Genomic DNA, 144,179 nt, shown 5'->3' on the forward strand with positions numbered 1-144,179 from the left:
CTTATCGTTGTATTTTAGAAAAGTTATTTTAGAAAAGTGATTATAGATTTACACCTTCACTGAATTGTACGTTCAAATTGTTATATTTCCCTCATTATATGACACTGTTTTCTTCTGCTTCCTTATACATTGTTTCTATAATGTAGTACCTCCATTCAATATAGAATACAGCGCTACTCAAAATTCCTCATGAAAGCACCTCATAAAACTCAACAAACCGCAGGACACTCAAAACACCTCATGAAAACGCCTCAGGAAACTCAAAACAGATCATAAAAACACCTCAGGAAAACACCTCATGAAACTCAAAACACCTTATAAAAACACTGCATGAAACTCAAAGCACCTCATGAAACTCAAAACACCCTATGAAAACACCTCATGAAACTCAAAACATCCCAAAAATCACCTGATTAAACTCAAAACACCTCATGAAACTCAAAACACCGCATAAAACTCATCTCATAAGATGAAAAGCTCGCCAAGGATTTGTCCAAGTCGTCGAAAGACCGCAGGCATCGTGGGAGCTTAATAAATATCTCGGATCTTCTGGAATTCTTCATAGGCAGTTCAAAGCATTGGCTGTCTGACACGAATATCCCCTGAATAAGGGAAGCCTCGAACATGTTCTCCCGTTTGCTGTGGTCATTTTAATTTACTTGTTGTCGGTTTTTTTTTTCTCTGCTCCTATTTTGTGTCAGTGTTTTTTTTTTTTTTTACGGGGAGGGGTGGGGAACTTCCTGATTTTTCTTGGGTGTCTTGAATTTTTTCTTGATTTGTTTGTCGTTAGCGGTAATATCTGTTTTGCAGTTGTTAATACTACTATTACTTGAAAAGGCGTACAGTCTATGTATGTATGTATGTATTTATGTATGGATGTGTTTATATATATATATGTATATATATATATGTGAGTGTGTATATACACATATATTACACACACATATGTATATATATGTATGTGTATATATTAAGTATATATACATATAAATACATATATATACATAATTTTTGCTGTATCAAATATCATTTTAATTTCACTACAGCCAACACCACTGAAATAATTACTATTTGTATCATTGTTATTATTATTACCCTGAATACTATAATTTTGTCTATATTAGTATTACTCTTGTAGTAGATAGGTTGTGGTTGTGAAAATTAATTAGTATATAAAATTAACGCCAAGCCATGCCTAAACACTGATTAGTATTTTTACTGTCCAAGAGTAAATAGTCAAAACCAGCACCTTCTGTAATTACTGAATGGCGTTAAGAATTATATAGTCAGTTATATACAGACACTGATGTTATTCCCTACACAGAAGAAACTACAGTACAATACAGAGTTCAATTGTCTTCCAACAAACATCAACTTATCAATGAAAAAAAATGTACTGAAGAATGAAAATCTTAATCATAATGAAAGTGCATAATGCACTTTCATTGCAATCCATTACTGAAGCGTGTTAATTGTCTTTACCACCAGAGGAAAGCTTACTGGAAATAATCTTTTTATTTTCACTTTTTACTTTTATTTGGTTTCTTTCTCTGGAAACCATAAAAATTTGTAATTTTTCCTCATTCGTCGTTTTTCAGGTAATGCTATAACCTCAAAGCACATTCACATTGCATTAATCTTCACCTACCACACTGTTTGCAAGCAGTTGCAAGCAGTAAGCCTCAGGTAACTTAGTTGCCTCTCATGCATATTCAGATCAAGTGAAGTTATTTGGTAAAGCAAATGCAGAATAATCAACTGCAATAGGCAGCACTTAATTGTTCGGTGGATTTCTCTACTGGTGAGTTTCTGAATTAACAGCCATTATGAGTTGGAATCACTTCACTGAATATGCTGTTGAGGAAGTGTTTAATGATGAACGACACTTACATTTATACATTTTTAAGAAAATATTTAACGATGAACAAGACTTCAGCGTATGCATTGTTATGGAATTATTTATTGATGAACAAAGGTGGAAAAGAAAGGAAATATATTGCGATATTGCGAAAATAATCTGGCAAACCCTGGTTTAAATCCTGCTTCATTACAGGCAACCAAGTGGATTTCAGGGTTGAGAACACATTCAGGTATATTCAAAACAAAATGCAAGTTTGAATAAAATAGTTTTCAAGACAAAATCTGGTTATCAGCAGAGGCAGGAAACCTTAGCTTAACATCACAAAAATATAAGCATGAATTTAAAAATGCTCATAGTAGCATGAGTCTTAAAATGGAGAAACAAATGTATGTTATGTATATGTACATATACATGACTGTGGATTCGTTTCTCCAATATGGACATTTTCCAACGCAGAATGAAAATATGATCCTCAAGTGATTTTGTACTGTTTCTCTTTTAATAATGATTGTATATTTACGCTTTAATCTAGCCAACAATAATAATAGCAGATACTTTCAGAATCACGTTCCACAAAATGTTAAGTCAACGACATCTACTGGGAGAGATGCGAACGACAGAATAAAATGGAAAAACTCACGAATGATAATAAACAATCTTAGACCCACGTTCCCAAAATGTTAATTCAGCGACACCTGTCGGGAGAGACGAGAACTAAAGTATAAAACTGGAAAACTCACAAGTCTGACTTTGAAGAAATAACATGGAATGGCAGAGTTCATGCTGGAGGAAGAGAGAGGAAAAGCAGTGTAGAGGTTGTATCCCTTAGAGGAAAGGGGGAGATGCAAAGTGTTAAATGTGAAAAGGTCAAAGGTCACGGGGTGTAATGCTATCAAGAGCTTGCGAGCGAAAAATGTATTTAAACGCAGACGCTCCCTCGATGCATATACGTATGTGTATATAATTTTTCTTTATATATCAGATGGATATTCACTATAAAGCTTGACTGAATCTCTCTGTCTTAGTTTTTGTTTAAGTTACGTAAGTATATAGTCTTCTATACATCAGTAAACCCGAACTATTGAATAAAAGACGAATATTCTTCACAAAGCTTGACTGATGCTCTATATTTCACCTTTTTATTCACGTTATATAAATAAAACCTTCAGTTTCTTGTGTATTTACAGATTCACACGCATGCTCACATATATTATTTCCTTCTAGGTACAGTTGAACTCCCTTCTATCTCTGCAAGAGACAAATAAAGTTGTATACCAGCCTGCTTCTACATGGAGTATATTCAGAGGGCTTCAAGTTACCTGTGGTATTTGACTTTTATCTATTTTTCAAATTTTTTATTAATTAATCAGTTTATTTATATTTCTCTATATCTATTTCTTTCTTTCTGGTTTTATTTACTTATTTATTCATTTACTTATCTACGTCACTTTCCCTCCGCTCTGCAGATGTTTAAAATGACCTCCCTCATCGTTTTCAAGGGCAGTGACATCATGTTCCTTAAAATCTTTACAAATACATTTCGAGAACCTCGTTCTATTTCCTCAGCATAAGGGAACCCTCGTGCTGTAGGCAGACGATGAAATACAAACTGAAGTGCTCCAGCAATATTTACAAACTGAGGTCAGCAAGGAATGAATTCCTCACTTTGGCAGCACATTTTACCCTGACTTCCAATCTATACATTTTCCCTGACGATTATAACCTTACGTCTTTCAGCAGTTAAGTTTTTATATTCCTTGACGCATCTGGATAATCTTTCAATGGCCCTTTCCTCTCCATTTTTCACCTCCAAAAAGGGGGAAGGACGGAGGAATCCCAAACGCTGGCGAGGGCACCAACAAGAACATAGAGAAGAATTGGGGACTGTATCCACGCCCATCACCTCTTCCCGTTTGTATTCCCCAGGGGATATCTGAGTTGATTGTGTTAGCTCTCTACCGTTTTCCCCCCTTTCCGAGGTCCTCCCCCAGCCGTAGGTATTCGATTTGTACTGCGGATTCCTTGAAGGCCAGAAATCCTGCAAGACTAGTTCTCTGCTAAGTGGGGCTGTAACTGATGCTCATATGTCGGTACGGTGTTCTAGCATCTGGTTTAATGCTACTCAGTTTGCTGGGAGGTTCATCTAGGCCATAACTGAAATCTGAATTAGTTTGCCTGGTGCAGTTGCAGAATCCTCTGATTCCCAAATATTTTAGTGGGGAGCAAATTCGTTCCTTCTCTCTAGTGTCGTTGCCTGGATTTGGGGTGAATCGGCTTTATTTCTAATTCCCTCATATTTATTGATCACCTTTTCGTATAACTTCTCTTTCTCTCTCTCTCTCTCTCTCTCTCTCTCTCTCTCTCTCTCTCTCTCTCTCTCTCTCTCTCTCTCTCTGTGCAGGCTGATTTCCCTGTGGAGCCATCTTGGGTTTATAGTCTGTTGACTCCGTCCATAAGGGTTTTGAGAAGGAATCTGTTTAATTGCGCATGTAATTAATTTAATCAGCTATAAATCAATTCATGTCAATCCTATCATCCTTAGTTTCTCACAGGATAAATCCTAACAGAACTACATTTTGCCTCTCTTTATTCTTAAAAAACAAACTGATACTAGGAAAGTACAGAAAGTGTTTCGATAGCATTAAAAATTATAAATTTTGAAATCTGCTTACAAAAGAAATAAGTAAGTGACAATAAAAGAGCTTAATCATTAATAATATTTCTTAATCATCTGTAAATATCATGTTGGCTGGCTTGAAAACCTTCAGCCGAGGTTTACAGTTGATTTCAATACAGGAAAATCCTTGCAAAAACATAAATTCAGTGATACTAAGATGCACAAGAATACGATTGTTATTATGGTTTGTGACGCTATTTGGGCATATTTTCTATCTTATCCAATATCTATTGAAGTCAGTGGCATTGTTCGCAGATACTATCTTATCAAGACTTTGAATTAGCCTATACTTCTTTTTTTTTCTCTTCTGGCAAGCTTCTCAGGAATGAGGAAAAGTCCTCCAGGATTCTTTCCATTTACTTTCCCTTTTCTAGTCGACAGACCGTTTCCCTGCCTCTTAGTGGCGTCATCAGGACTGGACTACAAATTGACATACAGGGTTTTAATTACTGAATGCGATGTTTGAATGTCAAACATGACGTCACTGGGTGCTGAATTTCTATTGGTCGGCGGGTCTCATTCTCTCGCTGGCATTCTGGGCGGCCGCATGGGCATTCCTGGTGCTCCGTAGGACGCGTCCTATGCTGCGGCTTGCGGCCAAGGTCGTGGACAAGAGGGTGATTCCCGTCTCTGGCCAATAGTCTTGATTTGCTTCGTTGTTGGTAGTCGTGTCCAGGGGTGTTCTGTCGCCTGCATCTCCTTTGGTTTCTTACGGATGTCCTGTAGTTTCCTTGAAGAGGGGAGGATGAAGTCTTTTTTCCTCTGTATATTTAACGCAGGCCGTTGCTGATTTATACTCACAGCTTCTGCCATTTGCAATCTGTGCTTTCTAGTAATTCTTATAGTGTTGGTTTATGGTCGTGGTTGTCTACGTAGTGTTGACATATTGCCCCTTGGTTGTGGTGCGCTTGCAATCACCTGCGCAGAGCGGTAGTGGTGAGACCTATGTAGTAACTGCTGGGGGCTTGATATATCCCTTCGGTACATTTAAATTTGTCTACTACGTTGGTCGACTCCCACATTTATCTACGGGGGGCGGGGGGTTGCTATTTCGCATTACAAGGGTTCTGACTAGGTTCGGGCGGCAGAAGACAGGCACGGAAAACCTCTCGTCAGGATCCGTAGGTGTCGCACCGCTGACAATTTTTCTCTTCATGGCCTTCACCTCATCCTTGAACTGGCTGTGATGTGCGGCTTTGTAATACAATATGGTATTTCTCGGTGAGGTAGGCGTTGTCACTGGTGTGCTGGCATACACGTCCAACTGTTTTAATATGCAACCTTCTAATGGATTGCTATCGTATCCGTTATTAGTTAGGAGCTGCCTAACACGTTCGAGCTCTGCGTGAGTAACTTTCCATGAGGAACAGAGCGTAATTGCATTTAATTGCAGAGCATCCTCGGAAACTTGAAAGAAGAGAAAAAGAGGAAGTACAGACTGATTAAAAGTCTTGGTAAGAAGACAGTATCTGCGAACAATGCCATTGACTTTAATGGAAATTGCATAAGATAGAAAATATGCCCAAATAGCATAAAAATCTTAATGACAATCGTATTCTTGTACATCTTAGCGTCACTGAATTAATGATTTTTTTAGTATATATTTCCAAATCTCTTCCTTCTAAGCTCATAAAACAAAACTGGAATGTTAAGAATATTTAGACTCTCTCTCTCTCTCTCTACAAGTATATATTCATGTTTGCGAATATCTTTTTCATAAACAAATATATTACCACTGTAGAATGTTAGAAATATTGGGATTATCTCTCTCTCTCTCTCTCTCTCTCTCTCTCTCTCTCTCTCTCTCTCTCTCTCTCTCTCTCTGCTGTAATATCTTAAAATTTCACTTACACAACCCTTTCAAAAAAAAAAAAGTTTGTTCATACCTACATTCTTATATTTCTTTCAAATTTACTAAATTAAAAATAAATACTTTCCTATTACCTCCTAGTTGTCAATATATGAAACGACGATATAAATACATTAAGCCTGATGAATTTCTCTCGATTAAATAAAATCAAAACTCTATCAGATATCTGAACAATCGTGACAAAACGTTTGGTCATACGTCCATTTTAGTTTTCGATAGAAGAAAACTATTTGTCTGTCCGCCCTCAGATCTTAAAAACTGCAGAGGCTAGAAGGCTGCAAACTGGTATGTTGATCATCCATCCTCCAATCATCAAACATACCAAATTGCAGCCCTCTAGCCTCAGTAGTTTTTATTTTATTTAAGGTTAAAGTTAGCCATAATCGTTCTTCTGGCAACGATATAGGACATGCCACCACCGGACCGTGGTTAATGTTCCGTGGGCCGCGGTTCGTACAGCATTGTACCGAGACCACCGAAAGATAGATCTATCTTCGTTGGCCTTGATTATACTAAGCTGTACAGAAAACTCGATTGCGCCGAAGAAGCTTCGGCGAATTTTTTACTTCTTTATTTACGAGCACAGTAAACGTTCGAGCAAGAATACAACACGAGGTACCCCTTCGTCATATACCCTAAGAATCAGAGAGAAACTGCAGTCGAGAGAGAGAGAGAGAGAGAGAGAGAGAGAGAGAGAGAGAGAGAGAGAGAGAGAAACCCCTCTTCCCTGGCATTTATAACAAGAGCGAGAAAACAAAGGACTTCGTCTGAAACAGCCGCTGCATCTTTTCCTCGCTGTATGTCAGTGAATATGCAACAGCTGGAACTGCTGTTATCCCCAAATTGCTGCATCGGAATAACCACATCAAAAAACCGACTGCCTGGACCTTTCCAGCGAAGGGGAAGGGAAGGGAAGGGGGAAGGTATTAGGACTGAATATAGAAAGATGAGTGTTTTATAGCCTTTAAAAGATTCTGCTTTTATTAAGGGATGGACAAAGGATTGCTGGTCTTTCTTCGTTCGTTTATATTCAGTATCTGCTATTCACTTCCATGAATTAATGTTTGGTCAACAATTTATTCATAGTTCCTCGCTGGACGGTTCGATATCGTTCTCGGCTAGCACTTTGCCTGGGCCTGCGTTCGATTCTCCGGCCGGCCAGTGAAGATTTAGAGGAATTTACTTCTGGTGATAGTAATTCATTTCTCGGTATAACGTAGTTCGGATTCCACAATAAGCTGTAGGTCCCGTTGTTAGGTAACCAGTTGGTTCTTAGCCACGTAAAATAAGTCTAATCCTTCGGGCCAGCCCTAGGAGAGATTTTAATCAGCTCAGTGGTCTGGTTAAACTAAGGTATACTTAACAATTTATTCATACATTTTCAATTTGGCTTCCGAATACATTATCTTCCTCAGTAAAATCTTTTGGATAGACTCATCCACATTTCTTGCATCATCGAGCAGCACATATCTCTTATCCTGTTATCATAGGTACTTCCTTTTTTCCCTAAATCTTAAATAAATCCCCTATTCCTAATTTTTATACCACTCATATGTACGAGTAGAAAAAGTGTTTATACATACGTACCTATATTCATATATATATATATATATATATATATATATATATATATATATATATGTGTGTGTGTGTGTGTGTGTATGTATGTATAGTGTATATGTATAACTGGATCACGAAAATATGGAACGTGATGAATATATGAATATAGGAAATACCACGAAGGAAAGTGAAACAACGGAGTGGTGCTATTCCTTTCGACTCACTGTCCCCTATTGAATAAGGTGTATATATAATAGTTTCGTGAGAAGTTCGAAAATTAAGGGGGAAAACTGCATGTGGCACCACCATCAGCAGAAAAAAACCTTATGGCAAAATCAATACCTTTGTCCCCAAAGCTGTGTGTTTCAACGCGAGTACAGTGAAAATACGTGGAAAATCATGGCATGAGAAAAAGAGTTGTCAATTACCAACAGAATTACCTATACTTATCACATCAAAAGGCAGCTAAATCTGGGACAAAGGAACTAACTGTACTCTTCAGATGACATATGTAAGTCCCAGAATGAATTCTCAAGTTTTTTGTGGTCTTGCCAACTCTGTGGGGATTTTAGTTTTCTGTAAAAGAAAACTATTGAGCCGGGTTTGTCTGTCCGTCCACACTTTATTCTGTCCGCAGTTTTTCTGTCCACCCTCAGATCTTAAAAACTACTGAGGCTAGAGGGCTGCAAATTGGTATGTTGATCATCCACCCTCCAGTCATCAAACATAACCAAATTGCATCCCTCTAGCCCCAGTAGTTTTTATTTTATTTAAGGTTAAAATTAGCCATGATCGTGATTCTGGCAACTATATAAGATAGGCCACCACCAGGCCTGGTTAAAGTTTCACGGGCCGCGGCTCATACAGCATTACACCGAGACCACCGAAAGATAGATCTATTTTTGGTGGCCTTGATTATACGCTGTAGCGGCTGTACAAAAAACTCGATTGCGCCGAAGAAACTTCGGCGCATTTTTTACTTGTTTTATTGTCTTATCTCTGGCTAACTTCATAAACTTTCATCTTAGGAAACGTTTAATAAAATTTTTTCCTTCTAATAATTTCAGAACTGAACTTATTTCATTAGCCGTCTCCTAAGATGGAAGTTTGCGAGGATACCCTGGGATAGGGCAAAAAATACTTCTCACGCAGATGACAAGACTACAAAAACTTGAAGGATTCATTCAGTTAATTTCCTTGACTCGGAATTAACTGTCTTTCAGTGTCACACCTCTAAGTAATTCTGCTAGTCATTCTAACCCTGAAATATCAAGAGCTTAGTGAGTTCTAATTCCAGCATTTTCAACCATTATTACCCGGGCACAAAGCGAAATTGGCAAATAAACAGCAAGAAAATTCGCACTGGGAACACAACATGATTCACGCTAAATCTGCCCCGCTGGGAAACACTCTCCAGATTCCCAGTAACACAATCACGGCGGATTAACGGAGATTGAAGACGGATTCTGAAGGAGGCTGCCGAGGGAACGAAACGATTTGGGAACCATCGAATCGCTCTCGTCTACCAGACCAAAGCAAGAGTGGAACGTAAGAAAAAATTCTCGGTCAAAAGAAAAATGTTTTGGGGGAGAAATGTTCGTTTATGGACGGTGCGAGAACTCAGGAAAATGGAAGAAGAGGGACCATCGGTTATAATAGAGTCAGTCTGGCTGAATGAGGAATTTGTAATTAGTTCGCAAGGGGTGAAAGTGGATTCATAAGTTGAGGGTTTAATCGCAATGAAGTTTTTTTTTTTTTATCTTATTGCATTTCACTTATTTCACTAAAATGGCTCCTTTGATCGTGAAATGATGTGGATTAAAATATATTCAATGCATAGTTATATTTCTTCATAGCACATAACTAAAGATAATGAAATTATTCATTTTCAGTTTTCTGTAAAAGAAAACTATTGTGACGGCTTTGTCTGTCCGTCCGCACTTTTTCTGTCCGTCGTCAGATCTTAAAAACTACTGAGACTAGCGGGCTGCAAATTGGTATGTCGATCATCCAACCTCCAATCATCAAACATACCAAATTGCAGCCCTCTAGCCTCAGTAGTTTTTATTTTATTTAAGGTTAAGGTTAGCTATAATCATACTTCTGGCACCGCTGTAGGTACCAACAACGCATGCCACCACCGGACCATGGCTGAGTTTCATGGACCACGACTAAGAGTTTCATGGGCCATGGGTGAGGCCACCACCGGACCGTGGCTGAGTTTCATCACCGCGGTTAAGAGTTTCATGGGCCGTGGCTGAAAGTTTCATAAAGCATTATACACTGTACAGAAAACTCGATTGCGCCGAAGAAACTTCGGCGCATTTCTTACATGTTATTTTTAAAATCCACTGCAAATGATCCACTGCTTATTGCAATGTTTTCTAACTTATGTGTTACGAAAATCTTTTAAATGTTTTCCAGATGTTTATGTTAAATTTTAGAAGTAATTACTCTCGTATCATCTGGCCTGAAATAAAGTTATACATTCATACGAATCATATCACATATATGAGTAGTATGAAGGGAATATCATTTGCGAAACGTTCAACTTTATCCTAGGCCAAACAATGAGTTGATAATTAGATAATTAGATAATCAGAGATTATAATTATTATCTCATCAATCTTTTGGATTATCTCACTTAATAACTGTGGTAAATGTGAAGACTCGACACTGAAATAAAACCGTATAAACGCTTAGCCAATTACGAGAGATAAAAACAGTTTGATAATTTGCAAGAATCCTTTGATGCATTTATCAAAGAAATGCTTTCGACGTAATCACCAAAAGCACTAAAAAAACAAGTAAAAAATGCGCGGAAGTTTCTTCGGCGCAGTCGAGTTTTCTGTACAGTGTTTAATGCTGTATGAAACTCTCGACCGGCCGAGGTGGCCTGTGTTGTTGTGGTGCCAGACGCACGAGTATGGCTAACTTTAACCTTGAATAAAATAAAAACTGCTGAGGCTAGAGGGCTGCAATTTGGTAAGTTTGATGATTGGAGGGTGGATGATCAACATACCAATTTGCAGCCCTCTCGCCTTAATAGTTTTGAAGCTCTGAGGGCGGACCGAAAAAGTGCACACGGACAGACAAAACCATCTCAATAGTCTTCTTTTACAGAAAACTAATAAGTAAAAAAAAAAAAGAATTTCGGGGCATGACCTGCTCTGAATGAAACAACGCTACATATGAGAAACATTACTAATCTTCATCCTTGAAAAAAGAAATTAATACAAGAGAGTCAATCCACTTCCAATTGGCCCTTTGTAATTAGAGATCAGCCAATTGCCAAAGTCAATTAACCCTTTCCGATAACAGAAGCACGAATGACAATTTTTTTTTTCCCCCGGTGCAATTTGAAAATGAATTCAAGGAGTGAAAGAGGCTTACTCATGGTGCTTCCGACATATTACGAAGTGTCATTCATGAGAGAGGGTTATCAAATGAAGGCGGGAATTACGGCATTGTCCACTTCGTTCTAATGTATTTACACGTTGATGTATGTATATATATATATATATATATATATATATATATATATATATATATATATATATATTGTAAATATATAGAAATAATCAACACACAAACACGTGTGGAACAGAAATAAATTTCTGACTCAGATCAGGATCGAACCCAGGTCTTTCAACTGAAAGGCAAGGACGCTGCCTACTAGGCCATACAAGTCTGATGTGAGTCAGAAATTTCTGTATATATATATATATATATATGTTTGTAAAATATATGTATGTATGTATATATATATATATATATATATATATATATATATATATATATATATATTATGCATGTGTATATATATATACACTATATATATATATATATATATATATATATATATATATATATATATATATATATATATATATGTGTGTGTGTGTGTGTGTGTGTGTGTGTGTGTATGTGTGTGTGTGTGTGCTGTGTTAACTGATTATAAAGAAAGAACCACCTTGCATGAATGATGAACCTTCTGTACCAACCCTAGATTGAGTAAAAGCCGGGTAACCAAAACACCGTATTCTCGACATCACCTAAAACCTTAAGAAGATCAGAGGGAGATAAAGTTCGGTTATTATTCATGACCTGGTAGACATATTCAACTCTCCGCCCTGTACTCTGGATATTCAGCGTTCCCTAAATTTTCTTTCATTCCCTTCTGTTGGAGATATTGTCCTTTCTCGCCGGCCCCCACCCCCCCAAGGGGGGAGCATGAGGCCATGTCTGTAAATATTCTACTCTCTGTCTGTCTCCCTGCTTCTCTCTCACTTTTGTAACCTCTTGTTATCTTTATATTTAATTTATTTATATTTTGAACTATTTATTTATGAAAGTTATTAATTTATATTTTTTCTTTTTCCAATAGATGGTCTGGTCATTCTGCATGTCCTATTACCTTATGTTAATTCTTTTTAGTGCAACCCATATTCTTGGAAAGCTTGAATTTCAAGTCAATGGTCCCTGTGGGCTTGTTTTATATGGACAGTGTTCATCTTTCTAAATAATAATAATAATAATAATAATAATAATAATAATAATAATAATAATAATAATAATAATAATAATAATAATAATAATAATAATAATAACGATTTCTTTTCTATCCTTTTAAAAGTACCGTCTATTAAAAGGGAAACTGCTTCTAGAACATTTTCAAGTTGCAAGAAAAATGACAGAGTTTTTGCTTGTATTCCTGAAAGTTAATCATGGTAGCATCTCTCTCTCTCTCTCTCTCTCTCTCTCTCTCTCTCTCTCTCTCTCTCTCTCTCTCTCTCTCTCTCTTTTTTTACTTACTGCCTCCGGAGACTTCAGGTCTAGGCTCGCTTGCAGAAAGTACCTTTCATCTTTCTTCTATAATGGTACGTTTTGTTCTACTAAGGCAGATATTGGTCAAGGGTATACCTGTCTGACTCTATGGTAATATTCCGTGCCATTTCCCTTCAAGTTTTGAACTTACTACATTTTTGCTCAATGGTTATTCATTACTTAGAAAGAAATACTAAAACTTCTGTAATATATATATAAAATATATATATATATATATATATATATATATATATATATATATATATATATATATATATATATATATATATATATATATATATATATATATATATATATATATATATATATATATATATATGTGTGTGTGTGTATACATATAAAATTTATATTTATGCATATATGTATCTGTATATAGTATATACTTTATATATACAGTTTATATATATATATATATATATATATATATATATATATATATATATATATATATATGTATATAAATATATATATACATAGATATATATTTTTTCATTTACATATATACCTTCTTTACCCCTTTCCAGAAAATTTTAAACCCCAGAGATTTAACTTTCAAATCGTTTTCAAACTTCCAAGACAGTGATGTTCAGTAACTCATATTTATTCATTATACTGAATTACGAATCATACTTTTAGCCCACTTGTATAGCTCTACGATAGTTACATTAAGACTGACCAAGAAATGTTAAGAGCCTTTGAAGAAGCTTTTTCATAAGAAGGATGAAGTCAAACAACCATGCAGATAGACTCAGTGAGAGTGACACTTACAATTGCGTGATGGATTTGAAAGGTAAATGAAGAGAGACGATGATTTGCAAGTGGAAAAGTGTAAGGGTGAAATAACGATAGATGCAGAAATTTGGCAGCGAAAATGTTTCGATAAATAATAGTGTATTTTTGTGTCCGTGTGTGTGTGTGGGAGAGAGAGAGAGAGAGAGAGAGAGAGAGAGAGAGAGAGAGAGAGACAACATTCGTCAAAACAATAACGGGAAAATGAAAAGCAAAATAACTAGATAATAGAGAAACAATTCTACAACCTGAGGTTCTCAAAAATATGATGTCCATTTTTTACAGAGATGTTCATTATTAGTTTCTTGTCAAATTTCTCCACATTCTGTCTTCCCAAAAAAATTCAATTTTATCGTAGTTCCTCATATCTCCGAGAGCTGAGAACGAATATCCCAGAAGGTTTTACACAATAATAATCTTCCGTTTTCCCTCTTTTCGACTTATATTGATCGCATTTTGAGACGTCAGATCGAGTGACATTTCTCTCTCATAAAACAGTTATATTTTCTACTTAATGCCATTCGCCTTTCTTCATTATACGTTCATTCGCATTATTCATTGTAAAAAATTCGTGAAATTTTTTTCCCTCGGGCACTATCAAAGGGATGTCATTTTCTGACATAAAACTAAAGGAATATGAGATTCTGAATGTTTAAAAATCCAGTTTACTGTACAAGGCTTAACGCTATGTGCCCTTGTACACGACATAAAAATAACAGTCTTTCTATTAGAGAGTCAGACAACTCATTACAATATATGATTTATTCTGCATCACTTGAATACTTTATATATTTAATGTTATGCAGTATTTATTATAATATATATATATATATATATATATATATATATATATATATATATATATATATATATATATATATATATATATATATATATGATGGCTGGGTGGTCAAAGTCACTGATTATGAGCCAAATCTACGGCTCGAATCCTGGCCGACACCAAAACACTTTATCAATTACAATTCCCCCTGGGTGTAAGAATATTCCCTATGATGCTTGATGCTTAACGTGTGTGAAAATAAAAAAAGTTCCGAGTGCATAATATATATATATATATATATATATATATATATATACATATATATTTTTATATTATACATACACATCTATACATATAAATATATATAATTTATATTATACATACACACACGCACACACACTATATACACATGCAATTATGGAAATGTATACTACCATTTCCCTTATAAATCATGAAACCCTTGTGTAAAGGATCTCTCTCTCTCTCTCTCTCTCTCTCTCTCTCTCTCTCTCTCTCTCTCTCTCTCTCTCTCTCTCTCACTGACTGACTTAAAAATAAATAAAACACCACCAAAAGTAAAAAAAAAAAAAAAAAAACAGAATAAACCTTTTGTAGTTCCAGCTCTATTCTCACACGGAGAAACACGTGTGGACATTCCAGGGAAAATGTGATCGAAGGCTGTAGTAGTCGGAGAGATTTGAACGGAAAGGTATTACCGCTGCTCAAGTACTTGAAAAATCCTCTTTTCCCCGTCCCTGCCCTTGACAGAAGTCCCGAGACTCCAGGTTAACGCGGACAGCATCTGTTTCGATAAAAGCGTTGTTCTATATGTAAGTTTGGTCGACAGAAGACTGTTTTGCTAAGCATATGTTTGGGGGATGGTTAATCTCTTCATTCTAACCATTAAATATTTGAAGAAGCCTTTGCTCTCTTCTAAGAGTATTAAATGTTTACTTAAGATGGAAAGGTGATTCATTTTATGCACTTAAGATGAAACGGGATTCACGCTACGATCTATTTAAAACGCGAAGATAACGAGAACATTGAATTACAAGTTACTCTGCAATACTGCTTTCAATGGCATTCAGAATACGCGTTGAGTAACTCAAATTTGCTTTAAAGATACGTAAGAAACTAAAAATGGTTTATCACATGATATTTGATAATTCAGTTTCTTGCATTTAGTTTTATTTAATTGCTGAGTAATACTAAACAAAATTTCTGTTACATGTCTACGTTTTACTGGACGGAAAATTTCACCATACGGATATTTCATACAAGTTAGATCACCTAAAGAGGGCGAAACACACTCACTCACACACACACACATACAAACGGACAGATTCCACAGCCTTCTGGTGGAATAAGGAATAAATTCCTTATTAGCAAACTCCTTTTTAGCTTTCTGAAAAGAAAACTATTGTGCCGACTTTGTCTCCGTCCGCACTTTTTTCTGTCCGCACTTTTTTCTGTCCGCCCTCAGATCTTAAAAACTACCGAGGCTAGAGGGCTGCAAATTGGTATGTTGATCGTCCACCCTCCAATCATCAAACAAACCAAATTGCAGCCCTCTAGCCTCATTAGTTTTTATTTTATTTAAGGCTACATTTAGCCATAATTATGCTTCTGCCAACGATATAGGACATGCCACCACCGAGCCGTGGTTAAAGTTTCATGGGCCGCGGCTCATACAGCATTATACCGAGACCACCGAAAGGTAGATCTATTTTCGGGTACCTTGATTATACGAAGTACAGAAAATTCGATTGCGCCGAAGAAACTTCGGCGCATTTTATACTTGTTGTATATGTATAAGTCCCCAAAACTGTATTCAGCACGAAATGTTCAAACCAAAACTATAACAACATCGCAAAAATGAAATGTTTTATAACAATCATCTAGAACATCAATACTAACCTATTTCTCCCTGTTAGCGTTCATTCTTTGGTTTCCCCGGCTGTCAAAGTCGTATTCCACAATTATTATAGTCTCTCTAGAGCCCTGGATAATTGGCCAGGTATCTGGCGTAATTAACCTGATTGACTTCCATTCGGAGTCATAAATTGACCGTGAGACAGAGACTAATGATAATTGCTAGCTTGATAAATATTCTTGCGGTAGGGTAGGAAGTGTATATATTTCTAATTTGTGTTGGAGAACAGAAATAAGCTTTTATTTTATATTTCGTGAAGGGAAAATCTTTTTATTAAATGAAATTCTTGAATACTAAAAGGTCTCACTGCTCAAAGTGAATCACCGTTGCATATTAAGTGCATGAAGTGAATGACTTTTGCATTTAAGTGCATAAAGTGAATGACTTTTGCATTAAGTGCATAAAGTGAATGACTTTTGCCTCTTGAGTGCGTGAAGTGAATCACCTTTGCATCTTAAGTGCATGAAGTGAATCACCTTTGCATCATAAGTGCATAAAGTGAATACCTTTGCATCTCAAGTGCATGAAGTGAATCACCTTTGAAACTTACGTGCAAGAAGTGAATCACCTTTGCATCTTAAGAGCATAAAGTGAATCATTTTTGCATCTCAAGTGCATGAAGTGAATCTCCTTTGCATCTTAAGTGCAAGAAGTGAATCACCTTTGCATCTTAAGTGCAAGAAGTGAATCACCTTTGCATCTTAAGAGCATAAAGTGAATCATTTTTGCATCTCAGGTGCATGAAGTGAATCACCTTTCCATCTTAAGTGTGTAAAGTGAATCAATTTTGCATCCTAAGTGCATAATTCCATCTTAAGTAAATATTTTACCCTTCTAGAAGATCATTTCACCGGAGGAATTTCAGCTTTACATCAAATTTGTGGCAGGTGGCGCCCCTAGTGACTCAAGAAGGGATTTCACAGCTTGGATACACAGTTCCTGCGGGCACCAACTGACGAGGAAATGGACTTCATTTATCCAAGTCTTATGACCAGCAAAGATGCAAAAAATGGATTTCCAGCAGACCGTCAGAAAGACGACGGAGAAGTGATGTTAAAAACCACCAACGCCAGTCAGAAAATGAGGACACAACCTCCCTTAGGATATCAGAATACGCCCCTCATATCAAGTTGCACAATCTGTCAAGTTCTCACGAGCAACTGCCGTCTACAGCAGGAGAAGGCCCTTCAGGATATTACCCAGAGTTTCCCATAACAACCAAGACTTATAATATATATATATATATATATATATATATATATATATATATATATATATATATATATATATATATATATATACATATATATATATATATATATATATATATATATATATATATATATACATACATAATAACGCTAAGAAGAGTACTGCAGTTCTTCTAGTGTTACATCACTCACACTGCATAAATAAAAAATAAGCATCTAAGCACTTACTCCACCCCACAGGGAACCACTACGTCTAAAGCTTGAATAGTTAAGTGGGTGTTTGTCTTTTTCGTACACGTCTATCATTACTGCAACGTCCTTAGAGCATTAATGAATAACAAATGATCTCCTAACCGGACTGTAGAACGATATAGCGGATGGTTACGAATGCCGATTAATCGCCGGAGAGTACATGTCAACACAATTATCCAAGTAAGTGTATTGGATATTTTCATCGCAAACATACCTCGAGTACTGCCTCTAATGCGTTGATGTCTGTGAGAGATACCTCGTTAACCTCATCGCATTTAGGAGCAAATAACCTACCAAGCCTCGATGAAGAGTTTATCAGACATGGAGCACAGCGATACAAAGAATTTCACTCTCAGTTTCAGCTTTCTTCTCATACAGTTACTCGGCACCTGCCCTTTCGTTTTGGGGAAAGACGGACCGATCAGGACATTCCGATTCAGCGTTCCCCTGTTCTTGTGGTGTGTCTTCACGGTTGTCATGACAATACCTCCTTTATTCACTCTGTGCTCGAATATTATTGCTAATTTAAGGAGCGCCGACACCGTCGGGGATCTCGTTTACGGCGTAGTCAAATTCGGCGCGCAGATCTCTTATTACGTAAGCGTTGGGTCACTCCACATCAGGAGCCAGCGTCTGGCGGAGTTGAACTCCCAGCTGGAAAACTTCGAAGTTCAGCGACTGAGGAAAGCTATCTCCGGGAAATGGGCGGCGCCTGACACCCTGTCGTGTCTGTACACGGGATTTTACACAGCCCTGACACTGACGATGTTGATGTGCGAAGATTACGGCGCTCTTAACGGAATTCACTTTTGCAAAGTTTGCTTCACGGAATTGGCAACTCACCTGATATTCAGAGAAGCGCTGAAGTGCTTCGCTCATTTTGCAGACTCACTGTTTGATGTGGCAGTTGATGGTTCACATTACATCGACAGTGACACAGACAGTAATATTTCTAGCTGTGCAATGAGAAGCAACGCCGGTAGGAACACGCACATCGTGACAAAAATGAATCATTATGGGGAGTCATTAGAGGAAGTGAGTTAACTCGCTGCGGTTGGAAAATGTAGCGTTTTTCTTTAAAAGTGATGCATTGGAGAAATATACTTTAGCAATACAAGATTATATCTCTAATTATTGTATTAAGTAGGAGAGGAACCTATTGACAGGGCTATTCCACAGGCTAATCAGAAACCACATCCAATCATGTGTTTATGTTGCGTCAATCATTTTAACGCGTCTTTGAGTTATCGATCAATAGATTTCTACTGTAGATGTTTCTCGCCTTCGTTAACCTTTGAATCATGTTTTCGTTCGTATGTATATCCTCTGTAATTTATTGCTCAATCAGTTTATAATTTCAGTGCATTCACAATAGTCTTTTCAGGCGCAATTACTCTTAATTTGCTTTCATTTTAATTATAGCAGCTTCCATGCAGTTCACATTACCAGTACAATATGCAGCTGGTACTAAATATCAAGACTGTGATATTTACATGTATAAATAACTATTAAGACTATATACTGACTTCTACTATTCTTACAATAGAATCAAGCAAATAGCTAAACCCTAAAATGCCTGAAGTAATCATCATTTTCATCATATTCATTCTTGTTCAGAAGATGAATCCTATTCATATAGAACAAGCCCACCAAAGGGGCCACTGACTTGAAATTCAAGCCTCAAAAGAATATGGTGCTCATTCGGAAGAAGTAACAGAATGTAATGGAAAATACAGAAAGACGAGATCATTTTTTTAGAAAAACAGATAAACTAACAAATAAGTAAATATCTAAATAAATAAAAACGTAAGTAAATTATCAAAATACAAGGAGAATTGTTTTAGAGTAGTTCACCTCACCAACACAATATGAAGCCGTTCCTAATATAAAAGATTGTGAAAACTACATAATTTCTCAAAGGCCTATACGCAGGCTCCCTCTGCACTGACTTTAGAATTAAGCCAACACCTAAAACCTAAAATGCCTGAAACAACCTTCATTCTCTCATTTATGTTGTAGATTCTCTCAATGAAAGAGTGCCTCCTCACTTACCTCAGTGGATACCTGCTCGGTTTCTCCATCTCGGCTGCCATCTCTTACATCAGTTTGTTTTATAATTTACTCCGCATGGAAAATACCTTCTCCATCATCCTCTACCTCTCCCTTACTCTGAGTGTCCATCTATGCCTTTCGGAAACTGCGCAGAATTTTAGTGACAAGGTGAGAAGCATTATTATTATTATTATTATTATTATTATTATTATTATTATTAAAAGATACTCATAGTAGCACGAGTCTTAAAATGGAGAAGCAAATCCACAGTTATGTGTATGTACATATATTTAAAGATAAATCGGTATAGATATCTTTCGGGAACTTGAAAAGGGGAACCTAGCAAGTTCCCGAAAGCTCAGTATAGATAGCTTTCGGGAACATGAAAACGGGAACCGAACAATTCCCGAAAGCTATCGATACTGATTTATCTTTAGTGACGAGGTGAGAAGTATTATTATTATTATTATTATTATTCAGAAGATACGCCCCTATTCATATGGAACAAGCCCACAAGGGCCATTGACTTCAAAATCGAGCTTCTTTATTATTTTGTTAACTCATTTTCTTTTCTCTTCTAATGACTGATATTTTCTCTCTGTAATTCTTAATGCCTTCTGTTACTGCTTTCTAATGAACGCAATATCCTCTCTTGCCCCCTGGGGAGGATGAGGCCATGTCGGTAAATATCATACGCTCAGGCTGTTGCCTCTGTTTTCTCTCACTCTTGTGCTCCCTGTTTCTCTTTAATCTATATTTAGTGCTCCCTGTTTCTCTTTAATCTATATTTAGTGCTCCCTGTTTCTCTTTAATCTATATTTAGTGCTCCCTGTTTCTCTTTAATCTATATTTAGTGCTCCCTGTTTCTCTTTAATCTATATTTAGTGCTCCTGTTTCTCTTTAATCTATATTTAGTGCTCCCTGTTTCTCTTTAATCTATATTTAGTGCTCCCTGTTTCTCTTTAATCTATATTTAGTGCTCCCTGTTTCTCTTTAATCTATATTGAGTTTATCTATATTCTTAACTGTTTATGAAATTTATTCATTCATATTTTTATCTTTTCTAATACTTGATCTCTTCTTTCTGTATTTCTTGTTACCTTCTGTTAATTATTTCAAATGAACACTTTGGTATTCTTTGAGAGCTTGAATTTCAAGTCAGTGGACCCTGAATAAGGGTTTGCTTTTAAAGAATAATAATTAAGGGAAAATTTAAGTTTCTATAAAGGTGAAAAGAATAATCAGAAGACCTTTCATGGAAAATAAGGTTAGGTGAGAGAAAAAGGAAACACAAGAGAATTGATAAAAAACTGAATTCAAAGCAGAGAAAAAAAAACGCCATATTAGTAATGGAATTTGAAAATAAAGGAACAGTATTCCTCATCCAACGAATGATTTAAAATATTGACATTTACAGGAATTAATACTGAAAATTGATGAGGTATATAATAAAAAAATACTAAGATGGAACTATGTCTTCCGAATTGGACCTTTCTTTCAAAATTGAATTTGTTATTTTATTTATTTAACAGATTACGGCAGTAGCAAGGAAGCTGAGAAAATGCAGTTATCTTCAATCAAATCTGACATTTAAGATGCAGGTAGTGTGATATAAATAATATATATATATATATATATATATATATATATATATATATATATATATATATATATGTATATATATATATACATACACACATATATATATATATATATATATATATATATATATATATATATATATATATATATATATATATATATATATATATATATGGTCAGCTTTTACTGCCCTTAAAACAAGACAGTGTTGATTGTTTGATTACCATCGCTAATTTCTGCCCACAATCTCAAGAACATAATCCTTCCTCTAATTAGCATTCTAACCTGAACTGATATGTAAGGAAACTTTCCAGAGAGCTGTCCGACGTATGTGTATATACGTGTGTATTTTGCATATGTGTATGCATTTTTTATAATTATGTAAACGAAAGCAAGAGATAGGAAGAAGTACTTATATTTACATCTATATTTATATTTATGTTTATGTAAATTTTGATGTGTCATTTTCTGGGATCGTGAAACACTAATGCACTAGTTACTGCAGCTTCAGAATGATTCTTCAGTGCTTTATTTAGGGGGGTCTCATTTGCAGTATCTGCAAAATCAGTAGTAAGTTATGGGAAAGCTGCAGTATCGACCATTTTTTCTCAGTTTTGTATTTTTGCAGATAATGCAGTCTTCCATTTTAGGGCAGCGGAGATTATGAAGGAAAGAAAGAAACACGAAGAAGTATTTACATTTACATTTATATTTATTTTTAAATTCTCTTTCACGAACGGGAGATTATCGAATTAACATCAACTTTGGATGACTTGAAGGAATTCAGCGTAGGCGGTTGGTTCTCTCTCGGCCGAGCAAACTTAGTTTCGGTGAGTTTAAATCCCTATTTGCTATTAACTTAAGAACCAGCAAATATTCAATGTCGATGTGTGTATAGACAAATAGCACAACTTTAAATAGCCTTTTTGAATTCAACGTTTTGAATACGGAATCCTTATTGGCTATTACCTTACAAACTAGCAGCTATTATCGTCGATGTGCGTATAGAGAAATAGCACAACTTTAAACAGACTTTTTGAATTCAACCTTTGGAATATTGAGTCCTATTGGCTATTACCTCATACACTAGCAACTATTATCTTCGATGTGCATATATAAATAAATAGCAAGACTCGTAAAAATATAAAGTCTTAAAGGCTGAACAGCTGTATCTGTTAACTTTTGATGCCTACAACTTTCAGATTGTAAGCACTGTTGTGACTTATCTGGTTGTGATGCTCCAAGTTGGTTGGAACACCTTCACTCCTGGTATTCCTTCGACCAACAACTCAGCGTTCGTGTGAAAACGGGTTTAGAAGAATGCATTGTTGAAGAGAACTTCACAGGTAGTTAGTTCGTCGAATTAGATATGTTCATATTACATGTCGATGGTGTATCTCACAGAGAGAGAGAGAGAGAGAGAGAGAGAGAGAGAGAGAGAGAGAGAGAGAGAGAGAGAGAGAGAGAGCTAATAAATCAGAGCTAAACAGGTAGAGAAACATGTGAGAGAATTTCATGGGAACTTATTCTGATTCGTCAACTACACCAGAAAGTAAAATCAGCATATTTGACAGAAATCGCCTCATTGAAGGTATGTGGAAAAATTTGCTCACATTTCAGTCTATTGTGTTTTTTTTTTTTTTTAAGCTAAATATAACAGGCAGTCAAACTTAGGCCAAGACTATTTCGCATTTGCAGCATTTATAAATATGTGCATCATATTTTCACTAATAATATCTAATACATAGTTCTTCAGTCATGTGTCCGTGAATATCCTCAAAAATCATGGAAAGACAACTGACTGACAACAACTGAAAACTATTTCTTTCTCTCTCTCTCTCTCTCTCTGAATATTGGCACTATAAACACACTTTACTCCCCAGCTTTTGTCTTGGACTGCATTCATATATTGACAACGAACCGGACCTCCGTTTGCTTTTCGTTAACCTCCTATATTTTATTTCTTTCTTACAATAGCAAACACCGTAGAACTTCACTTCATGGCTCCTGGTGTCTCGTTATTAATAGATTAATCACTGAATTTTGTTGTTTCTCAGTTTGTCCAAGTGTTGCTTTGTTCTCTCACAGAAATTAGTTGATTATTGACCTCTAGGAATCCAAACCTCTTTGGTGAATGTTTAAAAATGACGTTTGTAATTACACGTCCAATGTTTACTAAATGTTTAAAAATTACGACATAATTACATATCCAATGTTTACTAAATGTTTTGTCTTTTCTAGACTTTCGCCAGGTTACCCCTCCTTTCCTTTGAGCTAGTAGTTTCTGAAAAATAATTATAGTTTCTAGAAGGTGCTGACAGGGGCGTTCCTTGACATTTTGGGGCCCGGGGGGCGCAGTCCCATTTGGGGTCCCTCTTATGGGGTGGGAAGCGAGGGAAGCGAACCAAAGCAACCGGGGGTTCGAGAGGGGGAGCTCTGTAAGCCCCGCCGGGAAAATTTTTTAGAATGTGAGCAATTGTAGGATCATTTTAAAGGCATTTGTAAATACAAATTTCAGAAATTTTTGGGGCCCGGGGTGCGATTTCAAATAGCGCGCCCTCCCCCCTCAGGGACGCCACTGGGTGCTAAGCAATGATACCTATTTGCCATAGTTTGATTTTAAAACACTTTTTCTATGATAACAGAAAATTGAAGGAAGCGATCACAAAGTACGTTCGAAATATTGGTAAGCAGCCGATTTCAGAAGCATCAGTTAAAAAGTAACAAAGTATTGAATATAGAATTTAGGCCAAAGGCCAAGCACTGGGACCTACGAGGTCATTCAGCGCTGAAACGGAAATTGGCAGTAAGAGGTCTGAAAGGTTTAACAGGAGGAAAACCTCAAAGCAGTTGCACTCTGAATCAATTGTTAGGAGAGGGTGGAAAGTAAGATGGAAAAGAGAGAATATGAAAGGAGGTACAGTAAAAGGAACGAAAGGGGTTGCAGCTAGGGGCCGAAGGCACGCTGCAAAGAACCTTAAGTAATGCTTACAGTGCACCGCATGAGGTGCACAGACGGCACTGGCCCCCTACGGGGGTAACAGTGTATTCACACCCCAACGCCAAGAAAACGTGAAAGTGTGTAAGCGTTTGGAGATTAAATTGGCTGTTTATGAAATTCTAATGCAAGTGTATGGTGGCATTTGTTTCTTCTTGATTCTTGGTATAAGTAAGCAGGTAAATAAAACAATTTCATTTAAAGAAACAATATCATCTTTTTCAGTTTCTTAACACAGAGCCACTGCACGCTAGAAAATTCCCAGAGAAAAGATTTCACCCACAGCTGACAGAAAAAAAGGGGGGTGGATGACTATAAAACATCACACAGAGGAAGTCTTTGAAAGGGGGAAGGAAGATGCCATAATTCTTTAAAATCAGAGAGAATGAACAACACTTGGACAAGTTACGATTGGCCGTAAAAAAATCAAAAGGAGAAAGATTTTCCCTCTTCCACCGAGTTTCGCGACATTACGAGATGTGCAATGGGACATTTTTTTTACCATCTCTTTCCTTAAAATCACTGGGAGGAGTTTTGCAGATTTGGTCCTGCGTTTCAAAACTTTTGAGGTAATTCTTTAAAAGTTTTCCCAATATGTTTATAACATCCACTATATTAGATTATTTTTCTTTTCCTAAATTGTTATAATCGTCACTTTTTTTCTTTAATTATTTGTCATTTTCTTTGTTCCGTAAGAATAACAGGTCATATTGACCGAAAAATAAAAATAAATACAAATAATACAATTTGTAAAACCTTAAAAAGAAACTGACGAGAAAATATGTAAAAAAAAATATACAGAAAAAATGCAAAATAATGCCAAATCATTACAAAATTATAACAGAAAATAATAGCAATGTGACAGTTAGTTTTAAAGAATGATGAATAACTCAAGACAATGACTGGATGATACAAAAGTACTATTCAGCAATTTAAATGTAAAATCTTACTGAGTATAAAAATATCTGAGAAAGATCCATGATAGTCTGCAAATTTCCATCGAATATAAAAAAATCTCTCGAGTAAATTATTTTTCCTTCGATGGAATAATATAAACATCGAAAGACTTTCGAAAATAACTTTTAACAAGATTCGAACAAACAAGAGAATAATTGCTCTATCAAACTGGGAGCATAAAATGAAAAGTTAGATAAAATTTTTGACGGAAAGTGAAGTAAAATTATTTCCACTGCATTTGTTTTTTAACAGAGGAAGCGCAAGGAACGGAACTTCAGTCTTTATTTCGTAACTTTCAGAAATACGAGACGGGGAATTTTTTAAACTCATTTCTCCATTCACTTGTTTATAGATTGCAAAGAACGAAGAATGTGAGAGCGAAAAAAACGAAATAGAAAATCATGGCGTCAAGATGAACAGGACAGCAAAATGAAAATAAAAAGTAAGAAAATGCGCCAAAGTTCTTCGGCGCAATCGAGTTTTCTGTACAGCCGCTACAGCATATAATCAAGGCCATCGAAAATAGACCTACCTTTCGGTGGTCTCGGTATAATGCTGTGCGAGCCTCGGCCCATGAAACTTTCAGCCTCGGCCCGGTGGGGGCATGTCCTATAGCGTTGCCAGACGCACGATCATGGCTAAATCTAACCTTATATAAAAATAAAAACTACTGATGTTAAAGGACTGCAATTTGGTATGTTCGATGACTGGAGGGTGGATGATCAACATACCAATTTGCAGCCCTCTAGCCTCAGTAGTTTTTAAGATCTGAGGGCGGACAGAAAAAGTGCGGACAGAGAAAAGTGCGGACAGAAAAAGGTGCGGACGGACGGACAAAGCCGTGACAACAGTTTTCTTTCACAGAAACCTAAAAACGAGTTACAGAAAGATAAGTAAATATACAAACAAACCGACATACATAACAGACAAACAGTAACTGATAAAGGCCAAAAGATTAAACGATTCCATGCAGCGTCAAAACAGCATCGCAGCCTCGCTGATGCAGCCGAACAGCGACACCAGCAGATCCGTCAGGATGACAATTCCATTGTTTGTCTGCGAAGTGAATTTGTCCTCGCGCAACAAACGAAGTGAAATTGTGGTACCTCGTGAGAACGAGGATGTTTACGCTCCGAGGACGAATGGGGACGTCCTCATTCTAAGTCCTCACACAAACAATACGAGAGTGTAAGTTGAGTTTGGTTCAAATTAAAAGTGGATAAAGTAAAACACGACATCAGCACATCCTGGTAAAGATACATAAGATACTTTTATAAATTCAAAGACATAGACCATTTTTATGTAAAACATAAAGAACCAGGAGGTTTGTTAACTTTCAAACTGGGTTAGTATATTCCAGTAATGGTTAAAAATTGCCACTGTAGAAAACTAGAGTTTCAGAGGACCTTAGTGAAGGTCGAAAGTTCGAAATCTCCTGTGTATATAATTATTCACTTAAACTTTGTTTTTCTACAGTGGCTTTGAAGAAAATTAGTTGGAAGTAGATTGTAAACATCCGAGCGTGAATGCTTTTACAGAACATGAAAAAAATATATAGAAATGAAACAGAAAAAAACACGTTTTTGGGTTAGACCCGAACTCCTGGACAGAGCAATGATCTACACTACTTGACCATAAAGAATAAAAGATAAATAAAACTTTGCGACTCTTTTCGGAAGGAAGCTTGATTACAAGTCAGGAGACAAAAGAGGCAGGAGAATATTTCATTGTCCTGAAGGAACATAGAAATATGTAAATCAAAGATCTGATATGAACTATGACAAGTTTTTTGAAATGAATACCAAAAGTTATTCACTCAAAATATCCTTGCCATTCATTAGAAATTCCGTCCCTGTTTTATTCACATCTCTTGGAAACGACGATGTCAGTCACAAATCAGGTCGTTGATGGCGCCTCATAGCAGAAAAAAGAAAGAAAAACCTCGAATTGAAAAATAAAAATTTCATGAGACAAACTTTTCGAAACGAAAGGAAAAACAAGTAAAAAATGCGCCGATGTTTCTTTGGCGTTATCGAGTTTTCTGTACAGCGTATAATGCTGTATGAAACTCTCAGCCAGGCCCATGAAGCTCTCAGCCACAGCCGGGTGGTGGCCTGTGTTGTTGGCACCTGTAGCGGTGCCAGACGCCCGATCATGGCTAAGTTTAACCTTAAATAAAATAAAAACTACTGAGGCTAGAGGATTGCAATTTGGTATGTATGATGACTGGAGGGCGGATGATCAACATAACAATTTGCAGCCCTCTAGCCTCAATAGTCTTTAAGATCTGAGGCCGGACGGAAAAAGTGCGGACGGACAGACAAATTGCCGTCTCAACAGCATTCTTTTACAAAAAACTAAAAGACACCAATAATGACCGTGACCTAACACCCGTCGAGAAATCCTACCGGACATCCTTTTTCCTCCCGGGGATGTGAAATTGTTAATATATCGTCTCCTTTTGTTCGTCGGACAAAGAAGATGTTCGGAAGAGGAAACAGATGAGCAAATAAAAGAAGAGACGGTCGAAAACACGAGACTGAAATAGAGCCATGAATTCTTGGCAAGGACAACAGGGGCGAAAGTGGATTTCTGTCGTGAAATTCCTCGTGGATGTCTGACCTTTCTTGCTGGAGATGGGTACAGGTAATAAGGCCGCAATGTTTTATATTTTCCGAGGGCTAATACCCTGGGAGAATTTCCTGCCCTTTGGGAAGCTTCAGACAACTGATATTTGTCAAAATGAAGGGAGAAGCGAGATGGACATTTCTGAAAGAAAGAAAAGCCTGTATTAAACCAATTGTCGTGTTCATTCGCTTCGAAAAGGAAGAGATAGCGCTATATCATTTACGAATAAAAATAAAAATCATTAATTTTCCAGCTAGATAAGAAAATTAATGTCGAGAAAGACTTATATAAATACGCAAAACAAACGCAGGTCATTGAAGTTGAAGAAACTTCCCAGGAAGCTGTCCCTGTCGTCCAGATTAGGTGACAGCTGACCCAAGATTAACTTTGAAGCTAAACGAAGAAAGATAATGTCACTGAAGATTTATATAAATATGTAAAACAAACGCAGGTCGATATAGTCGAAAAGTCTTTCCAAAAGGCTGTTCCTACTGTCCAGATTAGGTGACAGCTGACCCAAGATTACTTTTGAAGCTAAACGAAGAAAGATAATGTCACTGAAGATTTATATAAATATGTAAAACAAACGCAGGTCGATATAGTTGAAGAGTCTTTCCAAAAGGCTGTTCCTACTGTCCAGATTAGGTGACAGCTGACCCAAGATCATCTCTTGCAGTCATCCGCAATGCCTTTGTTGAAATGTGTTTGTGGCATCGGAATTCCAAGTCTCTTGGGAGATATTTTTGCTTGATTCATGGTTCTGTCATTTGGCTTTTTAACCGACAGCTGCTCCAAAGAGCAATGCGATAAGAAGTTTCAAATAGTTTTGTCTGAGAGACCATTACGTTATTCGGACTTTTACCCATTAACTCTAAATAAAACATTAATATTAATAATAAGAATGTTCCTTAGAGTGCATCCATACTAAAGTAAAACACGTCAGCAATATATCACACGCACACACACACAAACACACACACATCACAAGCACACACACATCACAAACAGGTTAAATACAAGTCAACGGTTAATTAATTGGTAGCCCCACACCAGTGCTTCAAACGACTATCAAGCATTTGCCAAAGATTCGTTGTCCACTTACGGTCGTTGAGTTGCTTTTACTCTGCTTGTGATATGATTTCCAAAATTCTTTAGAAGTACAGAACTGCAACAAGAACTGACCACTATGGTAAAAAAAAAATTTGACCTTAGTGTCAAAGGTCAAAATCTTGAACTTTGTGTTCTGACATGTGTTTTGCAAATTAGGAAAAATACTGTCACACTGACAACTAAGGGGTAATCTAGACATAACTAATCGAACATTCGAACCAAACCCAATCTTTACCTGCCAAGGACAATCAGACATCACTCACACGTTACCTACAGGTCGCCTTTAACAGGTAGCGACCATGATTCACGGCAAATCGCCCTCGGAGAAGCGACCTGAGTAATTGCAAATTGCTTCTACGAGGATGGTTGTGCAATGTCACAAAGCGATATGATGGCTCATCATTTTTCTCGCACCGGGTTTCTCGAATTGTGAGGCCATTCACATAAAAATAGGTTCGCCTGGAAAATGAGGGATTAGTCTCTCCTAGACATGGAAAAATAAATAGATAAAATTTGATCTTTTTATCCGCTCAAACGTCATGGTTTCCAATTCATGTCGTCAGTTAATTGATCTGCTATGAATTTTCATGATTTGGAAATATGTCATTTTAATTCCATCTTCGCCTTCCAAATTTTAGTTGTCTGTAAAAGAAAACTATTGTGAAGGTTTTGTCTGTCCGTTCGCACTTTTTTTCTGTCCGCACTTTCTCTATCCGCCCTCAGATCTTAAAAACTACTGAGGCTAGAAGGCTGCAAATTGGTATGTTGATCATCCACCCCTAATCATCAAACATACCAAATTGTAGCCCTCTAGCCTCAGCAGTTTTTATTTGATTTAAGGTGAAAGTTAGTCATAATCATGCTTCTGGCAACGATATAGGATAGGTCACCACCGGGTCGTGGTTAAAGTTTTATGGCCAAGGCTCATACAGCATTATACCGAGACCACCGAAAGATAGAACTATTTTCGGTAGTCTTGATTATACGCTGTAGCGGCTGTACAGAAAACTCGATTGCGCCGAAGAAACTTCGGCGTATTTTTCACTTGTTATCTCCGGTCCCCATGTTGAGCTTTTAGTTTGTCTGGTAAAGCTTAGTTTTCTTGAAGAACTCGTTCTTAAGCTCTCTCTCTCTCTCTCTCTCTCTCTCTCTCTCTCTCTCTCTCTCTCTCTCTTCTTTCTTTTTAATCATTGTGTTTTTACTTCTTCCTGATTTCTTTTTCCAGATTTCACTGTCGGTATCACGGTAACATTAAGTATAATCTATACGCAGTGCTCCAATACCCCTATTTCCAAAATTATTGTCATACTTGACCCCATTACTTTATATGTTTTCATTCTCCTGTATGGAGTGGAATGGAATATAGAGTTTAGGCTTTGCAAAGGCCAAGCACTGGGACCTATGAGGTCATTCATCACTGGAAAGAAAATTGAGAGCAGGTAGGTTTGAAAGGTGTAACAGGAGGAAAACCTCAAAGCAGTTGCACTATGAATCAATTGTTAGAAGAAGGTAGATAGCAAGATGGAAGAAAGATAATATGAAAGGAGGTACAGTAAAAGGAATGAAAGGGGTTGCAGCTCGGGGCCGAAGGGACGCTGCAAAGAACCTTTAGTGATGCCTACAGTGCACCCCGTGAGGTGCACCGGCGGCACTACCCCCCTACGGAGTTCTTCTGTATGTAGTTCTCAGTGCTGTGGTTCCAGAAGGCGCCACCTTTCCGGTTCTTGACATGTATTTTGGGATAGGGTTGTAGGTCCTGCTCTCTACCTTACGGATATTTGATGAGCATTACTGGTCAACATTCCAAATGCTGACCAGACCCAACTTTGCTTTACCTCGCTGATGGAACGGCTTGTTATAACCAATGAGATTGTATATGATTGTGCACCTGATTGTGTGACGCTTCCCAGCAACATAATAGGTTCTGAAAATAATCAGTGGTAATTGTGCAAACTGTAAAATACATCTTTCCCCGTAAGGGGTAGTGCCGTCAGTGCTCTTCACGTGGTGCACTGTAGGCATTACTTTAAGGCACTTTGCAGCGTCCCTTCGGCCGCTAGCTGTGTCCCGTTTTATTCAATATGCTGTACCTCCATTCATATTCTCCTGCTTCTATCTTACTTTCCACCGTCTCCTAACAATTGTTTCATTTTTTCAGAGGTGAATAACCCCATAGATCCAAGCGCTTGGCTTTTGGCAGACATTTTATATTCCAATTCCAAGATCCATCTTTTATGCAAATAAATAAATAAATAAATAAATAAATAAATAAATAAATAAATAAATAAATAAATAAATAAATAAAAAGACAAAGAGAGAATAGCAGAGAGAGCGAGGAGAGAGAGAGAGAGAGAGAGGGCAGGAGGAAGCATTCAACTATTTCGTAATGAAGTTTCTTTCAACAGTCCATAGGCTGGGGGGGAAACCCTTTCATTTTTCGATGGTTTAGCCCTCTCAGGCATAATGGGCCTAATGCGCGAATTCGCCAAAGAAATTAAGAACTCTAAAAATCCAATAATTGCTTCGCACGTGAATGGGAGTTCGGGAGAGAAGGCGACACTCGTCCAAGGGATACGAAAGAGTTTGGAGTGGTTCGATATTCACGTGAGATTGGGCCTTTTTTCAGGTTTCTGTGAAGGGAAACTATTGAGACGGCTATTTGTCTGTCCGTCCGCGCTTTTTCTGTCCGCACTTTTTCCGTCCGCTCTAAGATCTTAAAAACTACTGAGGCCAGAGGGCTGCAAATTGGTATGTTTAGTGACTAGAAGATGGCTGATCAACATACCAATTTGCAGCCCTCTAGCCTCAGTGGTTTTGAAGATCTGAGGGCGGACAGAAAAAGTACGGACAGAAAAAAGTGCGGACAGAATATGCCGACGGACAGACAAAGCCGGCACAATAGTTTTCTTTTACAGAAAACTAAAAATGTTTTTAAAGTTAGAAATATTTTCCGAGGGTCATATTCAAAGGCTTTCATATAACTAACACTGCATACTAATGAAGAGACCTTAAATGAATACACTGATGGAAATGCTAAAAAAAATCACAATATCGGGATTAAACTGTTGTAATTTAAAAGCCCACAATTATATCAATCAATTGTATTATTCGTAAAAGTTAAAAGCAAATGCCTTCGAACACCTGAATTGTTCTCCTCCCCAGTGTTTTAACGCAAACTGAGAACGAACACCGTTCAGGTGTTCGAACGCCTAAGTTTCTAACATTTACAAATAATACAATTCATTGATGTAATTGTGGATATTTTATACACAACAACAAGTTTCTTTATATATTTATCATTAAATCTGAACAAACAAGGAAGGAATCGGGCCTCCATTGCACAAATCTACTTAAGTGTCAATCATCGTAAGTTTTGCAGGAAAAGGAGTCGGTTTGCAAGCACCAAACACCCCTCCGGCATCCTAACATTTACCATTTAGGTAAGAGGATGAAGGCAGTTGTTGCATCCTAATTTCAAATGCACAGCGCGAGAGCTTTCAACAGGCAACTGGAAACGTATGCAAAACAGGACGTCCTCTGGTTTGGCCATTCTCGAAATTAGTGTCATTTAACATTCATTGAAGGGACCTGGGGAAACCTTATATCTCTTTCCGGGCGGCGTAGTCAAAAGGGATGATGGAAAACTTCGGGAAATTAGTATTCAGTAGTTGCTTTCCGCTCTTTTTTGGAGGGGATGGAATGGTACGCAGAATTTAGGCCAACGGCCAAGCGCTGGGACCTATCAGGTCATTCAGAGCTGTAAGGGAAACTGTGAATAACGAAGGTTTGAAAGGTGTTAACAGGAGGAAAACCTCGCAGTTGCACTATGAAACAGTTGTTAGGAGAGGGTGAATAGCAAGATGGAAGAAAGAGAATATGAACGGAGATACAATAAAAAGGAATGAAAGGGGTTGCAGCTAGGGGCCGAAGGGACGCTGAAGTAAAACCTTGAGAATGCCTACAGTGCACCGTGTGAGGTGCACTGACGGCACTACCCCGTTGCGAGATTCGCTCTTTGTTCGACATTATTTAAAAACACATATTACTGACTTACTTACTGGTATATCTTCATATTCGAGAGTAGAGTAACATTGTTATTATTCGTATTATTTACTTACACTTTGTTAGTTTAATTTTTCTCTAATAACTGATCTCTCTTTCTGTATTTCCAATTACCCTCTGTTACTTCTTTCTAATGAACACCATATTCTTTGGAAGCCTGAATTTCAAGTCAGTGGACAACCCTTACTCTTATCTTTATCTCGGTTCGAAACTTTGTTTGGTCGACATTTCCGAGACCTGGGTTCGAAATTCGAAACCCAAAAGGATTATGATAGGGGGCGCGAACGTTCCAGAGAGCCTTCCAATGTTTTTGATCCAGTCTGCTTCCTGCTTCAGAGTTGAATAGTTATAAAAGTACAACATAAAGTAATAAGTATAAAACAAGATACAAAAATTCATGGGTCGGTCAAATTTCAGCCACTCGCCCAAAAAATGCAAGTACGTAAACAGAAAACATTAATTCAACGAACAGAACTAAAGAAGAAGAAGCAACTCGTAATAGGTAAAGAATACTCACTCAAGGCGAGCTCTTGTCACATGCTTTTTCAAGAGGAGCCGAAACGCAAGTCCTCATCTCTACTGCACCGGGTCTTCGGAAGCCAGTCTTTGTATTAAAGTGAGATGGTACGTGGCGTCCAGTGAAAAGGGAGTAATGTTCACTGTACCGAAGTATCGTATTTCGTTGAGCCCTCAGGGAACGGAAAAATCAAACGGGAGAAATCTTAGATTCTTGTAAATCTTGCGCATAACAGTGGCAAAGAGTTCGTACGTCTAATGTGAATGAGAGCATTGAGGACATTGGAAGGAGAAATTTATTTGGGAAGGTAAGTTTTACAAACGAATGCCCCAAACTTCCTTGTGACTTTTGGACGTTTTCTTATGGATATGTCAGTGGAAGTGAAAATGTTAGTTCCACTTTTGTAAAATAGGGAATCAGACAGTTACTGGCATCTCCCAATCTGGAGGGAATTTAGGTTGGCATGGATGACAAAAATCAAAGTCTTAAGACGTATGGGAAGGCGCTCTACAAAAGAATTTATGATTCAGAAGTCATAAAGGGAAGTGGAAGGAGGAGAAGAATACAGGAAGTGGTGGATAAATGGCAAGATAGCGGTAAATGGCTCAGTGTCTGATAAGCGTGACGTGTAGGTGTTGTAAGCCACCAATTTTGTGGAATTTGTAATGAACGGAGGATTATCAACGACTCGGCAGTCGAAGCAGGAATCTGGTAGTGACAATTGCTTTCTTTTCTGAATACATACATCCTTAGGAAACATGACTGAATGATAAAACATTTACGTGATAAACTCTCCTGTTGTCATAATGGTCTTTTCAGCTAATTCCTTCTTTGCGATATTTTTATCATCAATGAGATTATCAAGAGAGCAAGGATATCTCTTAGTCTCGAGCTTCCTTGAGATATTATAGTAAGCCTATTTAATTTCTCCCTTATTATTATTATTATTATTATTATTATTATTATTATTATTATTATTATTATTATTATTTCAGTAGATGAAACCTATTCACACGGAACGAGCACACCAAAGGGGCCACTGACTTGAAATTCAAGCTTCCAAAGAATGTTGGTTTCAACCTCCCACCGCAGACCCCACACTGCAGCAGTAACTGATTATTATACAGAGCCAGCGATTTTTCATCGCCCTGGGGGTGACACGAACCCGCGACATTTGAGTGGCATGCCACGACACTAACCTTAGTCCTTATTCCTTAGCGCGTAAACTGTTATGGATGCGACAAAGAATACGTGAAAGTATGGAGAACGCAAAGATTTTCCTCACTTCAATAGTTTTAAGTCGATTGCAATAATCATTCTACAAACAGATATATTTCCACACTGCCGTTAAACATATCATAAACACACGTCGGCAACTTGTTCCATACATATCACAAACATGTTGAAAACAAGTCAAAGACCACATGTGGAAGACGAATCTTTGGCCAGTGCTGGATAATCGAATCCAGCACTTGTTAGGACTACCTGTAAGTCGTCAACTTGTATTCAGCCTGTATATGATGTGTGTAAAATAAGTTGCCGACATGTTCATGACATGTTGGTAACGTAAGAGGCCTTTTTTCTACCTGTTGTTACCTTGCAAGGTGAAGGAGTGAAGATCTCAAACCCAAACAAAACCTTTACATTGAGAACCAATATCGACAACAGCAATTTACTGTTTAATTGGAAGTCAAGATAATCTGTCAGAGTGAGGCTTTGGGATGCAGAGGCCATCCTCAAATACCAGTCTGGATCATAACCTCAAGTTATTGACAGTCGGTGATAAAAATAAAATAAGTAAAATATGCGTCGAAGTTTCTTCGGCGCAATCGCGTTTTCTTGACAGCCGCTGCAGCGTATAAAAGGCCACCGAAAATAGATCTATCTTTTGGTGGTCTCGGTATGCTGTATGAGACGCGGCCCACGAAACTTTAACCATGGCCAGGTGGTGGCCATCCTCAATCGTTGCCAGAAGCATGATTATGGCTAACTTTAATCTTAAATAAAATAAAAACTACTGGGGCTAGTGGGCTGCAACTTGGTATGTTTGATGCTTGGAAGGTGGATGATCAACATACCAATTTGCAGCCCTCTAGCCTCAGTAGTTTTAAAGATATGGGGGCGGACAGAAAAGTGCGGACAGAATAAAGTGCGGACGGGCAGACAAAGCCGGCACAATAGTTTTCTTTTACAGAAAACTAAAAAACTGACACACATCGATCACTCGGATATGAAACGTCAAGAGGAAAAAAATAATTGTATAAAATAAGAATACTCCTCTTTTATATAGATTTAAAATAGCTTTCGGTAGGATATTGAAAATTAGTGCTAAGAGCATTTACCAAAAAATCCTATATTGTCATTTTCAGAAGTTAATGTGTGTCATATAAAAAGATAATGTGATTCACGTAAATAAAAGGGATATTTTTATGCAAAAGCATTTGAAATTTAGGCAAATAGCGTTTTCCTATAATAATAATAATAATAAAATAATAATAATAATAATAATGATAATAGGAAAACACTGACATGTTGAAAACAAGTTTGCAAGGAATATGATGTTCATTAGAAAGAAATAACAGAAGGTGATGAGAAGTGAGAAATATCTGTTCATTTCACTGCAATAAACCAGTGATTAAATTGACATGAAATGTTCACTTGAAAAAGAAACGAAAGTAAAGATTAAAATTAATGAAAAAGAGATCACATTTATGCATATTGCCTTTTAAAAAACTAAGCCAATCTCCCTCATATACCAACCTTTCCTTCAATCACCAAAATGACTGAAAAGAGAAGACTTCCTTCCAAAAAGTGAATCCATCTTCAATAGCTTCTTCTAACTAGACTTTGGCGGCTTAACTTTCAAAGTAGAAGTGGAAAGAAAGCCTCATTTTGATATAGGAAAAACCATGGTAATTAATATAGAAGAGAATATTGTGGGAGAATGCGAAGCCATTTTACCCAACACTTATAAGATTACTTTCTTTAGAACGGATTTCCCGGAAGGATGAAAGACCTTTTTTTTTTTATTTTCGGATTGGTCGGGAACCTGTCTTTTAAAAGATATGGTAGATCTAACATTTTACAAGGAGCAGGCTGAATATTTTTTAGTTTCCTGTTGTTTTCTTTATTTTTTTTTTATGTCTGGGTGGAAAATAATCTTTGGGTTCTAAAGAACAAATCTCCCAAGATATGACTTCCATTTCTGATTATTGTGGCGTCAGTCTTTAAGCTTCTCTCTCTCTCTCTCTCTCAAACACACACACACACATATATACATACATATATATATATATATATATATATATATATATATATATATATATATATATATATATATATATATTATATGTGTGTGTGTTATTTTAATTTATATTTATAAACATATAAACATATATATATACACATATATATAAAAGTGTGTATATATATATTTATATATATATATATACATATATATATATATATATATATATATATATACATACATACATATATATAAATACATACATATATATATAATAAAACCTACTTTCAATATAAGTATAGAGACTATACTTTTCTGCTTTCTCACCAGAGAATTCAGCTGAAATATCACACCACCTCCCTAACACATCTGGACTTTCACGCAAGCATTATAATTACTAAACAATTCCTTCAACTACCCCAGTTCAGCAGACGTTTGTACAGAACAGATCCAAGACAACAATTTTCTTATTCCACCTCATCCCACTGGAGCAGTAAATTACCAGCTCTTTTACCCGAGGAATGAACTGAATAAACTGACAGGTAGGTAACAGGTAGGTAACTGTCAGCACCAGCTCTACTATTCTGGCCCTCGCTTAATGGGTGATAAAAAAAAACATTTTGTGACTCGTAGCCGAAATGGTTAAAACGATTGCCGTGTAGTGTTTATTTGAGCTTTTAAATGCAATTTACTTTTCTATTATTAAATGATTGAAACCTGCATTCTCGATTTTATTGGTTACTGCCGACTGAATTTATCATAATAAATTGTGGAACAAATTGCACAAAACTTTTTATTCATCAAAAATATAAATGAAAACTCTGTTCTTGTCAGTTAATAATATATTACCTTAGAGATTATTTTCATATTCCTTAGTTATACATTTATGATGTTTGTTTCTTGTATAAATGAACTGGGGTAGCAATGACCTTGTTGGCAAAAATGCGAAGACATTCGGGGTACAATGGAAGAGGGTGAACTTTGCAATGTCAGAAAACCACATAAAAAAATTCCTAATTGGACTTTTCCGTTATCCACTGTAATCATTATTAATCATTTAGTTTTTCGGTTTTATTTGGCTTACAGTTTTAATGATGTCAATGAAAAATATTCTGTTGGCTTAAAAAACCTTTCCATTATTATTCTTGGTCTACAAATCGGTACTGAAATCCAGTGTTATTTTCAAAGGAAATTGAGATTAGGTAAATTCAGAAACTGCTAAATTAAAATGCAAACGCAACAGAGGTATCAGTAGCTTTATCTGAATATAATCTAAACAAGTAAACAAGTAATGGTAAATAATTATGCAACAAGAAAATTAACAGCAGTTTTCAATAAATACTGAGAACATTTCACGAAAAATGATTCGAACTAAATAAACATGGACACATAATACGTGACCTGATTGCCTCTGGATTTGTAAAGGACGAATCAGACTTTTTTAATTTCGAATGATTTTTATTTTTCCCTCTTTAATCTCTCACGTCCTATTCGGTTTTATTATACAATCGTGAACAGAAATATTCGATCTTACAACGGAAATTGTTTTGGATTGTGTTTACATTTGAGGGATTAACAGAGTCACAATGTCCTTTTGAAATGTATTTGAAACAAGAATATTTTTTTTTCTAATTCACTGTCCTTCTAAAATTAATATTTTTGTTCACTTGATTGCGTTTGGAATAGCATTGAAACCCAAGGGCTATTATCTAAGAGTTAAAATGAAATTCAAGTGAATTATACACACAGCATTTGTGGGTGTTTTTCAGTAACACCTATTTGTGTAAAAATGTTTTGAATGTTTATTGTGAGAGGTAATATTTGATAGGTATGGTGAACTCCGATTAAATTATGCAGATGTATTCGTAATGGAAGGTTTGCATTAAAATTCATTTATATAAAACCTTCTAGATGGAATAACCAGTTCTTATATGTGTGTATATATATATATATATATATATATATATATATATATATTTTATATATTTATATATACATATACATATATATATATATATATATATAATATATATATATATATAAATATATATATATATATATATATATATATATATATATATATATATATAATATTAAAACCACATACACACTTGAGAATACCTTACACATGAAAGGAATTATGTATGACAAATGCATCTTCCACACCAAGATTTAAATCTATACCTTTTGCGTTTGGGTGACAAACTATTCCGAAGGTAGTGTACTGTATGTGTGTGTATGTGTGTGTGTGTGTTTTTGTAATGACTCTGGTTAATGGTTTTATGTATGAACACGCCCATATCCGCCCGGGGTAGTAACCTCAAAAGCCAACAAGCCTTTGGGGACAAATTATGTACTGAATCTCAGGAGTTTCTCAGAGTCTAACAGAGTTCCACGCACTTTGTCATCATACCGCCAGCCGCGCTGAGACTTTACCGAAATGAAGTCAGGCAGTCTTAATCGACACCTTAAGGCTCTTACAGCTAAGAGGATTAAATCTGTGGACTTAACAAGGACATACTCACGAGGGTTCAGAAAGGCTACGTCAATAAATGCAACACAGTAATTGTAAGTGACAAGGAATGACGTTTTGCACACCTTGTGGTTTCTGGCGTGCAAAACATTAGTGAGTGATAAGAGTACAAATTATTGTTTTGTTACTTGATACTGACATTATATTTGTTACTTGATACTGACATTTTGGAATGTAGCTTCTGCCAAAAGAGGAGAGATTATAATGAAAATGCGAAGCTTGGTCTATTCCAACTCCAGCTTAGACCTTCCTCGAATAATTTCCTTCGCTTGCCATAAAAAATTCTCGGATGTGCCACTGCTTGAGTGAAAGGTAGTTCAGTCATTCAACCTGAACCTGTTGTTTCCGGAACTTTGGCTCTGAGAGAGAGAGAGAGAGAGAGAGAGAGAGAGAGAGAGAGAGAGAGAGAGAGAGAGTGTGGAGGTACTAGGGGAGAGAGAGTGTGTGGAGGTACTAGGGGGAGAGAGAGAGAGAGTGTGTGTGTGGAGGTACTAGGGGAGGAGAGAGAGAGGAGAGAGATGATGGGGAGAAGTACAGAGAGAGAGAGAGAGAGATGTGGAGGTACTACAGAGAGAGAGAGAGAGAGAGAGAGAGAGAGAGAGAGAGAGAGAGTACAGAGGAGGTAGAGAGAGAGAGAGAGAGAGAGAGAGAGAGCGAGAGTGTGTGGAGGTACTGGGGGAGAGAGAGAGAGAGAGAGCGAGAGTATGTGTGGAGGTACTGAGAGAGAGAGAGAGAGAGAGAGAGAGAGAGAGAGTGGAGGTACTAGAGAGAGAGAGAGAGAGAGATAGAGGTAAGAACAATCCCCTTGAAGAAAGGAAGAGAAGAAGCAGAAACTACCAGCCGCCAGGAGGTTAATACAGTAGTGAGTCTCGAGGTTCAACATCCAATTAAAACTTGAGCCAACTGGGCCAATTACATTACGCTTTCTGTCAACTTCGTTTCTTGGGGCACGTGGCTGAAAATGGTGCCCTGCGGACGGTAAACAAACACGATGGAAAGTTACAATGTGTAACGTGGTGAGTTTCTTTCAGGAAAGTAAGTTACTTCCGTAATGCGTCAGTATCTGTTGTTTGAATGATTGGTTACGTCGAATCTCAAGCTTCACTGTCATTTATCAATATTATTATTATTGAAAGCGATAGTCCACAGATATATAACTGTGCAAATACATTCATTCTCAAAAAGATAATCTATACTGATAACTTTCGAGAATCTATACGATTCTCCACTTGGGTTTGAAACAGAGAATCACGCAGATTCAGAATCTGCCAGTATAAATTCACCTTAAAAGAATAACTTAATTTGTACAGTTTCTTATTTCTCCATTTAAAGACTCGCGTTACTATGAATATTTATTATTATTATTATTATTATTATTATTATTATTATTATTATTATTATTATGTTGCCATGGTGGCGCAGTGGTAAGGTTCTCGCCTACCAGTCGAGAGGATTTAATTATTATTATTATTATTATTATTATTATTATTATTATTATTATTATTATTGTTGTTGTTGTTGTTGTTGATGTTACCGTGGTAACGCAGTGGTAAGGTTCTCGCCTACCAGTAGAGAGGCCTGGGGTTCAAATCCTGCCGCTCACAGGTGGCTTGGGGATGGTGCCATTGCATAAACCCGGTGGCCCGCCAACCTAGCAGTATGAAAACTCGAGAGGGTTAGTAAGAAAATAGGTACCAGCCCTCGGGCTGGAGGATTAAACAGTGGGCCTAGCAACACACTGGCCACGTGCCCTAGGCAACGGGACTTTTCCCTCACTGGCTGTCGGCCTAAGAAACCGGAGTTCAGCGCAGGCCCTATGAGCCTTGCGAGGCCCAGGAGGTCTTTAACCTTGAATTAAGCTCTTTGCCCTTCCCTCTAAAATCGAGGGATTCAAATTATCAACCCCTTACATAAGGCCTCATACTGCAATCACCATTTCACCATCCCCTGCAGCGAGGATAGTGAGTTTCATCTTTGTTTGACAATAAAGTCAGGTACAAAATGCAGATCTCAGCTTTTTTTTTTACGAGCTACATTTTGTTGGAGATTCAAATTTTTTCCTTTTGATCTTGTGATGTTGTGCTTCCGTCAATATTTGCCCTGAATGCTGGGAGCTTTAGGGGCAAATTATATTACTTCAGGAACTGACGTCATGGCAGCCTTATTTTTTTTCCGTTCTTTTATTCTGTAACATTAATGTTCATAAATGCTGTAAAATGAATTAATTTTATGAAAAAAAAAAAAAATTGGCTCTCTGTATTAGAATAAAGCAAATTAAGTTATTTTTTCTTTACAAAGACGAGAAATAATGGAAAATTAAAGTCCTCAAACTAGAAAACTATATTATTTTACAGATTTTAATTAATACAGAAAGTATATTCAAAAGTTACTGTGATAAATTTAACGAGTTTAAGGGATTTTTAGCAAGATAAAATCACAACCTAAAACCTTTTATGAGCATGACGGAAAGTTTGTTCTTGAATTCATTAAAATTCCTGGAAAAAGTCAAGTTCCAAATAGTAAACAATGAGTAATGAAAATGTACTTTTCTATTCAATTTACCTTATAATGAAGAGTAATTTATGCATCAGAATTCCTAGCATTTGAGATTATATGATCATTATTCAATCATTTCCCATTACCTTCTGTTAGTTCTTTCTGATGAACACCATACTATCTGGAAGTTAATAGCCCCTGTGAGCTTGCTCTATATGAATAGGGTTCATTTTATGAATAATAATAATAATAATAATAATAATAATAATAATAATAATAATAATAATAATAATAATAATAATAATAATGCGTGTATTAAATTCCACAATTATATAGTAAATATATAACTATGTAATATATTTACTATATAATAGTGGATTTTTAACGCCCACATTTTAAGCAATTTTTCTGTTTTTCTTTTCAGCATAGATCTTAAAATTTCTCTCTCTCTCTCTCTCTCTCTCTCTCTCTCTCTCTCTCTCTCTCTCTCTCTCTCTCTCTCTCTCTCTCTCTCTCTCTCATATTTCGTACTACGTTAGGGAGTTGGTTCCTATTCATAATATGAAGATTTCCAACCATCCTGAAAGCCGAAGTGATCAGTAGTAACGGTTTTGGAAATTAAAGTTGTTTATCCTATTTGTTTCCATAGACGGAAATTGGAACCAGCATCAATGGAAAATCAGTTTTGTGCTTTTCAGTGAATGTGAGAAATGCAGAAAATGGGTCTAGTGGAGAGAGAGAGAGAGAGAGAGAGAGAGAGAGAGAGAGAGAGAGAGAGAGAGAGAGATATGAAATGGGGAAACATCGATGAATAATTATTTTACTGATTTTCAATGAATTACGTAAACAGGTCTAAAAGACAGAGAGAGAGAGAGAGAGAGAGAGAGAGAGAGAGAGAGAGAGAGAGAGAGAGAGAGAGAGAGAGAGAGAGAGAGAGTTCTATGCTAAGTTACAATTTCCATGATACCAAATGAAAAAAAATCATTTACCATAACAGATTATGTATGTATGTATCTATCTTCTTATATATATAAGTGAATTTTTGTATGTTTGTATGTCTGTTTGTATGGTACGTATGTTTGTATTTTGTGCGCTATGGAAATCCGAACCGCTCGACCGACCTAGACAAAATATGGCACGTGGCCATCATTTGACCCAATTTAGCTAATAGGGTAGGTTTCAAACCCGTATGCCCTTCCCCTTCCCCTTACCTGTCCCCCATCCCCCTTATCTTTGTCTCTTATGTGGTAAATAAACTCTACGGGTCTATCATACCTCATTTCATGTACTCGACCCCATAGAAATATATTACTGGAAAATTATTTTTAAATCACTACAGTAATACCTGAATAAAAGGGACAGACACCACAATAGTACCTGGTTAAAGGTGACAGACTGCACATTAATGCCTGGATAAAAGGGACAGACACCACAATAATGCCTGGATAAAGAGGACAGACAGTGCAGTAATCACTGAATAACAGAAACGTCCTGGATAATATGGATTGTCACCACGGTAATATCTGGATAAAATGGACAGTCATCATAGTAATACCTGGTTAAAGGGGACAGACAGCACAGTAGTACCTGGATGAAAGGGACAGTCACCACAGTAATTTCTGGATAAAATGAACAGTCACAACAGTAATACCTGGTTAAAGGGACAGACAGCACAGTAGTACCTGGATAAAAGGGACAGTCACCACAGTAATTTCTGGATAAAAGGGATAGAGAGCACAGTAATACCTGGGTGAAAGGGACATTCACGCAGTCATGCCTGTCAGTTCACCTACGACTATTCGATGGGTGAACGTTCACATGAAAAAAGTAGAACTGTCATTCGGACTGTCAACAGAAATCCCCTCCCCTCCCCCTCCCCTGCCCCTTTCCCTTCCCTCTTCCCTCCCCTCCCCCCCCTTCCCTCTTCCCTCCCCTCCCCCTTCCCATTTCCTCTTTCCCTCCCCCTAAACGTAGACTGTCATTCAGAGTTTTCCAGGGCAGCACCGGGTTGGTCAGTTAATATGTATGTATACTGAGAGAGAGAGAGAGAGAGAGAGAGAGAGAGAGAGAGAGATAGAGAAAGAGAGAGAGAGGCCATAATAAACACTTCACCATCCAGTCGGTCATGTTTCAGTTGCCAATTTAAGCGAGGCATTTTGGCCCGTCCCGTTAAATCCCATTCTGGCTTTGTTGGTCCAAGCAACGAAATATATTCCTAGACGTTAACGTCAGCTGTTGATGGATTTGTACCCACGGTGGAGGAAGGCAGGGGACGAAAAATCACGTCCAGATACACTAGATGAAAATAGGACGAATGGCCCAATATTGGGTCATACCTTAGAAGGAAATTATATATATATATATATATATATATATATATATATATATATATATATATATATATATATACATATATATATATATATATATATATATATATATATATATATAGAGAGAGAGAGAGAGAGAGAGAGAGAGAGAGAGAGAGAGAGAGAGCAATTTATCCTGTTTCCATTATGCCAAATAAACAAATCATTTAAAAATAACAGATTATATATGTATGCATGTATATGTGTGGTGTATATTTATATATATATATATATATATATATATATATATATATATATATATATATATATATATATAGATATATACATATATATATATACATATATATCATATATATATATAGTATAGCATATATAAGATATAAATATAACCAATAAAATAATATATATATATATATATATATATAAATAGACACACTCCCGTCTCACGAACCCTCTCTATTTTGCTTGCAATGCAGGAGGAAGAGGAAGAGGAAGAGGAGGAGAAGGAAGAGGAGAAGGAGAATAACAACAATTTGAAGTCACCGACGCCGTTGCAGCTCTGATGACGGCAATGACCTTTCGAGATGACCTTTCAACTAATCTCGGCTGATGACCTTTTCCGCCACTTGCGCCAAGGATCGTCAAATATCGTCGACTGGATCTGGCAATGAAGGCGAGGCCATTTGAGTGATGTGTCAACAAGGCCATTTTTTTTTGCCAGCTTCATTTTTATAGTCACAAGGGAAAATACTGGCTCGCCCTCTTTTTTTTTTTTTTTTTGGCAGTTCAAAATAAACGCGTTCTTTTATATGGGATGTTTATGAAAGCGTTTAATTAGTTATTTGAAAAATATTTTTTTTTTTTCAGTACTTCCTCTTTGGGTGTTAGTGCCGTCAGTGCACCTCATACAGTGCACTGTAGGCATTACTTAAAGTTCTTTGCGGCGTCCCTTCGCTCCCTTGATGCAACCACTTTCATTCCTTTTGTTGTACCTCCATTCATATTCTCCTTCCTCCATCTTACCTTCCACCCTCTCCTAACAATTGTTTCATCGTGCAACTGAGAAGTTTTCCTCCTGTTACACCTTTCAAACCTTTTTCCTCTCAGTTTCACTTTCAGCGCTGAATGACTTCATAGGACCCAGCTCTTGGCCTTTGGCTTAAAATTTTATATTGCATTCTATTCCATGTTTGAGTAATTGTTTTTGAAGTGATTATTTTTCTCTGTAAATCACAGACTACGTATATTTCATGTACCAGGTAGTATTGTATTCTATCTCCTTGAAACGTCTTTAAGCTTTTATCAAAGTCCTCTCGTTAATCCTAGACACTAAAAAACAATCTAAAACTCTCTCTCTCTCTCTCTCTCTCTCTCTCTCTCTCTCTCTCTCTCTCTCTCTCTCTCTCTCTCTCTCTGTTCTGGTAGCTGCAAAGGTTTAAAAACGAAGATTAAAGGTATTTATGGGTTTTTATTAAACTCCAAAATTGATAATCACAATAACATTTCCAAAGGTCTGGAGGTAGCCGACATATACAGTATATACAAAACTATCGCAATAAAGACACTATTAACTATCTATAAATTTTTATAAAACTCCAGAATTACTCAACACTATAATACTCCAAAGGTCTCTCTCTCTCTCTCTCTCTCTCTCTCTCTCTCTCTCTCTCTCTCTCTCTCTGTGAAAAGCCAAAATTTAGCTTCCAAGTTTGTGTCGATAGTGGAAGCAATGAAACAAAATCATTAATGGCAGGTTCTGTGTCGTAGTGGAAGCAATGAAACAAAATCATTGTGTGTGTGTGTGTGTGTGTGTGTTCTGTTAGCAATAAATGTTTAAAGACCTAGATTAAAGGTATAAACCTTTAAAAAACTCCAAAATTGATAAACACTATCATTTCCAAAGGACTGGAGAACCTCGACTTGCATACAAAACTACTCAAAACTCTCTCTCTCTCTCTCTCTCTCTCTCTCTCTCTCTCTCTCTCTCTCTCTCTCTCTCTCTCCTGGTAGCAATAAAAGTTAAGAGACCACCATTATAAATATTTATAATTCTTTTATTAAATTCCAAATTCAATAAACACTACAACATTTCCAAAGGTCTGAAGATCACGTATCATAAGAGATTGGTTTTATCTGCAAGTAGTGTATTTTATTTGTATCCTTCCTCTACACTCACCTTTAACATGCAAAGGCAGCTCTGTTTGTCAGTGGGGAATTAAAACAAATCGTGTTATCTCAAGTGGGAACCTCAGGTGTGTCAAGGTGGGAAAGACCATTCATTATCACGACAAACCGAAAACTCAAGTCGGCACGAAGAATACAGCTCTCACATTAAGAGTAAGTGAATTTTACATTTGTATTATGTGGTAATTTTACACCAGACATTCACTCAAGATATGTTATAAACAGTATCATATCAAAACGTTCGGCAATAACGACAATTTAATACATGTATCCAACGTTTCCCCTTCCCATTAAGAGGAAGCTACCCAAGTATTAAAAAGCGCAAGCTGATGCCATCTATTGGTCACTGAGAGAAACACATCAAACCATCTTCCTAATATAATGTAGATGGTTTGTTTGCAATGAAGGACTTCATATCAGGTTGTATTGGATTTTTTCTTTTCGCTTTTACCTGTTGTTTTCATTCCAATTGCATTTACATAACGACGTACTTAAAATGATGAAACACCTGAAGGGTGATTCACATTATACCATCACGTCACCGACACATCACGTCACGCCACCGTCCCATCAGCCGTGCCTGGTATCCACACTATCCATCACAATCCAGTTCAGTTCGTGCCCAACCTCAGAGACTCAAAGATTTAGCGGTAAGAAACTTGCATGAGCACCGTCACGTCACGTCAAAAAGTATATCTTTCCAAGAAAACGTGTCGTGATGTGACGGTGGATGCCGTGTGCTTGATGGTGACGTGACGTCATGGTGTGAACAAGCCCATTTGATTACATGTAAGAAATCCTCACGTACTTTGACGTGACGTGATGTGTCGGTGACGTGATGTTATAATGTGAATCAGCCTTTGCGATAATGTTTTTTGAATTGAAGATTCCCACCCTTAATGCAATATCTCATCATAGGAACTCGCTTATATAATAGCTTGAGGAAACGTTAGTTTGGTTATTTCATTCATAGTTGATTCGGGCTACTTGGAACTACGTCAATACAAATAATTGTCAAGTCACATAGGATCAGTTATAGCTTATTTCGTCTAGACTTCGTTACACAATCCTTGGCGGACCATAAAGTTTGTTTACTTGAAAAAACTCAATAAGGAGTTTCGATTCTCACATGACGAACCAAATTACAAAACTAGTATTTTGTATGCAAAATGAAGAACAATTCTAACTCAGTATATACCACTTGTCGGAAGCACGAATTTTCAAAAGTGTTCCCCTGTCGAAACACATGGAATATACCGAGAATTTATAAAAATTTATCAAAACTTACCAATTATGGCCAGCAGCCACATTCTTCAGAATGATAAGCCAAATGTGGCCCCCACGGCCCAAATTTGGCACCCCGGCCCTAAACAACTGCAATTAAATTAATGGAACAACTTTGTAAAGTCTGTTGATGATAAACAATTTATGAGGTAATGCCTTAAAAGTAATTAAAACCTCTTATGGCGAAATTGGATAATGTTTTCAGGTCCGAAAATAAATAGAAAAAGTGTTCTTAGTTCGCAAGACTAATGAACAGAGTGACAACATTACAAAAAAGTGTTCTTAGTTCATAAGACTAATGAACAGAGTGACAACAATACGAAAAAGTGTTCTTAGTTCGACTAATGAACAGAGTGACAACAATACGAAAAAAAGTGTTCTTGGTTCACAAGATTAATGAACAGAGTGACAACAATACGAAAAAGTGTTCTTAGTTCGCAAGACTAATGAACAGATTGACAACATTACAAAAAGTGTTCTTAGTTCGCAACACTAATGAACAGAGTGACAACAATACGAAAAAGTTCATAAGACTAATGAACAGAGTGACAACATTACAAAAAAGTGTTCTTAGTTCGCAACACTAATGAACAGAGTGACAACAATACGAAAAAGTGTTCTTAGTTCGCAAGACTAATGAACAGAGTGACAACAATACGAAAAGTGTTCTTAGTTCGCAATACTAATGAACAGAGTGACAACAATATTGTGTTCTTAGTTCAACACTAATGAACAGAACAACAATACGAAAAAGTGTTCTTAGTTCGCAACACTAATGAACAGAGTGACAACAATACGAAAAAAGTGTTCTTAGTTCGCAATACTAATGAACAGAGTGACAACAATACGAAAAAGTGTTCTTAGTAATGAACAGAGTGACAAAATACGAAAAAAAAGTGTTCTTACTTCTCAATACTAATGAACAGAGTGACAACAATACGAAAAAAAGTGTTCTTAGTTGAACAAAGTGACAACAATACGAAAAGTGTTCTTAGTTCTAATGAACAGAGTGACAACAATACAAACACTAATGAACAGAACAACAATACGAAAAAGTGTTCTTAGTTCGCAAGACTAATGAACAGAGTGACAACAATACGAAAAAGTGTTCTTGGTTCACAAGACTAATGAACAGAGTGACAACAATACGAAAAAGTGTTCTTGGTTCACAAGACTAATGAACAGAGTGACAACAATACGAAAAAGTGTTCTTAGTTCGCAAGACTAATGAACAGAGTGACAACAATACGAAAAAAGTGTTCTTAGTTCGCAACACTAATGAACAGAGTGACAACAATACGAAAAAAGTGTTCTTACTTCGCAAGACTAATGAACAGAGTGACAACAATACGAAAAAGTGTTCTTAGTTCGCAAGACTAATGAACAGAGTGACAACAATACGAAAAAGTGTTCTTAGTTCGCAAGACTAATGAACAGAGTGACAACAATAGGCAAAGGGAAGTCTGTGGAATTCGAACAAAAGCCGAGAAACGGAGCCGAAGCTTTTTGATGGTTGAAACGACGGTACTAATTGCCGACTGGCAAAGCGAAGCCGCTCTTCCTGGTAACAAAGTTTGAAAGCGTTTGTCAATAAAACAAGCCGAGTGGGAATACTGACGAAAGTGATGTTATGTGGGTTAGTGGAAACAATGAATATTAATAAGATCCTATTCCTTTGTGGGCTGGATACTGTTGACTTATTCAACACAGCCATCTTCAAATACAATGCACTGTTTATGCAATCACGAAATATCCACAGAGGATAATGCTCACATTCTCTAAGAAAGATTCTTAATACACACCCAACAATTCTGCCACTGTTTAGTTGACAAAATCAATCGACAGTAACCTTTGATGATGATGTTTATACCTACCTCGTTACAACTTACGGGTGAATGTTGAGACATTCATGTATAGAGGTGTAATTGGATTGATGTGAAGGAATGGAATAAACAACATGAAAGGTTTTGCACTTCCTGGATTCCTCTCAATTTCCTTCGTAGCTCAGAAACAATGAATCTGTTTGTTTTAATACAGTCTTCAATTTTCTTAGCTTAATTGGATACACACACACACACACACACACACACACACACACACATATATATATATATATATATATATATATATATATATATATATATATATATATATATATATATATATATATATATATATATATATATTTTTATATGATTCATTTATATATATATATATATATATATATATGATTATTATAACTTTTTTACGTGATTCATTCATCACACATTACCACAGGTGTAAGATTCTGACCTGACCGGTCTCGACTTTATTTCCTTCGTCAATGCCCTGGAAATAAAGTCAGAAACCGGTCAGGACCTACACCCTGACTCTTTATTTTTCACCTGTGGTAACGTAATTGATATATATATATATATATATATATATATATATATATATATATATATATATATATATATATATATATATATACATATCCACAAACATGAAGGTAATTGTCGTTTAGTTTCCAACTCGCTATACCTCTGAAATAATTCATACTCAACGGAAGTTATTCTCGAGGTACAGTTTATTGGACATAAAACGAGGTTTGCGGCTTAATGCTTGCGAATAAAAAAAAATGCCACGGTGCATGTAACTAAAATCACATGCATTTATTGTGTGTGTGTGTGAGCACGTATGGGCGTGTGTGTATGAGTGCTTGTATATGTGTATGTTTATGCATATACATATGGTCCTGACCTACTTAGTCTATACATACATCTCCTAGTTGATTGGGACACAGCAGAACGAATTTATATATTATATATATATATATATATATATATATATATATATATATATATATATATATATATATATATACATATATATATACATACATACATAAACATACCAGGATTAAAGCACAGTACCTACGATCTTACAGCCAGTCACAAAAGGTCATTTGCACCTGCCAGAAAAATGTCTGAGATCTTTCAACAAAGGAAGCGTCCACCATCTGTAGATCTTATTCCCGCAGGACACCTGATCTGCATTGCTGCTAAGTGGAAAATTACGAGCGTATTGTTTTGCTGTCTTTTGCAGCAGGCTTAACAGCAATCTTTAAAATCTACACTTTTCAAACATTTCTTCTGAAATTAATGGATCAAGATTTTAAAATTCCCGAGCTGATTTTATATTCTCATCAAAACATTAATTTATTAAACTATGCTCGATTATATTACATTGTAAAATGTTATAAAAACAGATAATTTTTTTAATCTTTGTACAAATAAGAGAATATAAAACTGATCTGTTTTCCCGTGCTTACCTTAAACATTTTAAATGACTGAATTCCCAAAACAACCTCACAGGCTATATCACGTTCTCTGCAACCACTTCTTTAGCAAAATAAGTCCCGGTAAGACCGAAAGTGAAACGTGCAGTTTTTTCAAGCAGTTACTTTGAAAGCACTTACTTTGAAGCTCGTTTGTCTTGGGTCCTGTCATTAAGCCCTTCTTCAATATATGTCAAAGGGCGTCTTCGCTGTCAACGGGCGCTGAAAGCTAAGAGGGAACGAAGGGGCGTGAAAATGAAAACTTTTTGGGAAGATTCTTCCGACGTTTCCCCTAACAGAATATCAAATCACTGACCGTCTTAGGGAAGAGGGGATGCACGCACATGCTGGAAGTTTGGCAACAAAGGAATTATAACTCAAATATTGCTTTTATTCTCTGCTAACTTCCTGCTTTTTCACTGGCTGTTTCCCGCAGGGGTTAGTGCCGTCAGTGCACCTCACGTAACGCACTGTAGGCATCACTTCTACAGCGTCACTCCGGCCCCTGGCTGCGCCTACATTTTAAGCCTTTTACACTACCTCCATTCCTTAGCCCTGTCTTCATTCTTGCTGCCCAGCTTCTCTAATTATTACTATTTGGTGCAAAGGTGGGGGGGGGGTTTCTCCCAGGTCCACCTTGATATTTGTAATTCATTTAATTACTTTTCTGGATCTCCGTATCTTGCTGTTCAACCACTCCAACTATTCTTTTCACTGTCTTAAGCGATGGCCAGCAGAAAGTGCCCCAGTGCTTGGCTTGACTGCCTAAATTTTATAAAATAATCTGAGTACAATTTAGTAATATAACAATAATCCTTGGATTTAAAGTAATGTTATTTTAATAAATCCTAATTCGCCTACATGTCAACAATCTTTCCACAAGGTATGGCAGTTAATACAGAAAAATACTTTTTATATATAAATAAATGTTATCGTGGACATTGCAGAGCTGAACTTGAATTCAGCTATAAATATCTCTTTTAACCTTACACCGTATTCGAGAAAGTATGGTGATAGATAAAAACTGATATGCATATTTATACACACACACACACACACACACACATATATATATATATGTATGTATGTATATATATATATATATATATATATATATATATATATATATATATATACATATATATATATACACATTTAAGCATAATGATATCAGCTATTTTACCCTTATAAAAAGCGTTACCATCTTGAAATAAATGCCAAGTTTTTTTTCATTCAGTGGCATCAAAAAATCCCCCTTCAATCCCCTATATTTTTATTCCTCCTACAACCAGTCTCTAGTTACACGGTGATTCCTAAAAGCAAAACAGAACAATTCCTCCCTTTCTCTCCTTCCTGACACTCGATATCAAAATTCTTTTGATGTTTACTTCAGACTTTTCTTTATTTTGCAGTAAATGCGTATCAGATGACGAAATGTTATCCTTGGTAAACTGTTCACTTAATTCTCATACGCTTCAATCGCTTTCTTCTGCCCTCTCATATTAATGTTTTTGTTGCTTGTTGATCTTCCCCGTCCCCATTAATCTTTTCTCAATCTTCCTCCATTTGTACACCCCACTCTTCCTGATTAATAGACTCGATTGTTCGGCGATTCTTTCTGCCCTCGTGTAAAATGATTAGTTTGCCACTGAAAAGGGGGAATCTTTTGTAGCATTCCTTTGAGCAACGTAACGAATTAATTCCATTTAATCCTGCGCTTACTGTTAATTCCAAAATGAGTTTTCACTTATACTTTTCGCTGGTAAATGATGTAGCAATGGTATACTTGACATTTTTCAAATTGTTCTTTCAGTCTACGCTCTTTAACTTTGGGAGCGCAGCTGCGCAGTTTCTTTCCAATCTCTTCAGAATCGCAAAGAAAAATAAATACGAAAGCTTTTTCAGGACCGTTTTGCCTTTTCAGTTTTTTTTTCCCCAAACCTAAACAGAAGATTGTGTTTACAAGTTTTCTTTCCTGAAAATCAAATATTTCAGAGGAGAGGTGTCCTTCATCTCAACTCGACTACCAGATACCCATCAATACAGATAAATGTTCTCAGGTCTAAGGCATTTCCTTAAGCAATGTCTAAAACCATTTTGCTGGTTATTTGCTTTTATGGAAAATGATTTGCCGTTCCCACAAAGAATATATCCTCAGTGAAACAGGATTACTTGATACTATTTCTGTTCACTGAAAACGTCTTCTCGAGACTTGTTAAATGCAAGAATTATTAGAAATACGAAGCTCCAAATCGGATGGTTTTGGTAATTTTTCTTGCTTGAAAGCAAACACTGGCTAAGTAATAGTGGTTGTCGTTGAAAAGTTTTCAAAATGCTTGTATATAATTCCAGCCTATTTACCGTTGCAATATAAAACCAATGGCCCATTTTCAATATAAATACAAACTAAGCTTAGAAAAATCTATAATTATTCTTCTCAAACAAAAAAAAAAAAAAAAAAAAATATATATATATATATATATATATATATATATATATATATATATATATATGTGTGTGTGTGTGTGTGTGTGTGTGTGTGTGTGTGTGTGTGTAATTAGTCACAAATGCCAAAATCGACCTTAAGTTTTTATTCAGCTCTTTTCCAAGTGATAATGGCGATATTCTTTTGGTGCTTGTCAGATTCGCCTGCCACATGACAACTGATTATTAATATCTACACAATGTTTTGCGGACAGAGACTTCTATCCCTATACAGTGGCATGATTTATAAAGCAGGATAACCTTAATGGCCTTAAAATAGCATAATAATTCCACGAAGAAGTTATATCACTAACATCTTAACTAATACGAGTGATAGTGTCAATATTCTTTTGGTGCTTATTATTAATATATCTACACAAGCTTTTGAAGAAAGGTTCCTATCCATAAACTGAGTAATGCAGTCTGTCTCAGAATAAACTTAATAGCTTTAGAACGGCATAATAATTCCACCAAATCTTAGAGCTTAACATAAGAGCCTCGCAAAGGCACCCGCCTTAGCCACAACGACAAGAAACAAATCAGCATTTGTTTCCCAACATCGCCTTCAAAATCCGCAGTCGAAGTTTCTTTACACATTCTATCGCCTCATATTTCCTGAACGCTTTCTAGTGATTTTCAACCTCTACGCCAGAATTTTCCGCAACAGAAATCTTTACTTTCGCAATATTTTTACTTAAAATGTCACCCTTTTAGAGAGGCCCATAACTCCGGCCCCGAAGTCTTTGGGCAAGAACCGATTTTATGTGCTTTGTAAAAAAAAAAAAATTTTCGGTAATATCCAGTGGTATGCATACATGCTCAGCTATGTTTTCTATGTATGTATATATATATATATATATATATATATATATATATATATATATATATATATATATATATATATATATATATTGCATTTCCCTTATAACTTGATTGTCTTTCTGTTATTACTGTCGTTAGCTTATTATTCTTAGCTTATACTTGACCCTCGAAAACACGGGCTCTTGCTTGTGATTCAGATATGGTAGTTTACAAAGCAAGTTTTATTACCAGCCTCCGGTATATCTTTTGGGTTATTAACCATTAATTATGAAATTTAAGTTGTCAAGCCAAACACTGTGATTGATTTATAGAGATTTAGGCATATATGCCAAGCACTGGGGCAACTAAGGCCATTCAGCGCTGAAACGGAAATTGACAGTAAAAGTTTGAAAGGTGTAACAGGAGGAAAGCCTCGCAGTTGCACTATGAATCAATTGTTAGGAGAGGGTGGGCAGTAAGATGGAAAAAAGAGAATATGAACGGAGGTACAGTAAAATGAATGAAAGCAGTTTCAGCTAGGGGCCGAAGGGACGCTGCAAAGACCCTTAAGTCATGCCTACAGTGCACCGCATGTGAAAAGAGGAAGTAGGAAGTTTTCTAAATCGTTTATATACGATTCCATCCTGTTTACCTTTGCTATATAGAAAGTCTGAACGTTTTAAATGTTTCTCGTTCGCTGGGAAAATGAACTAAAGCTCACTAACATTGCGTCCTGGGGTATTCCATAGGAAACTATGGCCATGTCTTATGAAGAGAGGAGGTGGAACCAATCAAGAGAGCCAAGAACATGCCAGTGATGGGGAGGAGGAGGAGGAGGAGGAGGAGTGTGGGGCGTCAGCGGATGAGATGGATGGATGTGGTGAGGAGGGATATGGGTGAGGTGGGACTCGGGGAAGAAGATGCAAGGATTAGAAATAGATGGAGAAAGTTGACTCGAGCGGCCGACCCTGCTATGCAGTGGGACTAACAAGGTCGAAAGAAGAAGAAGTATTCCATAGGAAACAGCACTAGCATTCTTGAACACTGGCTCTCGCTTTTCGCTTCAGAGGCTGAACAAGTTGATGAATACTCGTGTTGGATGAGTGGTAAAATTAGAAGGAAGTAAGTTTAAATGGCCGTTATTTAAGTATTACTCAGTATGAAGAGGAAGTGAATTGTGCATAGCGAGGAGACACTTACATATTATATCACATATATACTTTTTTGCATTTTATAACTAACATGTAAACTGGACATTAATTTATCTTCGAGGAACAAGAGTCATTCAAATCCACGTATGTTCAGGGACATTTCCTTAAAATATCATGCTAAAGAAAGTGATACATGAATTTCATAATGATATTATCCTTCTACTGAATATTTTTCATCAAATATGTATTATACGAACATGCTCATCTTCCTTTCAATGGTGTTTGAAGTGGATAATATTGTATGGTGATAGTTTTCCTCCATCTGATATTTTTTTTCAAATAATAGACTGACGAATATGTGCATCTTTGGTATAGTGGTTTATGAAGTGAGCAATGTTTTATGATGATATTTTTCTTCCATTTAATATTTTTCATCAAATATATGTTGTACGAATGTGTCCATCTTTCTTTCACTGGAGTGTGAAAAGAACACTATTTTGTGATGATAATTCTTTTCCCTTCAATATTTTTCATAAAGTAACTGGCGAAGGAATATGCTCACCTTTGATACAGTGGTGTATGAAATAAGATAAAGACTGACTTTGCTACAGTGCTTTATGAAGTTAAAAAAAAAAAACTAACGAACAAAAAATTCATCTTTGACTCCCAATAACATCAACTGTTTTTTGTATGTGTAATAAACCTCTCAATTCGCGGCTGATCTTTGGCTCCCCGCCACAGGGCGATCAGTTCCACACTCGCTGAACTTTATTATACCTCTCGTTATTGGGGCGCCTTCCTTACCTCACCTTTGTCGCCACCTCAGATATATGTCTTATCCAGGGTCTTTTTTTTATAATATTTTCTTCTTGTGGACATTTTTATATCATTTTTTAGTTGCCTGAAAAGAAAACTACTGTGCCGGCTTTGTCTGTCCGCCCGCACTTTTTTCTGTCAGCCCCCAGATCTTAAAAACTCCTGAGGCTAGAGGGCCTCAAATTGGTATGTTGACCATCCACCTTCCAGTCATCAAACATACCAAACTGCAGCCTTTTAGCCTCAGTAGTTTTTATTTCACTGAAGGTTAAATTTAGCCATAATCGTGCTTCTGGCAACACAACAACACAGGCCATCACGGACGGCTGAGAGAAACATCGGCGCATTTTTTACTTGTTTTTATAATATTTTCTTCTTTCACATATTTTAATGTCACTTTTTTCTTGTTTGTATTGTTATTTGTTTCCATGATTCACCTCTTGAACGACATCCTCCTATGGAAATTTTCTGATTTGGAAATCAAAGATTTCCATGTAAGGGAAAAATACTGTTTTTGCTGATTTCACGGATACTCACGTTTTATGGCAAATTCTTTTTCGTGTTATTTGAAAAGGAAAAGGTAATTTCAAAGATATTTTTCGCTCTGCATCAAGGAAGATTTTTTATATCTAAAAATCATATTTTTGGGGTACGCAAAATATTTTAGACCTTACCAAAAAAAAAAAATGAAAACGTTACCAGATACAGTAGTTGCTCTCCATTGCTTTTTTAGATAGAATTATTCTAAATCCAGCCAACCATTAACTCCAAATTTTTCATTAAACCTTAAAACAATGAAAAGTTTGGAGTTAATGGTTGGCTGTAATTAGAATAATTTTATCTAATCAATCAATAAAAAACAACCTCTATTTCTGGCAACGTTATAATTTTTTTTTTTTTTTGCATGGCATAAAATTTTTGCCTATGCCAAAAATATCATTTTTAGATATAAAAAAATAATCCTTGATGCAGAGCGAGGAACACCTTTGAAATTATCTTAAAATAATATTTTGGGGGTGCGCAAGAAATGCAAATCCCGGAACAAAAATGCTAAAATTACCAAAATATCATTGTTTGTCATGAAGTTATTTGCTAGAATTATTCAACTTCCAGTCAACCATAAACTGTATAATTATTATTGAAACTTACATTTTGATTTAGAATCAGTTTTTGATTAGATGCTATTTATTTTTACAAACGGCACGACGAGACTTTGAGGTCAGATGACAAGAGCAGAATATTCACCCACCTTAGCGCCTTGGAAAAATGTCACAATAAAAAAGGAAAAAATTAAGTCTATCACATCTCGGACAAACAGGAAATCAGGAAGGGGCATCAAGAGGAAAAACACCAAAGTTTATCAGCAGAAATCTCGACAAATACAGTCCCCAGAAAAGTTGCTGATCATAAGGCAGCCATCGAAAAGGCCATTCAGTTAGGAACCAACTTTTAAAACTTATTTGTGACCATCGACTTCGGATTCAGTGATTCAGGAATAAAATTTAAGTTTTTATGTAAGGGAAAAGTGTTTTATATTTGAGTATCTTTGGAGTTTCTTGTAGGACGTCCGTTTTCTAACCCAAGAGAAAATGCATTTTATTTATTCTTTTTGATATTTTTTCTCTACCATTGCTACTCATATTCAGACGACGATTCTCAGAAATATAATTTAATATCCACATAAAAAAATTTAATTTCATTCTCCATTTTCTCTTGGACTAAGCCTTAAATTTTCTTAGTACTGCAAACAATATACACAGTATACATACATATATATATATATATATATATATATATATATATATATATATATATATATATATATATATAGATATATATATATATATATATATATATATATATATATATATATATATATATATATATATTATATGTATACACAAACATATATATACATACATATTTATATATATATATACATGTATATAAAATATATGTATACATATAACTTTATATATGTGAATGCTTGTATCTTTGTATGCTTGTTTGTATATTTGTACGCTATAAAAATCCGAACCGCTTGACCAATCTAGACAAAATTTGGCACGTGGAAATCATTTGACCCAATTTAGGTAATAGGGTACGTTTCAAATGCATACCCCTTCCCCTTCCCCCATCACCTTTCCCCCTTCCCTTTGTAACTTATTTGGTAAATGAACTCTACGGGTTTATTATACCTTATTTCATGTGCTCAAGACCATAGAAATATATTACTGAATATGCTTTTCAGTCACCACAGTAATACCTGGATACAAGGGACAGTCACCACATTAATACCTGGACAAAAGGAAGTCACCACAGTAATACCTGCATAAAAGGGACAGTCACCACAGTAATATCTGGATAAAGGTGACAGATAATACAGTAATACCTGGCTAAAGGTGTCAGGCTGCACAGTAATACCTGGATAAATGGGACAGTCACCACAGTAATACCTGGATACAAGGAATAGACAGAACAGTAATACCTGGATAAAAGGAACAGTAACCACAGCACTTTCTGGATAAAAGGGACAGTCACCACAGTAATACCTGGATATAAGGGATAGACAGAACAGTAATACCTGCATAAAAGAGACAGTCACCACAGTAATATCTGGATAAAGGTGACAGATAATACAGTAATACCTGGCTAAAGGTGTCAGGCTGCACAGCAATACCTGGATAAAAAGGACAGTCACCACAGTAATACCTGGATACAAGGAATAGACAGAACAGTAATACCTGGATAAAAGGAACAGTCACCACAGCAATTTCTGGATAAAAGGGACAGTCACCATAGTAATACCTGGATATAAGGGATAGACAGAACAGTAATACCTGGATAAAAGGAACAGTCACCACAGCAATTTCTGGATAAGAGGGACAGTCGTCATCACAGTAATCCCTGGGTAAAAGGGACAGTCTCCACAGGAAGACCTGTCAGTTTACCCATGGCTGTCTGAAGGGTGAACAATTCACGTGAAAAAAGTAGAACTATCAGTCAGACCGTCAACAAAACCCCCTTCCCCTCGCCCTTCTCCCTTCCCTACGCCTTCCCCCTCCACCTTCCCTCTTCCTCCCCATCCCCTTTCCCTTTTCCCCCCCTACACGTAGACTTTCATTCAGAGTTTCCCCTGGCAGCGCCGGGTTGCTCAGCTAAAATATACATATTACTCTGCTGGAAACAGGAAGTGAAAAAAAAGCCAAAACTGACAGGAAAGGTCATCGTGAGTGACCGCAGACACAAAGAACCAGCCCCAGTCAATAACTGACCTTGTTAAAAGGAAGCGCATCTTTTAAAGGAGAGAGGTGCGACCGCACATTGAACATTGACGCGATGTAGCCGGAAGTGGTGAATTACGGAAACCTTCCGCAAGGAGTTACGCATGTTATTTTATTTTTCAGGCGGATGGAATATCTGGTAAGAGGAGGCTAGGAGGGGGAGAGAGAGAGAGAGAGAGAGAGAGAGAGAGAGAGAGAGAGAGAGAGAGAGAGAGAGGAGGACAAGTTGAAAATGTTGTTTTATTGTTTTAAACAAGATTTCACATATGTATGTATATATAAATAAATATATATGTGTGTGTATGTATGTATGTATGTATGGGTGTATATATATATATATATATATATATATATATATATATATATATATATATATATATATATATATATATATATATATGTGTGTGTGTGTGTGTGTGTGTGTGTGTGTGTGTGTATTTGCACAAAACAACTGAAAACAGAAGGCAATGGAAGCCTATATGATATAAAGGTTCTTATCAAATGCAACACAAAACATCGCTATTGATAACCACACCTATTAAGCAAAGGGATGCTGAACGCCTCTCAACTAATCTAAAATGAACACCCAAGACTGTGTTGAACTCTTCAAAACGAGACAGATCCGTCGATATCTAACATCAAACTAATTAAGCAAATCATAACAGGGATTAGATGGTGAACAACCCCGGCTAACCAGACAAATAACCGCCCTTTAATTACCAAAGATTTTGTAAAAACATTACAAAACTGAGAGAATACTTCAACACATTTCACTCAGTTAATTAAGCAAAACATGAGTGGAATCAGGGTCGGTGAGAGCTCCAGAAACAAAAATGGCCTTCTGGTGTATATGAGGTTGGATGGTGCCATAACAAAATTAATTGGACGACTTCAGTCTCTGTGAAGCTGAAAAATGATGATTATGATCCGCTGAAAAATAGTGCAGGATGAATACAAATTCTGTGATCCTTGACAAATCATTTCATGCTATTAAATAATACAGTGAATTCCAACGTTCAAAAGATCGGTTTCTCACCTTCTATGGGGTTAAAAGGGCCACTCCTATTTTCCCAAATCAGTTATTTATCTATTTATTTTTATTTAGGTTTATCTATTTTTGTATTTATTTATTTATGTACATTTTGCTTCCCCGAGGATTTTATTGTAGTTATTCGAGGTTATAAATTTATTATTTATTCATCTAGGTGAGGTTTGAGAGAGAGAGAGAGAGAGAGAGAGAGAGAGAGAGAGAGAGAGAGAGAGAGAGAGAGAGAGAGAGAGAGAGAGAGAATGTCAATAAATATAATGGGAAACACCTATATAAACATACAGATAAATAGACATGTAAATAGATAGACAAGGTGTTTGTGTGTGTGTGAAGTGCGCCTGCATGAGAGAGAGAGAGAGAGAGAGAGAGAAATAAGAGCATGTCAGTAGATATGATAAGAAGCAGACAGATAAATAAACAGATAAATAAAGACAAATAAAGTATGTGTGTGTAAGAGAGAGATAGAGAAGGCAAAGAGAATATTACTAAATACGATAAGAAACATATAAATCAATAACCAAACGATATAACAGACAAACAGACATATAAAAGAAGGATCACCCAGCATCTCCGAACACGTGGATGTAACTTAAACTGCTATGAAACCCCGAGATCATTACTCCTTTTCCTGCCCAAAACAGGGAAGGGGCAGGGCCAAATGACACGTGAAAAATCGACGAGTGAAACGCGCTCTAAGGAGACTCGTAAGACGATCCTGACGAATTTGAAAAGAACACAGACGAATGAGAGAGAGAGAGAGAGAGAGAGAGAGAGAGAGAGAGAGAGAGAGAGAGAGAGAGAGAGAGAGAGGAAATTGATAGTCGACTCATGAAATGTTATATACAAAAGGGTAAACGTTTCCCACAAAGGAAGCAGAGTTTCAAATTAAGTGGACATAAATAAATGCGAATCATGGATGAATGGAAATATGTGTCAATTTCGCGTGATGATGAGGAGGTTATCTTGTTAAATATTCTATGGATAGACACGTGTCAATTCGGAAGGCTTGTGATGTCATTCCAAGAAAAAATATATATATGAATATAGTTTTAAAATTTTTCAAACTTGTAACTAATAGAGGAAGCCACTCCATTGCAAAAGCTAAATAAAGTCAGCAACGTTAAATTATGAAACTATATATTGCTACTAGATACAATCAAATAAATGCTTATTAATATGTATATATATATATATATGTGTGTGTGTGTGTGTGTGTGTGTGTGTGTACATACTAACTGACTAACTAAAAACTTTGAATTTTCCTGCACCTCCTTGTACTGACTGTCCCATTTATCCATGAATTACTGTGGTGACTGTCCATTTTATCCAGACATTACTGTGGTGACTGTTCCTTTTATCCAGGTATTACTGTTCTCACTGTCCCTCTCATCCAGGTATTACTGTACTGTCTGTCCCTATTATCCAAGGATTACTGTACTGACTGTCCCAGTTAACCAGGTGTTAATGTGGTGACTGTCCCTTCTATCCGGACATTACTGTGGTGACTGTCCCATTTACCCAGGTATTACTGTACTGTCTGTCCCTATTATCCAAGGATTACTGTGCTGACTGTCCCAATTATCCAGGTATTAATGTGGTGACTGTCCCTTTTATCCAGGTATTACTGTGGTGACTGTCTAAACCATGATACATAATTATTAATCACAGGAAAGAAGAACATTTTAAATAATATATTTCTATGGTATTGAGTACATGAAATGAGGTATGATGAACCCGTAGAGTTTATTTACCACATAAGTTACAAAGTGAAGGGGGAAGGAGGATGGGGAACGGGAGGGGAAGGGGGTACAGTTTGAAACCTACCCTATCATGTAAGTTGGGTCAAATGATGGCTACGCGCCAAATTTTGTCTAGATCGGTCAAGCGATTCGGTTTCTATAGCGCACACTAACATACAAACATACAAACATTCACTTTTATATTTAAGATATATATATATATATATATATATATATATATATATATATATATATATATATATATATATGTGTGTGTGTGTGTGTGTGTTCGTGTGTGTGTGTATGTGTGTATGTGAAAATTCTCGGCTGATTAAAAGATTCTGAAGTGGATGAAGTATGTGATTTGTTTGCATAATTTAGGGATATGTGAGCTTGATTAGAAAGGAGGCCTTTTGGGTGTAGACGTATAGGAGAGATTAATAAGAGACGAACACGGTATCATGATGATATGCGTAAACAGCGGCTTCCTTGAAGTGCCGAGATATTTGAGAGCCTGAATAAGCTTGTCTAGATAAAGTTTGGGAGATACTGAATGGGAAAAATTGAATATTCATGAGATTTTTTTTAAGGTATTGCAGGAAGGACAAATTATCTAGGGAAGTAACTGAAGAGGTATTATTATTATTATTATTATTATTATTATTATTATTATTATTACTGTAAAAACAAACCTCATTTCAAGACATGCTACTATGAGTGTTTTTTAAGCAATAATAATAATGATAATAATAATAATAATAATTATTATTATTATTATTATTATTATTATTATTATTATTATTATTATTATTCGGAAGAATGAACCCTACTCATATCGAACAAGCCCACCAAAGGGGCCATTGACCTGAAATTCAGGTTTCCAAAGAATATGGTGCTAATGTTGCATAAAGTTTCAACATAAGGTTTCATACACAATTCCTTTAAGAATAAAGGTGCACCGATCATTCTGTAATCTACAAATACAGACGTTTGTGTATTTGCGAACCTGCGTGCGTTTGTGTGTGTATGTGTATGTTTACGAGAGAGACCACATTTGTATGTGGGTGTATGTGTAGATGTGAGTGTGTAGATAATCAAAGACATACACCTGAAAATTTAAACAGACAAATCAACTAAATATTCCAGCCTTCCTAAAGAACATCAACAGACAGTGTAACCAAACTCACAACCACAGACGAAGCAACTCTCTCTCTCTCTCTCTCTCTCTCTCTCTCTCTCTCTCTCTCTCTCTCTCTCTCTCTCTCTCTCTTTGCATTCCATCATCTTGGACAAGGGTGACAAGTTCTTCGCCTCGTGTTGCAGTGCGTCTGGAGAATGAAAAATTCAGGGGGACATTTCGGACACGCGCGAGGACCCCAGTCTACAAGTGAATAGGGGGAAATCTTTCATTTCTTGAGACTGACGAAGAACGTGTCAATATCAAGAATGCACGGTCAGGGCCGACTGCATTCGTTCGAGATTTTTACTCGAAATGTCTGCGTCTCTGAAGAATATGACTGTGTGTTGGAAAAGTAGTTTAGCAGGTGAAGGAACAGAGAGAGAGAGAGAGAGAGAGAGAGAGAGAGAGAGAGAGAGAGAGAGAGAGAGAGAGGAGAGAGAGAGAGAGAGAGAGGCTATCCCTATTCTCAAACTAATATTTTAATGCAATGTACAGGGGGAGACTGAACGTTTTGATTAATTCGCATGCAATAATCACCTCTGGAGAGAGAGAGAGAGAGAGAGAGAGAGAGAGAGAGAGAGATGTCTATCTTTATCCTCCATATAATATTTTAATGTACAGAGTTACACTGATCGTTTTGATTAAATCACCTATAATAAACACCGAGAGAGAGAGAGATGTTTATCGTTATTCTTGATGTAAGTTTTAATACACTGTACAAAGGAACGCTGAACAATTTAAGTAAACCACCTGTTAATAAATACCTCGGCAAAAACCGAACACTCGCTCGGATCTTGAAAGAGAGAGAGAGAGAGAGAGAGAGAGAGAGAGAGAGAGAGAGAGAGAGAGAGAAATAGATTCTGCAGTCTATACGTTCACACCCGCCTATACCCAAAATCCTTTATAGACGTTCATAAGACAAGCCCTTGAAACCACCTCAGCACAATTCATTCCCAAGTCTTTCATAACCTGGTCTAGTTCGAGATGAACTGACACCCAACCATTTGACGCTGTCACGTCGAAATATAACAACTCTAGCGAGAAATGGTGTTCCGGTCGTTACATATTCATTGACATACTACGGGGGAGAGTTGTAGAAGGATGTGAGAGAGGGAAAGAAAGTCCCTTTTGTTTTCTTGCTACGCTGTAAATGCCACACTGAAGTGGAGGTAGTCTTCTTCTTCTTCTTCTTCTTCTTCTTCTTCTTCTTCTTCTTCTTCTTCTTCTTCTCCTTGCAGGAGAGCAAAATGTTTTCCATTTTCCATTCCAGAAACGCTTTCGGAAACGTTTTCAATCTTTGCTTTTATAACAAAAGATGTGGGGTTTTGCTTTTCCTGCACCTTCCTTCAAATGTTCGTTTTATATCTGGGTACATAGGTAAGTCTAAAGTCGACAGAAGGCTAAATATTTCTGTCAGTTTCAACGGTGCTATTTCGGGGTCTGTGGTAACTGAATCAACATGAAATATTCATAGCCACTCTTCTTAGATTTTTTGTTGATTTATAACAAAGCAGTTGTAGAGAGACAATTCAAGTTTTGAAAACAAATACAGAACCTTTACTTGGATAGATCAAAGTAGGCAAATTCTTTGTGAAGCTCTCACGCTAGACATGCAGAAAGTCACAAATTTTGAATGTTTACAGTTGACTTGGAATGCTCATGACTACATTAAGTATTCCCTGGAAGTTGTGTATTAAACTAATGTCACGAAAAGATTTTTCTTTCGCACTTTCATTTAGAGAAAGTTTTCCTAATGCAAACTTTCGAACAAAAATATTTATGAGCGAATTATCATTTCCCCGCGGTGGGCAATCCCAAATTGTATACATAGCAATTGTGACGTCTTTTTAAACAAGTAAAAAATGAGCCGAGGTTTCACCGGCGCAGTCGAGTTTTCCGTACATCGTATAATCAAGGCCACCGAATATAGATCTATTTTTCGATGGTCTCGGTTTAATGTTGTATGAGCCGCGGCCCATGAAACTTTAACCACGGCCCGGTGGTGACCTGACCTTTATCGTTGCCAGAAGCAAGATTATCGCTAAATTTAATCTTAAATAAAATCAAAACTACCCAGGCTAGAGGGCTGCAATTTAGTTTGTCTGATGATTGGAGGGTGGAAGATCAATATACCAATTTGCAGCCCTCTAGCCTCAGTAGTTTTTAAGATCTGAGGGCGGACAGAAAAATTGAGGACAGAAAAAGTGCGGACGGACAGACAAAGCCGGCATAATAATTTTCTCTTCAGAAAACTGAAAATGTGTAACTTCCACAAAGCAGGAAAAATTTGCGAAAGAAATCATGTCATTGAGAGAATCGGCGATGCTAATTAGAACGAGTTCGTTGGTTCAAGCAGTGAATTTTAATTGCTTAGGATAATGAAAACAATGATTTTTCCTTTCGTTAGGGGTATGATCATCTCTCTCTCTCTCTCTCTCTCTCTCTCTCTCTCTCTCTCTCTCTCTATGTGTGTGTGTGTGTGTGTGTGTATAGATGCATGTGTGTATATATGCATGTATGCATGTATGTATGTATGTATGTACATTCACAAAATTAAGCAACAAATATCGTTCAATATCTAATTCCCTATATTTATGGCATAATATTTAATAGAACAAAAAGCCACTCGTTTACAAGTGAGAAAATATATATATATATATATATATATATACATACATATATACACACACACACACACACATATATATATATATATATATATATATATATATATATATATATATATATATATATATATATATATATATATATATATATATATATATACATACATACATATATTCATACGTCTACACCTTGCTCTCCCTCAGAGGATTTGTAGTCATACAATTCAGTACATGTATCAATTTACACAACAATCATTCAGAATACAAAACAGAACCCCGAACCCTGTAGCAGTACTGACGGTCGCACTGAGCTGACAAACACGATACGGGTACGCAAAACCTATCAACGGAACGAGGAACTAACATAGCCTATGAATTCAATCCATTCCGTAACAAGACAAGCCTATGGGACTAATGAACACCAGCTCCCACCAGCAGCGTCCGACACGTTCCGGATACCCGAATCTTAAAGGAACACTGAATATAAGGAGCACTGAATACAGAACGAGTACCCGCGGTCCCGAGACTTCCGAGAGGAGAGAGAGAGAGAGAGAGAGAGAGAGAGAGAGAGAGAGAGAGAGAGAGAGAGAGATATGGGGGGAAACAAACAGAATTTGCTCCCAAATCCCTCAGGAATACAAACGGGACGAGGTGATGGCTGGGGATAGAGTCCTCCATTTCTCAGCGTTCCTGTTCTTGCTTCGGCGTTCGGAATCACTTTGTGTGTGTGTGTGTGTGTGTGTGTGTGTGTGTGCCTCGCAGGTCGTCAGGAATAAAGTAGTCGAGAAGATGTAAACATAAAAGGAAGTAAACCTTCGCTAGGAAAACACAGGAAATTTATTTTGAAAAAAATTGGGTATATAGGATGACTAATACATAACAATAAAACTCCTACTACGAAAAAACAGGAAATTTATCTTGAAAAAATTGTGTTTATAGGATAACTAATACATAAAAAAAATATAAACCCTTACTAGGAAAAAAACAGGAAATTTCTCTTGAAAAACTGGGTTTACAAGATAACTAATGCATAATAAAAAAAAAAATAGACCATAACAAGGAAACACAGGAAACTCATCTCGAAAAATTGGGTTTATAGGATAACTAATGCATATTAAAAAAATTAAACCCTTACAAGGAAAAAAAACGGAAATTTATCTTGAAACAGTTGGGTTTATAGGATAACTAATGCATAAAAAAATTAGCCCTGGAAAAACAGAGGAAATTTATCTTGAAAAAATTGGGTTTATAGGATAATTAATACCTACACATTTAAGTCATCATTGGAAAATTCAACTGCACAGGAGATGGAAGGTTTGCTAGACGGTGTTTGCTAAATAATATAGCTACCTAGGAATGAGAATTATTATTTTCTTAGACTCTGCCATCATGCAACAAATTGATTTTTTACATCAGAGAGAGAGAGAGAGAGAGAGAGAGAGAGAGAGAGAGAGAGAGAGAGAGAGAGAGAGAGAGAGCAATTTATTAGAAAACATAGTCTCACCCCTCCACCTCTTTTAAAAGCAAAAATAACTGAAAGTTCCCAAATACAGATATTCTTTTAAAAAAATTATTTTCACATTTGCCTCTATTGTTCAATGTTGATGAAAAAACTATTTGAACACGTCCGGCATGACGATGGAAAAGCGATGAAGTTCTCGTATCCAATTACCCTGCGAACAAGAGAGAGAGAGAGAGAGAGAGAGAGAGAGAGAGAGAGAGAGAGAGAGAGAGAGAGAGAGAGAATAAAAAAGATAAACTCTGAATGGAAGTATACATGAAATTCGTTTCTATATGTGGCTATTGTTTTTTTTTTCAATACAATTTCTAAGGCATCCCCGCCTAGTCTGGAAAATAAGCATTCTTCCAAAAAATTAATTATGGTAAGTAAGTACGTTTTGCTGTTTGTGATATAAATTCAGATTCGTGGGTATATTTAAGAATTCATCATTTCAATGAATTAATTTTTTTTTTCAAGATGAACAGACTTCTTCTAAAGGATTTCTTATATTCACTTGCCTGTGTTGCTAAAATGTTTATCCTATCCACTCTGTTTATTTTAGAAATCTTTGGTTTCACATATCTTCAGCATCAACAAAGCTTATATAACGTCTTGAAAATGGGAGACTTTTAAAAATCTGTGGGGTTTACCAGACTGCAAATACGGAACGCATTCATTTCTAGGCAAAACACGAGATTCTGGAAGTTCAATTCATCATGAATTCCTAGGCAAAACACTAGATTCTGGAAGTTCAATTCATGATGAATTCTTAGGCAAAACACTAGATTCTGGAAGTTCAATTCATCATGAATTCCTAGGCAAAACACTAGATTCTGGAAGTTCAATTCATGATGAATTCTTAGGCAAAACACTAGATTCTGGAAGTTCAATTCATCATGAATTCCTAGGCAAAACACTAGATTCTGGAAGTTCAATTCATGATGAATTCTTAGGCAAAACACTAGATTCTGGAAGTTCAATTCATCATGAATTCTAGGCAAAACACTAGATTCTGGAAGTTCAATTCATGATGAATTCTTAGGCAAAACACTAGATTCTGGAAGTTCAATTCATCATGAATTCCTAGGCAAAACACTAGATTCTGGAAGTTCAATTCATGATGAATTCTTAGGCAAAACACTAGATTCTGGAAGTTCAATTCATCATGAATTCCTAGGCAAAACACTAGATTCTGGAAGTTCAATTCATGATGAATTCTTAGGCAAAACACTAGATTCTGGAGTTCAATTCATCTCATGAATTCCTAGGCAAAACACTAGATTCTGGAAGTTCAATTCATGATGAATTCTTAGGCAAAACACTAGATTCTGGAAGTTCAATTCATCATGAATTCCTAGGCAAAACACTAGATTCTGGAAGTTCAATTCATGATGAATTCTTAAGGCAAAACACTAGATTCTGGAAGTTCAATTCATCATGAATTCTAGGCAAAACACTAGATTCTGGAAGTTCAATTCATGATGAATTCTTAGGCAAAACACTAGATTCTGGAAGTTCAATTCATCATGAATTCCTAGGCAAAACACTAGATTCTGGAAGTTCAATTCATGATGAATTCTTAGGCAAAACACTAGATTCTGGAAGTTCAATTCATCATGAATTCCTAGGCAAAACACTAGATTCTGGAAGTTCAATTCATGATGAATTCTTAGGCAAAACACTAGATTCTGGAAGTTCAATTCATCATGAATTCTAGGCAAAACACTAGATTCTGGAAGTTCAATTCATGATGAATTCTTAGGCAAAACACTAGATTCTGGAAGTTCAATTCATCATGAATTCTAGGCAAAACACTAGATTCTGGAAGTTCAATTCATGATGAATTCTTAGGCAAAAACACTAGATTCTGGAAGTTCAATTCATCATGAATTCTAGGCAAAACACTAGATTCTGGAAGTTCAATTCATGATGAATTCTTAGGCAAAACACTAGATTCTGGAAGTTCAATTCATCATGAATTCCTAGGCAAAACACTAGATTCTGGAAGTTCAATTCATGATGAATTCTTAAAAACACTAGATTCTGGAAGTTCAATTCATCATGAATTCCTAGGCAAAACACTAGATTCTGGAAGTTCAATTCATGATGAATTCTTAGGCAAAACACTAGATTCTGGAAGTTCAATTCATCATGAATTCCTAGGCAAAACACTAGATTCTGGAAGTTCAATTCATGATGAATTCTTAGGCAAAACACTAGATTCTGGAAGTTCAATTCATCATGAATTCCTAGGCAAAACACTAGATTCTGGAAGTTCAATTCATGATGAATTCTTAGGCAAAACACTAGATTCTGGAGTTCAATTCATCATGAATTCCTAGGCAAAACACTAGATTCTGGAAGTTCAATTCATGATGAATTCTTAGGCAAAACACTAGATTCTGGAAGTTCAATTCATCATGAATTCCTAGGCAAAACACTAGATTCTGGAAGTTCAATTCATGATGAATTCTTAGCAAAACACTAGATTCTGGAAGTTCAATTCATCATGAATTCCTAGGCAAAACACTAGATTCTGGAAGTTCAATTCATGATGAATTCTTAGGCAAAACACTAGATTCTGGAAGTTCAATTCATCATGAATTCCTAAAAACACTAGATTCTGAATTCAATTCATGATGAATTCTTAGGCAAAACACTAGATTCTGGAAGTTCAATTCATCATGAATTCCTAGGCAAAACACTAGATTCTGGAAGTTCAATTCATGATGATGAATTCTTAGGCAAAACACTAGATTCTGGACAATTCATCATGAATTCCTAGGCAAAACACTAGATTCTGGAAGTTCAATTCATGATGAATTCTTAGGCAAAACACTAGATTCTGGAAGTTCAATTCATCATGAATTCCTAGGCAAAACACTAGATTCTGGAAGTTCAATTCATCATGAATTCCTAGGCAAAACACTAGATTCTGGAAGCTCAATTCATGATGAAAAACCAGTCACGTTTTTTGCGTATCAATCTTTTTCTTTAGAAAAGGAGTGCTCTGTGCTTTTGTAATTACCTGTGACAGCATCCCGGGACCAGCAAAAAAAAAAAAAGTCCATTTCTGACTATTTTTCCTCCTCTTCTCATTTTACAAAATGTTTCCAGGGAACTACAATCTAAAGACTATTCTCCATGAACATTACTGGTGAGATGATATCATATATCTTTGATTGCGTGATCTTTCTAGTGCTTTCCTTTTAATGAACTTTGCAAAAATAAACTATAACCTATGTTCTAATGACTTCATGTCGTCAGTCTTCTTAACTCTTAAAGCAATTTTAGCCCCTTTTCTTAAATAAACTGTACGCTATTCATCTCCAGTACAGTTAATAGGAATTCATATAGGAAAGTAGCCAGCTATGTACACAAATAGAAAATGATTTCGCAATCCTTATTTTCGCAAATGGTAAATTTGCACATCAAAAGCAATTTTTGCAAAAATCGCAAACGTTAAATCCTATTAGCTTTGCTAAAGAGGAGCGAAAATATTTTCGAGCAAGCGGAATGTTTTTGCAAATTATTCTCGATGGAAATATGAATAGATTTCTGTCGAAACAAAAACAACATGAATGTTTAATACTTCTATATTCGTTCTGCATTCTTCCCCTTCAGACGTGAAGTCTACCTGTCGCTTGTAGAAATTTAATGAATATGCAAATACACGATTGTCGTCGCTTTCGTTTATGAAATGTAATAAAGAACGGTTTCATTGCAAACATTACAGGGCCATGAAATATATATTAATATTTTTGTTGTACTTGACAACAAGTAAAACATGCGCCGAAGTTTCTTCGCCGCATTCGAGTTTTCTGTACAGCAGCTACAGCGTGTAATCAACGCCACGGAAAACAGATCCATCTTTCGGTGATCTCGGTATAATTATGAATGAGCCGCGGCCCATGAAACTTTAACCACAGTTCGGTGGCGGCCTATCTATATAGCTGCTAGAAGCACGATTATGGCTAACTTTAACCTTAAATAAAAAAAACTGCTACTGGGGCTACAGGGCTGCAATTTGGTATGTTTGATGATTGGAGGTGGATGATCAACATACCAATTTGCAGCCTCTATCTCCCTAGTTTTAAAGATCTGAGTCAGACAGAAAAGCTCGGACGGACAGACAAAGCCGGCACAATAGTTTTCTATTACAAAAACTAAAACTGGCTTGACTAAAGGTATGATATAGACTCACAATTCAAGATAAGTGTTGTAAGATGGAAGCTTATTATACCGCTAATAATTAATCCGCTGACACTTCCAGACAATTTGAATCTCTTTCAATCAAACGTCTATAAAATACTGTTGATATATAAGCAGGAGAGTTCCCGTCAAAGATATCTGTCACTGTAATGATGCGGCTATAATTTCAAAGTAAGTTCCCCCTTTCAAAGAATATTGTCTTTGTATATGAGATGCATTTACACATAAGCATACGTGGACAGATACTTACTTACATACAAACATACACATATACACACAGACATATAAATGTACACACACACGCACACACATACAGTATATATATGACGTGTGTATATATTTATACATACATAGATATCTATACATGCATATATGTGTATACATATTATGTGTTATGTGTGGGTTTGTGTATAATATAATATATATATATATATATATATATATATATATATATATATATATATATATATATATATATATATATATATATATATATATACATGCCTGTGTCTGTGTATTTTCTTAAAATACCATTATCGGATAAAAGAGGAAACCCCTTAAACTTGAAAACCGGAAAATACAAAGCAAATTATCCATGAGAATTGATGAGTGCAACAAATATAAAAAAAAAATAAGATTTACGCAAAAATCGAATATACAATTTAATCATAATTCAAACGAAGACGGAATAAAATAGAAAATATGGACATATTATATTTCCTTTTTTTGATACCTCTTTTAATCATTTCCTTAAACCAGGAACATGTCCACAATCTAATTCAGACCGATTCAGAATGATCGAGGTTATACCACCACCCAAATATACGTACACAGGACACAGTAGGTGATGGATAGTTTTACAAGGCGCCTAATTAAGGAAAGGAGGTCAGATATTACCATAAACAAGACTCAATTAGTCAGCTGACAGGACCCTCCACAGTGAAGCATTGATTACCCGGAACGGCGGCTGATTAAACGTTTATGGCTTGTAATTTGGGTGGAGCTGTTTCATCTTTCGGTTGTTACTCGTGAAATGTTTGTATATATAAATACGTGTGTATATATAAATGTATATATATATTAAATAAATATATATATATATATATATATATATATATATATATATATATATATATATATATATATATATATATATATATATACTATATCCACTACTACTATATTCTAACAGTCAAATTCATCGCTTTAACGACCAGGGAAGGAATCAGTTTCAAGTAAAAGTAATCCTTTAGCAAACTGCAGTTTGGCCGAAATTGTCTATAACTTCACTCGGTGAGTGAGTAACAAATGATGATTCAAGAATAAGTTTTCTTGAGTAATAGATAGATAGATAGATAGATAGATAGATGAAAGCTTCAAACATCTATTTTTATTTTAATCTGAAATGCCCACACACACATTTTATGTATGTATGTATGTATGTATGTATATATATATATATATATATATATATATATATATATATATATATATATATATATATTATATACTGTATATATATATACATCATCACATCACCGTGATTCATATACAAGCATTAAGCTACAAACGTCCTTCATCAACTAAAAATTCCCCTTCGGTAACATATATGAAAATATATTATTTCCGAGGTAGAGCGAACCGGATATTAAAGGACGTTTGTAGCTTAATGCTTACATATATATATATATATATATATATATATATATATATATATATATATATATATATTATATATTACTTACATATATACATATAAACTCAACATCCTCACCCCGCAAATTAATTCGACCAATCCAGCGTAACTTGCAAGCGTAGGATGAAACTTATTTATGACTGCACCGGCGGTATAAACATTCCCCCGAAGGAGGGGAGACAGCAAGACTAACGCCTCCGCCCACTCCAGGCGTTCGGGAGGCGTTCTCTGGGGTCATTCGGAAGGCAAAGGAAGGAAATTGAAATGCAAATTGCTGAGCAAACTCCAGCCAGCCTTTCACTTTCTTGCGGATGGTGCTTTGTAATCAACACCAAGGTGTTTTGCCTTTCGTTGTTTTTTTTTATGGTGGGGGGTTGATATAACTTGGGCTTTAGTGATATAGTTGCACGCGTTGTTAAAACTCATCTGTCAGCTTTTACTTTGATCTGTGTGGAGTGTCAGATCAAAAGCGTCTGGGGAAAAAATAATCATTTTAATTTTTATCACGAGGTGCCTCGAGGAAGTGTCATTTAAAATTTGAAAGGTTTTTGTTTCTCGTTTCGTAGTTTTTAATCTACTGGGATCTTGACGATTCAGGAATCAGATCTGAGTTCAGAAAATTTATATATGTATATATGTGTGTAAGTATGTATGTATGTATGTATGTATGTATGTATGTATGTATGTATGTATGTATGTATGTATGTATGTATATATATACAGTATATTTATATATATTTATATTTATATATAAGTATGTATATATATATATATATATATATATATATATATATATATATATATATATATATATATATATATATATATATATATATATATATATATATATTTACAGTTGTTTCCTGAGAAAAGAGAACTATTCTCACTTCAAAGGACGATTCACGCTCACATCAAATATAAAAGTGTCACTGGTTATTTGCATTTTGACAGATTTAGTACCGTGTCACTCACAGCCAGGAGTTTTATTACTCGAGATTAAACAGAACGATTAAAAATTCCCTTAAAATGTCAGTAAAATGTGAAGCATTTATTTAAATATCAGGTAGCGTCCACATGTCTGCAAAATTAAGCGTTATCAGGGATAAAATGTCACCTTTCTTTATTTTTGAGTTGTATTACATGCTTGAAGATTCGGGGTGGGTAAGAATAGGACAGGCAGAAAACAGGCAGAAAACAGACAGACATACAGACAGAGACAGAACAGGACAGACAAACAGATCCAACGAAGCAAATACACAGAATGTTTTCCATCTTTGGTAAATTTATCGTCGTTTGGAAGAGCATCTTTCCAGTTTGCCCCTTGTCAATAACTGTCATTTTTCAGTTTGTTTCTTGATCTCTTAACAACCTCCTTGAATTCTATCCCAGTTCCTTTCTCAAAACTACTGACTTTCGGCCGACAGATTAATAAGCAACTGGAGACTGGGACAAAACACAAACAAGTAAACTTCGGCGCAATCGAGTTTTCTGTACAGCCGCTACAGCGTATAATCAACGAGAATAGATCTATCTTTCGGTGGTCTCGGTATAATGCTGTATGAGCCGCGGTCCATGAAACTTTAACCTCGGCCCGGTGATGGCCTATCCTATATCGTTGCCATAAGCACGATTATGGCTAACTTGAACCTTAGATAAAATAAAAACTGCTGAGGCTAGAGGGCTGCAATTCGGTATGTTTGATGATTGGAGGGTGGGTGATCAACATACCAATTCGCAGCCCTCTAGCCTCAGTAGTTTTTAAGATCTGAGGGCGGACAGAAAAAGTGCGGACAGAAAAAAGTGCGGACAGAATGCAGTGCGGACGGACGGACAAAGCCGGTACAATAGTTTTCTTTTACAGAAAACTAAAAAGGAGATATGTTGTCTAGAAAGAAATACCTGTTTTGAAGCTGTGATCACCTTTAAGACTCCGGAAATGGAAGAACGATGCGAGGGATAGAATAATAAGTAAGCGACTGGATCCGGGAATTATAGTACATGGACAGGGAGATACGTCGTCTGCGAAGAAATACCTATTTTGAAGAAGAGACTGTCTATACGACTCTGAAAATGGAAGGATAAGGAGTATACCTGAAACATCTGCTTGCGTAATTGAAAACAATTATGGAAGTCACTTTAGAGAGCGTAAGGCATCTAGGTAGGATGATGAACAAAAAAAAAAAATAGGATGATGACCAAAGGAAAGAAAAAAATGTTAAGTCAAAAGTTTGAAAGGGAGGTGCTGTGGTATGGAGGCAATATTTTGACTGCATGACTGACCAGGGCTGTGATGATACCTCTGGGTGTGGGAAAGTCGACAGAAAATTACGTTAGATGATACAACGATACCTTCGTAAATGGGGATAAGTGATAGAGGTGAGTGTAAAGATTATGTTAGCAAATTACGATAATTGGAAGGATGATAATGGATACTTGTAATCGGATATCACTGAAGTAATCTTTATACATACTGTACAGTATATATATATATATATATATACACATACTGTACACACACACACACACACACACACACACACACACATATATATATATATATATATATATATATATATATATATATATATATATATATATAGTTTGCTCATGAACCCCAGCTGTAAAAGCAAGACATCACTCCGTTCTGTAAACACGCACAGACCAAACAATCATTCTGTTTGCCATAGCACTGGTAAAACATGTTTTCTACCCATGCTTACAAACACGTCACAGAACTTATTCTATCCTGAAATGGAAGACTGCAGTATCTACAAAAATACAAAACAGAAAAATATATATACACATTCATACATACATGCATACACAGGGAAATGAAACAGCCTGAAACCGCGGACAAAAGTAAGATTTGCCCCCAGTGTACAAGGATCTGCGTTGATACGTGGACATAAATCAGGGTATAACAATGAAACTAAATATATAACGGGTACATAGAGAAATTCATCTCTAACTTAAATAGCACTTTTGTTGTAAATGAACACTACAATAACCTTTGTGTATTCAATGTATTATTGAAAGTCTTTTCCTTCGAACAGCGCAACTTTTGTGAATCTTGTTTTGGTGTAAACTACACGAAATGCGGGAACATTAATCTATATATATATATTCAAATGTTTACAATTATTCATATATATCTTTACATTTATTTTTATATATATATATACATATCTTTTAGGCTCCAGGTGCAGAATCTGACAAATAATAAAACATTTCCCTTTTCGCTTCGCTGTGTAGCGTAACAAATAGGACCTTACACTCTCATTCACTCCCATTTAGAGAATTGGATTGGAGGCCCTCTGTCGGTACCAAATACGCTGTCTGTACCAAATACGCCCATTTTTCGCGTTATTTTGCACCAGTCTCCGTACGTTTATTATAGAAGGTATATTTCTATGTTCTTTGTCTATACACACACACACACACACACACACACACACACACATATATATATATATATATATATATATATATATATATATATATATATATATATATATATATATATATATATATAAAACAATAGAAACAGATAGGCAACAGCTATGGAGGGTTATTGAAGGCAAAAGCTTTGCTTTCAAATTTCTTTCGATGGTGGAAGCAGTGAAATTAAATTATTGATAAGAACCTCTCTCTCTCTCTCTCTCTCTCTCTCTCTCTCTCTCTCTCTCTCTCTCTCTCTCTGTGTGTGTGTGTGTGTGTGTGTGTCTCAGAAAAGCCAACGCTTATCTTCCAAATTTGTTTCAACGGTGGAAGCAGTGAAATAAAATTAGTAATGAGAAGAACCTCTCTCTCTCTCTCTCTCTCTCTCTCTCTCTCTCTCTCTCTCTCTCTCTCTCTCTCTCTCTCTCTCTGAAAAGCCAAGACTCGGCTTCAAAATTTTTGTCGACAGTGGAAGCATTGAAATAAAATTATTAGTGAGGAAGAACCTCCTCCTCTCTCTCTCTCTCTCTCTCTCTCTCTCTCTCTCTCTCTCTCTCTCTCTCTCTCTCCCAAACTTAATGCACCCTGATCCTCCTCCCCATATTCAAAAGAGGCAAATCCATCATTCTTTCCAAATGGTCTCCCGTAATAAATATAATCTACCCCTCACTTGGAACAGCACAAAAGCCTAGCTGTTCCCTGCTAATGGAAATTCCTTTATTCCAAGTCTCCTATGCCCATTAGCCTCTTCTCTCCGCCTATGGACTGATATGATTTCAGCAGCGTAATAGGGACAGCCTCGTATGGTTTCAACCATACGACCAAAGTATGGGATTATTCATGGTGGGGTTCTCTTATCTTCTCGTTCTAGTTCACCGTTCAGAAATAAACTGGGGTTTAATAAGAAGTCCATTTATCATAGGTAATACGTTTTTACTTCATGAAGCGTATGGTGTATATGAAAGAATAAAATATGAAAACCAAATGTTCGACTATCGTCGCAATGCAACGTTCGCGGACTTTTCACAAAACTAAAACGTTGATGGAAAATGTCGGCAAAACTCTGACACCTGGTCTGCCTTCTTTATTCCTTCAAGCGTTAATTTATCTTTAATTTTCCTTTTTAGACCTCAGACGATAATTAGACCATTTGGATCGATCTCAAGTCATGATTGATAGCCTCAGAAATGACACGGGAATGCTGCATTCTCCGTTACCACATTTGGTGCCCGAGACATCTGTCGTGAATCCGCCTCTATAATCAAGACTAACGTTCCTTTCCAATTGGAATCACAGTCATTTTAGTTTCCTGTAAAAGAAAACTATTGTGCCGGCTTTGTCTGTCCGTCCGCACTTTTTTCTGTCCGCACTTTTTTCTGTCCCACTTTTTTCTGTCCTCACTTTTTCTGTTCCCCCTCAGATCTTAAAAACTACTGAGGCTAGAGGGCTGCAAACTGGTATGTTGATCATCCAACCTCCAACCATCACACATACCAAATTGCAGCCCTCTAGCCTTAATAGTTTTTATTGTATTTAAGGTTAAAGTTAGCCATAATAGTGCTTCTGGCAACGATATAGGATACGCTACCACCGGTCCGTGGTTAAAGTTTCATGGGCCGCGGCTCATACAGCATTATAACGAGACTTACGAAAGATCGCTCTATTTTCGGTGGCCTTAATTATACGCTGTAGCGGCTGTACAGAAAATTCGATTGCGCCGAAGAAACGTCGGCGCCTCTTTTACTTGCTTGCACCGTCATTACCATCTCTTGCAAAGACTACTGTTGATTGATCTTATGAGATTTAGGCTGTCATGCAAAGCACTGGGGCACTTACGCCCATTCTGCACTCAAGACAGTGAAAAGGAGTCGGAGTGGTTAGACAGCTACGATAAAGCGAACCAGAAAATGAATAAAATGGAATACAAGGAGTAAAAAATGGAGCTGGAAGAAGCCCCCTACAGTTACACCGAGAAGTAATAGTCAGAGAGGTTGGACAGCAAGATTGAAGGAAATGGTAACGGAAGTAAAGTGACAAGCTAAGAGTAGCCTAGGTGCGGCTACCAAGACTATTTAATTTTAAATTCAAGAACAGAAACCACTTTAGATATTACAAGTAATTTCTCCAGTCTGCTTTTACTGCTAAACCCCTTCCTCTAACCTTCTTGTCGTGAACTTCCGTCTTTACAAGTTTTCTGTACAGTGTATATTGCGGTATAAAACTATCAGCTACGACCTCGCAACGCTCAGCTACTTCCCAGATGTGGTGGAATGAGGGTGCATCGCAAGCCTCCGGAAAGCGCTGCCAGACGCACGAAACCTTAACCTTAAATAAAATAAAAACTACTGAGGCTAGAGGGCTGCAATTTGGTATGTTTGATGATGCGAGGCTGGATGATCAACATACCAATTTACAGCCCTCTAGCCCCAGTAGTTTTTAAGATCTGAGGGCGGGCAGAAAAAGTGCAGACGGACAGATAAGCCGGCACAATCGTTTTCTTTTACAGAAAACTGAAAACAAAGAGGACACCTTAACGAAAGCCTAACATAACTCGTTATAACAGGCAAATTTACATAATACCTCACTGCTCACATTAGAACGAAGTACTTGAACGTTCTGAAATATCCTTGGTATTTTGTCCTCCAAAAACATAATAGCCAAACCTTTGTCATTTTACTTCTGACTGGTTCCATTATTTGCAGGAAAATAATCCTGCCCGGGGAACACACAATAGCCAAGCAATCAGCGTTCATGTTCAGAACTGGAAGAACGAAAAAGATGGATTTTGAATTTCACTCAGTATGTCATGTTCCTGCAACCTTCAGGAAACAATCAAAGATTGACAAGTCATTTTATGTAAGAATCTAAAGAGTCTGAAATAACCAGTGGATTTGAATTGTACCAAAGAGTTGAAAGGTATCTTTGCCTTGAAACGATGTTTGGATTTAGTAAGAGATTCCTTATGATAGCATACTTCTGTAACTATGAAATCTTTAGATATAACCATTCGAAACTGATTTTGATAGTCCTGCGCATCATAACTATATGAAGGCGCAGTCTAAACAGTGAAAATAAGAGACTTAATGAGAAAAAATAAGACAGAATTGAGTGACAATATATTTACAAAGAGAAAGCACCGAAGTACAAGCTAACATATAATAGTATTTACTATTAATTGACTAAAGTCTTCTGCAAGAATAAGCACGTTGGAACAATTGATATAATTTTAAATCAACAATTCATCTGATAAAGCATTTAATTATCGTAAAAGTTCCTTATACTTTTTTGAACGTGACGAAAAAGTTACAAGTCTCTTGCACATTTTTGCAGCATATAACAAAATAACAGGAAAATGGAAAAACTCTGGTAAAAAGCTTCGGCGATTCATTGCAATTGTCATACAGTAAATGAAAAATAGATGTGATAGCCTTGCTTATTGTTCATTGTGACAACGCCTCCATTTACCTGACGTGACCTTTTCAAAAACGACAAGAGTTGAAGGTTCCAGTTATCAAAATCTGCGTCTGCATTAATTGCATACTGGATAAGGAGAGAATTCATAAATATGTGCGTGCAGGGAGCGACATAATGAATCTTCAAAACTGAGCGTTCATTATGAGACCTGTCATGCAGAAAGAGGAATACGCAAAAAAAAAAATAAAAAATGCGCCGAAGTTTCTTCAGCGCAAACGAGTTTTCTGTACAGCGTATAACAAGGCCACCGAAAACAGATCCATCTTTCGGTGGTCTTGGTATATTGCTGTATGAACCGCGGCCTATGAAACTTTAACCACGGCACGGTGGTGGCCTGCCCTATATCGTTGCCAGATGCACGGTTATGGCTAACTTCAACCTTAAATAAAAATAAGACCTTCTGAAGCTAGAGGGTTGCAATTTGGTATGTTTGATGATTGGAGGGTGGATGATCAACATACCAATTTGCAGCCCTCTAGCCTCGTTAGTTTTCAAGATCTGAGGGCGGACAGAAAAAGTGCGGACGGACAGACAAAGCCGGCACAATAGCTTTCTTTTCAGAAAACTAAAGCATAGAGCCAGTGCGCCTCCATTGATATGAAGCAGATGATTATTGCGCTGAATTTTTTCCTTAAACGAACTCACTAACTTCCTTCCCGTCATTTTTTTCTTTCTTTAAATCTTCCGCTAAAAACTTTTACGTTCAGATTCAAGAGACTATAAACCCGAGAGAGCTCCCAAGGGAAATCAACCTGCAGGGAGAGAAAAGTTATAGGAAAAGCTGATAAATAAATGAATACGAAGGAATAGAAAATAAAACACGTACACCTGAAGCTCGGGAGATGTGAGAAGCAGAGAGCAGGAATGAATTTGCTCCTCGCTTAAATATTTGGAGAGCAGATGATTCTGCGACTGCAACAGGCAAAATATCCCACACTTTAGCTGTAGCCAAGAGAAAACTCCTAGCAAACAGTGGAGTATTAAACCTGATGCTAGAAAACTGTATACTGTTAGCAGCAGCAGCCTGTCTTTATAGTGTTACGAGCAAAAACAGCTAGGTCATTTCACCTCACATTCCGCGGCGAGTAGAACGCTCCCAACGTAGAACGTCATTTCCTGCGCACGCGCAGTCTAGGCCCCGACCAAGCGGCGATATCTGCAGCGCTTGCACATCAACAATGTTATAATCCAGAACATTAGACAGACATAACGTGCGATCCGGCACTCGCCCACATCCGTTCTCCACCGGGCTGTAAAGGCATACAGTCGAGATCAGATGGTCCACCCACAATCGCAAGACGCCCTCATTTAGCTAACGTCAATTACCGAGGCTGCCATTGCCGTCCTCGAAATGAACGAGGTGACCACAACGAAACGATAAGAGAGAGAGATGTGGAATGAACGACGTTCGTTGGCAATGTGTCTCTCTGCAAGTCGCCCTTAAACTAGAACGTGCGAGGGTGAACGGTGTACCTTATTGGCACTAAGAATGATAATACGATTTTATGCCTAACGCAATAAAATAATTCGCAAACCGCTCGTAACTTTTTTTTCCACTTCTGGAGACCAAAACAAGACGCATGTCTTCGTTGTTCCAGAAAGAGAATTATTATTTATTAATCCTGGTAATGAAACAATGAGAAAATAAAACCTAGAGTGAAGATAAGATCATATGCAAAATGAGATACCAAGACACTATCAAGATAATGAGGTTGGACTGACCGTGAAACTGCAATATCCCGTCCCCACCGTACCCTTAAACAGGTCATTGGTGTAATTTCATTAGAGCCATTATTTACTCTAAATAGGGCTAAACTTCGTGCTCTATGATGCAAATAAATTAACGAAGTAAGTCCTGAATAAAAATTTTAAATTTTCAAAGAAAATCAGAGCCTTTATCTACTCTAAAAAGAGGCTTTGTTCACTCTAAAAAGGGGTAAACTTCAGGCTCCTGCAAGCAGATAATTTTCTGATGCGGGTCTTAGAGAAAAATCTTAAGATTATTCTGAAAGAAAATTTTAATGTGACGTAATACACAATTAGTTTTCGACAAGCTGCAATTAGAACATCGCACCCATTTTGTTCCTCCTTTTCGTTTACTAAGCATTTTCTTAGAAATTCTAAAGTTGCCAACTGTTCATTTTGTGTCCATTTAAACGGCATGCTAATAAATCACGAATAATAATAGATTCACTTTCTCTCTCTCTCTCTCTCTCTCTCTCTCTCTCTCTCTCTCTCTCTCTCTCTCTCTCTCTCTCTCTCTAAGCGTTGATAGCATAGTCGTTCCTGTTCCAGATTACACAAACAAAGCAATCAGCTCTCTCTCTCTCTCTCTCTCTCTCTCTCTCTCTCTCTCTCACGCATGCGCACTCAAAATTAGCCATACACTCCTAAAATGTTGTTTACATAGTATATACATATATTCGCCCGTACGTTTCTGATCCATACATTGCTAATTTATAATTTCTATAAAAGTAAAAACTCACAATTTGCGTCATAAACATACTACTTTCATCTCAGGCGAGAGAGAGAGAGAGAGAGAGAGAGAGAGAGAGAGAGAGAGAGAGAGAGAGAGAGAGAGAGAGAGAGAGAGCAACAATAGTAAAAAAAAAAAATCAGACGCATCCTGGGAATTCTGGCGATCCGGGCAATGCATTAGACACCAATGCACGTCCCCGAGATCTAAGATACCCCGTGTTATATGTCTCATTCTTCCGCGCATTGCCTCCCTTATCGCCCTTTTTATAGGTTGTCTTTGCTATCAAGCGACGCCAGGTGGGGTTGGGGGGGGGTTTGGGAATGTTCCCCACATTTTCCGTTTTCAATTTCCTGTTATCTGTGCTTTTCGCTGCATTTTTTCGCTTTCGGAAAGACGGGAGATAAGAGAGTGTCTTATTGGCGTGATGTAGGTTTCAATTCCATTTTTGTGGCTTCAGGGCTAATCCGCGCTGCTCGAAATTTCATCGGGGTTCTTCCTATACACAGGTCAGTCTTCCCACAAAATCACGGGGTGTATGCCCACACACACCCACACAAATGTGCACATACACATATATACAACCACACACACACACACACACAATGTGGGTCAGTTAGTATCCCCCCCTGCCATTCATTTGAGAGCCTTGGATTCGATCCCGTTGTGGATTAGATATTTATCTCTATTACACACTTGAGTACGTGTTGAATATGTTGAATATATATATATGTATGTATATATATATATATATATATATATATATATATATAATTTATATATATACATACATACATACGTGTATATATATATATATATATATATATATATATATATATATACATATATATATATATATATATATATATATATATATATATATATATATATATATATATATATATTGTCTCCTCCTGAAACTCCTTTTATGCTATATAATATCTTGAATGAAAGACCAGTGTGTACTCTATCAAAGCCTGATTAACGACTATAACTGTGGAATTATGTAAGCTCCCAGTAATCCTAAATTTACATAGACAATATGTTCACGGACAGTGTCATATATGGAAATCTGCTCAATACTCTCTTTTCCTCTATGTGTTCAGGTTGTAATACAGATATAATGACCACAATTAAAGGTATCTATGAACGCTTATCAAACCTCTACATTAATAAACATTATAATACTTTTCCAAGGTCTGAACGTATTCCGAACAGTTAGTCTTATCCCCCAATTATTTGGGGGAAGAGAACCTTTCAATAAGAACCTCGCGTACGTCAGGCAGGCTAGACCAAAATCTCTGTCAGCATGAAGAATGTAGCTTGTACATCAAAAGTAAATGACTTATTTGTAGGCCTATGTAGTGTGAATTTACTGAAGGCATTTTAGCCAGAACATATCGTAGCCGAAATTATATTAATACTATTTATATGTAGCGTGCAAATTTACCGAGGACATTTATTCCGGATCTACTGTAGAAAAAGTTATATTAGTACATTTAGCAACAACGCCAATTATTATGTCGAGCTGAACGCTTGCTCTCATGATTTCAGATAGAACTACTCTATTAGCAAAGCCTGCTAGCTGTTGCCATCTGTCAGCACAATGCGAGAAACATTTCCAGCCGGCTTTTTAAGTAAAGGAGAGGCCCAGTCTTCGCTTTAGTAGCTCGTACCGGAAGTTACCGGTTTTTTTTCTTACGCGGTAGAGTTAAAGGGACGGTAAACCATTCGATGAGCGAACAGCTATTATCATCATAGTTATTTTTAAACGATTTATTTTCCCTTCAGGATTCCTATCATTAATGAATTACATCGTCACTGACTGATATAGTTTGATCGGATTTGATTTGAATATGGAATTTAGGCCAAGCACTGGGACCTATGAGGTCACTCAGCGCTGAAACGGAAATGGGCAGTAAAAAGCTTGAAAGGTGTAACAGGAGGAAAACCTCAAAGCAGTTGCACTATGAATCAATTGTTAGGAGTGTGTGGAAAGTAAGATGGAAGAAAGAGAAAATGAAAGGAGGTACAGTAAAAGGAACCGAAGGGACGCTCCCAAGAATGCCTACAGTACACCGCATGAGGTGCACTGACAGCACTACCCGCCTTCGGGGGGGATATAGTTTGAAGATACAGTGAACGGTAACAGAAATACTTTGGAAAATAATTAGCTTGTTTGAAACGTAGTTAGCTCGGGCGAGGTAGAGCCTCGCCAACGCTGATAATCGCAGAAGAATTAAAAATCAAAATATATCTTTAGTCTTTCCGTCTCTTGTATGAAAATTACATATTTTCTTTGAAGGTGACATTTTAGTAGAAATTATGAATACCTCTCACGTCCTCTGTATATTGACTTGTCTGTCATATATTTGTCGATCGTGACGATGTTTGACGGAACGTCTGTCTCTCTTATTTTCTGCTGTGTGATTATCGCACACTTAATGTAAATAATAACCTGATTATCTTTAGCTTCATTTGTCATACGTGAAAAAATCTCAAATAATCCAAACTGTAAGGATTATAAGTTTCATAAAGTTTTTTATTTATCATTTTACGTGGTATGGTTAGTGTTCTTAATACTGTTTTCACTCGATAGCAATACGCACTACACATTTTAGATTATGTATGTATGTATGTATGTATGTATGTATATATATATATATGTATATATATATACTCATATGTATATATATATATATATATATATATATATATATATATATATATATACATACATATATATATAGCATCCTGCCAGGCTGGAGAAGTGGGCTTTTAAACAGGGAGTCCTTCAACTGGTCTCCTGCCCAGCGCAGCTAGCACGCAGCCTCCCGCTAGTGTGGTGTGTGTATATATATATATATATATATATATATATATATATATATATATATATATATATATATATATATATATATATATATATATATATATATATATACATATATATATATATATATATATATATATATATATATATATATATATATATATTTATACACATGTAGTTGTCAATAATATTTTCCCCCTTTTCAGATCAGAAAAGGGAAAATTATTATTCAAAATCATAGACTTCAATCTCTCTAAAAGTGCATTATAGGTGACAGACTTACCCATTACCATTTTAATCATATTTCATCAAATATTTACTAATCAGTCTCAAAATAAAATAATTAAGTTCGTCATTATTACGGAAAATAAAATGAGTATTGACACGCTGAGAAATATGCATTTTTATGCATATGGATATTTAGAATTATTTTTTAAGAATTAATAGTAATGAAAGCGTCTGATCTTATGCAAAAGTTTAATTCTGTTGTGTTTAGCAAAGATATATTCAGGATAAATACGAATTATATGAGAAAACTTATAAAATAGGGATGGTATTCTTATTCTTATGAAAGATGAGTCGGCCTGTCTAACACACACACTCTCTCTCTCTCTCTCTCTCTCTCTCTCTCTCTCTCTCTCTCTCTCTCTCTCTCTCTCTCTCTCTCTCTCTCTCTCTCTCTAGCTTCTTTTACGTTGCTCCTGAAACGTGAGGCTGCATACATAAGGGTGATATATATATATATATATATATATATATATATATATATATATATATATATATATATATATATATATATATATATATATATGTATGTGTGTGTGTGTGTGTGTGTGTGTGTGTGTGTGTGTATATGGATATATGCATTCGTGTGTGTGTGTGTGTTTGTGAGTGTGTGTACTATAACAGCTAAAATGACCTTTGAACTTTTCGATTTCTCCACACTTTTTGCCTCCATAAGGATGTCTTCAATAAGTTGTCTTTGCTGCAACAGATCAAATTGTGTTAATTCGGATGTGACCTGTACTTTCTAAAGTTTCTAATGGATTCTCTCTCTCTCTCTCTCTCTCTCTCTCTCTCTCTCTCTCTCTCTCTCTCTCTCTCTCTCTCTCTCTAACGACGTGTTCATAACCCCGGGAAAAGGAGTGAAAATAAGAACTAAATGAGCCACAGCCGAATTCTCCTCTAAAATGTCTACTTCCTTGCGTTGAGATCCGTAAACGATCCATATTTCATCCCGAGCCTATTCAGAATTACAAGGAACCGTCGAATTGCGTGAAAAGCTCCTATGGAATTCTCCTGCTGTTCGTGTTTGCATTCCTATACCCCTGAAATACCCAGCCTCCTCTCCCCGCTTCTCTTCTGTTTCTCGGTATGGACACAGAAATGAGTAAACAGGCAACGGCCACCGAGCGGAAATTACTCAACATGAGAGAAAGGGGGGTCTAGTGATACGCTGCTCCTGAGAGAGAGAGAGAGAGAGAGAGAGAGAGAGAGAGAGAGAGAGAGAGAGAGAGAGAGAGAGAGGGTTGAGATTCGTGGAACGACTTGGAAATTCTGATAAAAACTGACGTGCTATGTTCGTCGGTGCTGTCTATGTTTTGATGGTGATAACTGAATTAAGATGCTTGCAGTTAATTTAGTGCTTGAACTCCAGTATGTTGTGGTCTGGTTTAGTTTTGTTTAATTAGTAATGTTTGGGATTATTTTACCTTTAACTGTATAAACTTGGAGAAAAAATTATCACTTTTAATGTTTAAAATAGGAAAAAATTATTACTTTTTACATCTTAAACAGGGATAAAAAAAATTGATAATTTTTATATTTTAAACCAGGATAAAAAAATTAATACTTTTTATGTTTTAAGCCAGGATAAAAAAATTATTACTCTTAATGGTTTAAACTAGAGAAAAAATTACTTTGATTGTTTAAACTGGGAGAAAAAAATGTTACTTCTAATGGCTTAAACTAGGAGAGAAAAAAAGCATTTTTTTTATTGACTTAATCTAGGAGGATATTTCCAATTTTTAATGGTTCAACCTAGGAGAAAAAATTATTACTTCTAATGCTTTAAACTAGGAGAAAAAATGAACTGCTTATAATAATTTAAGCTAGGAGAAAAAGTTCTTTTACTGGTCTAAACTAGGAGAAAAATTATTATTTTCAATGGTTTAAAATCGAGGAAAACCATTACTTTAATGGTTTAAAATATTACTTTTAATAGTTCAAAATAGGAGAAAACAAATTTCTTTTATGTTTTAAAATAGGAGAAAAATATTCATGTTTTAAACTATGAGAAAAACTATTACATTTAATGTTTTAAACTAACAAAAAAAACCATTACTTTTAATGGTTTCAACTAGGAGAAAAATTATTACTTTTAATGGTTTAAAATGCGAGAAAAAATAGATTTTTAACTTGATTTTTTGTAAAGTAAAAGATGGAGAAAAACAGGAACCTTTAAAATACGTGAATGAAAAGTCAGGAAAAGTGATAATGGAGGTTGTATCACAGCCTAGTAAGGGACCTAAGTCTCTAATGGATGTGCTTTGTGAATGTAACAGAACTTACAAATATACCACATTATCAGGTTACATTAAATTACACAACAACATTTTCCACGTACTCTCAGATAGACAGATAGATGGACAGAGAGACAGAGAATGAGAGCGAGAGGTTAAATTAATTTATACAATAACATTTTTCCACATACTCAGTGATAGAGAGAGAGAGAGAGAGAGAGAGAGAGAGAGAGAGAGAGAGAGAGAGAGAGAGAGAGAGAGCGTCGACCAGATCCCCCGAATTCCTAGAACCGTGACAAATTCTCATTACGATACACTTAAGCAAATGAGAAATTTCGAAAGTAAATTAAACAGTTACGAAACTGGTATTCAAATGAAGCATAACTATTTCCCGTGAAAAACACACACAGCAGTATTTGGCCTCGTACCGAATTCACTTCAACTCATTTTTTGTAAAGATTTCACGAAATAATGAATCTCTGAAGCGAGCATAAACGTTAGGAGAATTGTTTGCATTTCCGATGTTTGATTGACAATTGAAACATCTAAATATTTGTTTTGTTTCCCTGTTGGAACTTGTCGTACTCGGGAAAAGCTTGGTTAATTAAAAACTGTTTTTTTTTAGGGAAATTACGAGACGTATATCATTTCTTGATCTATATCATCTGTATATATGGCAAAAGGTAATGATATTATCTTTTTAAAATAACCTTACTAAAGAATTTATTGATATTATTAGATCCTTAGTCACGAAAATAGAAAGCTGAAAAGAACACAAAATATAAGAACCGTATTATTTTCTATCGGACCATCTACGATTCTTCTCAATAAAATCTGATAAAAAACCGTTTCTTCCCAACTCAAAAAAACACTCAGACGGAAAACTCTGGACACACAAGCTTCCTAAAAAAACGCTTTCAACTGATAATGGAAGAAGGATATCTATCTGTCCCCTGCTATATATCTAAAGGGGGGAAAAAACACTCTACCCGGACGCAGACCCACTATAAATCCCAAAGCCAATTCTCACTGGAAGCTCCCAGTAGTGGCGATTCAATATAGACTGCCACTTCGTCTGTATTAGAGGGACAGAGTAGACGAGCGTCCGAAATTAGAATGGGGACACTCCTGCTAACTTTTAGAAAATTTCAGCGTAGTTTGCACTTCGTTCTTTGGTCTACCCAAAACCTCAAAGAATATTATTCTTTGAGGTTTTGCGTGGTAGCTCGTCCTTATCGTAATAATTTCCAAGATATTAAAGGATAATATATCAATTTCACCCAGTCAGGCGCTTAAAATGTCCTACGAGAAATTTAGACCACTAGAACGTACAATGATTTGTAGGAATCCCATTTAGATGGTAACAGTTCTTATCCGCCCTTATTTTCGCAGATATCTATCAATGCGACAACACGGGCTGCGTGATTGAAAGAGCTCGTGCTGGCATAAGGCCAGCTTCAACTAAAACAACAACTTCTCTCGCTCCAAATGTTTGGTGGTTGTGGATAAAAGCAACTGAATGACGAAAATACAAAGGAAATATAATTTTGAAATCTGTTTCGTAATGTAAAAAAAAAAAAGAAGATTCTGTGAATTTTATGTCCAAATTACAGGCAACGGTACATTACTTTAATTTAGAAATCCCACAAAAAACCATAGCGTGGTGACAATCTCTCTCTTTTAATTATTATAACTATGAAAATTTACGTTTTAATAAGCCTCTATTACGTGACTTATTTCATAATCATATGCGTTTTATTAGTTCGCATATCAAAAAATGGCTTTATTGATTGTAAGCAATTCTATACATTTTAAGGTTGGAAGTAGATTTATTTAATAAAAAAAATTGTATATGAATACCACTCATAAAACTTTCTGTTCCCAGAAAATACTTCATAAAATATCATTTCAACTTACTAGGGGAAAAATATAATTTTTTTCATGATTTAATAACGTCATGGCAAAATCGAAATAATAAAAAACTTAAAGATATTTGCTCGAAATTTTTTTATAAATACGTTTGTATGATGAAAAATAATAGTTGGATTTTTCAAGGGAGTGAATTTCACTCATTGGGATTTTTCAAGTTATGTTATTTTCACTTGGATCACTGGCTAGCTGACAGGTACCATCGACTCTGACCTGACAGGTACCAGTTCTAGTTTAAAATGGTTGCCATGGTAACATATAGACAATTCTAAGCCTATACCTCCCATTTATTGTCTCATCTAGGTCACCTAATACCTTTTGTCGTCTGGTTCTTGACAAATACATCTGACACGGAAATAAATAAATAAATGTAAAATTGATCATATCCCAACTTTGTCGACGGAGGTAACAACAATAACATGACATTTTCCCAACTTTGTCGACAGAAGTAGCGACAATAAAATGACATTTTCCCAACTTTGTCGACAGAGGTAACAACAGTAATATGACATTTTCCCAACTTTGTCGACAGAAGTAACAACAACAGTATGATATTTTCCCAACTTTGTCGACATAGGTAACAGCAGTAATATGACATTTTCCCAACTTTGTCGACAGAAGTAGCGACAATAAAATGCCGTTTTCGGAACTTTGTTGACAGAGGTAACAAAAATAGTATGACATTTTCCTAACTTTGTCGACAGAGTTAACAACAGTAATATGACATTTTCCTAACTTTGTCGACAGAAGTAACAACAATAATATGACATTTTCCTAACTTTGTCGACATTTTCACGAACGCAAGTTGCTTTCAAGCTAAACAGATTGCAATGTAAACCTCTTTCACAATGCAGGCCCCGTCAGGTTTGGTCTGCGGCAGATTCACTGCCCCCGTTGGATGTACGAATTTGCATACCGGTCATTTTTTTTTATCGCTCACTGTAACCTTACATTTCGTACTAACTTAATAAATTTGATGTCATTGCAAAGCCAATAAGTTGTGATTTATCATGATATGTCAAAACAAAACCTAAAACCAAAATAAAGCTTCCATATCACGAGTTGAATTTACCCGTCACGGAGAATATTTGCTACATGTTTTAATGTACCAAAAATCGCATCGCTAAACAGAGAAACCTCATTTTTTCTCATACAACACAAAATTAAAATAAATTGCCTTCATTTTTATATATATAATTCATTACTATTTGTGTTAGGTACGGTGTGACAAAGTACAAAGACACCATTGCAAAATGTCCGCACGAGTCGTATCGGAAAAAGACACCCATTTATGTTACTATTTTTCAAAAAATTAACAAAAATAGGTAAACCGAAATATCTAATTTTCACTTACACAATGAGGATTTACTATCACTCGCGTTTCATATGACATATACTCCATTACTATTTGTGTTATGCATAACACAGCACACCCAGTCTCAAAATAAAAGTAAACAAAACAAACTCCCGTGAGCTGCCAGGGAGAACGTGCAAATAAACGAGAAATTTTAAAAGTTACTTGCATTGAAAAATTTGCCAGAAATTAGTAAATTAAGATAAAAAAAAAATACATTTTTGCACACCAAGACGGTACAATCGTTTTCGCTTCCAGTGATATATAATTCATTGCTATATGTGTTACGTATGACACAGTTGCCCCCTCCCAAATAAAAGTAAACAAACTTAGTCGCATGAGCAGCCAGGGAGAACTTGTAAAATTATAAAATATCACGTTACGTTCACTTCAAAATTTACAAGTTAAAAATTTACAAAAAATAAATAAATAAGTAAATAAATAAATAACCGAAAACATATAAATGAATATGATAATCTTTAATATTTTTGAAAATGCAAATATACATGATAAATTGTGTTTATATCACAAAACTTTTTCGCCCAAAAAAATATTACGCTCAAAAGCACAAAAAATAATGAAAACATACATAAATCACATAAAAAATACAAAAAAATAATACACTGTCTAAAAAATACATAAAAATATATAAATATACCTATATGAAATGTAATCTAGTGTACTCACCAACAATCCTGGTCTTCATCTCTTGCTAATGCCTCCTCCTCTATTCTTGAAGACCTTGCAGTTCACGTCCTGTGACAGGAGGAGGAGAAGGGGGAAAGAGGAGGAGGAGGAGGAGGGAGAGAAGAGGAAGAGAAAGAGAAAGAGAAAGAGAAAGAGGAGGAGGAGGAGGAGGAGGAGGAGGAGGAGGAGGAGGAGGAGGAGGAGGAGGAGGAGGAGGAGGAAGAAGAGGAGGAGGAAGAAGAGGAGGAGGGGGAAGGGGAGGGGAAAGAGGAGGAGAAGCAAGAGGAGGAGGAGGAGAAGAGGAGAGGGAGAGGGGAGAGGAGAAAGAGGAAGAGAAAGAGGAGAGAGGAGGGAGGAGGAAGAAAAGGAGGAGAAGGGAGGACGAGGAGGACGAGGAGGAGGAGGAGGAGGAAGAGGAGGAGGGGAGGGGGACGGACGGGGAAGGAAGAGGAGGAGGACGACGAGGAGGGGAGGACGAGGAGGGGAGGAGGAGGGGAGGACGAGGGGCAGGAGGAGGAGGAGGAGGAGGGAGGAGGAGGAGGAGGAGGAAGAAGAGGAGGAGTAGGAGGAGGAGGATGGGGAAGAGGAGGAGGATGGGAAGAGGAGGAGGAGGAGGAGGAGAGGAGAAGGAGGCGTAAGAGGAGGAGAAGGAGGCATAAGAGGAGGAGGAGGAGGTGTAAGAGGGGGAGGAGGGGTAGGAGGAGGAGGAGAAGGAGACATCCTGATGTTCCTCCTACTGCTGCTTGCCCCCAGGACCTCGGGAGGTGGTTGAGGGAGGTGCAGTGGTCACGGTCGACTGCCAGCATTGCAGTGCCGCTTCGCATGGTAACCAAGGAAGCATTGGCTTTTTATGCAGAGGTCTTTCGCTAGTGGCAGAAGATCCTTTAGTCGATGTACTAGGGGCGGACGCAGCACTTTCTTTTTATTTATGTACTCCTCTGTGTACGTGCCCTGCAAGTTGGTTATTAGAGTAACCAACCTTGTGTTCATCCAGCAGAAAATAAAAGTATTGCCTCTCTTTCAGAAGTAGATACTGTAGCGGGGAGGGTCATTTTTACAGAGTGCCTTACAGTGCCTTTGGTTCCCGGCTCATAAACCGCAAAGTGGCACTAGTATGCACCCCGTGTTCATACAGCTCTTTTGTCAGCTTCACGGAGTTGTCATAATTATCCATGAACACTTCACATTTGTCAATTCGTGCAATACGGGTTGGGGGTTAGCTAAGAGAGGGGATCAGGATCCGTAGATCATCTTTCATCTTCTTTATCAGCAACAGATGGATAAGGTGTTCACTTTTCAATGGTGGAACAAAGATGATTTATCTCCTTGTTGCTATCAACACATTCAATTTCGGTCATAAAATCGTCACTGCTGTCATCATAATCTGTGACTTTCACTCTCCAAGGACATCAAGAGGCTAAATATCTTTCCTAGGCTTTAAATTATGCTTCTAGAACTCAATAAGTTCGGATAAATATAACTTGTCTGGAGGGATGAAGCCCTCACGTCCTGGTTTCTCCAACTGCTCACTCTCTTACGCCCGGCCCTTACCACTCTACGACAGCGCTCTAACACACTTTGGCACTTTCAAAACGCTGTGTTACATCTCTGCTACAAAATCTGTAAAAATCGGCAAAATTCAGTAAGAAATAACAACATTATAGGCGTTTAAATCTGCCGCACTGATAAACAACCGTTACAAGTCAGGTCACGCGGTCTGACTGGCTTCTAGAAAAGGAAGTTTCAGCGCATGCGCAGGTCACAAGCTCCGCCCACCCCGCGCCATGAGGGGAAGCAGTAGTATCTCGTGACGTCACGCTCAAACCTCTTTGCTATGACGCGCTTTTCTGATTTTTGCTGCATTTCTTTAAAGAAAATCTTCTTGGAATTATTGAAGTTACACGAGGGGTTGATAAATAATTAAGGAGAAAAAGCTGGTAAGGTAGAAAGAGCGTCAGCTGGACTAACCACAAAGAGAGTAATATAATATGTTTGGTCCGTGAATGCTCATACGCAAATATTTCCTTTGAAATTCTTCACGGGAAAATGAAGAATGCAACCGAAGTTGAAGAGAAGTGGTGGATGTGTATATACCTTAAACCTCTCTAAGTACAGAACATTTATCAACGTTTAAACTCGGGAATATTCAATTTGAAATCCTAAGAACATCCACAGATTTTATATCGGTTTGATTCCACCAACAGTCTATTGATGAACTTTTATGACATTGAATATAAATGACAAATATCACTCTCAGCCTCTCTCTTCCTCTCTCCCTCTCTCTGGTAAAACTAAGGTATACTTAACTTCTCTCTCTCTCTAAAAACACTGGCTGAGAATTTCTATCAAAAGTTTTCCATTTTATTAACGCAATTGCAGATATTTTACCTGTTAAATCATTTGAGCTCACATGATAATGTTACCTTAACCGTTTTATCATACTTTCGAAAATCACGTAATTTCTGAAAGGAAAGTTGTTGTAATTACATCGAACATCTAACCCGGATTACATTCCATACTTTTGCCTGGCCGGAAAGATAAACTATCTTTTCCTTCTACTTACATGAAATTCAGAATCAGTGTCTTTTCGTTACGTTTGCAAAAGCGAGTAGGAAGCGCATGCAATGCCTGAGTAGGTTTACAACGGTTGAATTTCCGGATAATTGTAGAACTCCGAGTAAATACATTATATACTAGATTATACTACCCCGTTAATTATAGGGGTAACAAATTATCAACAGAATCATCATCGTTGCATATTGTAAAATGGCTGATCAGTTTAAAAATGACAATAGGCGTATCATATCAGTCACGTACTGAATGATTTATGCACTTATTACTGGATGAATAAACTCATGACAAATAACGTTTTCATCACTAGCTCATAATACTGGGTTAAAATACATAATTATTCAAATTAAATTTCCATTATGCCATTAGATTTTCGTACTGATAGCGCGACCGCTTGGTCACCACCCAATCCGTTCTTGAGAGAGAGGAACTCCAGTTTTCCCAAAACTAGAAGCGCTGGTACCGTCTCTCCGTCACTTTGAGGAACTAAACGTGGTGGACTGAATTTATAGATCCCGCGAAATAACTATAGTAGACTTTGATTAGAATATTGTCCCACTACATGTAAACACTTTAACATAATACAATATTAATAACGACTTTGTAATCTCAGGAGACGATCAGTTTTACCTACACCAAAAATGCCTTCGCCCTCGGTAGCTCCACGTACGGGTTCAGGGCTACCAACAGAATAATGGGAATTACCGCGTTATCGTGGATATATATGCAACTATTCTACGGGAAATTTATAAGTATAAGGGACTGACTGTAAGTATTTAACACATTTAGCTTATGAAATAACACTGAAAATGATACACTGACAGCGATTTTCCTCCTTAAAGAATTTAGTAGGTTGGCAATTCTGACTGCTCAGTGTCCGAAGAGCGTAAACTAAACTGCTCTTCAGCATTTTGTGTTCATTGACTTCTGACCCAAGCAGCGAATGATATATACTAGTTCAGTGGGATATGCAATTTAAGAAAGCGAATGAATGCAGAAATGACAACGTTTTAATATTATATACAGTAACAAGGACATTACCTGTATACTAGCTTTTTAAAACCTAAACATGAATTGCCCACTTATAGCTATGCTTACGTCATTATCTCTCTAGGTCGTCACGGTAGCAGCGTGTTATATATGTAGATACTCGTAGTTAACTGTGCATAATATAACAAAGTCTGCTTATGGTAAGCTGATGCAGAATTACCGTGAAAGTTGTGTAAGAAAAAATCTCGTCAAAGACAATAATTATTTAACAATACATTGTACTCTCAACTAGTCCTATACTATGAATCGCAACAAAAACGTAAATGCTGATTCTGAATGAAAATCCTCTTTCAGTTTTCTCAGACTCACTGCTTAGTAGCTGATAATTGCAGGGAATTAGGTTATAAAAGCCTCAATAATCAGGACAGAGTTTAACACATGGGAATAATGATATTATAAATAAGGAGATACAGAGAAAGACATACTGGTATGCAAACCAACATATCGTTTTAAGCCTCGTACAAAACTGTACGTCAATAATATAAGTGATTAAAATGTCGTATGAAGTGAAACTTTTTTGATAATATAAGAACAATAAATCGTACATCACACAATAAAGTACCTGAGATGTTATGCGTTATAAAGAAAGAAATCTATGGAAAACGAAAATCCTTGATTTTGTTTATTATTATCTCTGTAGAATCTGTTGTCTAAAACCTTTATAGAAAGGCGATTCTGGTTCCGCGAATACTCAGTGGACATACGACATCTCTCAATCTCTTAAATATATTCAGACTTTTTCTCAATTATCTGGCTTAGAATAATCACTTTATGTCCACCATCTTCATTGTGCATACACCAGGACTATGTAGCATTCGATACAAACTAACAATCAGCATTTTCTTTCCATTATTTTGTAGTTATTTAGAAATCTTGATGCGTTGCTATATGTTGATTTAATTCTGTTTTTGGTACGTCTGTCTGTAGCCATAGAATAGCTGATGGCTTTCCTTGGAATATCTGATTTATTTCCTTCAAAGAACGAACAAATTTATTTTTAAACTACGGTATATATATATATATATATACATATATATAATATATATATATATATATATATATATATATATATATATATATATATATATATATATATATATATATATATATACAGTACAGTATATAAAAAACACATATATATATATATACATATATACAGTATCTATGCGTGTACGTATTTGTATATATGCACAAAAAATCTAATTACAACTGCGGGATAATTATAACTTATCTAAATAAGTTATGTTTAAATCCTCCATAGATAGAATAACACAATCATACGAACGAATTTGCACGAAAACCTGCCTTTACTTAGAATGCTTAGACGCCTAATTAAATCCACCATCAGAAAGAAACACACATGGTTTAGTTCCAGATAGCTAAGCACGCACGAGACTAACAATTCACACGTATGATATTCCGAGAACATTGGAGACGCAAGTAAACATTTCCCAGTATTTAATTTCCCGTCGCAAAATGATATGTAAACATTTCTAATTGAGTCCGATTAGGCCGCTTGTTTGTATACAATTGGGCTGGCATTTTCGTCTGTTAAATAGGCCTGTCTTGCAGCTGACCAAATTTTATTAGGATATTCGTTTCTCTCTCTCTCTCTCTCTCTCTCTCTCTCTCTGTGTGTGTGTGTGTGTGTGTGTGTGTGTGTGTGTGTGTATGTTGAGGAAAACAATTTCTCGCGATTCATTTGACAACACTTTACTAGGGTATTGGTTCAATGTCTCTCTCTCTCTCTCTCTCTCTCTCTCTCTCTCTCTCTCTCTCTCTCTCTCTCTCTTTGCGTGTGTGTGTGTGAAAGAAAACAATTTCTCGTGATTCATTTGACAAAATTTTACTCGGGTATTGGTGCAATCTCTCTCTCTCTCTCTCTCTCTCTCTCTCTCTCTCTCTCTCTCTCTCTCTCTCTCTCTCTCTCTCTCTCGTGATTCATTCGTCATGTCAGGCATAACGTTTTCAAACTCCCTGCAAATTCTATGGTTACTATTTTGACAAATGACGGATAACCATTACGTTTGACTTTTTTTTTTAAAGGAAATTCAAAATGCTCGTGAACCTTTTTCTTTTCACCTTTCGTGATAAACAGAGTCAGTTGTCGAAGTTTCGTTTTGATCCATTTTGATTACAATGTTGGTTAATAATAATAATAATAATAATAATAATAATAATAATAATAATAATAATAATAATAATAATGATAATAATAATAATGATAATAATAATAATAATGGTTTAAACCGAGAAAGTGCAAATAGGTACAAAATTGCCCTTGAAGATGAGAAGAGTCAAGAGAATATAATTAATAATAATAATAATAATAATAATAATAATAATAATAATAATAATAATAATAATAATAATAATAATAGGAAAAAGACCTTCTTTAATACAGGTTTTGTTAAACAAAATGGCAGTTTCAACAACATTTATTTTATATAGTAAACGCTCAATTCTTCTTATCAATTGCTTTTCTTGCGCTGGAATGGTTGCAAGCAATTGACCGATATTCATATACGGTGGTAAACCACCAGATATGAATATCGGCCAATTGCTTGCAACCATTCCAGCGCAAGAAAAACCATTGATAAGACGAATTGGGCGTTTACTATATAAAATAAATGGTGTTCAAACTGCCATTTTGTTTAACAAAACCTGTAACAATAATAATAATAATAATAATAATAATAATAATAATAATAATAATAATAATAATAATAATAATAATAATAATAATAATAATAATAATAATAATAATAATAATAATAATAAGAGTTTCTGCTACGGAGAAGATACTCGAAAGCCCAAAATAAAAACTTGTCCCTGAAAATAAGGCGAGAAGGCGTCAAAAGAATACTTTCCATAAAACATTCTAAGGAGTGAACTTATTCTCCATCTAGCCCAGCCCTTACACGAGGCATCACCATGGGAATACATTCTCTTCTTCTTCTTCTTCTTCGTCTTCTTCTTCTTCCCTTCCATCTTCTTCCCCGGCATCTGAAACGTGCGTCTCATTATCATAGACAATATAATGTCTTATGAATATATTCACCTCGGTGGGTTGAGGATTCCTGGTCGGGGTCTACCCACCCTCTTCCTTGGGTTAAGATTACGGTGGGGTGTGAGTGTGTGTTTGGCGGAATACTGATCAGTCACGTCTGTAAGCTCTCTCTCTCTCTCTCTCTCTCTCTCTCTCTCTCTCTCTCTCTCTCTCTCTCTCTCTCTCGCGTTCTCTTTCTGTGCAGCTCAGCTGCGATCCACAATTCTTGACTAAACCCTGACACTAGAAAGCGTATAAATTAGCATAATTCTCCATCTTATTCTCTCTTTTTTATTCCATTTTTCCCGCAGATTTCCCTTCCTCTACCGTTATTCATTTTTTTTTTAGATTCTCTTATTCTAAGAACTCTCTGAAGGATAAGTAGTTTAGGAAATATATATATATATATATATATATATATATATATATATATATATATATATACTATATATATATATATATATATATATATATATATATATATATATATATATATATATATATATAACGTGCTTTTATTCCCATTTTTGTATGGGTAAGCTTTATTTCCTCAGGCCTACCTGAAACTATCAAAATCAACGCATGGCTTTGTTTTGTGTGTGTATTCAGCAATGCAGGGATTCATTCAAAATCCGTATTGAACCCGCGCCACAGACCTATATATATATATATATATATATATATATATATATATATATATATATATATATATATATATATATATATATATATAGATTTCCCTCAGGCCTACCGAAACTATCAAAATCAACGCATGCGCAATGCAGGGATTCATTCAAAATCCGTAAGCACATCTAAGAGAGCTACTTTGTTTGCCCTGTTCAAGCGTCTAAGAAAACCCAATATTACAAAATATCTACGCAGATGTTTGTAAGTACAGAGGAATACGGTTGTTCCCAGCCGAGGCCACACGTTACCGGATGAAATATGTATCTAGAATATTTACGCTTCTGTTTTTTCAACAGCAATTTTCTGGAAGGACGGCAAAACAACCAATCTTCAAAGGATTCGGTCGGATTTACCGGAAAATTTATTCCGTCGTACATCTCGAAATTTTGGGGCAGTCGTTTCTGCTGGCTCGTTTCTGCGTGCTGTTTAGAAATTGAGTATCGTGGACTGTTTACGTTTTTTACAGCGATAGATGAGAATATCATCATTCCACGTTTTGTATTCTGTATTTCCACATCTTGTACTTCGTGTTACATTCTCTAGGCGTCAAGCAGAATGCCAACGCACGTTGCGTATGAGGGTGAAACCCTTTCCTTTCTCCCAAAACGAGAGGAAAACAAATTTAAAAAGTAGTTATTTGCCCACCCATGACGAGAGCAAAAAAAAAAAATTAAAAATCTAGAAAAAAGTAATTATTCAACCTCCCAAGACGAGAACACAAAATTTTTTTTTTAATAGTTCTTTGCCCTTCAAAAGGTGAGAGCAAAAAAAAAATTTTTTTTAGTAATTATTTGCCCTCCCAAGACGAGAGCAAAAAAAAATTTTTTTAAAGGTAATTAATTCCCCTCCCAAGACGAGAGAAAATAAAAGAAAATTATAACAGGTAATGAATTACCCTCCCAAGACGAGAACGCACAAAAAAGAAAATTTAAAAAAGTTAATTAATTGCCCTCCCAAGACGAAAGCAAAACACAAATATTTTAAAAAGGCAAAAAATTACCCTCCCAAGAAGAAAGCAAAACGTGAAAAAAAATATTTAAAAAAGGTAATTAATAACCCTCCCAAGACGAGAAAGAAAAAAAAAAGAATATTTTAAAAAGGTAATTAATTGTCCTCCTAAGACGAGAGCAAAAAAAAATTTAAGAAGTAGTATTTGCACTCCCAAGACGAGAGCAAAAAAAAAAAATAAAAATAAAATATTTGCCCTCCCAGAGGCAAAAAAAAAATAAGAGGTAGTTATTTGCCCTCCCAAGACGAGAGCAAAAAATTTTTAATACAGTAGTTATTTTCCTCCCAAGACGAAAGCTAACAAAAAAAACTAGATATTTACCCTCCTCGCCGTTCTAAAGGGGATTCCACGTTGCCCTGAAGACATTTGGACCACCTGGGACTGGGCTAACAGGCGTCGTGTGTAGACCAGTGATGGTTCTGTTTTTCGACATGGCTCGTGGACTTTAGGATTTTTGGCCTTCATTAAATTTGATTTGAATGTCAGAATGGTTATGGCTAGACATTTCCATAACACTTAGGGTTATGGGTGTCTTATGTTGTTACCGAATTAGTTTTTTTTCTCTTTGCGGATCTTGAATAAATGCTTCACTTGATTCGATTTTTGAGTGTTTTTCAATGACACATGCAAGGTAGAGTGTTTTTCAATGACACATGCAAGGTAAAATAGATGGTAATGGATTGAAGTTTTATCTAAAAAGGCAACTATAAGGCTATCAACTACATTTAGTATCAAATCTAGCCTTTATTCAATCCTTGTACAAGTTGGAAAGAGTATTTCTGCAAACATTAAAGAATTAAATATAAACAGAATACAGTTTATAATTTCGAATTGTTTTTTTAGACGTTGAGACTATGAAATATAAAACTAACTTAAGAACAAACGAAATCTTATGAGCTAGTGTTTGTGAAAAAGGACAAAGTGAACTTCTAAACAAACAACTTTTGTTGACTTTGTAATTTAACGAACAGCCACTGGCGACGAATTATTTGGTCAAAATTATGCAGTCATCACTCTGCACCTTCTATCTTATGGTATTCCTGTATCATTACACATAAATATGTTTATCATTTGAAGCCACGGGATAAGTTTTAAAAAATCGACAAAGTGACAAGTACTTTCCTGTAATTAATAAATTTTTGGGGCACAAAAATGTGTCAATTACACGACAGTAATTCGCACCCTTTTTCCTGAGGTTTCAGCTGATCATCAAATCACGTGTTTATTCATATTTTAGTTTTCTGTAAAAGAAAACTATTGTGCCGGCTTTGTCTGTCCGTCCGCGCTTTATTCTGCCCGCGCTTCTTCTGTCCCCCCTCAGATCTTAAAAACTACTGAGGCTAGAGGGCTGCAAATTGTTATGTTGATCATCCACCCTTCAATCATCAAACATACCAAGTTGCAGCCCTCTGGCTTCAGTAGTTTTTATTTTACTTAAGGTTAAAGTTAGCCATAATCGTGCTTTTGGCAACGATATAGGATAGGCCACCACCGGGCAGTGGTTAAAGTTTCATGGGCCGCGGCTCATACAGTATTATACCGAGACCACCGAAAGATAGATCTGTTTTCAGTGGCCTTGATTATAAGCTGTAGCGGCTGTACAGAAAACTCGATTGCGCCGAAGAAACTTCGGCGTATAATTACTTGTTTTTTTTAGCATAGATACCCAAGCTACTACAGTCTAATGGATAGATAATAGAATATGCGATCATTAAAACCACACAGTTTCCTTGTAGGTATCTTCCAGTTTCCCCCTCTCCTCGTAGAACGAGGAACAACAGCTCGTTATCTTGCGAAGCGGAAAATTGAATCACAGAGCCTGAGCGAGGGTGTGTTTAAGGAGGCGCCCGCCGGGAAACTGAAGTTCCTACGCTGTGCTCTTCTCCTTAAATGAATTGAAAAGGTATTTTTGTCATATGATTATTTATTTTATGATTCATATACATACTTTCCGAATAGCTACAATCATGTATTACAAAAGTAAGAGACTGCAACGAAGAGGGTTTGAAAAAGGTGTACATCTTCAGTCAACACTGACAAGAAAAAACTGGAGAATAATCCTTAAATGAATTTCAAAAGGTTTTTTATATGGTTTATTTGATATTATACCTATTTATATTTTTAGGACAGCTATATTCTATATTACAATAGTAAATGATTTATACGTAAGGACTTTTAAAAAAGGAGCTCATTTTCAATCAACCCTGACAAGGAAAAATCTGAAAATAACTCCTGAAGTGAGTTTAAAAGTTTTTTTGTCGTATGATTTGTTGTGTATTATACTTATATATATATATATATATATATATATATATATATATATATATATATATATATATATATATATATATATATATAGGACAGTTACAAAATATATCACAAAGGTAAGTGATTTCTACGTAAATGATTTATAAAAGGAGCGCATTTTCAGTCAACCTTGACACGAAAGCAATCGAAAAGAGACTGAAATGAAATGAAAAATAATTTCGCTCATAGCTTTACAAAAGATTTTGAGGGATAATACCATTAGTACTAAATGAAAGAAATTTGATTCACGTTTGTGAAATTACACTTACTGCTGCTACGTGCCATCACGGAACAGTATTATCCAAACCAAAGTTTTTAAAGCTGAAATGGCGCCTAAGTATCAGATGATCAAATCTTATACAGAAAATGGTTTCACGTTTCTCGTTAGCAACTTCTCTAGTACACTGAATGAAGCCTTTGGAAGGGGAAAACTTAATGCCTCGGAAGTCTGAAGTTACACAATTACTAGAAGTCTGGAGTTTACAGTTATTTTTTACGTGAACATTTCAATTCCCGTTTTCATCCAGTTTTGATGGGACCGTACTCAAAAGAAGACTAGGTTTATAGCAATATGTAATAGAAAATTAATGTAATAATAATAATAATAATAATAATAATAATAATAATAATAATAATAATAATAATAATAATAATAATAATAATAATAATAATAATAATAATAATAATAATAATAATAATAATAAGGAAGAGGACCCTCTTTGAGACAAGTTTTGTTGAATAAAATGGCTGCACTTCGCGAATTGATTTTATATTGAGTTTTCTCAATTCTTCTAATGATTCGCCTCCCCTGCACATCAGTATTAGTCAATAATTGTCCAATGTTCATATTTCGATGGATGAAATAGCGTATTTCTTACAGCAGAAATTCTTTATTTTAAAGCGTTACAGCAATTTACTGAAACTCAGTATAAAATCAATTCGCAAAATGCAGCCATTTTATAATAATAATAATAATAATAATAATAATAATAATAATAATAATAATAATAATAATAATAATAATAATATGGTTGCAGACTTTAAAAATTATATAAATTGTTTGGCTCGTTGTGTTGAAATTCATGGAAAAAAGTTTGTCAATACATTTGATAAAATCGTGAAGCATATATAATGAAATCTAATTTAATTGTTTGCGCACATTTGAAATAAAAAATATTTACAGACAATAAAATCACAGCTATGTAGTAGATGAAATAAACTTTAACAATATACGAGCAAAGGTTAAATAAAAATTTAAGAATTTCATCAGCATGAGAGAGTAAAATAAATGAACAAAGAAATAGCCACTGGGTACGAGAGTACAGGCCACCTACGTACAATAGTGAGTGAAAAGGTTAATAGCATTCTTGATGATATTCCTCTCTCTCTCTCTCTCTCTCTCTCTCTCTCTCTCTCTCTCTCTCTCTCTCTCTCTCTCTCATATTTTCATTCCAGTCTCCTTTAGCTTCTAGATCCACGATTGTTACTCCCCGTACATTATCTCTCTCTCTCTCTCTCTCTCTCTCTCTCTCTCTCTCTCTCTCTCTCTCTCTCTCTCTCTCTCTCATTTTTATCCTAGTCTCCCGTACCTTCTACATCCATGATTGTACTTTCATAAATTCCCTCTCTCTCTCTCTCTCTCTCTCTCTCTCTCTCTCTCTCTCTCTCTCTCTCTCTCTCTCTCTCTCTCTCTTTCATTTTTGTCCTAGTCTCCCGTGTCTTCTACACCCATGATTGCACTCCCCCATACATTCTCTCTCTCTCTCTCTCTCTCTCTCTCTCTCTCTCTCTCTCTCTCTCTCTCTCTCTCTCTCTCCAGTGCTTTTACAGCTTGCAGTCGAAATCTCATGTAATTCCAATTTTCATGCTTAATGTGGCAGTCACGTTAATTTCAGTTCTTGCGGTTTTCAGTGACGAATGAGTTTCATGATACGTGAATGTATTACCCTCCAGAGTGAATCGTAACCATTTTCAGTATGAGTGGCTTGTCACTTTGGTAATGGCTCACTTATTAATATTTGTAGCTATTTCTCGGTATATGATATTACTTGAGTGAGATGCAAATTAATTCGGATATAAATATGTATGTGTGTTTATACATACATACATACATACATACATACATACATATATATATATATATATATATATATATATATATATATATATATATATATTCATATATATATAAATATATATATATACATATATGTATATATATATATATATATATATATATATATATATATATATATATATATATTCATATATAAATATATATACATACATACATATATATATATATATATATATATATATATATATATATATATATATATATATAATATATATAATTCAATAAATGCTTCCTTTCGATTCTCAGTTAGTATTTTGAGACCAAGTGTTAAATTGATCGAGACAGGTACGCATTTCGTAAGTGATGGAACTTTACAAAACGTTAAAGAATCTGGCAATACATTTTATTTCTAAATACGTTTTTGAGTTGTTTCTAGTTAAATTTATTTCTCAGGCATTTGGCCTTTTAAACACTTCCAGTGTAAACCTTCACTATACATAAGAAAAAATACAGGAATCAGTCACTGATACCTATACAACAAGCAAGTTAAGGCAACATACTTACAGATTAAAGTACGATTTATCTTTATATAGGTTTATTCATTTGCAAAACTCTCGTAGCCGCACGAGAAGGACCAACAGGGTTACCAACCAAAAAGTTAAGGCAAAATACTTTTTGATTTATTTTTCAATAGCTTAATTTTTTACAAAACTCTCGTAACCACACCAGAGCGACCAACAGAGATACCAATCAAAAAATTAAGGCAAAATGCTTTTTGATTTATTTTTCAATAGCTTAATTTTTTACAAAACTCTCGTAACCACACCAGAGCGACCAACAGAAAACGGTAATCCAACCCCCATATATCTCGATTCGATCAAACCAACTGGTTTCTGGGTCATTCAGAATAATTCGAGTAAGGGAGGATGAAGGTAAATACGACTCATTTCTAATTTTCCACTGCGCTGGAGACCAATCTAAATTCATGGAACTCGTGGCCAATTATCAAATCTTCCATCGGCTGCGGAATTGTGATACAAGATTTGATTAGCTGGGGGGATACATGAATCAGGGTCACGGTCTTTATTGCATGATATCGGGTAGGAGATACTGGGGTGGGGATGGTAGGGGGTTGGAAAAGTATGGTGGGGGCGGGTGTTAGAGGCCGGTGTTGATAAATTGAGACCTTATCTTTTCAAAATGAATTCAAATTATAATTGATTCTGCGATGCAACTGGACGAAAATTAAACCTTTAATACTGAAATTGTAATGCTAAAATTAAATTTAATTCACTAAAAAAAATATAATTTTTTCATATATTCCATAAGGAATATTTGAGTGCCAAAAAATTATCACACATTATATTCGTTGCTCTTGGAATAAATATCAGTAAATTAACTGATTCCAGTCTGCTCTCTCTCTCTCTCTCTCTCTCTCTCTCTCTCTCGTTAACCCATTCCAAAATCTTCAAAGTCCATTTGTGTCTCTTTAGAGAAATCGTCATGACTTATTTCGTTCGAAGCATATTATAACAACAGTATGCACGGCACTGATAAGTACTTTCCCGAGATATTTTTCAAATGAACGCCAATATTCTTTAGAAGCTTCAATTTCAAGTCAATGGTCCCTGTATGCTTGTTCCGTATGAATAACGTTTTATCTTCTGAATAACAATGATACTACTACTACTACTATTATTACTACTACTACTATTAATAATAGTAATAATAACAATAAAAATTTATTATTATTATTATTATTATTATTATTATTATTATTATTATTATTATTATTATATAATAATAATAATAATAATAATAATAATAATAATAATAATAATAATAATAATAATAATAATAATAATAATAATATCAGCAAAACCTGGTAGGAGGAAATTTCGAAATCTCTTTATAATGTCGCTTCGTTAACTGCTATTCCTTTAACAGAATTATTTATGCAAATGTATGCTTACATACTTATACTTCTCCCTCCTAATATATCAAATTACAAGTGTTTAATATTAATGTTTAGAAAATATCACAGTAATAGCCCAATAGAGATTTTACGTTGAGTAATGTGTTCGCATGGCTTACTGTAACTATAAAGTAAATGCAACGCATTGATTTCTAACTGTATAAATTGACAACGAATGGCCTTAAGTGGCAACAGACGTACACACATACAAAAGCCATATTCAAAGAGGCGGTCAGACGGAACTATTATTTTCCTTTTTGTGACGCAAAAAAAAAAAAAATATCGGAAAATTCGCATCAATACAATTTGACCTTTGGAAAACGAACATAAAAGTACTTTAGGGGGATTTCCGTGAATATCACTTCCACGGTCCGTAAAAAAATAAAATGAAAGAAATAAAATTGTTTTGTCGATACGAGAGCGGATGGGACGCTGCCGATTTTGGTAAGAATGCGATATTTTATTGAATTCCGGGTCAGCGCTGAATCTGCTGTTGTTAGGTGGCTATCTCCAAGGGAGCGCAACGTACAGGGGAGAGGGTAAGATTTTAAAGGAAAGCTTCAGAGAATTGTGAATAAAAGATTCGTCTTTTCCGAGCGATGAAATCAAGTATGGTTTTGCCTCGTTCACTAATAAGGAAGAATTGGAAATATTTATCACTACATTATTATTATTATTATTATTATTATTATTATTATTATTATTATTATTATTATTATTATTATTATTATTATTATTATTCAGGAGTTGAACCCTATTCAAATGGAAGAATCCCACGTGGGCGATTGACTTGAAAATCAAGCTTCCAAAGAATAAGGAGTTCATTACATTAGAAAGAATTAACAGAAGGTAATGGGAAATATAGAAAGAAGAGAACAGTTATTAGAAAAAAAATTAATTAACAAATTAACAAATTGATAAAAATATTAATAAATCACTAAACTACAAGGACAAATGTTTTAGGGAAGCAATGCGTTGCATCTTCGCTTAAACCTCTGAGGTACCAGTTGCACAAAATCCTTAGTAGGGAGAATGTTCCAGAGTCCAACGGTGTGAGGAATAAAGGACCTCTGGGACTGAGAAGTTCGGCAGCTATAATTAAATAACATAATTAAATGATGAGCTATAATTTACAGGATAATTAAACATTACAAATCACAACATACGAGGAAAAAAGTTCATTAAAAATCTCACTTTGACAGGCTAGCAAAGATCAAGAATTGACAGAGAAATGGGTCTTGTAGGGGGTTAGTGCTTACAGTGCGCCACGTGAGGGTGTGTGAAGCGTCCCTTCGGCCCTAGTGGCACCCACTAGAACCATGACCTTGACAATGAGTCTTACATTATTCATACACTCTTTATATTTTAATATTTTTACCTTAGAACATTTTTCATTCATTTTCTCTCTCTCTCTCTCTCTCTCTCTCTCTCTCTCTCTCTCTCTCTCTCTCTCTATATATATATATATATATATATATATATATATATATATATATATATATATATATATAATATATATATATATATATATATACATATATATATATATATATATATATATATATATCTCCCGTCGAACAATGATCCCATACTAGTCTCATCTCGGCAATCGACTAACCCTTAGGTAAACAATTAATCAATACCCCCAATAAACAATTTTGGACAAACAATTAATAAATTATGAACAGATTATTAAAGATGTTTTTAAAAAAGATTAAACAATGAACCAGAATACAACAATTTTGGACAAGAACATTACAATAAAATAAAAAAAATCTTTGTCAATAAAGGTTAAATGAACAGATTATTGCAGATATTTTTAAAAAGATTAAACAATGAACCAGAATACTATCTGACCATTTCTCCCAATTTCTCCTCTTAATCAATAACATTCGTTCTCTGTCGTTCAGAACGATTCGCTCCAGCGAAGGACGAAAGTGTATTCAAATCAATTCAGATTTTCCAGTACGCTGACGACCAATTTGAAATTCGTGAAGCTTCATTTATCGACTCGTGTGTCAATTATCAAGTCGTCCACTGGAGGTGAAACTTTTATACGTCAGGTCTGATTAGCCCAAGCATATATTATCTGGAAGAATAATATTGAGTTTTCAGGGGAAATGTTCGTATTAGGTGGGTATTTGGAGGTTGAATGAATATTATACTTCTTAATTTCGCACTGTTGAACCATTCTCTAGATTTATATCTTTAAAATGAACTATTCTAGATTATCATATTTCTTGAAAGAACATCATACTCGTCAGTTTCATACTATAAAACTAGTATTTAGTATTATGAATCTAAATATGACTTATTCTATCTAATAATTCATATTTCTTGAAAGAATATCATACTAGTCAATTTTCAAACTATGAATCTTGTATTTATAATTATATATCTAAATATGAATTATTCAAATTGGATTGTTTATGACGGTTATGTAATGAATTAGAAAAATAAATCGATACCACCCTGCAGATTATGTTGAAAATAACATCCCCTACCCACAACACGCACAATCTCTCTCTCTCTCTCTCTCTCTCTCTCTCTCTCTCTCTCTCTCTCTCTCTCTCTCTCTCTCTCTCTCTCTGTTAATGAGTTACCGGTCGTTCTACAGCCAGTCCATGCTAAACTTCCCCTATCTCCAACGATAGTTCTAACGCGAGTCTATGCCAAACTTCCCCTGCTCCCAACGGTAGCATTAAAGCCAGTCTATGCCAAAACTTCCCTGCCTTCAACTCTCTCTCTCTCTCTCTCTCTCTCTCTCTCTCTCTCTCTCTCTCTCTCTCTCTCTCTCTCTGTTAATGAATTATCATTCTAAAGCCAGTCTATACCAGGTAGTGAATGATACCGAGCTCGTTTCAACCAACGAAAAAATTCCTTCCGAACCATTAGCGACTGGGGGACGGCTTTCCATGTATTTCTATACTTAATAACAACCTCTCCTCCTCCTCCTCCTCCTCCTCCTCCTCCTCCTACTCCTCCTCCCTCCTTCTTCTCCTCCACCCTCCTCCTCCTCCTTATCCACCACCACCCTCCCTGCCTCCACGCCTCAACGTTGATAATCATAATTCAGTTGCGCTAATAATTTTACTTCGATATTCCAGTAGGCCATCGGCTATATAAGACACCTTCGGTCATTCATTTAATTTAAACTTATTTTTCGAAACAATATAAAAATTTGATATTGCTCCTATAGACGTTATTTTCATCTACGTTTGTATATAATAGAATTTACCCTCCCTCAAAATACTAAAGTCATTTAAACACAAATGAAAAGGAAAATCACTCGGTAATTCAAATGTTCAGGCATCCAGACTCGCGTCCAGAACCTGTCAGGTATATCTTGACAAATTATAGAAATTACAGAATTTGCGCCGATTCATTTTCAGTCTCGTGTTCCACGTGCTGCACTGAGGCTTCTGTATTTCTAGATTTGTATTATGCTTAACGTTCATCTTTATTTACTTTACGTATGAAACAAAAGAAAACGTGATTGAAATTCTGAAGAAGAGCTTCGTGATTGCGAAGTGAAAAACAAAAATGTTATTTATATTCTCTGAGATCACAATCATTAACGATTTTTCTGTGGATTCTCTGAGACCACGATTGTTAAAGAGCTTTCTATAAGTTCCCTGAGACCATTGATATTAAAGAGCTTTCTATAGGCTCTCTGAGACTACTGTTATTAAAGAGCTTTCTATAGATTCTCTAAAGCCACTGTTATCAAAGGACTTTCTATAGGTTCTCTGAGACCACTGTTATTAAATAGCTTTCTACAGGCTCTCTGAGACCACTGTTATTAAAGGGCTTTCTATAGATTCCCTGAGACCATTGTTATTAAAGAGCTTTCTATAGGTTCTCCATTGCTATTAGAGAACTTTCTATAGGTTCTCTGAGACCACGGTTATTCAAGAGCTTTCTATATGTTCTCTGAGACCACCGATATTAAAGAGCTTTCTATAGGTTCTCTGAGACCACGGTTATTCAAGAGCTTTCTATAGGTTCTCTGAGACCGCTGATATTAAAGAGCTTTCTATAGGTCCTCTGAGACCACTGTTATTAAGTGGCTTTCTAAAGGTTCTCTGAGACCACTAACGTTAAGGAGTTTCTATAGGTAATCTGAGATCAATATCGTTATTCTCTTGGAATGACTTTATCATAGATCGCCTTTATCAAAAAGTTGTTATACTTCAGAAAGCAGATTAAATTCAAATCAGCGAAAGAAGCCATTGTCATTTTTATTGATTCCATTGTTCATGGGTAGAGGGTCAGAATCTGTTTCAACAAAACACTTGCAAATGCCAACCTGATCCCAATTTACATTCAAGGGAAGCGTCCCACTAAATTTTCTTTTGGGACAATGAATACTCGACATTCATTTCTATACAATCTGGCCCTTTGAAAACAAACATAAAAGGGCTCAGGAAATTTTCATGGATGTCACCGTCCCTTTAGAAAAAAGTTTTTTTGGGGGGCGAAGGGAAATGCATATATAGATGGGGCGCGCTGTATTTTGTTTGGCATGCGGAGGTTTTATTGAAAACTTGGCCAGTGGTGAAATATTTGCAACTTTATCCTTTATATTTCTGCGACTGGGAAGAGTCAGGTTGTAAAGAATGGCTTTGGGTAAATTTTACGAAGAAGGAATTAAGTGAATTATGTATATATATATATATATATATATATATATATATATATATATATATATATATATATATATATATATATATATATATATATATATATATATATATATATATATATATTATGCATTATCACGGCTTGCTGTTTATTTCTTACTGTAACTGTGGGGTTTTCTCCCAGCTCCCCTTTTATTTCCTTTACATTCTTCTTCTTTATTTGATGAGTATCTTTATCTTACTGTTCAACCAACCCAACTCCCTCTCTTCACTGTCTGAAACTCTGACTGGCCGCAAGTACCCAAGTACTTGGCTTGACAGCTTATGATTTCATTTTAAAAAAACCAATTCATAACCTTTTTATCTGAGTTCCCTACAATTCCGTCTGTCGTCACTTAATCGAAAAAGACCTTTCTCATTTAAGCTCGATTGCCAACTCATTTCATTCCGGAGAAATCCGCTTTGTCGAGTCTGTCATGAGGAAAGGCTGCTTCCGGGAAAAACGTTTAGGTATCGAAGTTATTTTATCTCCATTTTCCTTAGAATACCCGCTTCTATTATGCTGTCACGACAGTCATCAGTGGGTAAAAGCTGTCTGATTCTGTCTCTTTCTGTTTGGGTGTTTTTCCAGGTACTGCTGGATAATGAACACGGAAAGTTTCCAGACCATCATTAAACCCAGAGGATCAACGAGTAAACTTGACTGATCGATCTCTGAAAATTTTACTACGAGGCCAAGCACTGAGGTACTTCTAGTCATTCAGCTCTTAAGAAAGTGAAAAGAGGGAGCTGGAGCGGTTGGACAGCAAAATGTAAGAAAGGAAGTAAGAACAGAGGTCGAGAAAAAGGCTAAGAATTGACTGCAGTTCGAGGACGCTGCAAACTTCACCTTTAGTTCTGCCTAAGACGCGAGGTGCACTGACGGCGCTACTTCCCTAAGAGGAACGAGGACACTTGAGAAGGTGACAATTAACGTATCAACAAAATACATATGGAACCGCTCTCAACCGCATTATTTCTTGTTATTATTCCAGGTTGGCTGCACTTGAGATCTTCAGCCGCGCTAATGTCATGATGCCATTAATAATGAGAAACATCACTCACGGCTCATCACAGAGAGAAGATACAGGTAATGCATAAGTTTACAAGGTGGTTAAGTTGACCACAGAACGACAGCACTGCAAAATCGTCTTTAGTATCTTAGAAATCAAGATAATTTCATACTTTCCAAAGTGACCTAACCAAGGACATTAAACTTGATAATCTAAAGGGTAGGCCTAGGTCACTGACATATATAAAAGGTTCAGTCATCTTACAGTTTCCAGATACTGCACAAATACCACACGAATCCAATCCATTTATATTCTACCTTCGATTTAGACAATCACGATTCATTCCCACAGAACAATGGCACAGAGAGAGAGAGAGAGAGAGAGAGAGAGAGAGAGAGAGAGAGAGAGAGAGAGAGAGAGAGAGAGAGCACCCACTGAAATGGAATAGTTAAAATGAAGAGGTCAAAAAAATTAAGACAGGTTAGATAATTATAATGGATATATCATAGTAAGAGACAGACTGACACAAAGGAAAGAGAGAGAGAGAGAGAGAGAGAGAGAGAGAGAGAGAGAGAGATGCGGGACACTGGGACATCTTACTGACACATCCCCCTTACAGAGTCAATATTGTTAATGGCTATTTTTCTTTGGAAAACTTGAATAAAATTGAATCTTTGGAAGACTGTAGAGTTTGGTCAAAGGATTAAGTCTAAGTATTTTATAATGAAGTGAATTCTATGAAATGTTAAAGTTTAAGTATCCCTAGTGTACATTACCTAATGAGGGAAGAAAAACAAATACCAGATCACGCACTATCAATTGCGGGAGCAGCTTTAGTAATCTTTATTCAGACTTGAACAAAATTCTTATATGTGTGTTTGTGTGTGTATGTATATATATATATATATATATATATATATATATATATATATATATATATATAGTATATATAATTATAAAATATATATATATATACAGTATATATAATTATAAAATCCTTGCAAAGATCTGCATTAATTCCAAAAAACAGTATCGCTTAATCGACTTTGTCGCCTTACTAAAAAAAAAACTGAAAATCATCCTATAATTTTACTAAGCATAACTTTACCATTTTCCCCTTGGGCTCCATTACAGTGTTCTCGACATAGAACCTCAGAAACCCACCTAACGAATAATCCCAGTAATCCAGGAACGGAATAAGTAGTAAAGGACAGTATTCCTTCGACGGAGGCCTCAAGTACGGCTTCTGTTTCAGAGTATACGGTATTCACTGGAACCTAATCAGGGTATTTTCTTTCACAGAATGGAATTAGACCCGGATGAATGAGACGACAGGTGACGTCATTAACTCTCCTTTTGAAAAGTAGCCGAGATTGAGAGGGGAGAGAGGGGAGTGATGTGGGGAGGGGGGGCTGGAAGAGCTTTGTCCAGGTAACAGCAGAGAAGTTGTGGGTTTAAAAGTGCCATCGTGAATTATGGATGGCAAGGCTTATGGTCAGACGTCACTTTGTCTGGAAATGTTTACAGACTGTTTGCTAAGACTCTTGTTGTTTATTGATATATACGTATATATGTATATATATATAAGTATGTATATATGTATGTATGCATGTATGTATGTATGTATGTATGTATGTATGTATGTGTGTGTTAAGAATTTTATTTGTTAAATGCAAACAGAAGAAAAGAGATTAAACTTGGTCGAATTAGTTCCATGTCTGGTAAGTATGGAGTAAGAAGAAATGAAAGGCGTATCTAATTATACATATGTATGTATATATATGTATATATATATATATATATATATATATATATATATATATATATATATATATATATATATATATATATATATATATATATATATATATGTGTGTGTGTGTAAGAGAGAGAGAGAGAGAGAGAGAGAGAGAGAGAGAGAGAGAGAGAGAGAGAGAGAGAGAGAGAGCATGTGGATAGAAGAGAAAAATGTTCTTAAAGTTATACTCACCCAGGTTTTTCCTCCTGAAATTCCTAAGACGAGAAGCAATATCTTTCCATTGATCTCAAGACCTCTTCAACCATTCAAGGGTCAATTCTTGCAATAGTTTATTCGTTGATGACACTGAAAACTTCGAAGAATCCGGGAATTCGAATTTTTTCAAGAAGTAAGTGCTCTGGAGAGGAGAACAAACGAAAAGAAGAAGAAACGTGGGAGGAAAATATACAAGAGCTAAAGTTGTGGGAAGGAGTAATTAAAAAAGTGAGTGATTAGAGAAGCGAGTAAGTGCCTTCTCAGACCCATTTTGAAACTGAAGTGGCGTTTTTAACTGTTAATTCCCCATGACTGAAAAAAAACATTTTAATACTGGGTGACATTCAGATCATCACAGAAAATAATGCAGTGACCTCGGAATAATTTTTCATTTAAAAGTTACTGCAGAGGGAATATTTTTTGCATTTTCTAGAAATTAATAGCCACGATTTAATAAAAACCATATAACTTATTAAAATCATTTATATAACTGTAGAATGCTTTTCGATTCCTAGGAAAATTATAATTCAAATGAAAAAGAGCACTTCTCCTAATCAGTCCAGAGGTAAGACATCATTTCCTGTACAGCTTTAGTCTTCCTAGAAAAATGCCCTGTGGCAAGATAATTATGTTGAGATAGTTACGTTACATTACCAAGGTGAAGTCAAGGGAACACTTTCATAATGGAGAAGTGGAATTTTACCTTTCTTTTCTTGTTTGATAAATATTTGTGATATTCTTAAAAACATCTTTCTCGATATTTTAGCTATTTTGACGTCCTGGGCCTTGTTTATGAGTTGAAAGATATATCCTAACCGATTTTATTAATTGATATTCCCTATATCACAAGTTCATATCAAGGCATACCATATCCTTTTACAATATCCCATTGATACATCTCAATGAAGATATACAAAAATATTGTTCCAAAAATATTATCACTCTTTAATTCTCAGATGATATTTAGCAAAGCATAAGGAACGGATAATCAAAATATATTTTACAAAAAAATACATCCTTTTTAAGTAAGAACATTTTTGAAACTAGAAATATTATTAGTTTATAAATTCGTCTGTTTATTTCTTATATTCAACTGGTAATTTTACATAAGAACAGTATCTATTTAACGACTGAAAATATTGAGAACTCCTTTGGAGCAGATGTTGAATGATAAATGATAGTCTATTTTTTTAATATTTCCTAGATGCCTGCTAATGGAGTGTTGGAGCTAAATGATAAATGATACGCAAATCAATCACTCTCCTGAAAATGAGGTTTTGGGGAATTTCATAGGGTTTCATTAAAAAGACCATAAATCGGTGAGAGTTTGATATTGAATAAAAAATTACTTTTTAGACAATGATATGTTCTCTGTTGAAGAACTGTTAAAACACTGCTGAAGATTTTGGACAATGGTATGTACTTTGGTGAAGAATTATGTAAGAAAATTTTTCTGTTCCATGCTGAAGAATTATAAATAAAGAGGCGTAAAACTAACAGCTGGATTTATCGTACAGAAGTTGTTCAAGATAGGGAAACTTTCTTTGCGAGGAGGATACAACAAATGTTCCCCTAACTTCTCCCGTAAACAACACTCTATCGCTTTACAAGTTATAATGTAAAACCAAAGGGGATTATTCTGATATTAATGGCCCACACTCACAGACACACACACACACACACACACGCACAGGTTTACTTTATAGCTTAAAAACCACTTAGCACAACATAAGCTCCAAAGTTAGACCAAAGAATTGCTTTGATTTTGTAATCATTTTTATCTTCAGCTTTGTTTTCCTAAGAGTTCAAAGCGAATAACTACTGTATATGTTCATCCTAACATTATAGTTTAGGGCCCCACCAGTCATATATAAATCGTATTTATAGAACCTACCAGTCACTTTGCTTTAACGAGACACTTATGTCTTTGTAATAACCACAATGCCCTCTTAACTTCTAAATTCCTTCACACTTTTTTTTAGCTACGCTCGTCACTAAAACGCCTTAGACCCAAATGGAAGTACAAACGAACTTCACAGTTAGTTGGTTAACGGTGGCTCGAATCCTGCTCCGGGCGTCAGCATTTCTTCATTCGGTTCTTCCTCTGGATCTAAACGTATTCAAAGAGTGTGAAGAAATCTAGAAGTTAAGGGCGCATTATGGTTATTACAGTTACATACAATCGTCTTAGAGAAATGGCAGACGATTACCAGCTGATTTATAAGACCTGGATTTGGCAGTAATGTCCCTTGATGTCAGTAGTGAGAGAACCGGGCTAATGGATGAAAGTAATTGGGTAGGAATTTAACCTTGGGTTGTAATGACCTTTGTGGACTCTCAAAGATTAAGGAAGGATAGGTGGTAGCAAAACTCTCCTCTCTCTCTCTCTCTCTCTCTCTCTCTCTCTCTCTCTCTCTCTCTCTCTCTCTCTCTCTCTCTCTCCCCTTAATAATGTGACAATGACCTTTGAGGATTCTTCAAGATTAAAGAAGGATAGATAATGGCAAGATCTCTCTCTCTCTCTCTCTCTCTCTCTCTCTCTCTCTCTCTCTCTCTCTCTCTCTCTCTCTCTCTCTCGAGTAAAGGAGGAAGGAAATGAATGAGCAGATTCTTGAAGGCGAAATTAGGAAGAAGATTAATATCTAACATATAACTTTGGATGAAAAAAGGAGCTTTCGTTTTAATTGGAATTCGTAATCTGGACGAAACCTTGTGAAACAGCATTCATATAAAAACATTTTTTCAAAAACATAAAAGAATTATTTTTAATCAAAGTTGGAGAGAGATTTCGTCTGAACATTGTTTCCATATTAAAGATTTGTATATTTTTTATTTTGATTTCAATAAATAGCCTTTAAACTCAAATTCAGGTGAGAGGACTTATCATTTTTCTTGTTTAAACCTAAAGGGGAAAAAACGAAAGAACAATTTTTTTAGCCAATTAAGAACAAAAACCAAGAAATGAAACGGAATGCTAAACACTAAAAGAAATATATATATATATATATATATATATATAAAATATATATATATATATAATATATAGAAAAATAACAAAGAAAAGCGTATATTAGTCATGTAAAAACAAAAAACTGGAAATTAAAAAAATCCTAAAATACTAAGACCTATAGGAAAAATAAAAGAGTAAAGCCAAAAAGAAAGGGCTGGAAAAAAAATCTCCTCGTACGAGATCCATTAAAGAGATGGGATACATCCCGAAAAGAGATTACCAGAAGGTTAATGGGCTAAAAATTACGGCAAATTGCTACGGGAGGTCTGGAGGAAATATGGGAGGTTGCGAGACGCCACTGGTCCGTAGAATCGGGTCGGATCAGCCGGGATTTGGGAAATCAAAAGTTCTAGCACAACTTACTGGCAGTAGGTTTAAGAGTAAGTTGGTTACTTTTATTCTGTGCCCCTTTTTTTGTTTTTGTTACTCTCACAATTAAGTTTTATATTTTGAGGTTTGAATTTTATTACATGGTGGTCACAAATGAAGGGACGTCGTTAATTTATATATATATATATATATATATATATATATATATATATATATATATATATATATATATATGTGTGTGTGTGTGTGTGTGTGTATACATATATATATATATATATATATATATATATATATATATATATATATATATATATATATATATATATATGTATGTGTATATATACAAACATATATATATATGTGTGTGTGTGCGTGTGCACTAGCGTGTGTGGGGTGAAATATGACAGTAGCCTCTCCTTCCTTTAACGAGCAATTTTCTCACGACCTTCTTTCTCATTTTCTTGTCCAAGATCAGATTTCACGAGAGTCTAACTAAAAATATTCCCTCATAATGGCTCTGGCCTTACTACTTTTTCTTTAACACTAATTTCCTATATTTCTCTAAGATCTTTTATTTTTCTACTGTTCAAACTAGTTTGTTCACATATTATTTATCGTTTACTTACTCTTTACTTCCTAATTTTGTTATTATCTCTTTTCCTGTTATTAAAAAAATTTCCATTTCATTTTCAGTTGTTACTTGCTAACGGCGAGTGGCTGTTCAAATAATTGGGATGATCCTGCCTAGCTTTCCGTTTTTCATCTCACGCGATAAATTTATCTTTTTCCTTATACTGGCTATCTCCAACGGATACCAGGACTCGCCTCTATAATTCCTTCTTCCTTTACGATTTCTGAGACTGTCTAATATCACCATTTTATTCCATTGTTTACTTAAGCTTTACCAATTAAACTTAAAAAAATTTTTTATTAATTAAACATTCTACTAGTTAACGATCGAACTATTTGCTTTTATTATCATTTAAATATTAATTTTTCACCTCGGGTCCTCTACTGGTCAACTAACGAAACTATTTAACCCAAGGGTTCTTAGCCTGTGACCAAGTACCCCATAAGGTCCATGGATGGGCCGCAGGGTATCCGGTCACACAAAAATATTCATTAAAAGTATAAAATTGAAGTTTATCATCTTATATTTTCAACCTCTCTGCAGAAGTGTTTTATTGTTATCTAAACAATTTGAGGTGCAACGTTCCCTATTAAACGTGATTAACCTTATTTCGCCTCTTAATGAATAAGTTACGTTAGAAAGCAACAGCTATAGGGCGGCGTTCATACATGCGGCGATTCAGTAGGTCCAGGCTGCCTAAGAGTAAAGGATTCTCTTATTCTGGACCCACTGACAACTTTAAGCTTCAGAGACTGAGTTATGACCCTCCATTTATTGCAAATATTTTGCTCTGAATAATCCGGCACGAAATGATTAATTCAATTCTTAATATAGAAAGCATAAATTTATTGAAAAACTATAGTGGGTTTGCATCGCTTAGATTACATGTGGGGACCCATTAGATATTGAAAACGTTTTGCAATGCAAACGAGATTTAGCAGAGATGAATAACCCTGCAATAAATTTATTTTTGTTTTTTCATCATAGATGCCACTTTTTAAATATATAAGTAAGACACTCTAACTAGGCAAGAGAAACTGTAGTATGTTGCAAAACGGTGCAGAGAATCAGAACTACTACAATAATTAAATGATTTTTTACACTCATACTCTAGACCCTAAAACATACACAAAAGCACAACTAAAGCAGAGTGTGGAATTTACTTCAGGTTTATGATTTTTTCTAACAGCAATGCATTAGACTGGAGCGTATTCTACTTCTCCATAGTTTTGTGAGTGAAGTTTGGTGCTATTTGTTAACAATTGTTCCCATAGAAACAACTATTTGGCAGCCAATAAGAATGCGAGTTAAGCTTATTTCGAAAATTCCTCTTACTTATGTGTTGCTGTTTAAAAAAAGTGGTATGTTTTCCTAATTTTTTTATTCGATAGTAATTTTCAAGATAGTTAACAAAATTAAAACCATTAATCCCATTTCTTTTTTCAATCTTCTACAAAAAAGCAATATTTGCTCTATAATTTAATTCTTAATAAATACAAAAGAACGCCGTTCCATGAATCATATAATAATCAAATAAATTAATTACAAGAAATGCTCTGTTATTTATTTAAGTCTCATTGTGTTATATGTTTGCCTGTGCATGTTTTTATCACTGTAAATATATGAATATATATTCCTAGTTTAAAATCTCAGAGCAAAACACCAAATAAGAAGAAAATATTAGCGAAACAGCCCTAATGTGTTTTTTCCCCTAGCATCACTTCAGTCTTAAGCGGAGTAAGTGAAATGTGGGTAGTCAGTACCGTAGAGTTTTAAACTTCTATCATGCCATACATTTCTTACAGGACCTTTTCACTAGCGACCGTTGTTAACTCTTTTTCATAATCGTCTTTACGAACAAGCTGCTCCGTGAGAAGGAGCCAAGGCTAGAATATGGTCAGTTTAATCTAAAACAGCAACAACAGAGGCCACGTGTCTTACCTTTAGCCAAGAATACTCTGTTCTTGGTTATGCCTAATCAACTATCATTTTCGCGTCTTCGAGTCTTCAGTAGCTCTCGGCTCCAGTACTTACTCTCCCTACCCACTACTGTTTACTGTGGACACTTCCACAACTCTGACAGCTTGGTGTTTCGATAAGGGCCTTGTTTTTTCCTGGGAGAATCCTACCGTCTTGTTTTTTTTTTTTTTTTTTTTACTGATGAAGATTGCACTCAAAGGGCCACCTTCCCTTTCGAATCCTCTCCAACATCCTACTCAACCCCCTTCTTCCTTCTCCTCATCCTCCTCACTTTTTCAAGCCTCCCTCCTTCTACTTCTTCATCCCTCACTCCTCTCCTCACCAATCTTCACATCGAGAAACAAATCCACGGTTATACAACTGTTCAAATATATAAAAAAAAAAATAACACTGTACAGTGAGCTTCCGAGAAACTGCTATTCTCCTTTTCAATCTCTTCTCGTCTTTCTCCTCCCACGAACTTCTATATTCTCTTTCCTTCTCCTTCTCAACCCTCCTCACTTCCTCATCATTCTCACGCACCACGCTTTCCTGAAAACAACGAAAACCTTTCACTGATCAAGTTGCGAGTACTGCCATCTGAAGACTAGACATATTGCGCACCTTTAGTGGCCCTTGAAAAGTAGAGCAGCCGGCTAACGTTTACTGGAAGACCAAACTTTTAAGGAAAGGTGACACTTAATCTGGGGAATCAAGCAACAGTGGATTTTTTGAAGGTCATCACTGATCATCAGCAGGTGAACTCAAACGAGAAATTCTATTAGGCTAATTTCTGTTCATACACAACAACGCAGAACTAATTTATTTCATATATAAGAAAGCAAAGCAAAGGTAGCGTGATCACTGTCTATTTTAATGAATTTTAAAAAGCCAATTTTATTTGAAGCCTCTTATGACCCTTAGCAACTCTCTATTCACTGATTTCTGTTGATTTTTAGTCGATTAACTTTACACAAGACGCTAAATAAACTTTACCCAAAATCCAGAATAATTTTGCATAGCAATTTCATTTCATGGACAAACCAAGGAGAAGCCACACTGATATATTCTCAGTCTTTTTCTGTGAAATTTTCACCCAATAGCCACTGACTATTCATTCAAAACACAAACTTCCCTCTCCGCTCTGCCAAATGAATATTAAACACATCAGATACCTGAGCTCACCCTCGTTGGGGAATGTCGTTTATTCCAAAATATTTACCTTCGGGTCCTTGTATTCCAAAATAAATTTCGCATTCATTGCGATTCCTGTCAGTCAATTTTAACACCAGACTTTTATGGTCTTCTCTCTCTCTCTCTCTCTCTCTCTCTCTCTCTCTCTCTCTCTCTCTCTCTCTCTCTCTCTCTCTCTCTCTCTCTCTCTCTCTCTCTCTCTCTCTCCCTCCGTAGAGGCCTCATCTCATCCTAAGAGACTTGCTGAGATCTGGAAAGCTGTCTGGTTACATATATATATATATATATATATATATATATATATATATAATATATATATATATATATATATATATATATATATAGATGTGTGTGTGTGTGTGTGTGTGTGTGTGTGTGTGTGTGTGTGTGTATAAAGAGAGAGAGAGAGAGAGAGAAGAGGGAGGGGGCTTTGTCAGTGTATTAAATGATGACATTGAACAGTTTTGTTCTGAAAAATAAAAGAAAATCCAAAATAAACAGGTGTCAATGAGACGATTTGGTAGTTCGGCTTCCCATGCAGACTTTTTTTTTTCTTTTTTGTTCCTTTTCTTCATTATCTGATTTACTCAGATTTCCTTCCCCTTGCAAAGACCCTTCCCGTCAAGATATCAGAGTAAACTATTTTCTCGTTCATTTATTTTGTGTCAGACAGCAACAAAGACAATCAAAATGTTGATCGATATTCACAGATTTTTTGGCCCCGTCGCGGGGTAACGTCGTCAGTCACTGGACCTCACTCAGCCCACTGTGGGCATTAGTGAAAGATCATTGCAGCATCCCTTTGGCCTCTAGCTGCCCTCACTTAATTATTACTTCTTAGTGCAACTGTGGGGGTTTTTCCACAGTTCTACTTTTAGATCCTTGTACGTAATCATATTTAATTTCTAAATCTTTTTACATCGTTGCCCAATCACTCCAACCTCCTCTTTTCACTGTCTTAAGCATTGATTTGTCGAAAGTGCTTGAATACAATCCAGTGCAGTCCACAGTTGCGTTATCATACTCGAAATCATTCAATGTCACAGTTGATACCTGGTCCTCTTTTCCTGCCTAGAGCAACCATATTTTCTAAACAGCAGCGCCAATGTGCAGCAAATGTGCCTTATAAATTTGACTTTGATAATTTGTTTTTCATCTCAGCATTCTGAATGAACTCTTTCCTAAATAATATTAGGTTTCTTTTTGATTTATTAATGACTGCAGTGACAGAGATCATTTATTCCCCGCACAGTTGGACTGTGGAATGGTCTCCCTGAGAATGCTACGCAATTAGAACCTCAAAAGTTAAAACGAAGATACAACGAATTACTGGCCAAAACTATTCACCTTGTACGCCAGAAATTAATTCATAGTTTTACCTGTTTATTTATTAATTCGTTAATTTATCTTTTTTTCCAACAGCTGATCTCATTCTGTATTCCTTATCATCTTCTGTAACTCCTTTCGAATGAACACCATATTATTTGAAGCCTGAATCTCAAGTCAGTAGAACCTGTAGGCTTATCCCATATGAACAGAGGTTTATCTTAATAATAATAATAATAATAATAATAATAATAATAATAATAATAATAATAATAATAATAATAATAATAATAATAATAATAATGATGATGATGATGATGATGATGATGATGATGATTCAGTAGCAAAAACCCTCCACTGGAGCCTGTGCAAGAAACACCAGCTAGCTTGCAGTAATAAATGATACGAACACAAACCTGAGGGAGTGATAGAAAACGTTCAGGCAAAGATCCTCTGGGTCCATGGCATCAAAACAGATACGGTGATAAGTGCCAATAGACCAGAAGTGACGTTGATTGGCAAAATCAAGAAGAAAGTATCACTCACTGATGTGGCAATATCACGGGACACCAGAGTAGATGAGAAAGAAAGAAAAAATTGATGGGTATCATGACCTGAAAATCGAAATCAGAAGGATATGGGATATGCCAGTGGAAATTGTACCCATAATCATAGGAACACTAGGCACGATCCCAAGATCCCTGAAAAGGAATCTGGAAAGACTAGATGCCGAAGTAGCTGCAGGACTCATGCAGAGAGTGTGCTACTAGAAACAGCGCACATAGTGAGAAAAGTAATGGACTCCTAAGGAGGCAAGGTGCAATCGGGAACCCCCACAATATAAAAACCACCCAGCCGAATAGAATGCCTGTGATAGACCAGATAATAATAATAATAATAATAATAATAATAATAATAATAATAATAATAATAATAATAATAATAATAATAATAATAATAATAAATCTTACTGAACTGTAGTCGGTCCAGCGCAGGAAGACTTTTTCCTTGAAAATTTTAGCTGAGTGTTCCTGATTGTCATTCGAATCAGATACGGGAAAAGAGGAAATTGATTTCTGATGGTTTTGTTTGGCTCTCTCCGGTTCTCTTGGTATTTAGGGAAGGGCTTAAGGAACTTCCGGATTCCTAAAGGCCCGGTGCTGCTACTCGGTACGTGACGGAAGTAGAATCGAAGGGATCCAGATGGAGAGAGAGAGAGAGAGAGAGAGAGAGAGAGAGAGAGAGAGAGAGAGAGAGAGAGGTGCTGAGACCGCAAAGATATGGTAGCAAAAATTTGAAAGAAATATTTTTTTCTATTAATTTAATACTGAACTCTATATTTATTTGGTGGATTTATTACACTCTAATTTAATACACAAACACAACACACACACACACACACATATATATATATATATATATATATATATATATATATATATATATATATATATATATATATATATATATATATATATATATATATATATATATATATATATATATATATATATATATATATATATATATATATATATATATATATACATATATATATATATATATATATATATATATATATATATATATATATATATATATATATTTATATATATATATATATATATATATATATATATATATGCATGTGTTTGTATATATATATACAGACACGTACTATATCATCGGTACGTAAAGAATAAATCTCGGCAGAAGTGTAGCCCTGACTGTTTACAATAAGAACCCTATTGCAATGACGTTATACTGACGGGACTATGACGTCACATTTCAAAATCATCAAAGGGGGATGCACGCATGCGTGAGAATAGTTCAGGTCTTTAATATCTAAACTGATATACAATTATCCCATTTCATTAGGACATCTACTAACCACAGCTCTACGTTCCTGAAATATTCACAAAAGTTGTTGAAGATTTTAGACGTTCTAATTATCAAAAGACCCGCCCAGTCAGGACTTTTACGAAAGAATTCTTTTGTCTACATTCGAGAGGTTTTCTTCTTCTTCTTCTTCTTCTTCTTCTTCTTCTTCTTCTTCTTCTTCTTCTTCGGATAGGTAGGCACACAAAGCTTTCTAAAGGTGTGCTATTCAAAGGAAAATGATTAGCAGGAAGCGTTTTTTACAATAATAAACTGATCGGAAATGGTTACACACGTTAACGGTGTCTCTAGCGGACAATTCTGTCAGGAAATTGAAATTAATATTTGTAGGGAACCGATAATATTAAAAGCATTATTTACTACGCCCAAGTTCGGTATAACTTTTTAATTTAAAATGGATCAAATATTATATTCTTAGATGCTGAAAATGCATTTATTTCAATTACGAAATTTCCTAGGAACTATTGTACCTATTTTCAAGTTTTTTAGAACATTTAAATTAAAAATGCATTAATGATTATTTCGTTCTTTGATGCTGAAAATGCATTTCTGCATTGCTGAAATTTCTTAGTAACTATCATTCCAGTTTTCAATGCATTTACGAAATCAAATTTCTTCCATCTTGACAGTCTAAATCTTTGCGGTGTTTCCATGAAAAAAAGTCATTAATATGAAGTTTGGTCTCTTGTCATGAAAGTTTAAATGAGACCTTTCTTGAAACCCCTTTATCATTTTAGGTCGATCCATTGCCCCCAACCCCGCCCCCCCAACACCCCCCCCCCAAACACCCAGCCCCCATGCTATTCTAATTTCCCTCTCATCAGTCTCCCTACTTTTAGTAATAACCGCGTGCCCTTTTTAAATTCGTCTCATCCCATTAAGGCAACCTATTTTCGTAGGCGAGGATTACCTCGCTACTCCTGGACGTAATCTATTCCATCCTATAAAACAATGTCTTATTAACGAGTCTCCTTTGTCAGTCTCCAGCTCTGAAGGCTTCTTAACACGATGAGGTAATGTACCTGCTCATTCATTTTCCACTTGAAAGGCTGTCAGAGGCAATTTAAGCTTAGAGAACCGTGACAGGATTATTGATATGGTAGGAGGCACATATGTTTGCAATGGTTGCCAGTTGAAGGATAATTCACCTACGTATGAGAAACACCGAAGCTCATTTATATAAAGAGGAAGATGCAGAGACAATAGAATTGTCCAATTCATTGTTCACTGAAGCAAGTGTTTTAATAATTGCAACAGACCACACTTCATCCTCCCAGTATTCCTTAGGGACCACTGAAAAACTTGAGTTTAAGTCCTGACATATCTAAGCAGATAGTAATCGACAGCCACTTAGGATCTTGCAGTTCCTGTTTAAATCTACGTAGTTACAACCGACACAACTTTGAGGAGGCAAATGAGCCGAAACTTCTACAATAATTATCAAACTGAGGGGTGCCTTCTGTTAGGTTAGCTAAAAGGCTTTTGTGCATATAATCTTCAATGTTTAGATATTTAGAGTTTACAAATTCAATATAATTCACTGATCTTAAGCAGAGGGCCAAAGGGTATTGTTTATGAAAGGGCTTTTAGTGAAAATAGACAGACCTTGTTTATTGTTCTATAGTATATCAGCCTTGAACCTTTGTTGTTTTTTAACTTTATAGTTGGAGTGATTGCTTGGCTAGAGAATAATACTGCATATACTGAAGATATTGATGTACTAAGTAATTAATTAAGGGGGATTTATTTGTTCATACACAACTTTTACAAATTATTCAGCTATCAAAAACATTTTAAGTTGTTATTGAAATGGAAGATGGTCCTCGTATTTTTCCTTTTGTTACTTGTATAATACATCAAATAAAATCATTGCTTACTGAATGTATCTATTTATACTTTTTCTACCGAATATTTTCCCCATAATAATTAGTCCCTCGTTCTCCTTATACTTTCTATATATTTATATATTTGTCAGTTACGTTGAGATACTTTCAAACGTGTGATAATATATTTCTTTTTTTATCCTACTTTTTACCTGTTGTTTTGCATCGTATCCAGGAAATAAATTCAGGAGAAATCCTTTAAGTACAAAACTCACTGAAATTATAAATACGAAATGAAGAGCCAAAAACCAAAGAGGATACTAAATCCTGATTCCCTCCCAACAAAGATAAATAGCAAGAAACAAGATTAAATTCGTCCAGGTCTTAAGGATAATTCTTTTCCCTTTTCACCAGCTCCTTCGACTTAATGGACATAAGAAGGAAAAATAATGGAAGTTTCAGAGCGGGAGGAAAAAGGAAAGTCTTTGGAAAACTCAAGTTGTTCCTGATCAGGATTTCGGGTTTTTTTTTATAAAGGAGTAACAAAATGTAAATTTTGTTGTCTCACAAGTTTTAAGCTTTGGACGGTTTTGACAAATACATTTCCCTAAAAAGAAGTAAAATTTTGAAGTTTTGTGAGAGCTTGTTGTCTCCCAAGTTTTGACCTGAAGAAGGGTTTGAATAATAAAGCTTGTTTTGTGTGTTCTTTCCTCTTGGAAGAAGTAAAGTGAAAATCGAAATTTACATTTTCGTACCAAAGTGTATGTATGTATGTATGTATGTATGTATGTATGTATGTATGTATGTATGTATGTATGTATGTATGTATGTATATATAGATACTTATTTATATATATATTCTATATATATATATATATATATATATATATATTATATATATATATATGTATGTATATATATATACACATATTTATATACATATGTCTGTATGTACATATACAGACATTTATATATATATATATATATATATATATATATATATTTATTTATATATAACATATATATAGATATATATGTATATATAAAATATTATATGTGTACATATATGTTTACATATACTAATATATATATATGTATATATATATATATATATATATATATATATATACATATACATTTTTTATATATACGTATATATAGACACTAACAAGTAAACACGAATATAACAAATACGCCTAAAACGAATGGACAGATCGTGACAGTAGTACGCCCAGCCAGGACCAACCCAAGACTCACCCGCCAACGGGCCAACAACCGGCCCCCCCCCAAAAAAAAAAATGGGTGGAGAACACTATAGATAGTGAACAAGGAAAGGGAGGAACTAGAATCACTTCATCTCTATCGAAAAAGAGGCACACTTATTGATTTATATAGGCTGGATTTTAGGTAAAATCATCGTGACATATTTCTCAAATCAAATGACATTTTGAGACAGCTGTCGTCCTATATTGTTAGTTTTATTCATTTAGTATATGAATGATACATAAATACAGCACATAAACATACATACATACATACATACATACATACATACATACATACATACATACATACATACATACATACATACATACATACAAATAGGTCTTTTTTTTAGCATTTCAAAGTGATCAGTGTTAATCAAATGGGCCCTAATTATAATAGTCTTTTTGGAATTTTTTTTCTTATTTATCTAATGGTATTATGTTGAAATTCGTCAACAGTTATCGATCCATCTCAAGTCCTAAAATATTATTCAAATCATTGGAAAAATTTTTATAATATTTATGAAGTCGTCTGTACCTCTTTGAAATGCACTTGTTTTCGTCTACGCAGCAACCTGTATAAAGTGCATCTTCAACGAATAATAATAATAATAATAATAATAATAATAATAATAATAATAATAATAATAATAATAATAATAATAATAATAATAATAATAATAATAATAATAGCTAAATTATCTTTTCTTAAATATATTTGTACCCATTCATAACAGTGAATTTTTTTCACCACCAATAATAATAATAATAATAATAATAATAATAATAATAATAATAATAATAATAATAATAATAATAATAATAACCTGAAAAGGAGAATCTAACAGATTCCCGACAGCTCTTCTGTGTAGTATAGACTTTCCTTAAATATATTTGTACCCATACATAACTGTGAATTTGTTTCAGAAGAGTCTGTCGAAACATCGCTTTGCAATTGTATAGAACCAATATAATAATAATAATAATAATAATAATAATAATAATAATAATAATAATAATAATAATAATAATAATAATAATACCAGGCTTTAGTCTTCAACATCCTTTACCTCCCTTCCTTTTGGGGCTAAGGTAAGGCAAAGCAGAACCCATGATTACCTGGAAAAGAAAAATAATTTCATTCCCCGTTCCTGAACGACGTAACAAAAGGTTAATGAAGTTTCTTCAGCTATCATCAAGAATGCTATCTTCCCCGGGCGAGGAGTGAAAATTGGGAAATTATGCAGCTGGAAGGGGTTGTTGGTAAACTCCTCACCGGAGTCTGAATGAAAATACACAAGGGAATATGTGTATATGTGTGTGTCAACAAATGTATATATATATATATATATATATATATATATATATATATATATATATATATATATATATATATATATATATATATATATATCTACTGTATATCTGTATGTATATATATACATATATATATATATACATATATATATACTGAATATATATATACTGTTTGTTGTGACATTAGAAATACAATATTTAGAGCATGATTTAATAGTACAAGGTACGGCTGTGATTTTACAGGTATAGTTATCTACAGACTCAGATAAAGGCATATAAGTATATGCACAAGGGTGTAATGTATTGAATAAATTATACATATGCAGAAACGTTGTGGGGAGAGAGAGAGAGAGAGGAGGGGAGACTCTGGGGGCTGAGGGGAGACTGTCCACCCTTCTTACATAAATTAGCAAAGTACTATAGCCTTCATTATCCACCTACTTGAAACCAGGAAGGGTTGTACCAAACTGGATTAGAAGTAATGAACATTGGAGGTTTATTTGCAAACACCACGCCCTTTGGGAACATAACATGCGAGGAGAACTGGGTACAGTTACAAGAATACGTATACAGTGTAAGTTCTCTGGTTATTCGTGGGAAGTAAGCCTCGAGCGAATCGTACAATTATTTCAGTCTTAGTTGGGTTTTTTATCAGTTTAGTTCCTTGCTCTTTCCAGTGAATTGTGTTGTTGTGCTTTGCTTTTAAAATTTTTTTATCGGTTTTTTTTTTTATTGTCATGAAAACCTTCCATTATCAGAATTGAAATAAAACTTCCAATACTTTTCGCATTTATATTCATCACTAATTCCTCTCTTTCAATAACAGGCAGACAATTTACTTCCTTTAGTCCACTTCCTAAGATCATAAACAATTCCTGCCTCATTTACACCTCACGGGAGCTTAAGATGTTTCATAAATCTGCAACATTATAATTTCAATTAAGAGAGAATGACTTTCAGAAGCACTTCATTTGAAAACTACAAATTGTTGCCGGACATATTTGGTGGATAGTCACCGGGAAAAAACTAAACGAGATATGGTGTTGATTTCCGTTAATCTGTGAACAAACATTACATTTCGAGTTTGTGTTTTGTATATATATATATATATATATATATATATATATATATATATATATATATATATATATATATACATATATACATATAAACTAATATAAACTAAATGAGATGTAGAGTTGATCTACGTTATTCTGTGAACAAACATTACATTCGAGTTTGTGTTATATATATATATATATATATATATATATATATATATATATATATATATATATATATATATATATATATATATATATACACACACACACACATATATATATATATATATATATATATATATATATATATATATATATATATTATATATATAGGGTTGTAATGTAATTAAAGAAATCTTCTTCAAAATGTCAAGATAGCTTTAAACTGAATAAAAACCCGTCAACTTCATGAAAGCTAATAACAAACGGCACCCACACGAACGAAAAACAAAAAAAAAAGAAAAAACACTAAATCAAACGGCGAAAATACAACGCATTGATTCGGACACGTCCATCTCTTCATTTTAAACAGGCAGTAGGTATGTGAAACCCTACAAATCCCCACAACCGCAAACGGGCCGTTCTGGAACAAGAGACATTCGTCACTTGCAGCTTGATTGAGTTCTGATATTCCTATTGTGGAAAGACAATGGAATGTGATACGTCCGTTGAGGTGCGGGATGTTTGTTGTGCCTTCTGCTTTTTTAGTTTTCTGTAAAAGAAAACTATTGTGCCGGCTTTGTCTGTCCGTCCGGACGTTTTCTGTCCGCAGTTTGTCTGTCCGCCCTCAGATCTTAGAAGCTACTGAATCTAGAGGGCTGCAAATTGGTATGCTGATCATCCATCCTCCAATCATCAAACATACCAAATTGCAGCTCTATAACCTCAGTAGTTTTTATTTTATTTAAGGTTACATCTAGCCATAATCTTGCTTCTGTTAACGATATAGTATAGGCCACCACTGGGCCGTGGTTAAAGTTTCATGGGCCGCGGCTCATACAGCATTATACCGAGACCACCGAATGATAGATCCATTTTCGGTGGCCTTGACTATACGCTGTAGCTGCTGTACAGAAAACTCGATCTGCCGAAGAAACTTCGTCACCTTGTTTACTTTTCAGTTTTCTGTCAAAGAAAACTATTGTGCCGGCTTTGTCTGTCCGTCCGCACGTTTTCTGTCCGCAGTTTGTCTGTCCGCCCTCAGATCTTAAAAAACCATTGAGGCTAGAGGGGTGCAAATTGGTATATTGATCACCCACCCTCCAATCATCAAACATACTAAATTGCAGCCCTCTAGCCTCAGTAGTTTTGATTTTATTTGAGGTTAAAGTAGCTATAACCGTGCATCTGGCACCTCAACAACACAGGCCACCACGTCCGGCTGAGAGTTTCATGGACCGTGGCTGAGAGTTTCATGCAGCATTATACGCTACACAGAAAACTCGATGAGCACAAGAAACTTCGGCGCATTTTTTACTTTTTTTAAGTTCTCGAGACAATGGAAATTAATTTATGAAATTTAGGCTTTCGTCCATTCAGCGCTTAAGGTTGAAAAGATGGAGTTGGAGTGGTTGGACAGCAAAGTAAAGAGATCCAGTAGATAAGGGACATGGCGTACTGTACAAGGTTCTAAAGTTAAACTGGGATAAAACGGCACAGTTGTACTAAGAAGTAATAATTAGAGAGGTTGGACAGCAAGATGGAGAAAGGAAGCGAGAACGGAGGTAAAGTAAAAGGTTAAGAAGGGACGTTGCAAATGCCTACAGTGGGCCACGTGTGGTGCACTGACGACACTATCCCCCCTCCCCACTTACGGGGAAAAAATGGGGTAAAATCAATAATATATTTACTGGAATATTTAAGAATAAACTCCAAGTCAGTCGTATAGAATCTTTATCGCACCAATAATACTTGAAAACAATGGATATTATTTGTAAAAAAAAAAAAATTCTTAGGTGAAAATCTTTTTGCAAGATAAACATATGCTTAATATTTTTTCGTTGTGCGTCGCTATTGCTTGTAATTGTGAATACTGTTTTTTGGCTAATTAGAACTAATGAGCAGCAGTTATATGATCATATAACCATACTCATTATCTTCTATAATTAGGCAGCTTTTATCAATCATCCTTAAAGTTCACAAACTTGACGTAAGTGCGAAGATCTTTCTGCACTCGTTTCATCTCAGTCCTTCAGAAATTTCCTTCATTTAAGTCAATTAGCGTCGTGTGTTAGCTCGGAGGCATCAAAGTCCAAAAACGAGTTTCAATATTGACAAGTCTCGCGGTTTCCTCGCGTCTTGATTCCCTCTCTTGCAAGCAAAGGAAGTTTAATCTTTTAGGTATATTCCAACCAGGATTCATATACGGCAGATTACTATGTTCTTAAGACGATTAATCCCCATTAATCAAAGAATAGTTTGAAGAAGAAGGTATTTGAAATTTAAATCCCATCCTAATGCGAGGCGAGAAAAATGTTTCTACTTTCTCTCGTAATTTTTCCCTCGTAAATAACACGATTGCTAACAATATTGTTGTTGTTTGTATTCAAACTGGTGTTATGCTAGCAGCAGCACATAATTGCTAATAAGGATTATTATTAAAATAACACTGACGAGGTTGTTTATCATTTAATTCAAGGTACGTTGTCATGAGGGGGATTTGGTTAATAGCCTCGTCTTATTCTGAAACTACTTGCAATTCTGACAACCTTTAATAAATACTTATCTTACAAAACAAAACAGTAAAATAGAGCACCGAATTAGCATTAAACTATAAAGGGTATTATCGTCTCATTCTGGAACTATTACGAGTCCTTTAAAGATCTTCATCTAACAAAAAAAAACAGGAAAATCTATTAAGAGCCTAAAACCCTTTAAAAGGTCTTCATCTAACATTAATCTAAACAGGGTTTGTTCGTGTTATTTTGAATCTATTAAGAGTCTCAGAACCTTTAAAAGATCTTCGTCTAACACAAGAATATAGGAAAAAAGAGCATTGAACTATAAAGGGTTTGATTGTCTTATTCTGAAACTAATATGCGTCTAAAACCCTTTAAAAGGTTTTCATGTAACACAGGAAAACAGAGCATTAATCTAAATAGGGTTTGATCGTTTTATTTTGAGACTATTACGAGTCTAAACCCCTTTAAAAGATCTTCCTCTAACACAGGAAAACAGAGCATTAATCTAAATAGGGTTTGATCGTCTTATTCTAAAACTATTACGAGTCCCAAACCCTTTAAAAGATTTTCATGTAACACAGAAAAACAGAGCATTAATCTAAATATGTTCTATCGTTTTATTTTGAAACTATCACGAGTCTTGGAATCTTTAAAAGATCTTTATCTAACACAAGAAAACAGGAAAACAAAGCATTAAACCATAAAGGGTTTGATCGTCTTATTCTGAAACTATCACGGCTCTAAGAACTTTTAGAAGACTTCAGCCAACGCAAGGCAACACGAAAAACACATCATTTAACTCTCAAGGGCCTCGTAGACCATGTCTCCCTCGGCCAACTGGGAAAGAGCGTGGGGAACTTCGCTCTGCAGGCGTGCCAAGCAGAGTGAAGGGTTGTTAGTATTAATTAGAGTTATGTCGGTTCGTCGGCGATACGATAAATCTAGTTAAAACCGCGCTGGCTAGTGCGTGCTTTCGTAAAACTTGCAAAGTGCTTCCATATTTCTTGCGGGAAATGAGCTGCGAAACGGTTAGTGCTGCTTACTTATGCTTTCGTTTATCACCTTCAGTGTTTTTTTTCTGTCGGTATTTACTGAACGCTAAAAAGTTACGTATATTTTTGCCTGAATTTTTAACATTTCCTTATTAACTTTCGAGTTTCCCTTCGGGTGGAATCACAATTTTAATATTATTTTTATTCAGGGGATGAATCCTATTCATACGGTATAAACAAACCACACATGCCATTGATTTGAAATTCAAGCTTCCGAAGGATATGGTGTTTATTAGAAAGAAGTAACAGAAAAAAGAGATCACTTACTAAAAAAAAATAATAAATTAAAAAATTAATAAACAGATGAAATTGTAAGTAAATTATCAAAATGCAATGAGAATTATATATGGGTAGTAATGCATTGCATCTCCGCTTGAACTTTATGAGGTTGCAATTGCCCAACATCGTCAGGGAAACTGGGTCGCTTTGTGAACTCTCCCCGGAGTAGAGTTTTAAAACGTGTGAACTAATCAGAAGTTTTAATAACCCTATTGATACTTCGTAATGAGATGACACATCGAACTGAGGGGGAAGTTGTAATCAACTTTCCTGACATGAAAACGTATCTAAAAAAAATGGGAGAACTTTTTTTCCTAACCTCACACAGACTTTTTTTTTTCCTTCGCTTCAGCATTTGCCTTAAAATTCTTGTATTTGACAACTTAGTAAAGGAAAATTTTTATATTTGTTAGTTTGTCTATGCATGGGGCCTAAACCGTTTGAAATTGTCTTCCTTTGTTTTGTTGAAAAAAATTATAAATATAACTTGCTTAAATTATCTTCCTTTGCAAAGCTGAAACAGTAAGAGACATACGATAAAAATGCAGGCTCAATAAATAAAATCTAATATATCTTGACTAAATAAATGGATTAGTTATCATTTCTAGCTTTGAAATATAATCTCTGTAGATTTCAGTTTCCGTAAAAGTTATATTTTACAGAGGTGTTCAAAGCTATAAACAGCACATTGAGAAAATGCCTTACATACATGCAAGTAAATATAACCAATGATTTAAAAAAAAACTCGAATTAAGAACATATGCACTGCTAATCAACTACATAAAATCTTCTGAACCTGAAACATCAGTACGAGTAACCTCCCAGGCTTAAATCATGATCAGTATTCTACACTGACGCAGGCAATACCTCTTGATTTTACGCGGCGTCAAGCGGTCGTACTTCATGTTATCCCAGAAAGCTGAAAAAAAAACTAAAAAAAAAAACTTCAACATTAGGATGCCATGAAGCTGCTGACTCCCATGAATAAGGATTTCAGGATTTCCCTCCTCAAGATTAGGAGGAATGGTGGTAGGATCTCGTCATATGCTTTGCATAGGATATGAGATGCTTTCGTTACTCCCTCCCGAGGTGTTTCACCCAAGTTTAAGCTCAGCTGTAAGCATCGTGTTCGTCTTCGTTTACTACGCTTTGATCTATTAAGTTCATACATACATACATGCATACATACATACATATATATATATGTATATGTATATATACATATATATATATATATATATATATATATATATATATATATATATATATATATATTATATATAAATATATATATATATATATATATATATATATATATATATTTATATATATATAAATATATATATATATATATATATATATATATATATATATATATATATATATATATATATATATATATATATATTTATATATAAATATATATATATATATATATATATATATATATATATTTATATATAAATATATATATATATATATATATATATATATATTGTATATAAAACTATTCATATGTATGTGTACCTGTATATGTAGGTAAGAAAGGTAGAGAGAAGAGAGAGAGAGAGAGAGAGAGAGAGAGAGAGAGAAAGAGAGAGAGAGAGAGAGAGAGAGAGAGAGAGAGTTTAAACTATATAAAGTCCATCTAGATAATGTATATATCCTGCCACCTAATGAGAATTATCACGTTATTTACGTTATATTTTTCCGTTCTATTTTCGAAAAACACGTCTCGCCATTTCACGCATAATAGGTTACTCTCGCAAAAATAAGATCTGGAGTAAAACTGAAAAATCTTCGAGGGATTTTTAGGATTTTTACAAAAACGTGCAGATTAACTTGTTTCCCCAGAGAATGGGATCGCTCGGTAAGGAGATTTTAGGCAGAAGAAGAATGAAAATGAAAAATAAATACATCGACCACAAATCATCAAAGCATGAACTGTTTCAACATTTGGAAACAATGTCGTATTTTAACTGAATGCTCGCCTTATTTATTAACATTACATCTATCAAACATTACAACACGATGTACACACACACACACACACAATATATATATATATATATATATATATATATATATATATATATATATATATATATATATATATATATATATATATATATATATATATATATATATATATATATATATATATATATATATATATATATATATATATATATATATATATATATATATATATATATATATATATATATATTTATATATTACAGGCACATATGACATTATGCATACACAAACACGCATGCAATGGAATCACACAGGTATTTATATTCTGAATACGGAAATAATCTTGTTGACATATTAAGAAACGCCTGTTAAGATAGAAAGCTAAGTTTAATATATAAACACGAGTTTTTTTGCAATGTTTTTTTTCCAACCTCGTATTCACTAATGAAACTCAAACAAAACCGAGAGTTTGAATTTAAACCCCGACATATAAGTAATATATTTTATCAAGGGTACCATTAAACATTTATGGGACGAAAACCTGCAGTTTATTTATTCCTGCAGCAAAGCTAACTTCACTGGTTACCTAAAATAAATATGGAGAGGAGAATTCAAACATTAACTTTGTGAATGAGTTACTCTTTCATTCATAATTTATCGAATTGCGTAGCGAGAGCAATTTCCACTATTTAATAATTATGTTAAATAATTATGTTTACCCTTGAAAGGAAACGACAAGACGGAATTTTATCCCTTGATGTATAGTATAATATAAGAGTATGGAATATAATATAATATAATGTAATATAATATAGGATAATATAATATAATATAACATTTGTATAATGTAATATAATATAGCAATATAATATAATATGAAAATAATATATGCTTTAAAAATAATATAATATACTATAAAAATAATATACTATACTAAAAATAATATACCCTATAAAAATAACATAATGTATATAAAATATAATATAATATAGTATACTATAAAAAATATAATATACTGTAAAAATATATATATATATATATATATATATATATATAATATATATACTATAAATAATAAATATCCTATAAAAATAATATAATATAATACAGTATAATATAATATAATATAATATAATATAATATAATATAATATAATATAATATAATATAATATAATATAAAGGGTTATTAAAATTACTTACGAAACAGATCGCCGTCTTAATGAGAATTCTTGAATAATGAAAAAGCCACCCGAAGGGTCGTCTCCCGGCAATAGTAGTCGTGATGGAACCAGGATTCACCAGGATTATCTGGAGGACGAAAAATAATCAAAACAACTCGTCCCAAGACAAAAAGAACAAATCTTACTCAGACTGTCTCTATCTAAACAACAGGCTGAAATGGAAAACTCTTAAAATGAATATCTGGAATATGAAAAATGACCAAAATGAAGGCTTCTAATAGTTGCAATAATTAATCAAGACTGAAATGACATTTGGTTCGTATTTGAATTTGAAATACAGGGTTCTACCTTCGACGCATTTTTTACTTGTTTTGTTACTTTGACAATGTTGACAATATTCACAATTTATGCACATATTTGCTAATCACATCCAATAGTGCCCACTATATCTATATCTCTGCTACTCATTTTGCCATAATCCTTATAATTTGTCTTACATATAGCTTCCATGGCGTGTACCCTCTGTATTAAAACCATAAGTTCTGGGACTAGAGTAAATTTCACGACCATTCTCGAGGCATCACGCGTCCTGTATAGTGTGAGTGTTTATGAAATATTCCTCTACCCTCTGGTTTATTAAATTCTTTCTCGGTTCATACTGAGGGTCTGACATCAACACTTCACAACCTCCTTCCTGCAGGTATTTTATTTCAATATCAATTTACCTTATCTTTTTATGTTCTAGAACTGATCTCTTCTTTCTATATTGCTAATTACCTTCTGTAACTTATTACAAATGAACACCATATTCTTTGGAAGCCTGAATTTCAAGTCATTGGAGCCTGTAGGATTGTTTCATAATAATAATAATAATAATAATAATAATAATAATAATAATAATAATAATAATAATAATAATAATAATAATAATAATAATAATAATAATATCTGTAGTATGAGACAACCACTCTCTAGAGATACCCTTACCACTCATTTTTAATGTCTTTTTTTTCTACTTCGTACAGTTTGAAGCTTGTTTTTTGTTTGTGCTTGTTTGTGTTTTTTGCGAAAGCGTTGGTTGGTGTGTAAGTTGGAATATTTTTTTTTTACTTATATTTCATTACTTATTTTCTTAACGAATGAATTTATCGTTTTTACAGGGATTAGTCAATCTTCATTCTTCCTTACACGGCCATTTTTATTGCAGATTATTCTTGGTAGGCTGCCCCTTTAAGCATTGGTCCAATAAAGAGATCATCTTCCTTTTGCATCGGTCATGAAGCAACTTGATCAAGCTAAACAAATGAGAAACAGCAAATGACAACCGCGAAGGCGTCAGCTGTTCCACAAGATCCTCCAGGGATTGGGCAGCAATACAATCCAGATTAAATGCACTGCTTTAATTATTGAGGAAAGGGCCCGCACAAGCACAGAATTAGGCGACTAAATGCATTTGGAGAGCAGTTATAACGGTGTAAACACAATTATTATTATTATTATTATTATTATTATTATTATTATTATTATTATTATTATTAGGGAGGAGACCTTCTCTGAAGGGAGTAGATGGTATTTCAAGTTTCCTAAGGAAACTTGATATGTCAGATACATCTCTGATGAGAAGATTATGAGACGAACAGAGAAGGCTATGTAGATGAAATGCAGTAGAAACAAGTATTATTATTATTATTATTATTATTATTATTATTATTATTATTATTATTATTATTATTATTATTATTATTATTATTATTATTATTATTAACAAATACGTAAATTTCAACAGACCCAAAAATAAGTCCTCGAATGCTGGTCCCTACCAGGCAAGAAAAGCAGTGCTTGAATTTGAATTCTTGAATCTCTTTAGGAATGGAAGCCAAAATATTTTCCATATTATGAGAACAACCTAATGTTCATCAGGATATCTGCTTTAATACAAGTTGTCCAGTTAGTCAATCAAAACTTAGCACGAGAGACATCTCAAGGAAATGCAGTGTACGTACAGCAAGTAAAAAATGCGCCGAAGAAATCGAGTTTTCTCTACTGCCGTTACAGCGTACAATCAAGGCCACCGAAAATACATCTATCTTTCGGTGGTCTCGGTTTAATGCTCGGTGGTGGCCTATCTTATATCGTTGCCAGAAGCACGATTATGGCTAACTTTAACCTTACATAAAATAAAAACTACTGAGGTTAGGGGGCTGGAATTTGGAATGTTTGATGATTGGAGGGTGGATAATCAACATACCAATTTGTAGCCCCTAGCCTCAGTAGTTTTTAAGATCCGAGGGCGGACAGAAAATGTGCGGACGGACAGACAAAGCCTGCACAACAGTTTTCTTTTCAGAAAACTAAAAACTGGGATCATTTACTCGGTTCCGTAAGTAGCTTGTAGCCGCGAATTGCTAGTGTTAAGCAACTCTCATTCCTAAGTGTAGGAACTACAAAAGAAAAGCATTGAAAACTTTCATCGAAACAGCAGCTGAAGGTACTGACTGGAGAGAACAAGAAATTAGAAATCGAAAAATGAACAAGTCGATCTGTAGACCAAACAGCGGTTATTTTTTAATTGAATTGAATATAGAATTTAGGCCAAAGGCCAAGCACTGGGACCTATGAGGTCATTCAGCGCCGAAATGGAAACTGACAATAAAATTTTTGAAAAGTGTAAAAGGAGGAAAACATCGCAGTTGCACTATGAATCAATTATTGGGAGAGGGTGGAAAAGAAGATGGGAGAAAGAGAATATGAAAGGAGGTACAGTAAAAGGAACGTTATTTTTGAGAACAGCCAGAAAACTGTTATTGAGGAAAAAGGATAGAATGTCAAGCCCACGTTCCTGACGATCAAGAACTCAGACAGTTTTCAGAATGTTTCTTGATACTCCGGGACTCTTCCCGCGAACTGCGAATTAATATCCAGTCTTTTTCTTCCAGAGTCCCACTACTTTCTTTTTAAGGGATGGGATTTATTAATCCAGAAGCATTATTGCCAAAATGGTCGTTCGAGTAATGCCGAATATCGTTTCGTTCTGATGGGTTTTTCGTGGAAATTGAATGAAGACCCTCTTATGCTCTTGCAAATGCTGTGTAAGTCTTCATCATGTAAGCAGCTGATTTATAGAATATGGATATTCATCAGTATATAAACAAATTTATGCACTTCTGTACTTGTTTTTTGTGTGTGATTTGATCTACATCCGTGTGCATATCAAGTTATTTAGTGGATTTCAAATATATCATTTATATGATCCATAATCCATCCTACAAAATTACATTCCAGTTCAGTTGGTATCCATACCAGCATTCCTACCGGATAGATTTCTCCTTGAGCGATATCCTATCCATTAAAATGTTCTGTTAAATATAAACATTTTTTTTTTTTTTTAACGAAAAAAACTGATTTCTCCTTCATATAGAAACCATTCTGCCATAAAGTTTCAACGAAATCCATAATCAAGTTTTTGTGATTATTTGTCGTTAGTTAAACAGCCGAACCAAAAGGGGAAACCAACTAGTAAGCAGAAATGGGAGATTAAATAATAATAATAATAATAATAATAATAATAATAATAATAATAATAATAATAATAATAATAATAATAATAATAATAATAATAATAACAATAATAATAATAATAAACTGGAAGGTTAACGTTCGTCAACTTTCTACCTATTACAGTCAGTCAAATATGTAGCTTACTACCACTGATAAGAATTGCTTAAAAGTATTCACAGCAGCAGAACTAAATAATAATAATAATAATAATAATAATAATAATAATAATAATAATAATAATAGGTGTTCAAAAGTCTTTTCTTTTACTTCTTACAAATAAATAATTCATTTGTAAAATTGTGGCTTTTTATCGTACAGCAATTCTAAAAACGACATTGTGAATTTCTTAGCGATAATAATAATAATAATAATAATAATAATAATAATAATAATAATAATAATAATAATAATAATAATAATAATAATACACAATCTACCTGCAGACGAGAAGAATAAAGTACAACAGGTAAATGCCGTTGAAACAGCAATTGTTTTTGATAATACTGCCCTAAAAGAGGGACTCCTTCCACATAATAATAATAATAATAATAATAATAATAATAATAATAATAATAATAATAATAATAATAATAATAATAATAATAATAATAATAACATCAACTTAGGTACTACTCGTAAAAGTTTATGCAGATTTCTTCTTTCCAGAAGCATTTACGTGCCTAACAAGATTCCATAAATCCAGCTGGAACGCGCAGACAACATTCGTTCCTGTGCATTCATTACGGCCAGAGGTAAGTTGTTCGCTGACTTAATGGTCCTATTTTTCCTCGGCTTCCAAACGCTCGGCTCGCCGGAAAACCTCTGGATTTGAGTGTTCTGGAAAATCTCCGAATTTGGGGGAGTGCTTTATGCCATGGGCATGGAAATCTCCTTTTGGGAGATTTGTTTCAGGACAAATTTCCTTACTGGGGATTTGTTTCATGATAAATCTCCTTTCGAGGAGTTTGTTTCACGATAAATCCTCATGATAACTTTCCTTTTGTGGGATTTGTTTCGTGGTAAATCTCCTTTTGGGGGATTTGTTTCAGGACAAATCTCCTTTTGGGTGATTTGTTTCATGATAAATCCTCATGAAAACGCTCCTTTTGGGGGATTTGTTTCGTGATAAAACTCCTTTTGGGGGTTTTTTTACATGATAAATCTCCTTTTGGGTATTCTTTATAATAAATCTCCTCTTTTGGATTTGTTTTTATGGAAAAATCTCCCTCTGTGGGATTTTTTTATGATAAATGTCTTTTGGGGATCTGTTTCATGATAAATCTCCTTTGGGGCATTTTTATATGATAATTCTAATCTCCTTTTGAGGGATTTTTTATACGATAAATCTCCTTTTGGGTATTTTTTCATGATAGATCTCCTCTTTGGGATTAGTGCTGGTAGTGGCCACAGTATAAAATCAAAAGTAATGATTGGTTTTATGATAATGATTAAGAATAGGGAAAGTAATATTCTCAGGATTGTGAGTCACAAGAGAAGAAAATTAATTAAACTAAAAATTTTTTGGACGTAATACGATCTAAGTTTCACCGCGTTTTTTTAAATATTTTTATAAAAAGAAATTAAATATATAAGGTCAGGGAACAAAATATCTTTTATATACATACGTATATGTATTTATACATGTATATACATATACATTTCTTTCCCCAAAACTAAAGCTTTCATGTATTATTCACCTGTATGTTAATCTGTCATCAAAATGCCGTGGCATAATACCTGATGACAGATCCTACTCATGAACCATTTGCGCTGTTTTGCTGTAATTTTCATGATTCCTATGCTTTCACATAACAGTGGAGCTAGAGCATTTAGTGAGGGTGATAGTGTTTGTTTGTAATAATAATAATAATAATAATAATAATAATAATAATAATAATAATAATAATAATAATAATAATAATAATAATAATAATAATAATAATAATAATGCAATTTGATCGTTTGTATAGATAGCAGTAGTGGTAAACAATTGCTTTCAATTCATTTATGCTTTACGTTACATTAAATGTTTAAAGGTCGAACACATGTACAGTATGAGTCGTTTTTCATTTACATTGCTTAAGATATTACTTTAATAAATACTATATAGATAAGCCAGTTCATTTATGCTTTACATTACATTTCATACGCAAAAGTCGAAGACATGGATGTATGTACTTCAGACAACAAGACTAATTTCTTTTCTTATTTATATTGCTTAAGATATTACTTTACTAAATACTATATACATAAGCAATCTGTTTTATGGGAGCAGTTGACTATGTTCAAGACTCCAGAGATTAACGTACTAGGCAGGTCTTCTTATATTTGCAAAGGTATGCTAACTCTCCCTATATCAAAATGAATGAATAGACATATGATTATGGAAATGATATTTGGAAACGGGAGATGTATTTCGTTATGGGAAAAATTGAGAGGTCGTAGGAGGTACATGAGTGTGTTTAAGAATAAGTGGTTGATTGTTCAATTTTCCCAAATTTGGTGATGAACGATTTATGAAAAAGACTTTTTACAGAAACTAACGAGAACGTGTGCCTCAAAAAGAGGAAAAGTCATTGTTTACAAACGGGTTAGAATTGAATGATGTTTCAGACGTAGAATAAACAGATTGGGAGCCTTTGATATGGAAGTCAAACAGCGAATACGAACATTGTTGAATAAACCATGAAGATTAAAAGGGTTCCATAGAACAAATGTCTATAGGAGTAAGGGGACGTGGGATTAAAAGAATGAAGTTCTTTGACGTGTACCGATAGGCGGTTAATGTTGACAAAGTCGGCAGGTAAAAGCAGGTAAAAAGGGGAGTTAATTAATGGTCTGC

Source organism: Macrobrachium rosenbergii, chromosome 24, assembly GCF_040412425.1.
Source record: "Macrobrachium rosenbergii isolate ZJJX-2024 chromosome 24, ASM4041242v1, whole genome shotgun sequence".
Lineage (NCBI taxonomy): Eukaryota > Metazoa > Arthropoda > Malacostraca > Decapoda > Palaemonidae > Macrobrachium > Macrobrachium rosenbergii.